This window comes from Schistocerca serialis, chromosome 4 (genome assembly GCF_023864345.2).
Source record: "Schistocerca serialis cubense isolate TAMUIC-IGC-003099 chromosome 4, iqSchSeri2.2, whole genome shotgun sequence".
NCBI classification, from domain to species: Eukaryota; Metazoa; Arthropoda; class Insecta; order Orthoptera; family Acrididae; genus Schistocerca; species Schistocerca serialis.
Genome location: NC_064641.1, coordinates 70,272,450 through 70,416,628, shown reverse-complemented (window position 1 = coordinate 70,416,628; position 144,179 = coordinate 70,272,450).

The window sequence follows — 144,179 nt, the reverse complement described above, 5'->3', positions numbered from 1 at the left end:
TCTCTGCGTCGAATAGTCTTCCTGCAAATACATCACAAACTTTATGACCTGATATTTTCTGCAGGGTCTTAACTACACTATAAAGTGGATTACTTCTGCCAGTAAAGACTAACCATTCTGCGTGCACGCATCCACACATCAACACCTGACCTGCGCCAAGGCGAAAATAAGCATTAATGGCGTGCACTTGCCACACTTACAGGGAGGTACTAAGCAACTAAAACCATACTACTTCTAACAGCTATAATTATTAGTCAGAAAATGAAGTGAATACTAATGTAATGACGTTCAGTACCTTCTCCTCAGTCATCGATAAAAATATCTGCAAATATACCCGTTACGTCCCGTATACTTACATGTAGTTGGAATAGATGCCCATATTAAATCAGTGAGTAAACTGTCGAATGTCTGTTTGTCGCTAGATTTTTATAATCATTTAAGTTCTATTTGTTAGAACACTTCCGTGAAATACTTTTGACAGCTGGATTGGCAGGCTATTATCGCAGATGCGTTATGTTTGCAGATTAATCTTTGCTAGTCAGTGATGTTAGTTGTGTTTCATTTCGATAATAGTTATCTTATGATTTATGCCTATGATCGTCATTTGTTTTTTACTGTGTTTATTATCTGTTCTTGTTCTCCAAAATTTCAAAAAAATTTGTAGATAATTTTTTTTTTTTTTTTTTTTTTGAGATCGATCTTTTCATTAATTATCCAGAAAATTTTATTGACGTTTTCCAAAACAATAAAAAACATAGTAAACCAAAAACAAAAGAGACTGACTTTTCTTTAGTAGCCTACAAAGTTTTACGGACATTTAGGAAAATGAGCCGGCCGGAGTGGCCGTGCGGTTCTAGGCGCTACAGTCTGGAACCGAGCGAGCGCTACGGTCGCAGGTTCAAATACTGCCTCGGGCATGGATGTGTGTGATGTCCTTAGGTTTAATTAGTTCTAAGTTCTATGCGACTGATGACCTCAGAAGTTAAGTCACATAGTGCTCAGAGCCATTTGAACCATTTTTAGAAAAATGAGAACGGATACAAAATAAGTAACAAATGATAACCGTAGATACTATCAACAACAAAATTATGTTGTTGCTGTCTTCAGTCCAGAGACTGGTTTGATGCAGCTCTCCATGCTGCTCTATCCTGTGCAAGCTTCTTCATCACCCAGTACCTACTGCAACCTACATCCTTCAGAATCTGTGTTGTGTATTCATCTTTTGGTCTCCGTCTACGATTTTTACCCTCCACGCTGCCCTCCAATACTAAATTGGTGATCCCTTGATGCCTCAGAACATGTCCTACCAGTCGATCCCTTCTTCTAGTCAAGTTGTGCCACAAATTTCTCTTCTCCCCAATTCTATTCAGTACCTCCTCATTAGTTATGTGATCTACCCATCTAATTTTCAGCATCCACCACATTTCGAAAGCTTCTATTCTCTTTTTGTCTACACTATTTATCGTCCACGTTTCACTTCCATACATATCTACACTCCATACAAATACTTTCAGAAACGACTTCCTGACACTTAAATCTATACTCGATGTTAACAAATTTCTCTTCTTCAGAAACGCTTTCCTTGCCATTACCAGTCTACATTTTATATCCTCTCTACTTCGACCATCATTAGTTATTTTGCTCCCCAAATACTCATTTACTACTTTAAGCGTCTCATTTCCTAATCTAATACCTTCAGCATCACCTGATTTAAATCAACTACATTCCATTATCCTCGTTTCGCTTTTGTTGATGTTCATCTTATATCCTCCTTTCAAGACACTGTCCATTCCGTTCAGCTGCTCTTCCAGGTCCTTTCCTGTCTCTGACAGAATTACAATGTCATCGGCGAACCTCGAAGTTTTAATTTCTTCTCCATGGATTTTAATTCCTACTCCCAATTTTTCTTTTGTTTCCTTTATTGCTTGCTCAATATACAGATTGAATAACATTGGGGATAGGATACAACCACTGCTTTCCTTTCATGCCCCTCAACTCTTATAACTGCCATCTGGTTTCTGTACAAATTGTAAATAGCCTTTCGCTCCCTGTATTTTACCCCTGCCACCTTCAGAATCTGAAAGAGAGTATTCCAGTCAACATTGTCAAAAGCTTTCTCTAAGCCTACAAATGCTAGAAACGTAGGTTTGCCTTTCCTTAATCTATTTTCTAAGATAAGTCGTAGCGTCAATATTGCCTCACGTGTTCCAACATTTCTACGGAACCCAAACTGATCTTCCCCGAGGTCGGCTTCTATCTGTTTTCCCAATCGTCTGTAAAGAATTCGTGTTATTATTTTGCAGCCGTGGCTTATCAAACTGATAGTTCGGTAATTTTCACATCTGTCAACACCTGCTTTCTTTGGAATTGGAATTATTATGTTCTTCTTGAAGTCTGAGGGTATTGTGCCTGTCTCATACATGTTGCTCACCAGATGGTAGAGTTTTGTCAGGGTTGGCTCTCCCAAGGCTATCAGTAGTTCTAATGGAATGTTGTCTATTCCCGGGACCTTGTTCGACTCAGGTCTTTCAGTGCTCTGTCAAACTCTTCACGCAGTATCATATCTCCCATTTCATCTTCATCTACATCCTCTTCCATTTCCATAATATTGTCTTCAAGTACATCGCCCTTGTATAGACCCTCTATATACTCCTTCCACCTTTCTGCTTTCCTTTCTTTGCTTAGAACTGGGTTTCCATCTGAGCTTTTCATATTCATACAAGTGGTCCTCTTTTCTCCAAAGGTCTCTTTAATTTTCCTGTAGGCAGTATCTGTCTTACACCCAGTGAGATCAGCTTCCGCATCCTTACATTTCTCCTCTAGCCATGTCTGCTTAGCCATTTTGCACTTCCTGTCCTTCTCATTTTTGAGACGTTTGTATTCCTTTTTGCCTGCTTCATTTACTGCATTTTTGTATTTTCTCCTTTCATCAATTAAATTCAGTATCTCTTCTGTTATCCAAGGATTTCTATTAGCCCTTGTCTTTTTACCTACTTTATCGTCTGACGCCTTCACTATTTCGTCTCTCAAAGCTACCCATTCTTCTTCTACGGTATTTCTTTCCCCCATTCTTGTCAATCGTTCCCTAATGCTCTCCCTGAAGCTCTCTACAACCTCTGGTTCTTTCAGTTTATTCAGGTTGGTTCAAATGGCTCTGAGCACTATGGGACTCAACTGCTGAGGTCATTAGTCCCCTAGAACTTAGAACTAGTTAAACCTAACTAACCTAAGGACATCACAAACATCCATGCCCGAGGCAGGATTCGAACCTGCGACCGTAGCGGTCTTGCGGTTCCAGACTGCAGCGCCTTTAACCGCACGGCCACTTCGGCCGGCCAGTTTATTCAGGTCCCATCTCCTCAAGTTCCTACCTTTTTGCAGTTTCTTCAGTTTTAATCTACAGTACATAACCAATAGATTGTGGTCAGAGTCCACATCTGCCCCTGGAAATGTCTTGCAATTTAAAACCTGGTTCCTAAGTCTCTGTCTTACCATTACATAATCTATCTGAAACCGGTCAGTACCTCCAGGCTTCTTCCATGTGTACAACCTTCATTTATGATTCTTGAACCAAGTGTTAGTTATGATTAAGTTATGCTCTGTGCAAAATTCTACCAGGCGGTTTCCTCTTTCATTCCTTAACCCAATTCAATATTCCAGTCACCCATGACCATTAAATTTTCGTCTCCCTTCACTATCTGAATAATTTCTTTTATCTCATCACACATTTCTTCAATCTCTTCGTCATCTGCGGAGCTAGTCGGCATATAAACTTGAACTACTGTGGTAGGCGTGGGCTTCGTATCTATCTTTGCCACATAATGCGTTCACTATGCTGTTTGTAACAGCTTACCCGCATTCCTATTTTTTTATTCATTACTCCTGCATTACCCCTATTTGTTTTTGTATTTATAACCCTGTATTCACCTGACCAAAAGTCTTGTTCCTCGTGCCACCTAACTTCACTAATTCCCACTATATCTAACTTTAACCAATCCATTTCCCTTTTTAAATTTTCAAACCTACCTGCCCGATTAAGGGATCTGACATTCCACGCTCCGACCCGTAGAACGTCAGTTTTCTTTCTCCTGATAACGACGTCCTCCCGAGTAGTCCCCGCCAGGAGATCCGAATGGGGGACTATTTTACCTCCGGAATATTTTACCCAAGAGGACGCCATCATCATTTAACCTTACAGTAAAGCTGCATGCCATCGGGAAAAATTACGGCTGTAGTTTCCCCTTGCTTTCAGCCGTTCGCAGTACCGGTACAGCAAGGCCGTTTTGGTTAGTGTTACAAGGCCAGATCAGTAAATTATCCAAACAGTTGTCCCTGAAACTACTGAAAAGGCTGCTGCCCCTCTTCAGGAACCACACGTTTGTCTGGCCTCTCAACAAATACCCCTCCGTTGTGGTTGCACATACGGTACGGCTATATGAGTCGCTGAGGCACGCAAGCCTCCCCACCAACGGCAAGGTCCATGGTGCATGGGGCGGGGGGGGGGGGGGGGGAACAAAATTATAACATCAATCAAATACAACAAAATTATAACATCAATAAAACACAAAAAAATTATAACTTCAATAAAACACAACTAACATCACTGTCTAGCAAAAATTACACTCTAAAAATAAAGCGTCGACGGTAATAAACAGTCAGTCCAGCTGCCAGAAGTATTTCACGGAGATATTTTATGCAAACAGAAATTACGCGATTACACAATGCAGGAGCATTTACTAATGCAATATGGGTATCTATTCGAACTAGGTGTAAACATATGGATACGTAAATTGACCTTTACATACAACTTTCATAAACGTAAGTAGATTCAACATTGTAACATCTATAGGTTTACTTGAGAATGGCGCTATAGCCGAAATAAGCTTGCAGTAAAGATGAAATATTACTGTTGCAGCTTACCTGGAATTATTCAGTATAAAATGTCGTATTATGAGGTATTATTCTATGCTACGTGCTCTGCGCAAAAGAAGAGTGAGAAAGACAATTCATCGATGAGCACCGGTCAACCTGCCCCTGAAAATCACGCTTTAAATAATAGAGGCAGAGCATCAGTGTCACCACTTAGGTAAACAACATTTGCCAAGATTTTGAACCCTGAGTTTATTTTCATCGTAGTTGCTTGAAGGTTTAAATTCTTTGTCATTAAACGACCTGAATATTAATTTGTAGCTATTAGTTTCCACTTATTTTAAGATCCTTTACTGTCTACGTATCGTTTTACATTCAATGTTTGGGACACTCTGTATGTAACGTACTTTGTAACTCAATGCACAACAAATTTTTGGAACGGTGAAAAATGTCAGACTGGTCATTCAATAAGGATCACCCTGTTAAAACACACACACACACACACACACACACACACACACATTTAGTCTTTCCTCTATGTTTTTCCTACCACGTTCTGTATGTGGAATCGGTGAGATTGCGCCGACGCTCCCAGGCCCGACCTCTGGTATGCTTTTGAGGTTACGTGTCGACTCTCTTCTATAGTGCGTTGGTCGGGCCTCGTTTTCCCTGGCCTGCAGAGGTCGGACAAAAATATGAAAACACCGCAAGAAATTCATGCTTGAAGTAACGCAGGAGCTGGTCAAGCCTGCAGGCTGTGCTGTTGTGTCTGACCGTGAACGGCAGCTGTGCAGTGTCCTCAATACGTCATAAATGTCAGTCACGGTCAGAACAGTGTTCTGTGTAGTTGTGAGTGCATTACGTAGGAGCTAAGAGACTTCGAACGTCGGCAGATTGTTGGTGCTCGTATGGTGGATGCTTCCGTATCCAAGGCAGCCGAAGCGTTTTGTGTTTCAAGAGGTACCATACGGCAGATGTATACCGCTTACAGGCAAAGCGCAAAAACACCATCCCCTACGACAGAACGGCGATGAAAGTGCGTATTGGCGGATACTGACGGAAGGTTATTGAAGAGGATGTGACGATAAAGTAAGAGGACGACGGTCGAAAAAAATTAATGCAGAACAGAATGTCGCTCTCGCGAACGCTGCCGGCACCGAATCAACACGAAGATAGCACCATAAGCTGGGAACTGCAATTCGAGCTGGAATTCCAAAACCTCTCATCAGTGGTGCAAATGACAGTAATAGGAAAACGTGGTGCTGAAACCACAAAACCTGGACTGTGGAGCAAAAGAAGAAAGTCATTTCTTCGGATACGTCTTCTTTCACAACGTTCCAACTTCTGGCCGATTTTACATCCAAAGCGTGAAATATGGCGGGAGTTCGGTGATTTGGACAGCCACGTCGTTACATTCCCCGAGACCCGTGGTTACTCTACAAGGTCGCATCACTGCCAAGGTTTGTGTGTCTTTTCGGCTGATCAGGTCCATCCCATGGTACAATCCTTGTCCCCGAATTGTGCCGTGTTGCAAGACGACGGGGCCCCCGTCCATAAAGCTCGCATCGTCCTGCGTATGGATGGACTGTCGCGTCTGCTCTGGCTATTAAGTCACCGTATCTTCAATATTACTGAGCCTTTGTGGTCTACTTTGAAGAAAAAGGTGCGCAATTGCTATCCACCTCCATCATCGATACCTAAACTTGGTACTACTTTGCAGTGGAACTTGTATAACGTACTCTTGAAAACCACAAGGACCAGTATTTATCAGTTCCGACAGGAATGGAAGTTGTTTTGAAAGCCTATGTTTTTCCTACTTCTATTACGCACGGTAATGTGTCATGTTTTTGGTATTGCCCTATATTTTACTAATCCCTGTAACTTCTTTGTGCTGTTTAAGTGTTGATGATCTTTTCTTATCTGCAGAAGCCTCAACAACTTGACACAGCCTAGTGCATAACTGAAATGTTCACGCTGCCGTTGGATAGATGAGTGCCTTATTCACTGAAGAGCCAAAGAAATTGGTACACTTGACTAACATCGTGTAGGGCCCCCGGGAGCACGCAGATGTGCCGCAACACAACGTGCCATGGTCTCGACTAATGTCTGAAGTAGTGCTGGAGGAAACTGACACGATGAATCCTGCAGGGCTGCCCATAAATCCATGAGTACGAGGGGGTGCAGATCTCTTCTGAACAGCACGTTGCAAGGCATCCCAGACATGCTCAATAATGTTTATGTCTGGGAAGTTGGAATACCAGCGGAAGTGTTTAAACTCGGAAGAGTATTCCTGGAGCCACTTTGTACCAATTCTGGACGTGTGGAGTGTCGTATTGCCCTGCTGGATTTGCCCAAGTCTGTCGGAATGCACAACGGACATGAATGGACGCAAGTGATCAGACAGAATGATTACGTACGTGTCACCTGTCAGAGTCGTACCTAGACGTATCAAGGGTCATACATTACTCCTACTGCACACGCCCTATAACAATTACAGAGCGTTCACCAGCTAGAACAGTTCCCTGCTGACAAGCAGGGTCCATGGATTCATGAGGTTGGCTCCATACCTTCACACGTACATCTGCCCGATACGAGACTCGTCCGACCAGACAACATGTTTCCAGTCATCAACAGTCCAAAGTCGGTGCTGACGGGCCCAGGTGAGGTGTGAAGCTTTGTGTCGTGCAGTCATCAAAGGTACACGAGTGGGCCTTCGGTTCCGAAAGCCCACATTGTTGATATTTAGTTGAATGATTAGCACGCTGACACTTGTTGATGGCCCAGCACTGAAATATGCACCAATTTTGGGAAGTATTACTCTTATGTCACGCTGAACGATTCTCTGCCGTTCTTGCAGGATCTATTTCCGGCCGCAGCGATGTCTGACATTTGATGTTTTACAGGATTCCTGATATTCACGGTACACTGGTGAAATGGTCGTACGGGAAAACCCCACTTCGCGCTACCTCGGAGATGCCGTACCCCATCGTTCGTACGGCGACTTTAACACCACGTTCAAACTCACTTAAATCTTGATAACCTGCCATTGTAGCAGCAGAAACCAATCTAATGAATCTAATGACTACGCCAAACACTTGTCTCACATAGGCGTTGCCGACCGCAGCGCCGTGTTCTGCCTGTTTTCATATCTCTGTATTTGAATACGCATGCCCATGCCTGTTTCTTTGGCGCTTCATTGCATAAAGAGAGTTTCACAACAACTTCAGCGAGATGTACAGCGCTGCGCGAAAACAACTACCGGTGTACGGTACCGCAGTGCCTCTGTTGTTCAGACAGGACTTCGCATCGTACTTCTGAACAACACAGGCACTGCAATATCGTATTGATCCGCCAACACCGAGCAAGCGACTTTCAATTGAAATGTCTCCCATGTACGGGAATATACAGGGTGTTTCAAAAATGACCGGTATATTTGAAACGGCAATAAAAACTAAACGAGCAGCGATAGAAATACACCGTTTGTTGCAATATGCTTGGGACAACAGTACATTTTTCAGGCGGACAAACTTTCGAAATTACAGTAGTTACAATTTTCAACAACAGATGGCGCTGCAAGTGATGTGAAAGATATAGAAGACAACGCAGTCTGTGGGTGCGCCACTCTGTACGTCGTCTTTCTGCTGTAAGCGTGTGCTGTTCACAACGTGCAAGTGTGCTGTAGACAACATGGTTTATTCCTTAGAACAGAGGATTTTTCTGGTGTTGGAATTCCACCGCCTAGAACACAGTGTTGTTGCAACAAGACGAAGTTTTCAACGGAGGTTTAATGTAACCAAAGGACTGAAAAGCGATACAATAAAGGATCTGTTTGAAAAATTTCAACGGACTGGGAACATGACGGGTGAACGTGCTGGAAAGGTAGGGCGACCGCGTACGGCAACCACAGAGGGCAACGCGCAGCTAGTGCAGCAGGTGATCCAACAGCGGCCTCGGGTTTCCGTTCGCCGTGTTGCAGCTGCGGTCCAAATGACGCCAACGTCCACGTATCGTCTCATGCGCCAGAGTTTACACCTCTATCCATACAAAATTCAAACGCGGCAACCCCTCAGCACTGCTACCATTGCTGCACGAGAGACATTCGCTAACGATATAGTGCACAGGATTGATGACGGCGATATGCATGTGGGCAGCATTTGTTTTACTGACGAAGCTTATTTTTACCTGGGCGGCTTCATCAATAAACAGAACTGGCGCATATGGGGAACCGAAAAGCCCCATGTTGCAGTCCCATCGTTCCTGCATCCTCAAAAAGTACTGGTCTGGGCCGCCATTTCTTTCAAAGGAATCATTGGCCCATTTTTCAGATCCGAAACGATTACTGCATCACGCTATCTGGACATTCTTCGTGAATTTGTGGCGGTACAAACTGCCTTAGACGACACTGCGAACACCTCGTGGTTTATGCAAGATGGTGCCCGGCCACATCGCACGGCCGACGTCTTTAATTTCCTGAATGAATATTTCGATGATCGTGTGATTGCTTTGGGCTATCCGAAACATACAGGAGGCGGCGTGGATTGGCCTCCCTATTCGCCAGACATGAACCCCTGTGACTTCTTTCTGTGGGGACACTTGAAAGACCAGGTATACCGCCAGAATCCAGAAACAATTGAACAGCTGAAGCGGTACATCTCATCTGCATGTGAAGCCATTCCGCCAGACACGTTGTCAAAGGTTTCGGGTAATTTCATTCAGAGACTACGCCATATTATTGCTACGCATGGTGTGTATGTGGAAAATATCGTACTATAGAGTTTCCCAGACCGCAGCGCCATCTGTTGTTGAAAATTGTAACTACTGTAATTTCGAAAGTTTGTCCGCCTGAAAATGTACTGTTGTCCCAAGCATATTGCAACAAACGGTGTATTTCTATCGCTGCTCGTTTAGTTTTTATTGCCGTTTCAAATATACCGGTCATTTTTGAAACACCCTGTACATAATGGATGTAGGAATTCAGGTTGTAGACTCATGGTTGACATTACATAACATGTGTGCAGGTTGTGACGCATAAACGACAACATGGAAGTCTGGATCTGGCCGTGAAGTGTGCACCGAAAGCCTAATGGAGGGATGACGGCTAGCGATAAACGGGAAAACCGTGTTCGAGTTGCGACCAGGCACAACTTTTCCTTGACATCATTTCATTATACTGCTGATGGTTGTCCATATTGACAATTGCGAATGCATTCCATGCAGTATAGGTGTGGTAGACTCCGAGTGTTGCAGACGCTGTGACCACTTTTCGTGCTCTGGCAGGTGGCATATCGGTTTTAGCCGAACGTGATGAGTTAGGACCAAATTTGAAGAGAAGCGCCAAAGGAACCAGTACAGGCATGCGTATTCAAATACAGAGCTATGTAAACAAGCAGAACACGGCGCTGCGGTCGGCATCGCCTATATGAGACAAGTGTTTGGCATAGTTATTAGATCGGTTTCTGCTGCTACAATGGCAGGTAATCAAGATTTAAGTGAGTTTTAATGCAGTGTTATAGTCGCCACACGAGCGATGGGACAAAGCAATTCCGAGGTAGCGATGAAGTAAGGATTCTCCCGTACGACCATTTCACGAGTGTACCGTGAATATCAGGAATCCGGTAAAACATCAGATCTCCGACATCGCTGCAACCGGCAGAAGATCCTGCAAGAACGGGACCAACGGCGACTGAAGAGAATCGTTCAGCGTGACAGAAGTGCAACCCTTGCGCAAACTGCTGGGACATCAAAAAGTGTCAGCGTGCAAACCATTCGACGAAACATCATCGATATGGGCTTTCGAAGCCGAAGGCCCACTCGTGTAACCTTGATGACTGCACGACACAAAGCTTCACGCCTCGCCTGGGCCCGTCAACACCGACACTGGGCTGTTGATGACTGGAAACTTGTTGCCTGTCGGACGCGTGTCGTCTCAAATTGTATCGGGCGGATGTGTACGGGTATGGAGCCAACCTCATGAATCCATGGACCCTGCATGTCAGCAGGGGACTGTTCAAGCTGGTGGAGGCTTTGTAATGGTCTGAGGCGGGTGCAGTAGGAGTGATGTAGGACCCCCGTTGCGTGTAGATACGGCTCTGACAAGTGACAAGTACACAAGCATCCTGCCTGATCACCGATATCCATTCATGTCCATTGTGCACTCCGACGGACTTGGGAAATTCCACCAGGGTAATGTGACACCCCACACGCCCAGAATTGCAACAGAGTGGCTCCAAGAACACTGTTCTGAGTTTAAACACTTCTGCCGGCCTCCAAGCTCCCGAGACATGAAGATTATTGAGCATATCTGGGATGCCTTGCAACGTGTTGTTCAGAAGAGATCTCCACCCCTTCATACTCTTTCTGCGTGCTCGCGGGGGCCCTACTCGATATTAGGCAGGTGAACCAGTTTCTTTGGCTCCAGCGTATATCCTCGTCGGAGTCGTGTTACGTTGCATATACTGTGCAGCAGTGCCCTCAAATGGATTTTTTTATCGCCCTTTATAAAACAAATAGACCCTCGGGTTCGGAAAACATATCTTTTTAAAGGTTAATAATTTGTCATCGCAATTCAGGTACAACAATGCCGCAAAATACAGGGAGTCCAGATAGAAGTATACACAAACAACTCATTGTACCGAAAGAACTCGACATTTTGTGCTATTGGGTAAATATGCGTTCGAGAGAGACACTCTCCAAGATGTGATCCTAACCATTTCATGAACAGCGCGCCGTTGCATGGTGCATGCGCGCCAGTGACAGGGCACATCTATCTCGACGGTTGGCGATCTGTGCAGTTCCAAAGGTCTTAGGGATGTTACTACGTTACTCCAAGGGATGTTTCCAGAGCGTTCGACTGGGTGGGGAGAGCGGGGGTCCCATTGCCAGGCCTCCTCGCTCTTAAGGTCTGACTCCGCTGGACTTCAGTGGATGGGGGTTTATTCAGGACATTGTTTTCACAACAAAGTTTCGAGATACGGTAGATGTGAGATAACGGATCTACGCTGCAGTAGAGTAACACTTGTCACGGCCATGAACATGTGATGTGAAGTGGAGTGCCGTTTCGATATCTCTCGAGTTACAAACAGCGCTCACATTAAACAGTACCAACAAATATAAAAATATTTCAGTTCCTGCTTGCAGTGTTGCACTTAATACAGTACTGAAATATAAAGGTTTTTTAAACCTCCAGCCTGGACGCCCTGTGCAGCTTTCTGTCGAAATGATTAGGTAATCTGGCCGTTACAACTGGCTGGAAAACACGTAGAACGAGAAAGAAGTACTCGGCAACCTGGATGCGGCTCTTAACCTTGTAAACCAGTACGGAGACCCGAAAGTGGAGCACGCAGCGCAAATACTTGGCCAGGAAGTAGTACCGGCGGTCAGACGTAGCTTTGACCTCTCGGAGATGATCCTGTATTCCGCGGCAAGGACAAGTTGCGCGTGTAAGCCTAAAATATTTGCTTAATGAAAGTCCGCCGCGGTCGTCTTATCATTACGGAGGCCATTACACACGGATCGGAGCAATAAATCGAGTGCCGCCAAAGCAGCGGGCGACGCCGCCGGCGGAACCGGTTCCCCGCAAAACAAAATACACAGGCTGCGAGGCGCATTCCAAACGGAGCGGCCGGCCGGACACAGCCGCGCCGGCCTCCGCCGCAGCGGCACACAGGTAACCGCGGTACACACCCAGCGCTTCTCACCGCCACTTTCCTGTACACGATCCAACTTGTTTGTCTAATTAGCTGTTTGCTGTCCGCGGTTTTGTTTACCAAGCGCGCATGTGTACCAAGCAAGTTTGTCAAATTTCGCGAAGTTTTTTGACTCTATGTACTAGGCTTCGAAATCTGCTCCAGTTATCAGGTGTCTCAAAGTTATTCTTAATATTCCGGCAAGCAACTGGTTGTTGTTTCAAAAAGTCATGTGTAAACGGTCGGACTTGTTAGTTAAATTGGCCATCTACCAAAATTTCTCTCAGCCACACCAAACACCCTTTTTCTGACAAGCACGTCAAACATAGCAGCTGGCTTCCGAATAATTTTACAAACAAATCAAGTTTGGCAAATTGTTTGATCGTCTTATGGAGGCCTTAACAGAATGCAGTACATGACCCACAACATCCACTGTTTATCATAAGCGACGTAATGCCGGATGTTCCCCAGGGAAGCATGTTAGGACCACTTATACACAATCGAGTCACATAACTATGGTCATCGCTCATATTTCGATTAAATTAACCTTGTGACTTTTGTTTCAGCTTGTCGAGTGGTAGCTAGCCGCCATCCAATCGTAGTTGTTCCTTCAGAGCCACGTAGTCGCTTTGTTGCGGTACGTCCAGAACCCTGTCATTTGCGTGTGGCTAGACGCCAGCAACATCGCAATCTGTTAGTCACTTTTTTGTTCGAGTTTTAATGTCCACAGTAAAGGCCGTTTTCGGGATTCACAGTTACTACATACGCTGGTCGCGACACTTTTTCAACGATGATAGAACACCGCTGCTCTGTGAAGCTATGTTGGCTGCAGTGCTTGCCAAAGCTTTTGTCAAGGCTCCACACAGCAAGTGCAGAAGTCGAGGTGGCGTGGTTAGTTTGATCTCCGAAAAATGCAACGGCCAGTCAAGTACTTCGAAAATGCTGGAAGAGCATCACAAGGCCTCAGACACTTCTAGCCGTGTCACAAAAAAAAATGGTTCAAGTGGCTCTGGGCACTATGGGACTTAACTTCTAAGGTCATCAATCCCCTAGAACTTAGAACTACTTAAACCTAACTAATCTAAGGACCTCACACACATCCATGCCCGAGGCTCACACACATCCATGCCCGAGGCAAGATTCGAACCCGCGACCGTAGCGGTCGCGCGGTTCCAGACTGTAGCGCCTAGAACCGCTCGGCCACCCCGGCCGGCCCCGTGTCACAAGTTGAACTGCCTGATACAGTTGCGGTCTATGTACGGTAGGAAATCATTATGAGCGGGTAAATGTGGTGTCCGACGATTGACTCTGACCCACATACGCTAGGAGTTAATCCACATGTACTTCACATGACCCTAGACAAAAAGACGATCGGCGATTGTGGTAGCTGGTGAATCGTGTCTCCCATTGGTAAGAACATTATATAGTGCAGCCTCGCTTGCAGAGGAAGCTTCATTTCACAGCTGGTTTCATATGTAAGCATCCACTTTAAGTTGTTTTATCATAGTCTCCTGGAGCCACAAACACACAGCACACCGAGACTGCGACCAAGCGATGGCTTTACCACAGATTATAACTTGGTAGCGGATGCTTGACATCCGAAACTAGTCATGAAATGAAGTTTACTGTTTAGTACCTTACTACAACGCGACCACTTGTTGTTCCTCCGAGCCACCATAGCAACTACATCCAAGCAATCTCTCGACAAGCGATCAACGGCTGCAGGTGAAGGGCCATGAAGCTTCTTTTGATTCTGCTTATGTCTCTCGCACGTCCCTGAGACGCCAACTTATTCCATCCTGCCCACATTCGAGCTGCGTCCCGTACACTCTGTTGACAAGTCAACATTTTTCGCAGTTTCAAAAACACTTGCTTGCTGCATTTGTCCTAACAGCCGATGACAATCATTCTTTGTACGTGTGGCAGGCATCACATCCAGGAGGCGGCTGTAATAATTTGACTTAAAGCGGTTTCCTCAGTAAAAATAAGCATTTCATCACAAATACTGAGCAGCGCTATAATATTCTTTATTGAAGGTAGAATGGTCTTAGATTAAATTTTGTTACTGAGGAACTAGAACAAAAATCGGACTTATCCACACTAACTGGCCCTTAACAAGGTACATAGTGATTACCTACAACATGGATAAATACAACTTGACGTTAATAAATACGAAAAACATTGTGTAACATTCTGTCATAGCATCAACTGCATATCTAGCGGTAATGCTAAGGAGTGGGAGAGGAAGTACGGTTAGCTATATGGAGGAAGGATGGATAATTTAGATCTACTGGGAGAAATCAGGGGGAAACTTCTGTGTCTAAAAATGAAAAGACCTCAAACGAATTCTTATGTAAGCAATTTTTGAGTAGTAAAGTTCTCGAGTGTTCAGCCGAGCTAAAAATTATTAGTTACAAATTAAACCAAAAAACATGCCTCTTGATTTTCTGTGTGTCCCCGAGACGAGAGCGAGACGGAAATATTATTCCCTCTGTACACAAGAAATTGTGGGCCAAGTTAATTTTTAGAGAAAGGCTTCTGCATTGTGATTATTGGCGGTCACCAAGATAGTGGTGACAGAGAATTTCTTGGTTTCAAGAGACATGCCAGAAGCGCAGGGGGACATTGCTGGGAGGTGATTACGACCAGCCAGGCAACGGCAACCTAACAGCTCTAGCGCGTTTACTCAAAACTCTCTAATAAGACGAACACAGCTTTTTGTAGGCCGTTTACAGTGGCTATAGGAAATAGCGCCTATCCTGACAGTCTGCTGTTTTCTTGCTGGGGCCGAGTTTTGAAATAGGGTCCAGCAGGGTCACTCAGGCTGACTTTTGTCGGTGTCCTGGAGCATTCACACGTGGCGTCGAGGTCCGTCACAGAGCATATCGTCGATAATCGCCTGCCGCCGTCGGCACAACATGGTGAAATGCTAACATTGTACAGGCTGTGTATTGCGCCATCATGCTCCACTGTTGCCCTCGTTGCCACCATTCCTCCCTCTCGTCTCGAACTTATAGGCATTCCTTTGATTACATTTTTGGAACTTTTATTTTAATTGATGCTTTATAACATGTGAAGCTGATACTGAACACTAGTTCACTCTCTCTTCCCGAATTCAGAGCTTACTATTTGTTTTCTGTTGCTTTGGAAATCTTGAATGCAAAGTATATCGCATTTAATGAGCCCATTGTAATGATTGCAGTACTGACCTACCTGTTGACCTACATCCCCATGATTGGCTCCGATTTATCACCGTTCAGAGTGACTGCTTGATTCACGCCTGTAAGCACAATCGAGTCAGATGAGTCCAAGGCCGCAAGCTATGATGTCACTTTCACTGGGTTCAAAAATGTATCTAAGCACTATGGGACTTAACATCTGAGGTCATCAGTCCCCTAGACTTAGAACTACTTAAACCTAACTAACCTAAGGACATCACACACATCCATGCCCTAGACAGGATTCGAACCTGCGACCGTAGCAGCAGCGCGGTTCCGGACTGAAGCGCCTAGAACCGCTCGGCCACACCGGCCATCTTCATTGGGTTCCATTTGTTGGCGGAAGCGGTGCGCAGGCTACATGTAACACCGCAACTTGTCTAAAATGACGTAAATTCTGCAGTTCGTTGCTTTGGAACAATTAGTCAAGGAAAAAATTCGCCGGCTTTATAATAAGTAAACAGCAGCTAAACTTTTTATTTATTTGCTCATGTAGTTTACCGTTTGGTGGCTTTAGTGTTACGTGACTCGACTATAACTGATTGGTATAATGAATGCTTGTACAGAGCCCATCCAAAAAGTTCTGAGACTGGTTTTATTCCTGGCGTACGAGCGAGGCCGTTGCAGTAATTACGGTGGCCGCTTGAACTAACAACTGTAAACAACAGTTGTGCATTGGACCGGTCAGTTGTGATCTGGCAGTGTTAAGCAGTGGACGTGCGGCCGTAATGTGTCACCTCACCGTTGTTGTGTCAAAAACTGTAATGGAAGAACGGTTTGAACGTCTCTAAATCAAATGTTCAAGACTTTTCCAGATTGTTTCGGAGAAGAGAAAAGTCTGCGCAAAGAACTCTCATTCACTCCAGAACAAAAATCCACAGACACCTGAACGCGTGTCTGCCGGGACGTGACTGACATGAAAAACGCGGAGAGTTCTTTTCTGTAAAAAGTCATCAGAGATGACGGGACTTGGTGTTATCAACACTAACGTACCAGAAAACGACAGAGTGGAGAATGGGTCTCTGATGATTTTCCAAGACCGAACAAGGTACGAATGTGGCGCGCGAGTTGAACATTGTGCCAAAGAAGGATTTTTCTGACAGTTTCATGTGGTTGCACGGACACACTGCGCGTGTATTCAAGTGAGCGGAGACTACGTACTACGCTTCAACCACCAAAACCACCTTAAATTTTCTCTATTTTTTTATTAATCCAGTCTAGAAAGCTTTTGTTATGTATAAGTAACAGCTCTAGAATTCACGGAAACAAACTGAACTGAAAATCCTTGTTAGTGATGATGATAGAAGGGAGGAGTGAAACGTGGTGTCGGCACACAGCCTGCTCCTCTCGAATGGCAGGAAGGGAGCCACATCCGACGGACGGATCACCATCACCAGTGTCAATGCCCTCCGTCCATCAGATGCAGCGCAGAGGTTTGGAATTTAACCATGGCGTAGAGCGAAACAATGCTGGTTAGAAATTTTATTTTACTAAGTAGCGGTCAGGAGGAATGGAACCTGTGTGGCTACCTGCTTAACACTTAAAGTGAGTTACCTCTAATAAATATTTACAAAAAACATACATTCAGAAATAACTAAAATTCATGAGCAAATGTAATCAGGAATGAAGAAGTTTGTACAAATGTAGGAGACGAAAGAGTTATCTGAAGGCCTATACAGGGAAGGGAGGAAGTCGTAGCTCTATAAATACACGGAGTCATGGGATAGCCATTTGCACGTATACAGGTGGCGGTAGCATGGCGTACACAGCGTATAAAAGGGCAGCGCACTGACGGAGCTGTTGCTTGTACTCAGGTTATCCACGTGGAAAAGTTTCCTACGTGATAATGGACGCTCGGCGGTTATTAACGGACTTCGAACGAAGAATGGTAGTTGGAGCTACGCACATGGGACATTCCATTTCGGAAATCGTAAGGGATTCAGTATTCCGAGATCCACATCATCGAGGGTGTGCCGACGGGGCCAAATTTCAGGCATTGCCTTTCACCATGAACAGTGCAGTGGCTGACGCCCTTCGGTTAACGACCGAGAACAGCGGCGTTTATGTAGGGTTTTCAGCTCTAACAGAGAAGCAACGCTGCGTGAAATAACCGCAGAAATCAATGTGGGACATACGAAGAACGTATCCATTAGGATAATGTGGCGAAATGTGACGTCAATGGGCTATGGCAGCAGACGAACGACTCGAATGCCTTTAGTAACAGCACGACACCGCCTGCAGCGCCTCTCCTAGCCTCGTGACCATATCGATTTGACCCTAGATGACTGGAAAACCGTGGTCCGGTCAGATGGTCCCGTCTTGACCTGGTAAGAACTGACGGTGGAGTTCAAGTCTGGCGCACGCACCACGAAGCCACGGGCCCGAGTTGGCTACATGGCAAGCTGGTGGTCACTCCATAATGGTATGGCTGTGTTTACATACAGTGGACTGGGTTCTCTGGTCGAAATGAACCGATCATAGTTATGCTCGGCTACTTGGTGCCATTTGCAGCTAGCTACTCGCGGACTTCATGTTCCAAAACAACAATGGAATCTTTATGGATGCCACGCCACCGGGCCCCAATTGTTGGCGACTGGTTTGAAGAACATTCTGAACAATTCGAGCGAATGACTTCGGCGCCCAGATCACCCGATATGAATCCCACCGGACATTTTTGGGACATCATCGAGAGGTCAGTTCATGCACAAAATCCTTCAGCGGCAAGATCTTCGCAATTATGGACGGCTATACAGGCAGCATGGCTTAACATTTCTGAAGGGGACTTCTAAAGACTTGTTGAGTCCATGCGACGTCGGATTGCTGCACTAAGCCTGACAAAAGGAGGTTCGACACGGTATTGGGAGGTATCTCACGACTACTGTCACCACAGTATATTGTCCTTATAGGACGAAGAATACACAGGGAAGGCCAAGAATTCATTACATCAGGCGAACAACAAATTATCGAAATTAACAAAATAATTCGAATTGAAGAGATATGGAGATAGGGATACACGGACGACGAAAGGATTAAGGAAATGGAGCTAATTCGTCTGAAACTGCGTGAGAGAGACTGGTCTGAGTGTGGGCGACCCGAGACGCTCCGTGGTCGATTCCCCGGCGCTGCCCTTCATTGTTGCCGCAGCGGCGAGCCGGCGCACGCCGCTGCTGCCGTGCTGATTACTGTAATAACAAGTCACGAGCCGGCGCGGCCACATTATCGCGTTACGCTGCGCTCTCCGTGTATCGCACACTCGTCCCATCGCATCCCATTCCCCACCCCACACCAGTCCTGCTGTGCGAACCGCACCTCCAGCCATTGGATCAGTCCGCACTTCTTGTGTAGTTGCGTCGTAGCTGCACCGCGCAAAGTGATTCCGAATCGTTAACATACAACGATTCTGCTCTCTTGCCCACTAACAACTGTCATGCACCAAAGTCCTGACGAAGTTCAGTCTTTCAAATGGTTCATATGGCTCTGAGCACTATGGGACTTAACATCAGACGTGATCAGTCCCCTAGAACTTAGAACTACTTAAACGTAACTAACCTAAGGACATCACTCACATACATCCCCGAGGCAGTATTCGAACCTGCGGTCGTAGCGGTCGCGCGGTTCCAAACTGAAGCGCCTAGAACCGCTCGGCCACAACGTCCAGCAGTTCTGTCTTTTCTCTTAAGTCTGTTTCCATTAAAATAAGCTACAATTAATTTGTACCAAAGGACACTGTCGATTTCATCAGAATTCAGTAATCATCTCGTAGAGTTAATTTCAATGCTGTATGATGTGACTAAGTGGATGTCAGATCTAAAATTCAAATGTCCTGGCCCGCATCTCGTGGTCGTGCGGTAGCGTTAAAATAAGCTACAATTAATTTGTACCAAAGGACACTGTCGATTTCATCAGAATTCAGTAATCATCTCGTAGAGTTAATTTCAATGCTGTATGATGTGACTAAGTGGATGTCAGATCTAAAATTCAAATGTCCTGGCCCGCATCTCGTGGTCGTGCGGTAGCGTTCTCGCTTCCCACGCCCGGGTTCCCGGGTTCGATTCCCGGCGGGGTCAGGGATTTTCTCTGCCTCGTGATGGCTGGGTGTTGTGTGCTGTCCTTAGGTTAGTTAGGTTTAAGTAGTTCTAAGTTCTAGGGGACTGATGACCACAGCTGTTAAGTCCCATAGTGCTCAGCGCCATTTGAACCATTTGAATCAAATGTCCTGAATTCGATCTCCATTTTATTACAATCACGATATTGCAGTATTCCTTCAGAAGGAACTTTGCGTCGTCCTTCTTACAAAACAGGCATTGCAATATCGTGTTTATCCGCCGATACCAGGCACCGACTTTCAATTAAAAAAAAAAAAAAAGCCCCTCCCCCGTAGGGAATTACATAACGTGTGTGCAGGTTCTGACCCATGAACAGCATGGAAGTCTGGGACTGGGCGTGAGTCGTACACGGATAGCCAGCGCGGTTAAAGCGACCGCTCGCGTCAAGTGGGAAATCCTGTTCCAGTCCCGGTCAGGCACAATTTTTCATTGTCGTCATTCCATTATAAAGTTGATGCTTGTCCATAGTGGCAGCTGTTAATACGTGTTCTTTATTACAGTCACACTTTTCAGTTTCGTAATAATATAATAATGTTTTCATTCAGGCGTATGTTACAGCCAACCTTAACTGTTTTGTCACTGTGCTAGACTCCATTCGCTGTGCCGGACGCGGTGGCCGTGCGGTTCTAGGCGCTTCAGTCCGAAACCGCGCGACTGCTACGGTGGCAGGTTCGAATCCTGCCTCGGGCATCGATGTGTGTGCTGTCCTTAGATTAGTTAGGTTTACGTAGCTCTAAGTTCTAGGGGACTGATGACCTCGGATGTTAAGTCCCATAGTGCTCAGAGCCATTTGAACCACCCATTCGCTATATGATTTTATCAAACATTTCAATGTCCACTTGCTAGTCTTTGCAGCAGATGTGGACCGTCATGGAGTTCTTACGCTGTTTCGCAGCCATTTGATAATGATACACGGGATGTACCACTGTAACGTGGATACATTATGATTTATGAGTAACATAATTAATGTTTCTATTAACTGGTAGAGAGATTATTCGTTAAAGATATTTAACGGGTCTTAAAAATAGAAGCATAATGTTGTAACTCTTACCGCGCGACTGCTATGGTCGCAGGTTCGAATCCTGCCTCGGGCATGGATGTGTGTGATGTCCTTAGGTTAGTTAGGTTTAAGTAGTTCTAAGTTCTAGGGGACTGATGACCTCAGATTTTATGTCCCATAGTGCTCAGAGCCATTTGAACCATTTGTAACGCTTACTAATACTCCTAGTAACTATCCATGCCAACGGCCTTGCCGCAGTGGTAACACCGGTTCCCGTCAAATCACCGAAGTTAAGCGCTCTCGGGCTTGGCTAGCACTGTTGGCAAGCGGGGTGCACTCAGCCCTTGTGAGGCAAACAGAGGGGCTACTTCATAGGGAAGTACATCCGGGAGAGCGGTGTGCTGACCACATACCCCTCTATGTCCGTACCCAGTGACGCCTAAGGGCTGTGGATGACACGGCGGCCAGTCGGAACCGTTGGGCCGTCATGGCCTGTTCGGGAGGAGTTTAGTTTAGTTAGTAACTACCAGCTGATTATAAGTTCATCCTTCCTTAACTTCGTGTTGGAATGCTGGAACTGTGGTGGGTCGTCCGCATTGAGTGTCATATGGGGACTTTTCTGGCTAATAACCGCAAATCAGAATACATGCCCCTTCGTGCTCAACGAATTGACAAAAATTTTGCTTCGAAATGTTTAACTCTATTAGCGGTGCCCAAGTTTTGTGGAACACCTTATGTAACTTGAGCAGTAGTGGCCCTCTCACATTTTTTTCGGGATGACCTGGAAAATGTCTGTTTGTATGAGTGGTTCGCTGTCCAGAATATACATAGTGTAACAAAACGGTGCGGTTAACCTTTCAGGACATATTCATCACACATATAAGAGAAAATGTGCGTTTTGCGTCTTTGATGTAGCTGTAACAATCGCTGGCTAGCGACGTAAGAGTCACCTCTTACATTACCTCTTGTTACAGTTATTCATGATTTAACATTTCTTATTTCTCGAGTTCCATCTATAGTTTCGTGTGTGCTCAATAAACGTGTACCTCTAGTTCAGTTGTAATTCTTGGTTGCGCCAGCAGCTTTCTTGATCCGCTTCATCGAAGATGAACTTGAGACGCGACTCAGGTCTTTACTTATGTTCACAAACGTTTCACTCTGTTAACTTACTCACATGTAGCATCTACAGTATATATGATCGTTAAGAACTTGACGAACACACAGCTGTTACTTAGTGTTCAGTACCACTTGGTTCCCGATCAAGTGCAATGGATACACACACCAATTTGAAGCCGTGCATTTTTATGGGGGTGAATTCGATGACTTTGTGGTAAAATTCCAATCTATGTATCCACAAGTATCGGATTCGATTCCTGGATAATCCTAGGGTTTTTATGTTATTTATCACTTCGTTCATCTCCGGCAGTGTTTGTTAATGTGAATAATTTGCAACTTGCACCGTTGTTCAGACAAACGTTAAATCGTAGGTCCCTTTGTGACCGGCTGAGTAACTCAGTTTAAAGGTCGGAGGAAGGCAAAGTGCAAAAGGATCGTACGTAGTAAACCACTGTGGTATTCAAACCAACCTTCAGGACTGTGAGAGGTTTCTCATTCCGTAATGGCGTTTGAAATTTCTTGTGTATCGGGCCCCAGTACTAGATGTAGAGAGTCTTTCAATCGATATTATGGAAGGTTCCGAAACCGCACACACTGCTCCAGAGATTCATTACCGCATCTGAAATTTGATGTGACAGCGAGGTTATGCATGTATCAGTGCTAATGAAGGGCGTTTTGAACGTTTCGTGTAAGAAGTATTTTACACTCCTGGAAATTGAAATAAGAACACCGTGAATTCATTGTCCCAGGAAGGGGAAACTTTATTGACACATTCCTGGGGTCAGATACATCACATGATCACACTGACAGAACCACAGGCACATAGACACAGGCAACAGAGCATGCACAATGTCGGCACTAGTACAGTAGATATCCACCTTTCGCAGCAATGCAGGCTGCTATTCTCCCATGGAGACGATCGTAGAGATGCTGGATGTAGTCCTGTGGAACGGCTTGCCATGCCATTTCCACCTGGCGCCTCAGTTGGACCAGCGTTCGTGCTGGACGTGCAGACCGCGTGAGACGACGCTTCATCCAGTCCCAAACATGCTCAATGGGGGACAGATCCGGAGATCTTGCTGGCCAGGGTAGTTGACTTACACCTTCTAGAGCACGTTGGGTGGCACGGGATACATGCGGACGTGCATTGTCCTGTTGGAACAGCAAGTTCCCTTGCCGGTCTAGGAATGGTAGAACGATGGGTTCGATGACGGTTTGGATGTACCGTGCACTATTCAGTGTCCCCTCGACGATCACCAGTGGTGTACGGCCAGTGTAGGAGATCGCTCCCCACACCATGATGCCGGGTGTTGGCCCTGTGTGCCTCGGTCGTATGCAGTCCTGATTGTGGCGCTCACCTGCACGGCGCCAAACACGCATACGACCATCATTGGCACCAAGGCAGAAGCGACTCTCATCGCTGAACACGACACGTCTCCATTCGTCCCTCCATTCACGCCTGTAGCGACACCACTGGAGGCGGGCTGCACGATGTTGGGGCGTGAGCGGAAGACGGCCTAACGGTGTGCGGGACCGTAGCCCAGCTTCATGGAGACGGTTGCGAATGGTCCTCGCCGATACCCCAGGAGCAACAGTGTCCCTAATTTGCTGGGATGTGGCGGTGCGGTCCCCTACGGCACTGCGTAGGATCCTACGGTCTTGGCGTGCATCCGTGCGTCGCTGCGGTCCGGTCCCAGGTCGACGGGCACGTGCACCTTCCGCCGACCACTGGCGACAACATCGATGTACTGTGGAGACCTCACGCCCCACGTGTTGAGCAATTCGGCGGTACGTCCACCCGGCCTCCCGCATGCCCACTATACGCCCTCGCTCAAAGTCCGTCAACTGCACATACGGTTCACGTCCACGCTGTCGCGGCATGCTACCAGTGTTAAAGACTGCGATGGAGCTCCGTATGCCACGGCAAACTGGCTGACACTGACGGCGGCGGTGCACAAATGCTGCGCAGCTAGCGCCATTCGACGGCCAACACCGCGGTTCCTGGTGTGTCCGCTGTGCCGTGCTTGTGATCATTGCTTGTACAGCCCTCTCGCAGTGTCCGGAGCAAGTATGGTGGGTCTGACACACCGGTGTCAATGTGTTCTTTTTTCCATTTCCAGGAGTGTATGTTGATACTGTTCCAGTATAATTGCCATGACTAATGTACCATGAAGAGTCACAGTAAATGTGGCTCGTCACAGAAATAAAGCTTTTCCGAACCCATGTCCATAACAAGTATGTTCTTCTTCTGTGTGTGGAAAATGTTCCTAAAAATTTGGCCGTGCCTTGTTGTTACACCGTGCATAGTGCTGGATTTTACAAAGTGATAAGCAAAAGAAATGTTCAGCAATCTGCGTAATGGCATGACAGAATGGAGAAATGCGAGACAACCCGACACGCCGCCACTTGCTCCGCGGGCAGAGAAGGATATGGTGGTGATGTCCTCAGCAGATATCTGTGAGGCGAGGCGGCTCGTTGTCCTTACCAGAAGTGCCGCTGCCGCGACCTCCGGCGTGGCTCTTCCCGTAACTCTGCACGGCGTCCGTCATGCCCGCCTCCTTATCTCCGGGACGGCTCGACAACAAAAGAGCGGCTCCCATTCTGTCGTAGAGGCTCACTAACGCTGAGACCAGGTACGCTTTGCTGCCCAAGAAAGGGATATCTTCCCATGTTTGTACGACCTTCAGGGACAGGACGTAACACGTGATCCTGTATCCGCAAGTATTAATTTAATTTCAGATCTCCCTTGTGAAGTGTCATGCTGCCATAATTGTTTTCACTACACACGCAAAGACGCAACTGAATTATAGAGACATACCTAGTAGCTTGTAACCCACAACCCTCCCCCCCCCCCCCCCCCCCGTCAAAAACTGAACACAGAACATGCATGAAAACAAGAAGAAGGTGTACTGAACTAGGAAAAAAAAAGTGAAAGGTCCAGGCTGAACAAGTGGAGTATTGAGCGATGTTAAACAGCCGTGCACCGGCACGGTTGCTCAGCGTGTTCGGTCAGAGAGCTGGCTGGTCTCTGTAGCAAACAAACTGAGTGATGGGGTCAAAAACGAACTTCAACACATGCCATGTGGCGTTCGCTAGAATCAAATTCAACGAACAAAATACAAAAAAAAGTGGTCACGGTGTTGGGTTTGTGAGCGGGACGAGCCGTGTTCAAAATTCGCTCGCGCCATTTGTTTTATTTATTTATTTATTTCGCAGTATTATAAACTGTCCGCCCGGTCATTGAAATGTTTGTTCTTTTTCTGTAGTCTTGGCAGTTGTAATACTATAAACTGGTTATAGAATATGAGTCATGTGCTAAGACTACGTTACCGCCTCAAGTAAATGTGATGAATAGTGAGATCATGCGAGATACCACATAGACGTCTCACAGAAATAAAAACAACAAATGAACGGGCCTGAACTATGTTACAACAAAGAAATTCAAAAGTCCTAAACTTCCAAAACCGATCGCAACTACAGAAACGTTAAAAACATATGTTTTGCCAGAGCACAGACAAACTGTGTGATTGTGAAACTGTTGCGTTTAATTATTGCAGCTTATGTGACAAACTATGATGTTTTCATCACTTCCTTGTTAGTGATTACATTCATGTTCATAGGAACACCTAAATCGAGCAACGAGGCATATACCACTCACTTTCCAGGCGCGCAAATTAGGTGTGTTGGTAAGAGATTCCTATCACATGACACACGTACTGTCACCACTGCCTTGGACGACACGCCAGACGTGTGGACGATGCGGTCGACGTATCGCCTTATCGTCAAACGTTTGCGGTTCCCACTCGCAAGCAACTTCCTTTCGGCTGCTAATAGAGTAGTTGTGCAGAACCAACTGTCGCTGTTGCACCACGCCACAGACACAAATCTCAATGCAGCAAACAGCGGAAGGGAAAAAAATGGTTCTTCACCTTTTTTTTCTTTTTTTAATTATTTGGATGTAGCAGGACGCTAACAACAAGTACAACATAAATATTGTTGTGAAAATGTGACTCGACTCAATTTTTTGTGCATTTCGTTCGCTGTTGTTCGTTGTATCTGGTCACATGACATTCGTCGAAGTTCGTTGTTGATCCCTTCACTTAGTTCTTTTATTACAGATACCAGCCAGCTCTCTGACCGAATCCGCTGAGCTACCGTGCCCACTTGGCAGTCCAACACCGTGACCACTTAATCACGACGCCGTTGATCTTGGCTGCTCTACATTGCACTTCCTGTCCTTGGAGCGTTCACTGTTTCCATTCTGCTTTTTTTTCACAGTCCCATACACATTTTTCGTGCTTTCGTGATTGATCTGTGTTCAGTTTTTGACGGTCTGTCCAGTGGGCCCTCCTACCACTAACTCTCAGGGGTGTGCGAATGGGAGATTCCCTCGTCGGAAAGATACCGAAATCATTTGGAAGCCAATTTCATCTATGGTCGTTTGACATCCGTTCGCTTTCACAAACTCAGTTACATTGCTCACAGCTGTGTCTCAACTGCGCACATCTCGTGCGAACACGCCCCAGCTGTGCTCGAATAGGTTTGAGCTCAGGTGACACGGGGAAACACACAAGAACTTCTCAAGTCCCTAGATGATCCTTAAATCACCTTCACACAATCGGATTCTATGGGATGGTGCATTAGCTTGTTGAAGGTACAGGGTGCTGTAGGAGGACCCGCACTTGTCTTCTATCGTACAGCTGTACGGCAACAGTGCGTTAGGTATCAGGGGCCTCATTTCGTCTTATTTCAAGGGTCCCCCAAACGACGGAAATGAAATTATCGCATGGCACTACTGGCTAAGTGAACTCTCTGGGATTGTTCGCTGTAGATGAAATGAGCTTCTAACCCAGCTGGTAATCGAACCCGGGGCTCTGTGCTCTAGAAGCAGCGATGTTAACCACTTGACGGCGACCTGCGGACACCCACACGAGAATACCTCTATCAACTGCCTGAAAATGTTCTCGAAGTACTTGTACTCCACCATTAACATGTACGAAAATACATTAGTTCAGCGACTTATTCCCTACTATGACCGTTCAACGGTGATGTTCCTCCACCCGTGCTAATCTCTGTGTCCTGCAACGTACATTGGGCATAGGTACAAATGTGGGGCGGTACCATACGACAAGGAACTGGTTGTGAATGATGTATGTACTGGCCGATTGTTGTTGTTCTGCTTCTTCTACAGCCCTGATTTCAGAAGTAGAGTGTTATAATGTGATCCATGTAACCAGTGCTGAACCCACAGTAGTGGACGGCCTATACGTGCGCACCCGTACTCTGCGAGCCATCTGACGTGTGCCGTGGAGGTTACTTTGTCTACCTGCGTCACTTCACCCATTTCCTGTTCCCGTCCTGAATGGTTCGCGAGAAGAACGATTGTTACTAAGGCTCCGTGCGAGCTTGAATCTCTCAAATTTTACGTTCGTAGTCTTTTCGCGTGATATAAGTAGGAGAAAATGATATGTTGGTTTACTCTTCCAGGAACGCACGCTCTCGGAAGTTTAATAGTAGACCACACTAGGATGCAGAACGCGTCTCTTGCAGCATTTGCCACTGGAGTTGCCTGTGTATCTTTGTGACGCTAAAAGAACGAAAGGCGCTGCTCTTCATTGGATCTTCTCTGTTTTCTCTATCAGTGCTACCTGATAACGTTCCCTAAACTTTCCATTATTTTGCGGGAATATATAATATTCCCATGAAAACCGTACAGGGCCTGTATTTACACATTTCTAGACGACTAGAAATTGTTTTGGATGCCAAAGGACTTCCTACACCATATTTTGGCCTGGTAATGTTTTATGATTTTGGTGTCTCTATATTTTTGCCCAGCCCCTGCATGTTACAACGTCATTTGCCGAACTATTCCACTCACAGTGGTGAGAGCAGCACTCTCAGTTCAATGAAGTAACTGTGTCATTCAACTGCTCGTGATTTTATATATTATGAATGAGTTCATGGCTAGCATTACTGACACTCTGAACTAACATGAGGAATAATAGTAATATCCTGATAGATCAATATGTAGATAAGTGTTGAGTTATGAGCTTCGTAAAAAATGTAATTGCCTCTGACTAGACGATTGAAGACCTTAATCTATAATCACTTATATGAAGTAGATGAGTAGGAATAAAAATGGGTGAGAGTATGAAGTGAAACGGTACTTTGGTACGTCATCAAGTGACAAGCTCCCACGAACTGGCAAGACAGTGGGAAACAGAAGTAAGTCTGAAAGACAGGTTTCTTATGAAATCCTAGTACGCCAGTACTTGACTACTGTTCATATTTGGGCGACCCCTAACAAGTTGAATTAACGTGTGGTACTGAGTTCACACAAGCGATGAAATATGCCAGTCAAAAACGACTAATTTATACGTTGTTGGCTGCTTTGCGAACTTCCATCCAGAATTTGTGACAGCACAAGAACATATCTATAGTTGTGCAGTGATTTTTCTGTGTTGTTATCATTGTCTTCGCGTGTGCGGAGGAAAGCCTAGGGGGAAATGAAAGCACTACGTGTCTGAGTGTTTCTTTGTTCATAGGTCTGCTCGTAACATTAATGTTTAAGAAATCACTGTGTGCGTCAGTAGCGGGTGTATTCCATTGGCGTCCTCCCACTGCCCCATCGCCACATCTGATTGAATTTAGCAAACACTGATTGATATCTCGTTTTATTCATTAGTAGCATGCAGTTTACTGCATTGACCGCTATTGTGCACTGTAACTAAGATGGTGACTCAACACCAAAGAAAATTTCCCATGGACTAAGAACAAGTAGGCCTTCCTCTACACAGTAGGAAATGACGAGGCCAGCAAGCCATGTTTACTGTTACCACTCGTATTTCGGAGTAGCGCTGTTCTAATCTTTGTCTGGCTATATTTTACGAGCTTCCTGTAGTGCCCGAAGTCACTGTGGATGAATCTGCGGTCGTTGCTTCTACAAGACGAAAATTAATTTCCTGCCATCATAATCAAATGATGCAATGCTCCACATCTGTTGACCTCCATATAAAAACAACGCGTGATTTTATCCCACTTTCTAATAACGATGATAACGAAGGAAAAACCGTCTTGAACCAAATAAATTGTCTAGAGAAGACTTTGAAGTAGATTTTCATTGTAACTGACACCTGAAAATGGGATCGCCAGTGTTCGAAGTGCATTGTGTAGCAACAAAAACGATGTGTTTCGATTTGAGAAGGCGGCTTTTTATTTATTGTCTCGCCCACTTTATTTCTGTCGCTACAATGGTCGCGTGTCTTCCGCCAAATGCCCTTCATTCTCCTGATGCAAACATTTTCTCTTTTCACGATTGCCACATGATAGATTTGAATCTGTGTTCTGGTACCCTCCTGTCTACGATTTTCCTGTATGAAGGTAGTTCTGTCCCGTAAATACTGTTCCGTTACTCTGCACAGTTTTAATCTTCAGACACTTCTTTGTACAATCCAGGTTTTGCACCACAGTTCCCGAACTTGAGTTACCGAGATGAGATGTGCTGAGGTAAGGCACAACTCGCATCCATCAAGATGTAGGTTTTGGCTACTTTTCGTAAAGCGCTTAAAGGCATTTCCTGGGTGTATTTCTTTGAGAAGGTCACGGCCCTTTCGAACTTACGCTCTGCCTGTAATCAATCGTCGTCGAAGAGACGTCAGACCATAATTTTCATCGCTTCCTTTCTGTTTCCGAACTAGAGGAAAAATAAATGTTGATATTTTGCCGGTATTCATGGCACAGCATTCATTAATCACTGAATATGCGAGACAATCAAGATTCGTAATCCGTACGCAGGCGACAGCCTGAGCTACATAATACACACATCGAAAAAAGTTTTACATCACCCAGGTTCCCAGAACTCCTGAAGACAGGTGTTGACTGGATATTGTACCACAGACACAGTCCCTTTGACTGTTCAGAGATGTCACTAAACCTGCCCAAAGATGAAAACAACCAAGTATGAGCAGCGCCTGTTAGACGGTGGGGGTCCGACAGCCAATCAATTCAAGTCATTCCACCAGGAAGGAGGTAAATGGCTCGTGTTGTCTGTAGCTCAACCGTGCCTAGACGGTCAATACCGCGGTTCGATCGCGTCCGCATCGTTACTTTGTGCCAGGAAGGGCTCTCAACAAGGGCAGTGTCCAAGCGTCTCGGAGTGAACCAAAGCGATGTTGTTCGAGTGTGTAGGAGATACAGAGACACAGGAACTGTCGATGACATGCCTCGCTCTGGCCGCCCAAGGGCTACTATTGCAGTGTATGACCGCTAACTACGGATTATGGCTCGGAGAAACTCTGACAGCAACGCCACCGTGTTGAATAGTGGTTTTCGTGCAGCCACAGGACGTCGTGTTACGACTCAAACTTTGCGCAATAGGCTGCATGATGCGAAAATTCACTCCCGTCGTCCTTTGGGAGGTCCATCTTTTCAACCATGACACCATGCAGCGCGGTACAAATGGGCCAAGCGACATGCCGAATGGACCGCTCAAGATTGGCATCAGGTTCTCTTCACTGATGAGTGTCGCATGTGCCTTCAACCAGACAATCGTCGGAGACGTCTTTGGAGGCAACCCGGTCAGGATGAACGCCTTAGACACACTGTCCAGCGAGTGCAGCAAGGTGGAGGTTTCCTGCTGTTTTGAGGTGGCATTATGTGGGGCCGACGTACGCCGCTGGTGGTCATGGAAGACGCCGTAATGGCTGCACGATACGACCGACAGTACAACCATTTCGGCAGTGTATTGGCGAGGCATTCGTCTTCATGGCCGACGATTCGCGCCCTCATCGTGCACATCTTGGGAATGACTTCCTTCAGGATAACGACATCGCTCGTCTAGAGTGGCCAGCGTGTCCTCCAGACATGAACCCTATCGATTATACCTGGGATAGATTGAAAAGGGCTATCTATGGACGACGTGACCCACCAACCACTCTGAGGGATCTACGCCGAATCGCCGCTGAGGAGTGGGACAATCTGGACCAACAGTGCCCTGATGAACTTGTTGATAGTATGCCACGACGAAAACGGGCATGCATCAATGCAACAGGACGTGCAATTGGGTATTAGAGGTACCGGTGTGTACAGAAATCTGGACCACCACCTCTGAAGTTCTCGCTGTATGGTGGTACAACATGAAATGTGTGGTTTTCATGAGCAATGCAAAGGGCGGAAATGATGTTCGTATTTATCTCTATGCCAATTTTCTGTACAGGTTCCGAAACTCTCGGACCCGTGATGATGCAAAACTTTCTTTGATGTGTGTATGTTCCAAAACGCCGCACATGAGAAACGTTACTTTTCTGAGGCTCATATCTCAGATTCTGTTGGTGATATAAAGTAGGGTCAAGTTTTTCGGATATTGTGTGGTCTTGGGCCATTTGCATACCTAACAGGAGGATAGTCTTACTGTTACATATCCTGCAGTATAGTGTCAAAGTTTGAAAATCACGCACTACATCCTACTCGAGCAAATGAAATAAATCGGTTGTTTGTTTTTGCATTAGACGTGGTGAAAGCTGCGTCTCACGGAGCGTATGGAGACACCATTTAGCTCATGGGCGGTGCCTAAGAAACCCGAAAAAAATCGTTTTTGGGTACCAAACACGAGCCGCTGAATTCAAGACGGCTATGCATAGCAAATGGCTGAAATTTTTGCGATGTATTCCTAACATCTTGATATCGAACAACTTCGAAAATTTTTCGTGATGTCTTCATCAGTTTCGGACATACAGAGGTTCAGTGTTACTCTTCTTCACGTAATATAAGCTCGTAAAATCCCGTGTGAGGTGAAAGTGTAGTTTACAAAGTGACATAGCACGGAAAAACATTCTGTTGTCTCCGTTATTATCAGAAGGGCTCTGGGAACTCGGTGTCGCTGTAGTACTGAAGCACATAAAAAAATTTTCTGCGCCTAAAATCCGGTTTCAGGTACAAAATTATATAGTTTTGCGTTATTTCAGTTTAACATAAATAAACTATCAAAAGTTTAGAGACACATAAAGTTCTAATCGTATGAGTTACACGCCCAGTTTTAGCAGGGAAAAGAAGGGAACCAACGGAAAAATGCTCCTATCGGAGCATGTCTGAACAGTTGGGTACCAGTTGCCTCATTCTACCTTCATCAGCAACTTTAAAAAATTATTCCTAGAAAGAAAGAAGAAGACAGTTGCATTGGAACGTGGCAGACAGTGACAGAAAAGTGCTAGGAAAAGAGTGGACAGTGCCATTGTGAGAGGAGTAAAGAGAACGAGTAAGTGGAAGTGGGTGGTCCGCAGCTCGTGGTCGTGCGGTAGCGTTCTCGGTTCCCGCGCCCGGGTTCCCGGGTTTGATTCCTGGCGGGGTCAGGGATTTTCTCTGCCTCGTGATGACTGGGTGTTGTGTGATGTCCTTAGGTTAGTTAGGTTTAAGTAGTTCTAAGTTCTAGGGGACTGATGACCATAGATGTTAAGTCCCATAGTGCTCAGAGCCATTTTTTTTTTTTTTTTTTTTTGGAAGTGGGTGAGAGCCAGTTATAACGAGACAGGGTCTATGACAGTGACAGCGAGGAAGATAGATATAGTGACAATGAGCAGAGGTAGAAGCGGTGGAAAGGAATGAATGAGACAGCAACAATGAGAGAGAGAGAGAGAGAGAGAGAGAGAGATAGTGACAGTGAGAGGAGACAGCGGTACTAGGACAGAACGAAGGAGACTGTGGCTGTGAGACAGGAGACAGTGACAGACAGAAAGAGGTGATGACAATGAATAGGGCCGAATGAGTGAGTGAGCAAGAGCAACTAGTAGTTAATGGGTACGAGCGACTTGCAGTAATGGGATATTGGTGTGAGCGAATTACAGTTAGGAGAGCTCGAGTTAGTGAAAGGTGAGTTACATGTTCAAAAGAGCGCAAATATGTTCGCACGCAAAAGTTTTTGGGAAAATTTTTAGAGTTGCTGAGGAAAGTAGAATGAGGCAGTACCAGCCAATCTTCGCCATTTTGGTGCTCCAGCAGGAGATTTTTCCACTTATTTCCATTCGCTATAAAATGGAGATCTACTACATCTTCTAATTTTATTCGGATATGATACATCAGGAACGAATGGCCGCGTGATAGCCCGGAAGCAATTGGAGGCGAGGCGCCGACGACGCTAGCAAGAGGGTTACGACACGGGTGCGGGGTGAGTAAAAACAATATGGCATTAAAGTGGAGGAGAAACCGCCGAAATTGGCCGGAGCATTGTGCACGCGCGACCTTTGCGCGCCGCGGCGGCTATCTGCGCGCCGATCTGGCGGGCTCGCTCCGTGAGAGCGGCGGCGGCTGCGGCAGTGGCTGGCTGGCTGGCCGGCGCTATTGCACAACCGCGCCCGACTTTCTCGGCTATTGTGCTCCGCCCCCTCACCCGCCGACGCCATCAGATACGGCCATCCCGGCCGTCATTACTGGTCAACCGGCCGAGCGGCGGACGCGGGCGCCGCTGGCGGATCCGTGCTTACGTCGCGGGCTGCTGCCGCAACGCAACGTACAAACCAGTTTCCGGGCTGTGTGTCAGGAGTAGTTTCGTGCTCCTAGTGCGTGACACTCTTGCTACTCCCACTTCCCCAGCAAACCGTACCGTTGCTCGTCCAGCTATGGAACGCCTCTTCACCGATCGTCCGCGGGCAACAAGGCCGTTTGGGATCCGTGCGAAGTGTGGGACACGTACGATGTGAAATCCGGAGTTTTAACTAACACCCTGGTTACTCCACTCGTGCTTCTGTTTTTAATGCGATATTTTCCGACATTTCAAATGAGCAGCCCGGCTGTATTGACGAACGGGTCTAAATCGGTGTCTGCATTGCTTGTATCCAGGTGTTTAGGCACTCCAGGATATCCAGGACGTCCTCCACTGGCTACATAGGCTCGGGAAGGAGGTGTCCTTCTGCTGGGTGCCAGGGAAAGAAAGTAGGATATAGCACCGAAGGAGCTAGTCGTCTTCCTCGGTTCAGTGTGCCATACTCCTGCATGCTGTCTTGTCGCTGTTTACGTACAGAGTCATGCGTCGATGGGAAGATGAGTGGTTGGAACTGAGAGACATCACATTTCGTCTCGTAAAGCCCATAACGCGGCTGTGGCGTACCTCCTTCCAGCCACCCAGACGGGGCGGTGTTCTCCTTACTCGTGACGCGCGAGTTCTTGCTCCGGCGAGAGGATCCTCCAATGTGTGGTGCTTGTGGCTTGCAGATCACTGTGCGCCACGTTTTACTAGAGTGTATTTTTCCGTCCAGCGAACTGCGGCAGATTTGCCGACAGACTACCCTTTATTCTAAGTAGCGTTCACGAGAATGTGGTGGTATTTTTAAGGTTTTGTTTCAAAAAATTATGGGGAGAAGTTTTGAACGTTTTACAGGATTACTGCTTGACCCATGTTTCTTGTAAGTGGTGAGCCAATCACATTTCCTTGTGTCTTTACTTTAGTTCATCTATCGTTTTGCTTCTATTTTAATCCAAGATATAGCACTTTCACACTTTCTCCGTTATCTTTAGGCGCCTGAGATAGAGGTGACTGTGAAGGTCAAAGCGAATGAGGTGGGAGTGAGTGCATGAGTGTCATTTTATAGGTTTCCTTCTTACGGTGTAACAATTATTTTCGTAATTTTATCAACATTCGTCCGTATTAAAGTGCTTAAGTGCGCTGATAACATCACCGTTGATGGCCGTAAGCTCCAACACACACTCGGCATCAACGTGTAGTAGTGTGTACTGTCCGCAGCTGAGAAGAATGGCCGGCCGGAGTGGCAGAGCGGTTCTAGGCGCTACAGTCTGCAACCGCGCGACCGCTACAGTCGCAGGTTCGAATCCTGCCTCGGCCATTGACGTGTGTGGTGTCCTTAGGTTAGTTAGGTTTAAGTAGTTCTAAGTTCTAGGGGACTGATGACCGCAGAAGTTAAGTCCCATAGTGCCCAGAGCCATTTGAACCATTTTCTGAGGAGAATGCGCGCAGCAGGTATGGGGGTGCGACTGGGGGTGCCGTAAGTCTAGACAGGGCAGTATGCACTGTTCTAAAAACATTTTCATAAATTTAACTGCGGCCTTTTGCAGCGCGGACCGCTGCCAGATGTGCAGAAGAGAGTCAATTAGGTTCTGGAAACTACCGACAGGGATGTGGAGCCATGCCGTGTCTAGCGCCGTGGCCAGCTGCGCTACGTCTCTCGGTTGAGCCCTTGGAGCGTTCATCCCGATCGACGTGGTCCCACAGATTTTTCCGGGAGTTTGGTGGCCAGGTGAGTACGGTAGACTCTTTCTGGTGCTCTCCGAACCACGCACGTACACTGCGAGCTGTGTGACACGTTGCATTGTACTGCTGGTAGATGCCACCGTGCCGAAGATAAACAAACTGAGTTGTAAGGGGTTTACATGGTCCTCAAGGATAGATGCATACTTGTGTTCATCCATTGTGCGTTTCAAAATGACAAGGTCATCTAGGGAATGCCACCCGAAACATTCCCCAGGCAATCAAGCATGCAGGGTGTGTGCTTCCAGACGCTTCACACCGTACGCCCCAACGGCTATCTGTCCGATGAAGCACAAAATGTGACTCATCTGAAAAGGCCACCTGTCGGCACTTAGCGAACGTCCTGTTGCGGTACTGGCATGCAAATTCCAGCCTTCGTCGCCGATGAACAGGTCAGCATGGGTGCATCAACCACGCGCCTGCTGCGAGAGCCCGTACGCCTCTTACGCACGGGCGATGTTCAGCAGCGCTGCTGACCGGCGTTCGTAGTTCCCCGCAGTCTTTTTCTTTTTTCTTAGCAGCGCTGCTGCTCCGCGTAATCGGCGTTGCTCATGCCGTTTACCTCCCGCTCAGTCGATGATATGGACTCAGACGAAAAAGTATTGGCTCTGGCTTCGTTGATAAAAAGAAAATTCAGGAGCCAGCGTCTTAAACGTAAATACTGGCAACGCCCAATGTGCACCACTCCTACAATATACGGACACTTCTATACTGTATACAGCGAGTTACGTGAAGACAGGGCCAAGTTCTTCAACTACTTCAGGATGTCAGTACCGACCTTTGAAGAACTACTACATTTGCTGAAAAAACATATTTCACGCCAGAACACTTGCATGAGAAACAGTATTTCTGTGAGGAAAGGTTGGCCATCACATTAAGGTAAGTACAAGCAGTTGATGTAAAATTATTTTAATTTTCCAACTTGTGTTACATAAGCAAATTACAGTGTGTGTAGACATCCTAAAACAAATCTTTGTACACTGATGTATCAGAAAACTGAGATGGTAATTTGAAGGACGCCCTTTGTGCTGACTGAGCCAGCTATTCCTATCTCTGACACCTATCTGTTGTAGAATTTTAGAACATGTTTTTTGCTCGCGTATTAAGTCATTTCTGGAAACCCAGAATCTACTCTGTAGGAATCAACATGGATTCCGGAAACAGAGATCGTGTGAGACCCAACTCGCCTCATTTGTTCATGAGACCCAGAAAATATTAGATACGGGCTCCCAGGTGGATGCCATTTTCCTTGACTTCCGGAAGACGTTCGATACAGTTCCGCACTGTCGCCTGATAAACAAAGTAAGAGCTTACGGAATATCAGACCAGCTGTGTGGCTGGGTTGAGGGGTTTTTAGCAAACGGAACACAGCATGTTGTTCTCAATGGAGAGACGTCTACAGACGTTCAAGTAACCTCTGGCGTGCCACAGGGGAGTGTTATGGGACCATTGCTTTTCACAATATATATAAATGACCTAGTAGATAGTATCGGAAGTTCCATGCGGCTTTTCACAGATGATGCTGTAGTATACAGAGAAGTTGCAGCATTAGAAAATTGCAGCGAAATGCAGGAAGATCTGCAGCGGATAGGCACTTGGTGCAGGGAGTGGCAACTGACCCTTAACATAGACAAATGTAATGTATTGCGAATAGATAGAAAGAAAGATCCTTTATTGTATGTTTATATGATAGCGGAACAAACACTGGTAGCAGTTACTTTTGAATGCATTATGGGAACAGCAGTGATCAATGTCTTGTAAATAATTACTATTAAAAACAGTCTTGATCACGATTTATTTTACAAGGTGACCGGTTTCGACCACTACTGTGGTCATCTTCAGACCTACAAGATGTATACAAAGCACTAATTAGAGGGCTACATGCATTAATGAAAATACATAGTTATACGGCTATAAATCTATAAAACGTTGAATTACCATTGAGTAGGAACCCCTTTCTGTTGGAGAATCACAACTGGAGAAACCAGTGCACGTCTTACTTTATATAATGGAGGCTCCACCCACTTCTGACTGCATGATGTCATTATTAACCAATGAGTTATAAGTCGAATTACAATTTAAAATTTCTTAGTTAAAAGAACATTGTCAAGAATTAGAAATAAATATACATTAAACTTAGCTTATTTAACAGCTATTGTCAATTAAAAAGCGTTAAAAATATTTAAAAATGTAGGAAAATGAACTTCAGTTTGGCAGTACATGGGTTGCCCTCTCGTGGCCTGTCAGTGAACCATTTGGAGCCACTGGTTGCTATGGTGAAGTTAGACGCCGTTGCAAAGATGAAGGAGCAAGCTTTTTCCACTGAAGTTGTTGTAGAGTCGATAGTTGAACTAGTGGTTACCATGGTGAGGACAAACGCCAATGCAAAGATGTGGCAGCAGGCTTCTTTCCAATGAAGTTGTTGCGAAGTGGAATGGAAAAGACTGTGGCGTCAGACGATGTATTATTATTGACAATGGCTCATAATTTAATAATTTTATAATTTTAAATTTTTTCAATTTTATTTGCTTATATGACTGGTATGTAACTTGAGGAATAGCAATGCCTTATAAAATGGCACTTGTAATCTACATACTAACTTCATAGATAATATTTCATATATACGGTCAACTACTTCGTAGCGTATTTGTGCAGCATGAGATATATATATATATATATATCAGCTACAGATTATTGTAGCTTACTCTTTTCGTTTCAATAAAGACAAGTTGCTGCTCAATAATACATCGTCTGACGCCACAGTCTTTTCCATTCCACTTCGCAACAACTTCATTGGAAAGAAGCCTGCTGCCACATCTTTGCATTGGCGTTTGTCCTCACCATGGTAACCACTAGTTCAACTATCGACTCTACAACAACTTCAGTGGAAAAAGCTTGCTCCTTCATCTTTGCAACGGCGTCTAACTTCACCATAGCAACCAGTGGCTCCAAATGGTTCACTGACAGGCCACGAGAGGGCAACCCATGTACTGCCAAACTGAAGTTCATTTTCCTACATTTTTAAATATTTTTAACGCTTTTTAATTGACAATAGCTGTTAAATAAGCTAAGTTTAATGTATATTTATTTCTAATTCTTGACAATGTTCTTTTAACTAAGAAATTTTAAATTGTAATTCGACTTATAACTCATTGGTTAATAATGACATCATGCAGTCAGAAGTGGGTGGAGCCTCCATTATATAAAGTAAGACGTGCACTGGTTTCTCCAGTTGTGATTCTCCAACAGAAAGGGGTTCCTACTCAATGGTAATTCAACGTTTTATAGATTTATAGCCGTATAACTATGTATTTTCATTAATGCATGTAGCCCTCTCATTAGTGCTTTGTATACATCTTGTAGGTCTGAAGATGACCACAGTAGTGGTCGAAACCGGTCACCTTGTAAAATAAATCGTGATCAAGACTGTTTTTAATAGTAATTACTGGTAGCAGTTACTTCTGTAAAATATCTGGGAGTATGCGTGCGGAACGATTTGAAGTGGAATGATCATATAAAATTAATTGTTGGTAAGGCGGGTGCCAGGTTGAGATTCATTAGGAGAGTCCTTAGAAAATGTAGTCCATCAACAAAGGAGGTGGCTTACAAAACACTCGTTCTACCTATACTTGAGTATTGCTCATTAGTGTGGGATCCGTACCAGATCGGGTTGACAGAGGAGATAGAGAAGATCCAAAGAAGAGCGGCGCGTTGTGTCACAGGGTTATTTGGTAAGCGTGATAGCGTTACGGAGATGTTTAGCAAACTAGAGTGGCAGACTCTGCAAGAGAGGCGCTTTGCATCGCGGTGTAGCTTTCTGTCTAGGTTTCGAGAGGATGCGTTTCTGGATGAGGTATCGAATATATTGCTTCCCCCTATTTATACCTCTCGAGGAGTTCACGATTGTAAAATTAGAGAGATTCGAGCGCGCACGGAGGCTTTCCGGCAGTCGTTCTTCCCGCGAACCATACGCGACTGGAACAGGAAAGGGAGGTAATGATAGTGGCACGTAAAGTGCCCTCCGCCACACGTCGTTGGGTGGCTTGCGGAGTATAAATGTAGATGTAGATGTCCATGGAAGCAGATGAACCATGTTCCACGAAGTGCGTTACACTTACATTTACCGGTGATACAGCACGTTTCCATCAGCAGTATCGTCTGTAATGTATTTTTGCAGCACACTCACATGTTCGAATTTCGGATTAAATCGCTTTTCTTCAGGTATGGCCTTGAAATGAGGTAGCAAAGACGAGAGAAATAATCTATCAGGATCTTCCTCCATTGATTTTGATTTCTTTTGAACACTTTCTGCAAGTGTCCTAAACAATTTCTGCTATTCTGTAAGTTTCTTTTTGGAAACGCTAAAACTTGAGACAGTAGGAGATGGTTCTTGATAAGTCCTTGACTCTTCATTTGTCATATTGTCTGTTTCTTTCTCAACAGGAGGTTTAGTTTCACATACAGGCGAGAAAAACGAAAGCTGCTTGAAGAGAATGTACTGCTTTCTGGAATCTGCCACTGAACCACTTTGCACTTTTTTCTCTTTTTGCAGTTCTGGAGTATACGAATCTCTTACATTTTTCCACCTCTTTTGGAACTGTGTTGCTGAAATAAAAAGATTTCTTTTCTGATTTCAGGTATCTTGCATCACGAAATACATTCACAAATCAACATTACACAAATAAATGTGGAATTTCTACCATCTCAAGCATAGTAAAGGACACTTGTCAAAATATTTGGAATGTTCTGAAAAAGGATACATTTCCGATGCTTACTGAAGAGGACTGGTTGAAAACTGCAGAAGGTTTCAAGATAAATGCAAGTTTTCCAAACTGTGTAGGGGCAATAGATGATAAACACATGCGTTTGATTAAGCCCCTGCATACTGGGTCACTTTACTTTAACTACAAACATTTTTTCTCAATTGTGTTATTAGCAGTTTGTGATGCAAATTATAATTTCGTTTACGTAGATGTCGGATCTTATGGCAAAAGTTCAGATTGACAAACCTTTAAAAACAGTATGCTAATCAATAAGAGACAACAGACTGAACATTCCTAGTCCGAAAGCAATATGTGCTGGAAGAGAGCCGCTGCCATTTACATTTGTTGATGATGAAGCATTTCGTTTGACAGAACATATTCAAAGACCCTATGCCGGCACTAATTTGCCAGTCATCGAAAATATGTATAATTATTTTTTATCACGAGCGAGGCGTTTCATAGAGAGTACATATAGAATACTCAGCTACAAATAGAGGATATTCCATCGTCCACTCAGATATAACAAAAGTATGCTGCACATTACATAATTTCGTTCGTCGTAGAGATGGGTATACATTCGAAGACATACTGAACATCGTTGAACTACATAGAGTTGAAGAAGCCCTAATGCGGAGAACAAGGAGCAAATGAGCCTCTTTTATCGGAGATAAATTTGCTGCTGAATTCTTTGCAAGTGAAGAAGGTGCAGTGAGTTGGAGGAAATGGAACAAAATTTGATCTGGGGACTTCTAATATTTGTACATAATAATGTAACATACTGTACATATAATTCTAAATCTTGGCAGCGCGCCAGCCGCCGAAGACTGGCAAACAGCGGACGCGGGCACCTAGTGTTACTAGTGCCCGCGTCCGGGATAACGCTCTGCTGGCACTGTTAAATTTTCTAAGTCCCTTATCTCTCGCCGCGCCACTGCGCGGCCATAAAAGCGAGCGCTGACCGCGGAGCGGATCATTCGCGCTGCTGCTGCTGCACAGGCAACTGCATTGAACGCTGCCAAGATGCCATACAGAAGGTACAGTCGCCGTCGTCGTGCAAGACAGACTATATATAAAACAATTGAAGACGTCGAAATGACCACATCTGCCGCCGACAAGAAAAAGAATACGATCAAATCTGTTGCTGCACACGCTCTACTGGACGGACCTGCAGTCTTTTGTGGATGCAGACTGAACTTCAGCATCGACATCACTGTACATATAATTCTAAATACATATTTTTTTTTTTGAATCTATTGCTTCATTTGCAAATCCTGGAATAAACAGTTCACACTGTTCTTAACAGGCTCTGCGTTTCACAGTCGTGCTGGTGTATTCGCTGCATCTCGAGACCCGAATAGCAGGACGCATTTCTACCTCACAAACGGAACGGTCAGTATCAAAACTCATGGTGCTGTGAGAATGACTGATACGCTAATGAAACGCCATGTGTGAAAGGCAACAGGTGTGGAAACGCCGCTGCCAGCAGCGGGCAGCAGCTCGTGCACAGTTGGTCGCGCGGTTGCATCTGCCTCTAGCGTACGAAGTGCCACGTGTGTAAATGGCCCATATATTTGCACTCTGGAACGCTGACCGCTGCCGGAAATCGCACGTGTGTAAGGGGCCTTAAGGAGACATCGCTGGTAACACCTTGGCTCATCTGGGCGGACAGTTGCTCAAGAGTTGCTCGTCTATTCGCCCGTACACATCTCGGTAGCCGTCGTTCACCCCTGTCATCAGTCTCCCGTGGTGCACCACAGCTGTTGCCTCGGCGCCGGTTTTGGATAACGCCATTTTGCCACGAACGGTATAGTTCGACCACGGCGGGACGCGAATAGTTCACAAACCTACTATTATGTCACAAGTAGAACATAGGAGCCACCACAGTTTACGGAGATAAACTCTGTGTGTGGCGCCTTTTCTTACTATAGAGGGCTTGGTATGAATATCGGCTATTTAATAGCATCAGCTCATTGAGGATGTCTCGAAAACGCGCCGTTTTAGGTACGAATTGTTACAATAACATAATAGGAAACTACACGTCGGCATTTAAAGGCTTACCACATTTGATGTTTTTGGTGTTATAATCTGTGTTACATGAAGATATGCCGTTTCGGTGCTACGGCACAGCAGTGATCTATCAAAGTGCCTTCTTTTTGCTACAGTTTCTCATAGTAAAATAATGACATTTGTAAATACAGGCTTTACACAGTTACGGAGGCATCCTTGCCATGTGGTTGTAGTGTAGTTGAGAGCGTTGTGAGGTGTAAAGAGAAAGGCAGCATGTTCGCATCCAGCTTCTCCCAAAAAAATCATTGGCTATCTAAAAGCTTTTGGATCTTCATTAATTTAATAAAACCATTATCTGCAATAGTCGATATTGTTTAATAGAAAGTAGCTATGCGCCAGTGTTTCGCAATGGAGGTGAAAGAAGGGTTTCTGCAAACCGTCCCTTTTTAGTTTCCGTACCTCAGTAGGTAAAAAATTGAACCCTTGTAGGATCACTTTGTCAATAAATTAGTTTTTCCCAGCCAAGAAGCCAAATATAAATGAAACCTATGGAAAGCAATTTCGTTAAGTTACTATTAACACACAGAGTGAAATCAGTAAATCCAAAAATGTTACGTAAATATATTCAATGTTATTTTGAATTCGTAAGGATAAGATTGCGGCCCTTAATTGTGTCACTGACATAAGCTTCCCAAAAAACGTATGTCACCGAGGTAAAGAATCGAACAGCGCCATCTATTGGCTCTTCGGTGTACTACGAAAGTAACATCGTCATTTCTCGGTTCGTTGCCATACTACACCGCGATGATCGTGTAACTACGATAAGCATTCGAATTACTAAGCTGTGCTGACTCCTACAACTTTAAATCACTCTATCTTTTTTTTTCGTGATCCGATTTTGATTGAATAAAGCCTATATGTTACTCGAAGCTATGCCAATGAAAATAAGGGTAGTACTTTTTTAGGTTAGCGTGTTGAAATAGGTAGATAAGATGGTTTTGGATAAAACTTAAAATTATGATATCTTTTCTCCCGTGATGCCCTTTGAATAAAATAAAGCCTATACATTGCCCCAAGCTACGCTCAAATCATCTTTGGAAGCCCCGCGACATTTTGTGTAATAGTTTTCAAGATTAGTGTGTTCACAGATAAAGACTAAAGTATGTTTTAAATAAAGGCTTAAATTACTATATGTTTTTTTTTTCGTGATCCAATTTTGATTAAATAAAGGCTACAAGTTGCCCCAAGCTACACACAAGTTACCTGAGAAAACTGCATGAAAATTCGTCTAGTAGTTTTGAAAACTAGCGTGGTCAGACAGACTTTTATTACTAGTATAGATAATGGATGTTCTACAATTCTTCTTGCATGCCAACGACTGGAATGTTTCTCTAGTGGCCAGAAGTATTTACGTGACTCCCAGTCTATGTCAGAAAGTAAACGCAAGTTGCACACTGGAAGTGTGTGCTATTATGAAACTGCATCTAAAATTACATATATACCTATCTCTCGCTTTTATCTTGTTTGTATGCTGCCCGTGAATATCTATTTCAGTGACGGTGAGCAGCTTCGAAAGAATCTCTCATTCAAACGAAACTGTGAAACAAATCCCGATTTTGAAATCTGTGTGATGAAGTACTGTACTTGAGCCTGATGACAGTCTATACAACATCGAGAATATGGATGCACAAACTGACATTAGACACTAAAATGTACTACATTTCATTTTAAAACCGAATACGAGTTGGAGACTGAAGAACTTCTATTAGTATGTATCCCATATCGTTGTGCAGCATTATATAGCTTTCCTCTGCCAGTAACTCGCTGTTCAAGCCATAGATGAGTCCATAATATCCATTGTGATTTTCTCCGTTTTTCTTCAGCAATCACTAACAGAGTTAATGCGGCAGTTTTACGTGCGTCCATTTTCATAAACAAACTATGTGATTTACGCGCCAGTTACAGCCGGGAACTGCCGCTGGAGAGCGCTCCGGTCGGAAATCGCGATGAGCACCACGTTCCGCGAGATGTAGCAGTTATGTCTGAGCGTGCAGCAACCGCGTGGCGTGTTTAGCGATGATAAACACGTCCCGTGTGAGGACACTTTACGCCTGACGCCGTGTGCCGTCACGGTCACTGCTGACGGTTACGCCTGACGCCCTGGTCTCGCTTGGACTGGCAGTGAAACATCCATCACTGTGCGTGCGGCAGTCAAGCCGTTTAGTGTTCTTCCAGCTCAGGGTTCGATTTTCGAGATTTTATCGGTTTCGCTCCGTGAGAGACATTTAATCAGTACGTGACAGCTTCCAAAGATGGGGTGTCCGCACACAAAATGAATAGTAGCGATGAGAGTGCGGAAGCTTGATGTGCACCAGCATAGATTGTAAAAGAAGGTGATATTTCATCGGGGTCAGCGAACAACAACCGAAACATTACACTGGAGGGTCTGGATAGATGAGCCGTAGCTTCTGGAATATTATTGTCACGAAGCACATCAACTGCTTTTGTTGAACTGAAATCCACGAGTACACTACGCGTTTTCGAGGAAATTTGGACAGTGCTCCATAAGCGGTAATCGTAAATTCGCTCACGAATGTTCATTTTACTGGGGAGGAAGCTGATTTAGCGATAGCTACAGTACTTACACACAATTCCCGGAACTTTCCAGCCAGGGATGGTGATAACTGTACTACTTTCTCAGAGTGAAGATAAGCTGCACGAGCAGTGACGCAGTAAAAATATCTCAGCTAGCTGTGTGTTTCATCCTCTCTCACAAATACATCAGCACTTAACTGCAAACTGATCACATGTTGTAAACAGTTTTGGCGTTACTGTTTCACAGTCCACTGGGTCACTAAGTAACATACAGGCGAATTCTTTAGTACTTTCTTCACTGGGCTATCGTTCCCCTTTCCCGTTCACACCTTCATAAAAAGGCGATATCGGAAGGAATCAGCTTCGACTTGTGCGCGTGATCGAATCGTCCTCAGCGAAACTGTTGCACTTTCGTATTAGTAAACCCACACATGTAGTGAAAGGCCTATCAAATGACTTCGAGTGGCAATGAAACATTGTCCGGTCCTAGTAAAGATCTTCAGTTGTGCTTTCCCCATTTATAGGACAACAAAAATACTTTATTTCTCGTTTTGGGGAGCTGCAGTTTAGTATACTCTATCTCCGTGCCGTAACAAGTGTTACGTAAGGCATTTCCTCTCAGTTCCACGTTTTGGAATCGATGTATCACTTCAGAAGAACACCTGATACCAAATCTGTAAAAGCGTGCACTCCGTGTGAACATAGGGAAGGTTACGTGTCGCGTACAGACTGTCCCTGTGCGGCTGAGGGGAACGGCAGAGGCCGCGCCTGTACAGGTGTGACATGAGAAACGGCGCTGCGTCTGGAGCGGCTCACGGGCTGCGGCCGAGTATCGCCGAATCATAGCTGGCCGCCGCACACTGGTCTCCCGTACAGTCCCTGCCGCGAGTCACAGTAGCGCCGCCAAGCGCCGGAATTTCCTGCAGCTGTGACCCTACGCTTTGGTTTGGGTATGTCATGGAGTAGTCTCTGTTTCTCTAGAAGTTCTTTACAGGCACTGCATACTATGGAGAGCCCTCCTATCACGAATTGTTCTAATAGCTACATAGGAGCAGTATTTGCAATTATAGGAGGTGTTATTCAGTGATACCCATTATTTACAGGATTAACCATAAACAGTACATGGCTGAAAATTCAATTTACCATTGTATTTATTGGGGTAAACTTAATCTTTTCCCTCAACATCTATCAAGTGCATGGTCAACTAGTCTTCTAAATGTGAGCTACAGTTCTACACAGTGGTCATCAAGCTCTCGAGACACGTTTTGGGACGTCACCTCGGACTCCATATATATCGATCTTGTTATTAATTGTTAACGTACATAAATTAGTATGTTGTTAGCCCCCGATAGACTAGCTATAATAAGGGACGGGTACTGATCGTTAAAAGTCGGCACCCACTCGCAACGGTCTGCGTCGACTGTTCTCGGTTTCACATTGCTTCCTCCCCCCCCCCCCCCCCCCCTCCCTCCCCGCTCCCCTCCCAAAAACCCAAAAGTTATGACACTGTAATTACGTACCGAAGTGTTATTGTGTTGTATGTTTTAGCGCGTGGTTCAAATGGCTCTGAGCACTATGGGACTTGGAACATCTGAGGTCATCAGTCCCCTAGAACTTAAAACTACTTGAACCTAACTAACCTAAGGACAGCACACACACCCATGCCCGAGGCAGGATTCGAACCTGCGACCGTAGCAGTCGCGCGGTTCCAGACTGAAGCGCCTAGAACCGCTCGGCCACAACGGCCGGCTTTAGCGCATGGTTCATTGCTTAATAACAGTAGTACCCTTACTGTTATACAACATGAGACACAATCACAAATGTGTATTAAATGTTCTGGAGTCAATTTTTCTTCTGCTCTTTGTGGTGTATTACAACAGCCCTCATTTAACTCTCATTTGCTACAAATAGGTACCGTATTTGACGATGCCCGCTTCTGTAACGCGTAATCACGAATCCGTGTAACTTCTATGTAAAAATTATACAGTAGCAGCTGATCGGTATGAGCTCGCGCACGCCTGTGGGTTGTCAGCATTGGAAGATAAACGATAAAACACGCCCCTCTTACATGCTGAAACCCCCCGGTGGCCTCGCTACTTATCCCTATGCCCCTGAGGTAAGCGGTCAACTTTACTTAGCTCAATGCCGAATTCACGAAAGCCAATTAAAATTAAGTACATCTTCAAATATTACTGCCTCTATAAGTCTGTTTGTTACTGAGCAGGAGAACTACGCTCTTAAGAAGGTCATAACGTTAGGAGGCATTTTTGAATTTTGCTTAAAGTTTCTCGATACATATTATTATAAAATACGGCTGAGAACGGCATGTTGGACGAATTCTTGATTCGGCCCAGTTTGACGACCACTGTTCTACGTGTTACAATCCAGAGCTAATGTTTTAAATTCCTTATCAAGATACGACATTACTGCCTCTTTATCTAGTTTGCTGAATATTTAACCCCTTCTGCTTGTTTTACTTGTCCCTTGTAGTTTGGTAATCATTATTATTACAACTGCCTCATTGTCACTGATACCAATTTCTTTGTGGATGTCTTCAAGGGCCGGCCGAAGTGGCCGTGCGGTTAAAGGCGCTGCAGTCTAGAACCGCAAGAGCGCTACGGTCGCAGGTTCGAATCCTGCCTCGGGCATGGATGTTTGTGATGTCCTTAGGTTAGTTAGGTTTAACTAGTTCTAAGTTCTAGGGGACTAATGACCTCAGCAGTTGAGTCCCATAGTGCTCAGAGCCATTTGGACCATTTTTTTTTTTTTTTTTTTTTGTCTTCAAGGCGGTCAGCTTTACTTGTTGGTTTTAGATCCAATATATTTTCATGATGAGTGGGCTTCCGAACAATCTCTTCTAATTAGTTCTTCGGGAAGGAATTTAGTAAAGTTCGCATGCCGCCTTCTCAGGCCCAACACTATAGAATTTGAATTTTCCCACTTGACTGTTGCATGATTAAAGTCTCCTCCCCTCCCTCCCTCCCCGCTGAATGTGGAACTTACGTAATAGTGAACTTAGGTGTTCTCTAAAGTTTTCAGTTACATCTAGAGTTGAATTTTGCTGGTCTATAGAAGGGTCCAATTACAGCTTAATGTCCGCCCACGATACTGATATTGCCCAGACAGTAACGCATGCGGCTTCAATTTCTGTCTCAATGGATTTCAGTTTCTTATGTACCGTGACAAATGCATTACCTCGACAATTCTGCATTCACGAAATCTTCATATCATTTAGGGTTTTGCTCCTGAGCGAAAATAATCGATATGAAGTGGAGTGGAAACCGGTCCGTGGGTATCCCTGGCGTGGGCAAACAAATTTCTGCCCCGAGTAACGAAATTGAAAAGCGTGTCAGTGCCGGAAGCGGGTCCGTGGTTGTCCTTTTTTGTGAGCGGCGACCGTGAAGCGCCACGGCACGCCACGCCGCGGCGCCGTTCGTTTCGTTTTACGGCGGTCCACACCGCCCCCACAACAAAGGCCGCTGAATATAAACTGCCCCATCACCTCTGCCCCCCTCCCCTCCCTGCCTGGGTTCCCACACCGACGGACCTCCCCGAGGCAGCACGACGACACTTCGTCTCACCGTAGCAAATCGGCGCTTGACCGCCGGGTCCGGAGAGCGCGCCCGGGGCACTGCACAGTATTCCGACGCGGTTAAACCACAGAGTGCTGCTGCGATCAAAAACATCTGCATCCACGTCTACATGACTACTCTGCAGTCCACACTTTAGTGCCCGGCAGAAGGTGTAGGGAGTGTCGGTTAGACTGTCAGCGAGAGCTGCACCGCTAGTTCCTGCTACTAATAAGGCGAGTACACCGTTCGCTTGTTACACATTCTTATGAGCTTCAAACAGGAGCGACTGCAGTAATGGATAGGAACTGTGATTGTTGTGTACAGATGCAAGCTGAGTTGGCGACCCTTCGCTCACAGCTCCAGGCTGCTTTGGCTTCCGTCACACAGCTTTAGGCTGCTGCCGAGGGGCGTCACTGTGGGGGATCGGACGCGGGGATCCGAGGGACGTCGAGCACGTCCCACGTGTCCTCCGGTCGGTCTACTGCTGTGGTCGCCCCAGGTCCTGCCTGTGCTGAGGTTGACCCCTCACCCATGGTCGAGTGGGAGATCATTCCAAAGTCTGGCAGGCAGCGAAACACATTCCGAGCGGCCGATCGTAGGGCCTCCCCAGTTCGTTTGACGAACAGGCTTCGGGCGTTATCTCTGGCTGACGATGTTCAAAAAATGGTTCAAATGGCTCTGAGCACTATGGGACTCAACTGCTGTGGTCATAAGTCCCCTAGAACTTAGAACTACTTAAACCTAACTAACCTAAGGACAGCACACAACACCCAGCCATCACGAGGCAGAGAAAATCCCCGACCCCGCCGGGAATCGAACCCGGGAACCCGGGCGTGGGAAGCGAGAACGCTACCGCGCGACCACGAGATGCGGGCGGCTGACGATGTCTCTGAGCTGGATGCAGGCGTCCACCCTGTTCCAGAGGAAGCTTCTCTGACCAACAAAAGATAAACAAACTTTAAACAAGCATAAGTGCAAGTATGCAACAACCGTTCAACGAATTCGAAAAAAAATCTTACCCTCAGAGTTATAAAGAAACTCTAAAAACTTCTGGACCTACGTACAATCTAACACTGGAACAAAGTCATCTGTCTAGACGCTCGTTGATTGTGATAGCGCCAAAACGAAGGCTAAAACATTAAATTTCGTATTTCCGGAATTGCTTCATCAGATAAGATCACAACACAGTTCCCACATTTGATCGTCGCACGAAAGCTGGAAGTGGCACATAAAAGTGCGAGAGGAAGTGACAAACAAATGACGATTCGTGATGTATTTATAAAGGCCGCTAGACTTGTGCGACACCCTTTAGTGCCTACGTGGAACACGTGAAAGAACTGGCTTCTGTTCGCGTAAGGCTGCCGCAGCTCGCTGCAACAACGATGCTCAAATGGTTCAAATGGCTCTGAGCACTGTGGGACTTAACATCTGTGGTCATCAGTCCCCTAGAACTTAGAACTACTTAAACCTAACTAAACTAAGGACATCACACACATCCATGCCCGAGGCAGGATTCGAACCTGCGACCGTAGCAGTCGCGCGGTTCCGGACTGAGCGCCTAGAACCGCTAGACCACCGCGGCCGGCAACAACGATGCATACCAACCAATAAGATGATGACGAAGGGCAGTTGTGCAGAACTACAGAATCCTCTCATTAACATCAATTTGCTACACGATTCCGTAGGATATTCTGTGCTCGCTTCGAAGACCAAAACACTGGCCGGCCGCTGTGGCCGAGCGGTTCTAGGCGTTTCAGTCCGGAGCCGCGCGACTGCTACGGTCGCAGGTTCGAATCCTGCCTAGGGGATGGACGTACGTAATGTCCTTAGGTTAGTTAGATTTAAGTAGTTCTAAGTTCTAGGGGACTGATGACCTGCGATGGTTGGTTGGTTGGTTTGGGGAAGGAGACCACACAGCGTGGTCATCGGTCTCATCGGATTAGGGAAGGATGGGGAAGGAAGTCGGCCGTGCCCTTTCAGAGGAACCATCCCGGCATTTGCCTGGAGTGATTTAGGGAAATCACGGAAAACCTAAATCAGGATGGCCGGACGCGGGATTGAACCGTCATCCTTCCGAATGCGAGTCCAGTGTCTGACCACTGCGCCACCTCGCTCGGTGTCCTGCGATGTTAAGTCCCATAGTGCTCAGAGCCATTTGAGCCATTTTTGAACCAAAACACTCCTCTTTAACAGCCAACATGTATTTTTCAATAGCAAATCGTGTTTTGTCCAGTTTGGTTCATTCATGATTCATAATGTCCAGAAGGTAGTAGATAGCGGAGTTCACGTTAATGCTGTGTTGTTAGATTTCTGTTCTAGTCATCGCCTAGTAAAACAAAATACGTCCTTATGGAATAAAGGAACATCTATGAGATTGGATTCAAGAGTTCACAGCTACCGGACCCGAATACGTCAGAAGCGAAAGTAGTACCAGTCACTTCTTAAGGAAGTTTGATAGAATGGTTACCGTTAAACATATGTTTGTAGCCTTCTATTCCGTTTGCAGACGATGCAGTTGCACACGAGCAGATCACATTGTTTGAAAATTGTTACAAAATGCAAGAAGAGTTGATGGTCAGCGATTACCAGAAAGACGGCCAACTGTTCATTAATGTACATAAATAAACGTAATGCAACGCGCGCAAGTAGCGAGAAAGACCCTACATCATTCGTCTACTCGACCGTGGATTGTGAAGTAAAGTCAACTCTGTAAGTATGTAGGAATATCTGTCTGTAGCGATATAAATGGAACCCTCGCCTCTATCTAGTCATGGGGGAAACAGATGGAATAGTGTTACAGGAATAAGGAAGTGCAATTTACTTGCGAAGGGCGTCCGTAACAAAACCATCGTTCGACAAATCTTTTATTATTTGGTGCCATCCTGAGGCCATTTATTGTTTAGTTTAATACAGGACATTGAGAAGACACAAGAAGAGCTGCGCGGTTATTCACGACTTTGTTCAGTCAGCGTAGGAGTATTTGAAAAATACTCAATAATCTCCATTGGGGGACGCTGCAAGAGAGGCGTTGTGCATCGTGGAGAGCCATACAAACTTCCGAGACTCAGTGTTCCAGTAAGAGTCAACAAACATCTTACTTTATCCGTTGTACTACAGTAATGGTGACGATTATAAAATCACAGCAAAGCCGGAGTGTACGGTACATTGCAGACAACATTTCTTCCTGCGCAGTAGCCGCGAATGGAATAGAAAGAGTGCGTAGTGCCGTTTCCGTGTGCTCAGCCGTCAGTCGTTCGCGCTGCTCGCGTTTCGTTTTTTGCTTCCGCGCTCGATGTCTGCGCGGTGTTCGGACTCACTGCTCCCTCGTAGATTGATGCGGACGTCGAGACTCGTTCCCTCTTCCGGGGTTCACCTCCGCGTCGTATAGCAGACCCACCGCCGGCTGGTATAGTCACACACGTGCTGTCAGTTGACACGCACGCACTGGTGCTAAAATCACAATACCTGTGACGAAGCCAGGACAACTTATGAACTACAAGAAAGGATGGTTAATGTGCGGATTTGTTAGTGTTTCGAAACTAGAACTCTCCTTTCGAGTTTACAGTGCAGATTCCGAAGATGTCGAACCTCCACTGGTCATACATCCCGTCTCCGACGAAACGTAGTAAAGGACAATCGTTGTCCAAGGATCGGGTATTAAACATAATAACGTAGATCGAAGATCGGGCACTTGTTGCAAAAACTGGTGTTTGCGCTTTTCAAGGATTTTCGATACCTATAAATTAGGGGTGTACATGATAGTGACCCCAGTACCTTATGCACATCAAATTGCGTGCGGCGTACATTACAGTGATTTCAAGAGAACAATGGACCGTTGAATAATTTTAAACAGTGCTACAGAACTGGACGACGTAAGATAACGAAATTTCGAACAAGGCGTCAAGTTGGCGATGCGCAGCAAACTGCGGAGTCGTCCCGAAAATTTGTGGATGAGATACACAGACTTATCCCATCCTTCAGAGAGGGACTTGTTGTCGCCTCCGACCAATCAGGATTTGAAGAGGAAATGTGTATGAATGCTACCCGGGAAATTAGAGGTACAAAGAGCGTGGTATTAAGATCAATTAATTAGAATGCCTCAATGCATTCGTATACAATTATACCGACTGTTAATCTGTATGATAAATTGGCTAGAAAGTTAGTTGTTGTGCTGAAAGAACCTGGAGGTGCTCTGCTCCCTAAGATTCTTTCTCGCGTGCGAAATATTTACGTCACAGCAAACGAGAATGGGGAAATGGGCGTAAGAGAACTACAACTATGGTAAGAGCTCTGCTTTTGGCCAATAGGTGGGCAAAATATCTTGCTTTTGCTTGATCCCTTGTCTGCATACAAAAGTCATATTCTCTTACAGCAAACCATCTCTCCTGAAACGTGTGTGACATTATAATTCATTCCACCTGAACCACTAGACAAACTCAGCATCTGGATATTTATTTTTCCGTGCCTAAGAAACGTATTATCGCACTATCTGCAGCTACGTCTTAAAGGATACCCAGTTTCACGATAAGCTCCACGACAGGCTGTTTCGAATTCGTTGCATGCTACGGCATTCCATCAGTTCTCATTACGCCGTTACACCAATTTCATTCTGTATGCATTCTTTAAGAGTGGATATGTAGGCCAACGCCGTGCTTGTAAGTCCCAATGAATTCGCCTTCAATTTTGATAGTGCGAACCATTGTGATCACTGTGGCACACCATTTTTCATTCAGTGTTCATGGTGCAAATTAATGGTTTGTTTTGAACATTTCTTGAATGTCGACGATGCCCGTTTTGTGAAGAGTAATACATACACTGATCAGCCAGAACATTACGTCCACCTACCTAATTCCCCGGTATGGCCACCTTTTGCACTGATAACAGCGCAGCGCGTAATGGCGTGGAAGCCATGAGGTCTTGGTAGACTGCTGGAGGGAGTTAGCACTACATCAGCACACACAAGTCACCTGGTTTCCATAAATTCCAGGGAGCGGGCGACGAGCTCTGACGCCACGGTCAATCACATCCCAGATGTGTTCGATGAGATTCAGATATGGCGAGTTGGGGGGCAGCACGTCAACTGAAACATATCACTCCGTTCCCTGAATCCCCATCGCACTCCTGGCCCTGTGCCATGGTGCATCATGTTGGGGTGCATGATCATCACGGAGGGGTGTACGTGTTCTACAACCAGTGTACGATACTCCTTGGCTGTCAGGGTGCCTTGCTGGAGTTCCGCTGGACCCATGGAGGCCCACGTGAATGTTCCCCAGAGCATAAAGTAGCCACTGCCAGCTTGTCTCCGTCCCGCAGTACAGGTGTCAAGGAGTTGTTCCCCTGGAAGACGCCGGATTCGCGCCCTCCCATCGGCATGGTGAAGAAGGTATCGGGATTCATCAGACCATGCAACGCTCAGCCACTGCGCCTACATCCAGTGCCAATGGTCACATGCATATTTCAGTCGTAGTTGCCAGTTTCCTGGTGTTGGAAATGCCGTGTGGCTAGTGCCTCCCGTCAGGTAGACCGTTCGCCGGTGCAAGTCTTTCGATTTGACGCCACTTCGACGATTTGCGTGTCGATAGGGATGAAATGATGGTGATAAGGACAACACAACACCCAATCCCTGAGCGGAGAAAATCTCCGACCCAGCCGGGAATCGAACTCGTCGCACTGACCACTCAGCTACCAGGGGCGGACCTTCGTGGTGTTAACATTGGCACATGCATGGGTCGATGGCTGCGGAGGCCCATCGTTAGGTGTGTTCCGTGCACTGTGTGTTCAGACACACTTATTTTCTGTCCAGCATTGAAGTCTGATGTTAGTTCCGCCACAGTTCGCTCCTGTCCTGTTTTAACAGTCCGCCCAGCCTACGACGTCCGACATCTGTAATGAGAGGTGGTCGCCCAACCCACGACGTCTGGACGTGGCTTCACTGTCGTTTCGCGACGTATTGAAGACATCCACCAGAGTACTTCTCGAACACCCGACAGGTCGTGCAGTTCCCGAAATATTCGTGCCGAGCCTCCGGGCCATCATAATGTGCCCTCCGTCAAGATCAGATAGATCGCGCGCCTTCGCCATTCTACATGCGGACAGCACGCTCACTGATACTACACTCATATTCAGAAAAAAAATAGAACACCTTGAACGACTAGAAATAGGACGACGTTCATATTCACCGGACATCTAGATCAGTATTTTCTGCAGAACTGATTAGCATTTCAGTCACCTCTGTTCAAATGGTTCAAATAGCTCTGAGCACTATGGGACTCAACTGCTGAGGTCATCAGTCCTCTAGAACTTAGAACTACTTAAACCTAAGTAACCTAAGGACGTCATACACGCCGATGCCCGAGGCAGGATTCGAAATTGCGACCGTAGCGGTCGCGCGGTTCCAGACTGAAGCGCCTAGAAGCGCTCGGCCACCCCGGCCGGCAGTCACCTCTGTTCATCAGTGGTTATTGGCATTGGTTCACAGCGCTGCACCCAGCGTTTCACCACATCCCACACATTTTCGACTGGCGACAAGTCTGGTGATCTGGCGGGCCAAGGCAAACGGCTGATATCCTGTGACACCAGGAAGACACGTGTTCATGCAGCAACATGTGGTCGTGCATTGTCTTGCTGAAAAATGGCGCTTACGGTGTTGTGCAGAAAGGATATGGCCACGTGTCGCAGCGTGTCATTCACGTAGGTCACACTGGTAACAGTCCCCTGGACACACACCAGCTGTGGTTTCTGTTGTACCCAATAGCACCCCCACATCATAAGCCCTTGAGTTGGCGCTGTATCTCTTTTGTGAATACAATCACTGTGATGGGGGTCCCCCTGTCTGCGCCGTACCATAATGCGGCCATCATTTTCAAACAGAACCTGGATTCGTCCGAATACACTGTCTATTCACGTAGCCAGTGACGTTGTTCCCTTGCCGCCGGCCGGGGAGGCCGTGCGGTTCTAGGCGCTACAGTCTGGAACCTCGTGATCGCTACGGTCGCAGGTTCGAATCCTGCCTCGGGCATGGCTGTTTGTGATGTCCTTAGGTTAGTTAGGTTTAAGTAGTTCTAAGTTCTAGGGGACTGATGACCTTAAAGCTAAGTCCCATAGTGCTCAGAGCCATGTGAACCACATTTTTGTTCCCTTGCCGCCTAACATGTTGCTGCATATTCTTCGAGGTAGGGGGAGAAGTGGACGACGCGCACGTAACCCATATCGTACGAAACGGCGACGGACAGTCACTCCTGATAGTGTACACTGTTCCCTGTTGCGCCAGAGCTGAGGAGGACGCAGAGCTGTCCTGCAAGCCATAGTAGAAATATTAGACCCTGTCCACCACCAAAGAGTCCGTTTGGCAACTGGAACTTTCCGAAGAAGACCAGTCAATAGCCTTCTTGTAGAAGCAGGAATAATCACCACTGAAATCCGACACCAGCAGAATTTTTTCAACTACGCTATCGCGAGTAATCAAGTGAAAAAACCACCCCTGTTGAGCCATTTTATTCCAAAATACAGCAATCCGCTTACGCATGAACCGGCTTAGAACAGGGCGGCCACCAGCAGAATAACTGGAAGGCCTCCGACGAGAACTTCAACATACTCCGATCACCTACATGCAATACTTACTGAGAAAACCCATTAAATACGGATCATCAAACACGCCACCGGACTGGCGCACTTTGCTCCGAAACTCAAGGAGGGAAGCTATTGCCATATGCTTTCTCATGACTGGACCTATCAAACAAAATAACTTATGAATTTCTACTACAAGTCGAACTCCCTCTGTGCGCCTGTGGAGAAATATTAACGGTTCGTCATATCTTCGAAGACTGTACGACTATCCAGCACCTGCGAAGTCAAATGGACCTAGTGCACCACACCTATCAGAGATTCTAGCGGATGATAAATTAACTTAAAGCCGTGTGCTACACTTCCTACGTGAGAGTGAGTACTGCAACAAGATTTAACACCTTTTTCTGTTGCTTTGGTTCAAAAATGGCTCTGAGCATTATGGGACTTAACTTCTGAGGTCACCGGTCCCCTAGAACTAAGAACTACTTAAACCTAACTATCCTAAGGACATCACACACATCCATGCCCGAGGCAGGATTCGAACCTGCGACCGTAGCGGTCGCGCGGTTCCAGACGGTAGCACCAAGAACCGCTCGACCACCCCGGCCGGCTGTTGCTTTGGCTGCAGAGGTCGGCCGGTGGGTCTCTTGCCCCCGATTTAGCATCCAGGCGCCATCCAGTCCGCTCTTCGCACTTGAACCTCCCTCCCATCGACGACAAAATATACCTATTTCTAAGCTACTGACATATACACCAAGTTGCCATTTTAACTTTCACGTAACGATCTTGATTTTTATGATGCGACAGCTGAATTTTAATAAGTTAGTTACTCATTCATGTACCTACTACAAAACATTGTTTTATTACTGTTACACGAAAAGAGAGAGAAAAAAAGACTCGTACCTGAATCTTTGAACTGCGACAGAGGATCAAGGGACTAATAAACTCATAGTGGGGTGCCTTTATATTTACAGTCATCGGCAGAAGCAGCAGAACGTGGAGATCAGGCGCTTGCCTGCTCTGTAAAACACGATACTCGGCGATCTGTGGCAGATCTGATGGCAAAAAACATTGCCGTGCAGGATATAGGCCAGTGGGAGCGGTACTGTCCTATGGGAGACAATCACCTGGTATCACCTGGGCCCTGTGTTAGCAATCGGAGACACAATGCTAGCTGTGTACGTGATCCCTTCGTGCTTGATCTTTCCAACAGCGATAACATTTTCGAGCAGACAGCTGCCCGTGTCACAAGATCAGAATCGGTCTACGGCGCTTTGTGAATACTTGCTTGGCCATCATGGGACCCTGGCCTTGCAACGCTGCTACTCTTTCTCTACTATGCTTCTTTCCACGCTGCCTTTGCACTGGATAGTCTGCTTGGTGCCAGTTGCGCGTCGATTTGATTTATTATTCTCATCCTGCATCTCTTACCAGGGATATGTCCCTTGGGGCACTCCCTTCACAGGAATCTGTTATCTGAAACCGGATGCCAGCCAGAGGCAGAAGGAGTCACATGTTGTGGATCCGTAGGCCTTAACCTTCCTCCTGTGTCCCAGAATCTGGGGCCGAATAGTCCTCACACACATCAAAACCGTGTAAAGAGAAGGAGGACAAGAAGGTATCCTCCAACAAAAAGCAGATTCTATAGCCGCCGTGCAACCGGACTTTGCTTTTTCCACTTCTGTCTCTGAGGTGGTGTCTTGATAGTCCCTGATATGGCCATGGACCCCGCCATACACCTTGGTTCGTGTGTACTGATGTCGTATCCTTGCAACCTGTGGCAGTAGATGGCCCTGAGGCATGATCTACCACCTTGGTCCTTTCATACTGGTTGTGTGATCCTTCAGTGGTGCTGTAGCAGTTTTTTCCGCCATCTGGTTAAGCTTCGACACCTCTCATACGTTTCTCCTGATTTTTGCATTGCCCTCCAGCAATGTGTACTCCTATGCTCCGAGGCTGAATCACACTATGAAAGCGTGTGAGGTGGGGTTTGAACGTATGTCCTGGGCTCTGTCTACAGCGAACACATGCAACTCTGTATGAGTGTGGAGGCTGTGGCTGTTGATGTGAAAAAGTCTCTGATATTTACCGTCTGGAATATGTATCTCCCTCTACAGTGGATTCTATGGTCTGTTTTCACAGCTCTCGCCGCCTTTCCTATTATTGGATGACTTCAACGGCCACAACCCTGTGTGGGATGGAACTAAGACGACTGGCCGTGGCAAAGGTGTCAAAAATCTGCTTACAGAGGACGATCTTGGCTTTTGAATACTGGTGTTCCCACACGCTTCGGAGTGGCACATGTGGATACCCGAAATCCCCATGGCCATTAGAGATTGGCGACAGGCTCTGCGACGACATAAGTGACATCCGTTGATGGAGAACCTCATAGCCTTTAAAGCGCTCTGTGTCTGGGTCCATAACCTCATAAAACTACGAAAACGATTATACTAGGAATGGTATGCTGTACCCTTGCCTTGCAGGTCTGGAAAAAGATTCGACGCCTCTATGGGCACTAACTCCAAACAGATGTACCTGGTATCTCTCTGAATGGTGTTTTCTATAATAACGCAGGGGCTATCACTGAACATTTTACTTGAATTACGCTCGAGCCTCTGCATTTGAGAGTTATCAGTCTGCATTTCATACCTTCAAATGGCAGGTAAAGAGAATTCACTTGTTTCTCACTACATGTCACCTGGAGCCACACAATGATGCGTTCAGTGACTGAGAATTCCTCAGTGTCCTACTCCTTTGCCTCAACATAGCCTCAAGGCCAGACCATATCCACAGCCATATGCTCAAACACTTTTCGGTGGGCTTCCAATATCACATCGTTGTCATTTTCAGTCATGTGTGGAGCAAGGATGAGTTCCCATCTCAGTGGCCAGAAAGCATTATTGTCCCAGAACTGGAACAGAGTAAACAACCCCTTGAGATGGACAGCTATCATCCAATTAGTCCCACTAATGTTCTCCGCGAGCTGCTCGAACGTTTGGCGAGCCAGCAGATATATTGGTATCTAGGGTCTCGGAGGTCTTCTGGCTGTATCCCAGGGAATTTTTCGCAAAGGCCATTATGCTGATGAGAATTTACGCCTTATCAGTGTCTTCTTTGACTTACAAAAGGTTTATGATATCACATGCCACATTCACATCCTCATCATCCAACATGAGGGGCATCTCCAGGGACCGTTCCCGATTTTTATCTGGAATGTCTTGTCACACCGTGTGTTCCTGGTGCTTCCCACAGCACCCCAGATATAAAAGAGAATGGCGTCCTGTAGGACTCTATATTGAGTGTATCCCTCTTTTGGTAACTATCAATGTTCTAGCTACAGCTGTGGGGTCTACAGTATCACGCTTCCTGTATGTTGACGAATTTTGAATTTACTATTGCCTCTCAACAGTGGGTGTTCCTGAATGCTGACTGCAGGACGCCATACGAAAGGTCCAGTCCTGGGCTTTCACTCATGGCTTCCGGTTTTTAGCCATCAAGACATGTGTCATGCAATTCTGTCCCACAATACCGTCCATCCACATCCAGAATTGTACCTCGACGATCAACTACTCAATGTGGTGGAGCCTTATTGCTTTTTGGAACTTCTCTTCGATGCCCAGTTGGATTTCACATCTTCACGAACAAGCTGGTCGCACCTTAATGTTCTTCGCTGCCTCAGTAACACCAACTGGGGCACAGACCACTCGACTCTCTGGCAGCTCTGGAAAGCTCAGATCCTGTCCAGTCTTGATTAAGGGTGTGTGGCAATAACTTGGTATCGCGTTCATTATTGCAGATGCTGGACCCGATACACAATTGTAGCGTCCAGCTTGTAACAGGCGCCTTTTGGACCAGCAATGTGAACTCGCTACTCATGGAGTCTGGGGTGTCCCCCCCGTTTCTCTCTCCCCCCCCCCCCCCTCAACAGATCCGATGCCAACAGCTGCTGCTCACCTACTGACCTATGTGATACACATTTACTGCTCCCCTGAGCATCCGACTACTGCGTCTTTTTTCCTGGTAAGGAGCTCCACCTCCCACAACAAAGGCGCAGAAACTTGCTATCTCTGGTGTTAGCGGACAGCGCCAAAGCAGCTGATTTGTTTTTACGTTAAAGTAGTTTCTACTCCAGTCTGTGACGTAGGGCACACGGCACATTTAGACCTGCAGGCCACTGAGAGATTGTAGGGGTGCCCAGTCGACTGCTCTGATCCAGGGGGATTAGCCTGGTTCCTGCCCTTCCCATCTTTTTAATTCTTCTCATTATTTAATATCTGTCGTTGGTTTACTGTCTAGTCGTCCTTGTCTCTTTCCTGTGATTGCTTTCTGGGTGGGACCTTTTCCCCTTCTCTCGCTTCTGTTTGCTTCTGTCTCTTGGTTTTCTTGATTCTCGGAGACAGTCGGTTCATCGGGATTTGTCTTTTGTGTCCTTCCTCTCGGCTTGACACACAAAGGATTGAGGGGCCCATGACTAGGTAGTTTGGTCCCTTTAACCCCATCCCCATACATCCATTTGGGATGCTATCGAGCGCCGTCTCAGTGCCTAGGAAACATCAGCCATTTAATTTACGGGAATTAGGTGATCTGCGTATAAAACATCTACGTCCCACATAAATCCGGAAACCTACTGACAAATTCTTTATGCTACGTAGAATTGTTGCTGTATTACATTTTAAAGGTGGACCAACACACTATGAAGCAAACGTCTTGAAACTATGCTTCGCAGAATTGTAACTCTATTACCTTGCAAAGGTGGACCAACACACTATGAAACAGGTGTTTATAATGTTTTGGCTCACCAGTATCTTCTTTTTGTTCTTTGTCTTCTTCTTTTTTTTTTTGCCTTTCGTGTTTTCTTCTACGGCGACGGTATTGTTACATGAGTTCAGGCAATTTTTGATGTAGCTGATGAATGGATGCCCTTTCTGACGCCACCAGTCCTTAGGCTAAATTCATGTTCAAATGTGAGAAAAGTTTCCAAACGTTTACACAGCGTCTATCTGATGCGGTACATGGGAATCAGCCCGGTATTCACCTAGCTGGATGTGGGAAAGCTATGGCTGATCAGTTTTTTTCCATAACGATTTCGTTAGCCTTAACAAGATGCATAATATTGTTTTAAAAATTCTTGTGCTTTGCTGCCCCGGGATATTAATTCTTTCTGAAGTGCTTCAGTGTGGAAAAATGAAAACCTGGTCCCAGATCTGTCGCACTATAAATAATTGATGCTGTAATGTGCAAATAAGATACGGTTATTGTATTAAGCGATGCTAGATTGTCCTACAGTCATGAAGGGCAGAAAATAGAGTGACAGACCGTAAAAAGTTGTATTAACAACACAGACACTATCTGCAGGTAGAAATTTAAATTACGTTCCGATCTGTCAATAAAGAAATACAGACGAGACAGCCAATAAACGTTCATTCTTGTGGTAGATTGATTTTCATCGCAAATGCCACGACGCCTTCACTCCGGGGTTCATTCGCGTTGGAATGTCAAGGTCGGTAGGTGACTGCAACACGGCTGGCTCCTCCCGCCACTGCTGCAACTGCTGAAGAGTCCGTCCACTGTGGCGACAGAACAACCGACCCCCTAGGTCTGCGACCAACAAACTGCACTGTTTAGTTCCAGATCCACACGTGTAGTCCGCGAATACTGCCACTTTGTGCTGCGGGTACTTTTCAATGCACCACATATTAATGTTTCCTCCCGTTCCATTCACGGATGAGGCGTGGGAAAAATGGCTGCTTGTAAGCTTCTGTGAAGCTATTTGCCTCATTTTATCAGTGAGATTGCTATGGAATATATACGAAGGACATGAAGAATATTGATAGTTTCTGTCCTGTAGGATGGTTCTTGAAATACACACAGAAACAAAACAAAAAAAAGACGCACCCCGAAGGAATTACCCGAGTGGGACGGAAATCGGTAGATGTGATGTACACCTACAGACAAATAAATACAGTTTTAGAAAAAATGGGTGATTTATTCAAGAGAAAATGCTTTACAAATTGAGCTAGTCAATAACACGTGGTCCACCTCGAGCCCTTATGCAAGCAGGTATTCCGCTTGGCATTGGTTGATACAGTTGTTGGATGCCCTCCTAAGGGATGTCGTGCCAAACTGTGTTCAATTGGCGCGTTAGATCGTCGAAATCTCGAGATGGTTGTGAGGCCCTGCCCATAATGTTCCAAACGTTCTCATTTGGGAAGAGATCCGGCGACCTTGCTGGCCAGCGTAGGGTTTGGCGAGCGCGAATACAACCTGTAGAAACTGTCGCCGTTTGCAGACCGGCATTACCATGCAGAATTGTGAGTCCAGGATGGCAATAAAATGGGGCGTAGAATATCGTCGACGTAGCTGGGCTGTAAGGGTGACGCAGATGACAACCAAAGGAGTCCTGCTATGAAGAGAAATGGCACCCCAGACCATCATTCCTAGGTATCAGGGCTTATGGTGGTACCCACCGCGGTTCTGGTTCTGGAGACGCTTCTCCGCCCTGGAATCTCGTTGACTGAAGTAGTCTCCAGAGATGAGTCCCGCTTCGACGTGAGCACCGATGACCAGCGAAGACGCTCCTGGAGACGTCCCGGACAGCCGTGGGCTGTCGCCGGCTTTACGGACCGACAGCCAAGAATGATAGCATACAATCTGATCTCATAGCAGGATCCATTATGTTAGCAGGATCCCTTTTGTTGTCATCCGCAGCACCCTTACAGTACAGCGCCGCTCAGACGATATTCTATGCCCCGTTTTTTTGGCCTTCATGGCAAGTCATCCTAGCCTTACATTTCGGCAAGATAATGCCCGACCACTCACGGCGAGAGTTTCTGCTGTGTCTTCGTGCTTGTCCAACTCCACCTTGGCCAGCAAGGTCGCCGGATCTCTCCCCAAATGAGCATTTTCCGAGCACTGTGGGCAGGGTCCTCCAACCATCTCGAAATTTCGACGATCTAACGCGCCAATTGGTCAGAATTTGGCTCGATATCCCTCAGGTGGACACCCAACAACACATAAATCAACGCCAAATCGAATAACTGCTTGTATAAGGGTCAGAGGCCGACCAACACATCACTGACTTGCTCAAATTGTGAAGCTTTTTCTCTTGAATAAATCAGTCAATTTTCCTGAAATTGTAATTAGTTAGTCTGAATATGTACATCGCACCTACCGATTTGCGTCTCATTTCGATAATTACTTACTTTTTTTCCTCGTAGAGTGTATTTTAAGCGCGTTATCGCTGGATATAGGACTTCTTCTTGGAGCACCGGACAGTTAACACTTGTTTAGTATTCGTGTTACACTCCCTAGAGATTCAAACAAACCTGCGACCATTCATATACCATTCATTATAAACGGGCGATGGCGCTTGTTGGTCTGACCTGATGTGGGTCCCATAGAGTTGAGCAGCTTTCAAGTATGGGGTGTACGTTTTATATGTAGTCTGTTTTGTAGACAAACTGCAGTTTACCAGTCAACTTAACCCAGTTATTTGGGTGACATACGACAGTGTCTATATGGTGGTTCAGATTCATTTCTCGACACAGTGTTACATCCCAGTATGTTTATACATGACTGACTAGTTGTGACTCATTAGCACTATAGTTAATGGGTGCCAGGTTTTACGTTTCGTGAAGTGTTCTTAATGTAAAGAAACACGAAGACTGCAAATTTCCAGTCTTTGCATCAGGCTAATTTTTCGTAGAAATGTATTTTAATCGAATTTTTACTTGGTATAATTTCCTAAAAAATAATTGTATCATATGTGAAAAGCATTAGGGTGCAACTAGTACTACCCGCTAAGTCATTAATAACCCCAGTCACACATCGAATTCTGTGGTTACCGCTACGAACTACGGAGTTGACGATTGTATCTACAGTCGATCAGTCTGTTTCTTGCAGATTTCTTGATCCCTGGCGTTGCACGTCTCTCCCGCGGATCCATTTCAATGTAAATGGTGGCAAGTTGTCTGCATCGGTCGATATTTTGGTACGAATATCGCTAGAAAAAAAGATGCGTTTCCATGGATACTAGTAGCATTGGGATCAACTTAAAGCACTAGCTTCGTTCCGTTTATGTCCAGGAACTCCTTGGAGAGAGATCGATTTTTATTATTATTATTTTCGTTTTGTCCTCAAGGCAAGAGTACACTGACGAGGTTTGCAACACTTATAGCAAACTCAATGCATGGTTTAAGACTTTTCTGACGCGTACTGTCCAAGCTGAAGCAGCATTGGCTTCAACCAGTGGAACTGTTCTTCAAAGAAAAGCCCTCTAAATTTAATTTTTAATTTACTTGAGACGGATCCCGGGATTGTTACGAGATTTTTTGACAAGACACACTAAATCACTGCAAATGTTCACTTATCAGCATCGAATGTAGTTAAAACAGCAATTTATCATATCATCTACAGGAAATGCTTTAACGCTCTGTTTTATGGGCGAACGATGTCCGTATACTTACGGAAAATGGAGGACGATTTACATTGGGTACTAAATCAATTATACTCTTGGTGTTAACAATGTGTTTACATTTTAAAAGGAGAGGCCTTCTAGTGTACCTCGGTTAACATGAAGTAGTTTCCTTGTGTTGCGGCTGATTTGGACTTCCTTTGCGTGTGCTGTGTGTGTCTGTGTTGTGTTTGAGAGAGAGAGAGAGAGAGAGGGGGGGGGGAGGGTAATGAAACCCTGTAGTCGCTAAAAACCACATTTTACACTACAGCAATGACAAGTCTACAATTTGGCCTAGCGTGGTTAGGTAAGTGACTGAGAATGGGAATGAAAATTTCAGTTTCGCGCCGTTTTACATTTTCTGAGTTTTTGAATTTTTATTTACCTATTTATTTAATGTGATAAGTTTTAGGCATTTTAACAGTATTTGTCTCAGGTTATTTGACCAAGTGTACGATTAACTACACAGTTGAGCGCCCTGCGTATACAGGGGATAGGCAAAATAATGTGAACAGTGGTAGTAATGCGACGGTTGTGTTTTACGGTCAACAACGTAGTTAAGGCACGATTTGTGCTGGACTGTGGGTGTTCAGTATGGACTAGGCATCAGTGCAGCTTGTTTACGAGTAGTGCACACTTCGCATTTGCATTCAGAGGCCCAGGTCGACGTGCAATGAAAGACCTAAATGGTTCAAATGGCTCTAAGCACTACGGGACTTAACATCTGAGGTCATCAGTTCCCTAACTAACCTAAGGACATCACACACATCCATGCCCGAGGCAGGATTCGAACCTGCGACCGTAGCAGCCGCGTGTTTAATGAAAGACCCAGCAGAGTTCCAAAGAGGACAGGTTTGGGGGGGGGGGGGGGGGCGATTAGCTGGAGCATCAGTAACCAAGACAGCCAACTTATTGAATGTTTCAAGAGCAACTGTTTCAACAGTCATGACATGGAAAGACATCATTGTGTAAACGTAATAGTGGGCGAAAACAAAAGTAAATGACAGAGGTCGCCGTACGCTAACAAGAATTGCGTCAAAACAACACTCGAAACCACTAGTGACGACAAAGAAACGTGAGCCATAGTGTCAGGAGCATAAATCTTGGACGGCTGATCAGCGGAAACACATCATATGGTGCGTCGAGTCAACGTTTTCGTTATTTCCAGTATCGGGTCGAGTTTACGATTGGAGAACGCCCAAAGCAACCTACAGTCCTGATAGCTTTATTCCAACGGTTAAGCATGGAGGTGGAATTGTGATGGTGGGGCAGCCATAACATGGTATTCTGCTGGTCCCATCGTTACTCTCAAAGGCCGTGTTGCCCCCGCCAACGATTATGTGAACATTTTAGGTGATTAGGTGCATTCCGTAATTCAAATCTTATTCTCCAACAATAATGCCATATTTCAGGATGTTAATGCATCCATTTACAGAGCCACGACAGTGCAATCGTGGTATGAGGAGTGAGCAACTGAACTGCAGCGTCTTCCCTGGCCAGCACAGTCCCCGTACTTGAACATTATCGAACCCTTTTGTGCAGTATTGGAGCGCAGACTCCGGAGCAGATTTCCACCTCCCTACAGGAGTACAAGAGGTTCTGATCGAAGAGTGGCATAACATCCCACTAGAGACTATACAATAATTATATGCCGGTATTCCACAAAGAATCGCAGCTGTATTACGGGCAAATGAGGGTCCAACCCCTTATTAATAAACCATTCCCAAGTAAGTACAGGTGTTCACATTATTTTGCCTATCCCTTGTTATAACACACACACACACACACACACGGAAATGCATACAACTTAATCAGTAAAGAAGGATCTGAATCACCAGGAGACAATGGAACCATTGTGAAAATCGTAAGTAATAATTCACGTTTCCTCTAGGCGACTAATTGACTGTGCCAAATACCTTCCACGCTCAGGAGGAAAATGCGAAAATTATCTGCTACAGCTGTTGGCGCTTGGAGGTTTAGCGATCTTAATGGACGATTAGAAGTAAGAAGGTTGGAACGCTGACGGTGTTCGCTAGGATTAAGTTATACTGATGTCTGAAGGCAAGAAACGACAAGGATGTGAATGGCGCAAGTAGTATATCCGTCAACCAAAGAGGCCGGCAATGCAGAGTGCAAAGCGACCACGACAGGCAGGCAGCGGCGCGCACTGTGCAGGTGATACATGCCCGCGCCTGAAGATGAGTGGCTCATTAGAAACGCCGCCTGCGCCAGCTGTCCTAAACAACGGCTGTCCCGCCGGAGTTATGCGCCGGCCGCGCCATTGTTCGCTGCTGCAGCATCTCCCCCACCCACACACTCAAAGGCCGGCCGGAGGAGGCGACGTGCTCAGGCATGCGCAGCCAATCCCGCACTACAGCCGCGCCGCAGGAATGCGAGCCGGATAAGCGTCGGTCTCTGCACTGACAGAAGAACCAGATACATTAGGTATTGCTCTGCAAATCTATCAACCGTTTAAGTAATAAAATTAATCATTCGCATTTTCTGATTTTTATCTGCTTATCACACATGTTCTTCTTTCGTATATCTACCTTTCCACAGAAATTCCCCCCCCCCCCCCCCCTCCGCCCATCTAAAAGGTGTTTTATTCCTAATGAAGCTTTTATGTTGATGACACGGCCGTTATTATGATACCCAATTATTTATGGTTCCTTTTTACTGTTTGACCACCAGTTTTCTAAATATAAGTACGGTCCGTTTTGAGAAGGACACTTACACGGTGCATAATCTATCCACTTTGCGCGTCCTGATCTTCCGCACCTACCATTAGAGAGTTCGGACCAGAAATCCAGCGCGGGAGGCAGTCCGTCGTGGAAAGGGCGGGAAGGGGGTGTATTGTCACTACCCTCACGATTGTACCCCCTCAGAATGCAGGGATCGCATGTATTCTGAGGAGTAGTTGCCTGTCGAATCTATGCACCAGGGCTCCAGGTAATGGCTACTGCTATGCCAGGTAGCCTTTGTCGTTGCGGGGTGCCAGTGGGGAGAGCCTCCGATCGGAGTGAGTGGCATCAGGGCGGATGATCCGCAGTGAACCGGATCAAAGTCACCCCTCACTGGAGGCCGTGCCAACACGTTCGTCTCAGCGGATTGAAAACAAGATTTGGATGTAGAGGATGTATGGCCTTTGCGTCGTTGGCCGCGCCATGGGATCAGAGTCAGGCAAGGAGAAATACAGGTGGCATGTTGCAGAACTGACGGAGAATCTTTCGCAACAATGAAGCCACTGGTTTTCGTTGAAAATGTTGAGGGTCGGAACGGAGAAGTCACTGTAACTGGGAAGGCAAGAAATGGATCTTTCTTGAATGTTAATCAATCATAGGCACTTCAGGCTGCTGACAAGATCAGGGATATACCAATTACCATCTGCTCTTATAATTAACTCAATTCCATCGGGACCTAACGCTACAAACAGAAGAATTGCGTGCTGACCTAGAGCAGCGTAACGTCAATTTTGTTCTTTGCGTACAGAGGGAACCTAAGAGTAACAGGATGGACACAACTTTCATTCTAGCCTTTGATGGCAATCTTTTACCCGGGAAAGTTAAGATCATGTTTATAGGTGTGATGTGAAACCCTATTTTCCTTCTCCTGTAAGATAGTTTCGCTACTTTGGAGCCTGCAACAGGACAAGGTATGAGGGCAGCCCTTGCGAAAAAAAACCTACATGCGTAAACAGCCCAGAACACCATCTCCCTCGTTCACCTACACGTTTAGTTTTCATGAGGGAGAAGAAAGTCCAGTCCACTTTTGAGTATCTTATCAAGACGCTAAGAAGAAGTTTGAGCTACTCCGTCCTATCGCAGACATTGTTTCAAAATTCACACCTAGCGCGATGACGAGGTCTCATACAGAAACTCCTGGCCCTGGCCGCATGTCAGTGGCTATTTTTCAGTCGAGGGACGTGACACCATCTCTCTCGCCCACGCGACCACACCACCTCATCGGTGTGGCAGCAGTTGCCTCGTCCTCGGGTATCATCAAGGTGCTTCCCTCTCACGATGAAATAAACCAGCAGTCTACTACCACCCAGTGGCCGTTAAAGCGACAGGCCGCGGGTCGTAGAAAAGAACTATCCTCCTCTGTCCGAAATGTCAAAAAAAAAAAAAAAATGGGTCAAATGGCTCTGAGCACTATGGGACTCAACTGCTGTGGTCATAAGTCCCCTAGAACTTAGAACTACTTAAACCTAACTAACCTAAGGACATCACACACATCCATGCCCGAGGCAGGATTCGAACCTGCGACCGTAGCGGTCGTGCGGTTCCAGACTGTAGCGCCTTTAACCACTCGGCCACTTCGGCCGGCCGAAAATGTCAAGATAGGAAAACTCATCATAAAACAAAACGTCAAAGGGACAAGAAGGGCAAATTGAAAAATCTAACTGTCCTGCTCCGGTCAAACTGGCCCCCATATCCTCCGAGATTGAACCAGTGAACATCGATGAAAAACCGCACATTCAGGTGAAACACAACTCATCAGCAAAGTAATTCATACTCCCGTTTCCCCTGCGCTTCTTCCTGAGATCTCATTCTACTGTTTCTTCAATTGAGCCGTAATGGCTAGCATCGCCACCTAGACGGATTCCGTCAATTAATGGTTACTTACTTTGCAGTTGGCGAGAGACTGTAGTACACTCTGTCTTCACAACCTCAACTCACTACTATTAAAAATTACGAATCCTACTGCACAAATCGCTTTAAAACTGAGAGGCCGTCTAGACGAATCTGCACGCTCATCCGATCTGAGACTTTCAGTGCGCCGGTGCGACAACTATTGCGTTACAATACATGGCTCATCGTGTCTACCTGTCAGGTAGGATATGTAATATCTGTCTGCCCCAAACAAATCCACATCGTTTCACGAGGTGGTGACGCTGGTGGCATAGCTGCCTCCAGCCTTCCTCCAACTGGGGGCTTATACTCTCACAGTTCTCTGCGGAGCAGCCAAACCATAAGCCAATTTCAAATGGTTCAAATGGCTCTGAGCACTATGGGACTTAACATCAATGGTCATCAGTCCCCTAGAACTTAGAACTACTTAAACCTAACTAACCTCAGGACATACATGCCCGAGGCAGTATTCGAACCTGCGGTCGTAGCGGTCGCGCGGTTCCAAACTGTAGCGCTTAGAACCGCACGGCTACATAGGCCGGCATAAGCCAAGTAATACAGCATTTATTTCAGGACTGGACGTCTGCTCCCTTAAGACTGGAGCTGTAACACGTTTCAGTACACCCAGTGGAACATTCTCAGCTATAGGCACACTGTCCAGCCACATAAAGGTGACCACCTGTCTAAGCACCTTTTGCAGCGTGGACCACTGTGCTGCGCATGAAGAGAGTCAATAACGTTCTGGAAAGTACCGACAAGGATGCGGGGCCATGCCGTCCCCAGATGGCGTGGATGCCCGATTGAGGTTGTCCCACAGATTCTCCCCTGGTTTAAATGGGCTGTTTGGTGGCCAGGGAAGAACGGTACACTACTCCTGTCGCTTTTCGAACGACGCGGATACACTGCGAGCTGCGTGAGATGCTGCATAGTCCTCCTCGTAGATGCCATCGTGCCGAGGAAAAACTAACTGCATGTAGCTGTGGACATGCTCCCCAGGGATAGATGCAAACTTATGTTGATTCCAGAATGACGATATCACCCAGGGAATACAACGAAAACATTCCGCAGACCATTACCGTTGAAGGGCGTTTGCTTTCAGACATTTCACATCATACACACCAACGGCCATCTCTTCGGCGTCCGGTGGATTCATCTTAAAAGGCCACCTGCACCAATCAGTGGACGTCCAGTTGCTGTACTGGCGTGCAAATTCCAGCCTTCGTTGCCGATGAACTGCAGTCGGCATGGGTGCACGAACCAAGGCCCTGCTGCGTAGGCCTAAACGCAGCAACAGTGGCTGAACGGTCAGTAAGGATTCACTGTTGGTAGCCCTTTGGTTCATCTGGGCGGTCAGCTGTTTAACAGTTGCACGTTTATTCGTTCGTACGCTCTGTCGTCTACGGCCCATGGTGCACAACAGCTACCTCGGTGCCGATTTGGGATAGCGCCATTTTGCCATGCACGGTATACTTCAACCACGGAAGCACGTAAACAATTTACAAAAAACAGTTTACAGGCTTAATCGTTTCGAAAGTGCTTCCACCCATGGTCCGAAAGCAAATGATCATCCCCACTTGGACGTCAGACATATCGCTCCGTTTCCACATTACAACGGCTGCACTGTTTTCATCGATCCCGGAGACCCTTCATACACTCACTACTGCCAGTACTGCCACCTGCCGTGTGCGAGTGGTCATTACGCGTTGACGATGAAAATAATGCGGTGGTCACATTAACGTGACTGGACCGTGCATTACAGTCTGCAGCCCGACCACTCTTAATCCAATGGTCAGCAAGAGCCACCACTTTTCTATCAGTTTCGCGCGTCGGCAACACCTGGTCGCTGTGTACAATAATATCTGGCGCCGTCACATCCTGTCTACACTGCATGACTGGGACTTCCGGGACTGTTTACCGATTTTAATCTAGAATTTCCTATCCTCCGACGATTCTGGGCCAGGATAGGTTCATCCCTCAGCAAGCAATACAGCAGGAAACTGGAGTCCCGCAGGGATCGGTTCTAAGCGTAACGCTCTTTGCCATCTAAATCGATGCAACTCCAACTGCAGTGAGACTCGTGCACCACCTTTGTATGTATCCCAGCTCTCCACCATTGCGTCAACATTAGGGAACCAAAGACTATGCCAGTCGTCGTGTTGATTTTGTACATGCAAATTGACAGCCTCACATCCCGTTACATGGTCGGTATTTCATCACCCGTCCTCACTCTGTTATCTACACCAAACTTTCTGTACCGATGTGCAGAGCTACTTTAACACATGCGCGTGGCAATGATCTGGTTTCAAAGTTTGCATTTCAGTTACGTATTTGATCATGTGATCACTGTGTCTTTTGGTATTGGACTATGGCAAAGGGTATACAAAGAGAAGTATGAGCCACATGTTACACTTGATAAGTGTGCATGCTGTTTCTTTCCGTTGTGGTTCAATAACTCCATTGAACTCCACATTTGTATTTTGATGACGGATGAGAGAGAAACGTACGAAAACAAAGTAACTTTGGCAGCTTTTATTTTGGGAAATATGACTATAAATTCTGCGGGTTGCCAACTTACATTGTTTCGAACAAAAATTTAGCTTTTTGCCAAAAATAGATCATTTATGACGATTGTGAGTTTGCTTGTCGTAATTGTTTGTTGCATGGCACTGTTTCTTCAGTGGCGTGCAGTCCGTAGTCATTAGATGCGTTAACCTTCAAACATGGATTGCACACAAATGCAGAGTTTTATACACAAATGACTTTGATGGGTGGTAGAACAGACACATCTCCATATTTTAAAATTATTTTTACTCGGTTTTAGCCATTCGAGCAGGGCTAGTTTTCTTTTTATCAGAAAAGGAAGAAGAAAAAGAAGGACTCATTTTGGCTTTGGAAATAATGCGAAGCGTATACACTTTTACTGAAAAAGAAACTGCTTTTACAGTCTCGTTTCACTTTATTTACCGAAACTGCAGCTACATACGACAGCTGTACATAGTCTAGCAAACGACCCCAGTGGCCAGGTACAAAGCACTGCTGCCTGAGACTGTACCCTCGGCATGTCCTCGGAATAGGAAGCCGTTTAGCAGGCGAGATTTCGTGTTACGAAACGAGTGACCGGCCCGTTTGACATTTGCTTCGATAGCAGTACGTAGTGTTCCGCCATAGCCGGAGTACGGACGTGCGGTGCCGGCAGTCGTGCGTGAGCTATTGCTGCGTGGGGCGTTACCCTGGGCGGCTGCGTTACGCAAGCGCAGCCCGCATTCGCACTCCCGCTGAGTTCGTCAGCACTGGACGCACCTCCACCCATTGACATCTGCAATCTTCCGAAGCTGCACTAAGTAGATGCTAAGGTACCTACCTACACTGTAATTCCGAATGTCTGTCAGTAATCGAAGCAGCTTGGCAACTGCAACGGTATTCATGTTTCTGATACACAATACTGAGGACGATATGCCACCTGACACACCAACTCAAGGACTTGCAAAGTTCCCTCGACGTTTATCTAGGCCTATGGACTCTTGGGGTTCCTAGTAATCTGTGGAATATACACTAGTGGCCATTAAAATTGCTACACCACGAAGATGACGTGCTACAGACGCGAAATTTAACCGACAGGAAGAAGATGCTGTGATATGCAAATGATCAGCTTTTCAGAGCATTCACACAAGGTTGGCGCCGGTGGCGACACCTACAACGTGCTGCCATGAGGAAAGTTTCCAACCGATTTCTCATTCACAAACAGCAGTTGACCAGCGTTGCCTGGTCTAACGTAGTTGTGATGCCTCGTGTAAGGAGGAGAAATGCGTACCATCACGTTTCAGACTTTGATAAAGGTCGGATTGTAGCCTATCGCGATTTCGGTTTATCGTATCGCGACATTGCTGCTCGCGTTGGTCGAGATCCAATGACTGTTAGCAGAATATGGAATCGGTGGGTTCAGGAGGGTAATACGGAACGCCGTGCTGGATCCCAACGGCCTCGTATCACTAGCAGTCGAGATGACAGGCATCTTATCCGCACGGCTGTAACGGATCGGGCAGCCACGTCTCGACCCCTGAGTCAACAGATGGGGACGTTTGCAAGACGACAACCATCTGCACGAGCAGTTCGACGACTTTTGCAGTAGCATGGACTATCAGCTCGGAGACCATGGCTGCGGTTACCCTTGACGCTGCAATAGAGGCAGGAGCGCCTACGATGGTGTACTCAACGACCAATCTGGGTGCACGAATGGCAAAACGTCATTTTTTCGGATGAATCCAGGTTCTGTTTGGCGACATCACGGTGAACGCACATTGGAAGCGTGTATTCGTCATCGCCATACTGGCGTATCAGCCGGCCAGATGGTATGGGGTGCCATTGGTCACATGTCTCAGTCACCTCTTGTTCCCATTGACAGCACTTTGAACAGTGGACGTTACATTTCAGATGTTTTACGACCCGTGGCTCTACCCTTCAATCGATCCCTGCGAAACCCTACATTTCAGCGGGATAATGCACGACCGCATGTTGCAGGTCCTTTACGAGCCTTTCTGGATATAGAAAATGTTCGACTGCTGCCCTGGCCAGCACATTCTCCACATCTCTCACCAACTGAAAACATCTGGTCAACGGTGGCCGAGCAACTGGCTCGTCACAATACGCCAGTCACTACTCTTGATGAACTGTGGTATCGTGTTGAAGCTGCATGGGTAGCTGTACCTGTACACACCATCCAAGCTCTGTTTGACTCAATGCCCAGGCGTATCAAGGCCAGAGGTGATTGTTCTGGGTACTGATTTCTCGGGATCTATGTACCGAAATTGCGTGAAAATATAATCACATGTCAGTTGTAGTATAATATATTTGTCCAATGAATACCCGCTTATCATTTGCATTTCGTCTTGGTGTAGCAATTTTAATGGCCAGTAGTGTATAAGGAGCCGTGCTCACGGTCGCAGGATCGCGCACGACAATTCTTAATTTACATAGTGTGTATAATATGTGATACAACTGCACTGCACGGATGCTGTACAAGCCACCGTGCAGTGCTGTTGTATCATATACTATACGCTCTATACATATAAATGAGCTCTTTTCGTGGGGGATGCTGCAAGCGTAAGCACGCGATCGCCACTTAGTGTCTGGGCTGCTGCAGTGGGGGGTAACAAGCTCCGCCACCTCCTCGCACGGAAACCAGCACACCAGGATGAACACTGTATTCACACTGCCTAATATAATTAATATAATCAGTTCAATCTCATTAATGTGACCCAAGCCTATGTTCGACGTCAACCTGCAGTAAACACTCACAGACGGCAGGTAGCAGCACTGGCCGTGGAGGTTACATAAAGTGTGTCCCGGGGGTGGGGGGAGGACACGGAGAACAGTGCAGTTTTTGTTGTAATACGGAAATGGAGCGGTTTATCTCACATCGCAAAGGACGTGCTCGTTGGTTTTCGGGCCAAAGGTGGAAGCATTTCCAAAACGGCGTATTATGTAAACTGTTCTCATGTCGGCGTGCATGGAAAATAACGCTATCCAAAATCAGCGTCGAGGCGACTGTCGTGCACCAACGGCCATAGATCACATGGGTGAGCGACGGCTGCGGGGATGTGAGTCAGCGAATAGGCGCGCAACTGTCTTAACAGCTGACCACCAAGATGAACCAAGGGGCTACCAACGGTGTCTCCTCAACGGCTGTTCAGCGAACGTTGCTGCGTATGGGCCTCCGCAACAGGCGCCTGGTTGATGCACCCATGTAGACTGCTGTTCATCGGCCACGAAGGGTGGGATTTGCACGCCACTACCGCAACTGGACGTCCACTGACTGGCCACGGATCGACTTTTCAGGAGAATCATGTTTTATGCACCATAAGATTTGAAACGTCTTTAGCGAAGACCTTGCAGCAATCATCGTAAGGGTCTAGGCCGGTGGAGAGAGCGCAATTGTTTGGGAAATTTTTTGTGGTATACCCTGGATGCTTTCGCCATTCAGGGAGGCACAAGGAACCAACACGAGTACGCATCTATCCACCCCTACTTGCAGTTCGGTTTTCCCCCGCTCTGTGGCATCGAACAGCAGGACAATGCAACGTGTGGTTCGAGGAGCGCCAGGACGAGTTTTCCGTACTTTCCTCAGATTTAAACCCAATTCAGAATCTGTGGGATTACCTCGATCAGGATGTACGCATCTTGAATTCTGAACCGAGAAACGTAGCACAGTTGGCCAGGCCACGGCGCTGCTGTCGGTGTGGCTCGGTAGCTTCCAGAGCCTCGATGACTCTTCCTGCGCGTCTCACAGCGGTCCCATCGGTAGAAGTTGCTTCTTCAGGCTTTTGACAGGTGGTCACCTAAATGCGACTGTGAGCTGTGTAGTTCTGTGCTAAAAGTTGGCAAAGAGTGGAAGGAATCCGTACTGGCCCGAAGTCATCCGATTGTCACCGATTCCTCCATGCCCAGAAAGGTGTCTCCAGAAAGGTGTCAAGTGACATTGTATTTACTTTCCTTCTCTTTCCATTCGCGCATGGAGCGCGGCTGCTCGAAAGTGTCTGTACCCACCGTAATTAGTCTAAGTTGGTATCCGATACGGATCGGACTAAAGTATGTTCATACGTTCCTCACCTAAGACTGGTTCTACAAATTGGTAGGCACGTTTTCGCGCGGAATACTTGAATAATATCTTCTATGTCTTCCAATTCAGATTTTTCAACATTTCCGTCACGCTCTCCCATAAGTCAAACAAATTTGTAACCTGCGGACGGTAGACACGACTGTAGTGGCAGAGCATAGAGTAGACGAAACACACATATTCAATTTCGAAGGAAGTTGCTGCGTCGTGTCACTCTTTAAAGAGGCGGCAGAAAGAGACTTGGACACCGATAATGTCACCTGAGAGAACAGTTTAAAAAAATGGTTCAAATGGCTCTAAGCACTATGGGACTTAACAAAAAAAAAATGTTCAAATGTGTCTTAAATCTTATGGGACTTACCTGCTAAGGTCATCAGTCCCTAAGCTTACACACTACTTAACCTAAATTATCCTAAGGACAAACACATACACCCATGCCCGAGGGAAGACTCGAACCTCCGCCGGGAGCAGCCGCACAGTCCATAGGGACTTAACATCTGAGCTCATCAGTCCCCTAGACTTAGAACTAATTAAACCTAAACAACCTAAGGACATCACACACATCCATGCCCGAGGCAGGATTCGAACCTGCGACCGTAGCAGCAGCGCGGTTCTGGACTGAAGCGCCTAGAACCGCTCGGCCACAGCGGCCGGCGAACAATTTTCAACTTCTTTTTACGTGAGTCACGGCTTTAGCTGGGATAGGATAGAATGTGGTAGGATTGAATATGATACGTGAATGGGCAAATTCTACAGGAACGCCACTGTCTGAGAGAAACACAGACAGCGGAGGGAACGGATAGGCAATAGCAGGACTCGACGCACAGATCCCCTTTGGACATGTTTCAGAAAATGGAAATAAATACAACTGTGACAGTGGGAACTACAGTGATTTTAATACTTGTGCTCTTGAACTGTATTGTTCCGTGGTTCCGAAGATATTAGGAGGTTAAGAAAAGAGTGTTCTGCGCCTAAATCACTATTCTGCAATTCGCATTCAAGTGTGTTGCAAAGGGTTCACAGAACAACTTACAGGCTATTTTTGAATAGCGCGTCAAAATCAACAGCTAAATCTTCCCGTGTGGGTTCTGATTTCTTTTATTTCTCCCTATGTAAGTAGGAGTCAAAAAAATATTTTTGCATTAAGAGGTTAGATTCGTGATTGAAATTTTGTGAAAATATATCACTACAACGGATAACGCCTTTCTTTTAATTATTCGCCCCACAGCTCGCGCGTCATATCCGTGGCACTCTCTTCCCTATTTCGCGTTAATACGTAATGAACTGCGCTAAGCTGAACTGTTTTCATATCCTCCGTCAACTCTATCCGGTAAAGACACCATACCGTGCAGTAAAACTCTAGCAGAGGATGGACGGGCATAAGCTAGACAGTATCATTAGCAGATTTACTGCATTTCTAAGCGTTCTTCCAATCAGACGCAGTCTTTGGTTCACCTCCACCACAACTTTTCTATGTGATGGTTCCAATTTAAGTAGTTCGCAATTTTATTGATCTTCTGGTGACTTCGTTAGAGGGTAAGCGACACCACTGTCTGCAGACCTAAAAGAGGTAGCCACACTGTATTCCAAATGGTTTATTAGACGGCAAACGACAGCATCGTCTGCAGACAACATAAGAGCAGTGTTCACACTATACTGCAAATCGTTTATATTGATAAGAAACTACAGAGGCCGTCTAATACTTTCTTGGGAAACACCAGTTATCTCATCTGTTTCACTCGATGTATTCCCGCAGATTACTTCGAATTGTGTCCTTTCTGACGGAAAATCACAAATCCGGTCTCACAACTGAAACGATACTCCACAGGCAAGCAATTTGATTAGAAGCCGCTTGTGAAAAATCTTCTGGGAATCTAGAAATATGGAATGAATCTGAGATCCCCTATGCATAGCACTCATTATTTCTTGTGAATAAAGAGCCAGTTGTATTTGACAAGAGCGATATTTCCTGACTCCGTGATGACTGTCTGTCAATAGATTATTTTCTTCGAGGTAATTAATAACGTGTGAACACGGTGTATGTTCAAAAATATTACTGCCCGTTCATATCCGTGATGTGGGTCTACAGTCCAGCGGATTACTTCTGTTTCCTTTCTTGTGTATCGGTGTGCATGCGCAACTATCCAGTCCTTAGGTACTGATTTTCGTCGAGCCAGCGCTTGTATGTGATTGTTAAATATGGACCTATGACAACAGAAGACTCCAAAAAGAATCTTGACTGGTATGAAGTCTGGACAGGGAGATTTGCTTTCAGTAAGTGATTTAAGTTTCTTCGTTCCAACAATTATGTTTACTTCTAAGTTCCTCGTGTTGACAGCTGTGCTTTTGATTCGAATTCTCAAGTATTTATTGCATCTTTTTTGGCGAAGGTATTTCAGAAACCGTGTTTAGTAACTCCGCTTTAGAGATGGTGCCACCAGTAACATTACGATTGCTATCGCGTAGTGAAGGTATGAATTGCGTCTTACCGCTGGTGTACATCACATACGATCAGAATATCTGGATTTTTTGCCAGTTCTCGAGACAGTATTTTGTTTTGGGAACTGTTAAAAGCATCTCGCACTGAAGTGCATGGTAAATTTCGAGATTCTGTAAAACATAGCCAATCTTAGAGATTTTGCGTTCTTTTAAATGTGGTGTGCTTTTTTTTCTTTTTCTTTATTGCTTGAGCAACAGTGTCATGACCTGTTTTGTGTACCATGGGGGATCTCCTCTGTCTCTTAGTTTATTTGGTATGAATCAATTGCTTTCAATACTATTTGTTTGAATTTAAGCAACGTTTGGTCCACAGTTACATAATCAGTTTGCAAAGAATGAAGAATGTCTCTTATGAAGCGAAATTTTATCTGCTTTTTTACATAGGTATATTTCTCGTTGTGTGATTTCGGATCAAGTGATATTATTTTAGAATTTTTCTAAATGTGATAAAACTGGCGTAGGCCTCATACTGGAGTGGTAGTTGTGATTGTATAACGTTGTTTCAGGGTGTAAGGAGGGTTGGTGGCCATTATCCTAACAATTTTTGGAGCATACTACTGTAGAAGATTGACCCGTTATGCTAACAAAATACTAGTTTGAAAGGAGGTGATCTAATGATGTCGTACAACAGAGCGGAATTCTGTGCGTTATACGTCGTCTGAAGAAGTCTAACCACAGCGGCAACATTTAGCATCACATCGTGACGAGCAGTGGAGAAGAAATGTTGCATCATCTGTGTATGAGCTTATCATCATGTGGGCAAGTTCCTGATACTGTTTAAATATGTGAAACATACCTAGAAATGGTATGTCGATGCAGGGAATAGCGTCATTGTTGCCAAATATGAGCGTTTTGACGATGGTTGCTTGGTCTACAGGCATCACGTTACCCACTCCTTCCCGTCTTTTTCCCCCTTCTAATCACGGGAAGGGTGAAGGGAGAAAGACTGTCGGTAAGACTTAATATCAGGCCGAACCTCGCTAATTTTCTGTCGTGACCATAACATGAGATGTGTGTGGAAGGAAGTTTTGGAACGTTTTTAATTTTAGTAGCAAGCCGTTTTGTGTCTAACGGAGGAGGTCAGTATCACAAGGAGGAAAGACTCATCAAATACAGACATTGTACTGCATTTCAAACAGCACCAGGCAGGAAATAAAGAATACTGAAAGGGCTTCTTGTATTTGATCAAAAATCGTGGCATCAAAGTAATTCTTGAGGAGCTGAGGTACGGGTTGTTTGTAAATTAGTTATACAAAAGTAACCTTTAATTACGGAAAGGGTAAATAACTTACAGAGATGTTTGATAAAGCTCTGAATGCAGTATACCTTCAAGTTTTATAGCCGCTTAACAATGCTAGATCCCAACGTTCCTGCTAGGTGGCACGCGTGATCGAGTTATTTCAACTGTCATCATGGAGTCGTATAATGGTGCAGAGCACGTGCAGTGTTGTTTATGGTTTAATGAAGCCAAATCCGTTACCATAGTTCAGAGACAATTCAGGACTAAATAACGCAGGACACCACATCAAAGACAAACTGTTATTAATTGTTACATCCGTTTCATCGACAGTTGTCGCGTGCCGACCTGCAGTAGCGGAACAATATTGTGGCCACCAAGATCACTCAGTTTAACCCCAGTCAACTTCTGTGTATGGGGTTACATTAAAGACAGTGTGTTTGTTCCTCCGCTTCCGGGAAACGTAGATCAGTTGCTACAGCGAATAACACAAGCAGTTGCCACCATACATCAAGACAAGCTTCATAGGATTTAGCAGGGAACTGATTACAAATGGGACATTTGTCGTGTTACAAAAGGTAGCCACATTGAAAATCTGTAAATAGCGCCTGAGGATATATTGCATTCAGTACTGTATCAGACATTTCTGTAAGTTATTTTCTTTTCACATTTAAAGGTTTCTTGTGTATAACCAATTTATAAATACCCTGAAGTTTCCCAATGTTACCAGGCGATAGAAATCGTCCACAAGACGCAGCGTTTCGAGAAGTCTGTACGATTGCTACTTCTGACGAAGTTAAGGCGGTAGTAGATAGTGAACAGTTCGTATTGTCAACGACTATCCCCGTTGGTAGCCCAGGAAACACTACACCCTAGCTACGTTAATGGACATGTCCCGTAAGCAGCCTCATTCCCCCAGCAGCTGCCCGGATCCGACTGCGCCTGTAATTTCTGACGACGCCGTCGCACATTAAGAAAACCCATTTGACGGCGGCGTATCATTGCGGTGCGCGAGTTCCCACTGCGCGCGCCCAGGTAATAGGCCGAGCACAGCGATCGCGGCCGACGTAATGCGAACGGTAGTATCTCCCAGCCTCGACATAGCCTGGGGAGCATGACCATCTCAGAGCTCGCGGCCGACGTAATGCGGACGGCAATATCTCCCAGCCTCTCCATAGCCTCCGGTATATGCCCTGATCTGCGTCTGGAATCATGCACAGCTGCGGTACAAAGTCAGCTCTGTTCTCTTACAAGAAGAGGTCCTCAGGGGTGGGATCGAGTTTTTGAAACAATCTATATATACGGTGATGTAGGTTAAGAGTCCTATGTACCTCACCCTGCAGCTATTCACCCTGGTGGGCCCTCGTCCGCGTAATTGACGAAAAAAAAGTAGTTTTGCGCGCTGTTCTAGATGCTTAAAATTGATAGTTGTACGCATAGTGACGGTTATATCATAGTGATTGACAGATGAGCCTCCCGTACAGAAGGTTTTGGGTTTGAATCTCGTCTCATGCTTCAAAATAGTTATCGAAATTACTTTGATCATTATTTTTATTCCATTAATCCTTTAATCTCTAATCCTTCGCACATCATTTTTGTTCCGGCTTAAAGTCAAGCACCGGCACGTTAGAGCAGAGAGGGCAGCCAATTGCACGCAGACCGACCCCTCTCTAGGACGACAACCCGACGGCAGCGCCCTCGACACGAAGAGGACAAAAGCGCCCCGCCGCCTGGCCGCGGCCCAGTTGAAGACAAGACTAGCAGTTCTACGACCTCTACAGCGGCATTAGGAATAGCCACTTGTATAGCAGGGACTTAGGAATTGTATTACTTCTCTTGTACTACGAACTGTATGTATTGAAGGGATTTATTGCTCGTCTGATGCCCTTTGCTCGCGACACGTCTACATCTCACAAAGTCAAGTATTGTAATCATTTCCTTTTGTAATAAACTTCATTAATACGATTTGCTTCAATTGTCTAGCGATCCGAGAAAGGTGGCTTCCTAGGCACACCATATTTGACGAGTAGGCAAGACACATCTATTTTAGTCGTAGTATTAACTTCTTATTTAATTTGCTCTCATTTTTCTTCCAATAACTTTTTTCATTTGGAATCTTTGTGCATCTTTTACTAAATAAACGATTTTTAATGCGGACGGTATTAAAAAGCATTAAAAGTTTTTATTTTGAAATTTTTTTTATTGGACCACATTAAGACCGCCGTCACTCCCTCCTGACCATGTCAGGCTTCACTGATTTGTGCTTAATTTTTTGTTATTTTTCTACTAATTTTGATTTAATTTCTTCCATTTGATCACCTTATATTTTCGTCCACATTATTGCATTCACTTTTTCTATTCCTCATTTTCCTCGTTTATTTATAATCCCTTTCGTTTGAATCTTCATCTGCGTTATTTTGTCCATAGTTCAACAGGAATTTGCGTTAAATGTTGTATGACGTTCACCGTCCAAAAAATGTGCATCTTTTATGTAAGGAAAAATACATTTTTGACACAATTGTACAACGAATATACATAGACTACTTCGTCTTTTATTTTTTTACCGATAGATCGGAATCTGCAAACGTTTAAATATTGTGATACAGGAATAAAAATAATTAAAATCAGATTCACAAAGATTCCAAATGAAAACATAATGGTAGGAAGAAAAAATAAGAACAAACGAAAAAGTTAATGCGATGATTAAAGCAACATGCAAAGAATTAACAGTTTTAAAAAATACGCATTTAAAAAAATTAATCGATTAATTATAATGATCACAGTCATTTCTATAAATATTTTTAAACGTTTGAAGCACCTGACAAGGTTCAAACTCACAACTGTTTGTATCTGAGGCTCATACGCTAATTACTATGCTACAGCACCACTATCTATACAAGTATCACATTTAACGCTCCAGAATAACAAACAAAATTAAGAAATGTTTTTTTTTTTTCAGTCTTTGATCACAATATAAATTTTGGGGCGAAAAACAGTTCTGAGGTTGCTAATGTAATTAAAGATATACATATTACAAATAATGCGACACTAGCTTCCCTAGATGTAAAAAACATCTACAGTAGTGTCCTGATAAAGGAAACGATTCAGATCATTAAACGTACTCTGCTAACTCGTAACAAGATTAGTACTGCAGAATACACAGAATTAATAGAACTTTTAGAATTTGCTTTAACTTATAACTGTTTTGCCTTCAACGGTAAAATATATCACCAAAAAGATTGTCTTGGGATGGGTAACAGTTTGGCTGGTACATTAGCAGACATTTTTATGAACGACTTAGAATGTAAGTTCTTTGCTAAGTTTCCACAACTAAAAGACAAGACTATAAATTATGAACGTTATGTCGATGACATCTTGCTACTGTTAGAGGGTGACGAGAATGAGGTTACCGCATTTGCTCAAGCCACAGGCAGCATGCACGAAAAAATAGATTTTACTACAGAAATAGAAAAAGCGGGCTCTATTAACTATTTAGACCTTACAATTAAGAAGGTTGATAACAAACATAAATTTTCGATTTTCAGAAAGCCTATATGCACAGATACTATTATCGGTGTCAGTTCATGCCATCCGAAACGATATAAAAGGGCCTTTTTCACCTCTATGATCTACCGACTCTTTCGATTACCATTGGCCGACAATGAAATATGCCAAGAACTTAGTATATTAAACCAAATTGCAGTAGCCAACAGTTTCTCAGCAAATGATGTCATGCGCCCATACAACAAGATTTAAAAAAAAAAAAAAAAAAAAAAAAAAAAAAAAACAGAAAGTAAATAGTAAGCAGACCCACAATCACCCAGAAAATAGAAATAATAAAGAAAAACTAAAAATTATTCCAATGAAATTTTACAGAAAAATGTCCCAACAAATAGAAAAGTGTTTGTGTAAATCTAAGGTTAGATGTGGTTTTCAAGTTAACAGCACTCTGAAACTCCGTGTAAAACATAATTTGAGTAATAATCCTGATATATTTGATGGTTCTCGGGTTTACAAGATCGTTTGTAGCAGTTGTGACAAATTTTATATCGCTCAAACTGGCCGTTCTTTTAAAATAAGATTCAGGGAGCATTTGCAGGCTCCTAAGAAAAGTGCATTGAGAATGCATTTGGCAGTTGTAAGCGTATTCTACACAGGGCGGTGAAGGGTCACGCTCTCGACTTGTTGGAGAAGTAGGAGATTTACAAGGCCAAAACGCATGAATTGAAGACATAAAGTCTGTATATGAGTCCACGCTCATTTTATTTTTGGTACTTATATTTTCACAAGTCCGTCTTGATCACATAGATTTCTTTACACTTTATGACCAGTTTCGGCTTATTGCCATCTTCAGATCGTTAAAATATTCTGATATAAATATCGCCTCAAGTTAAATATGTGACGCACATGTTTAACTTGACGATGATTTATATCAGAATATAACGACCTGAAGATGGCAATAAGCCGAAACTGGCCATAAAGTGTAACGAAATCTATGTGATCAAGACCGACTTGTGAAAATAAAGTGGCTAAAAACCACGAGCCCACAAGGATACTCAACAGACAAAGCGATTTTGGGCCCAGCGCCTACTTTGCTTTGTTTGATAAACATACTATGATAACCACTTTTTTTTTCTTTATTCTAATTTCATTCCCCTGCCGCATATGGGCAGGGGAGGGCTGGCAGCAGCACAGTTCACCGCTCTTCAGCCAATTAGCTTTACAAAAATACAGAAGGGTGATACGTAAAAAATGGGGACATAAAAAACACAGTAAAAGGAGATGATGGGAGTTAAAATATACACTAAGATGGAGACATGCACTGGGGGGCAGTTAAAAAGTCGACATAAAGTTAAAAGAACACAGCTGGCAAATCGAAGTGCACTTAAAAAAACTCTGGAGGCAAACACGAGTCAGCCACAGGATAAAAATCGTACAGAGCAAGACACTTAAAAAACACTGGAAACGACTTTTTGGAGCACTCATGGGGAAAAAAGAAAAAGAAACCACTGGTTGGGACCAACCAAGGGACTGGGGGCTGGAGAGGAGGGAAAAAGAGGGTAGGAAGGTGCAGTGGGGGGGGGGGGGGGCTGGGGGGGGGGGGGGAGAGAAACAGGAAAAAAGAGGGCAGGAGGCGCACCAAGAGGCAGGAGATGGGCAGGATGGGAGATGAAGAGGAACGACAAGGCAGGAGGGAGTGCAGAGAGACTGAAGTGGAACACAGGAGAAGGAGGGGGTGTAGGAGGAGAAAAGCCACTAAGTGGAAGGAAGCGGGAGGAGAGGGAGCCCTGAAGAAGAGGCAGGAGGAAGGTGGGGTTTGAGTTGGTAGGAGGTGTAGACATCAGGGCAAAGCTCATCATCTGGGAGGGGTAGGTGCTGTAAGTTGCGTTCGGACAGGAGTTGGAGGGTGTGGAGATGGAGAGAGGGCAGGACATAATGGTAAAGGCATGGCAGGTAACGGGCTGGGTGCGGAGAGGAAGGGGGGGGGGGGTTGGGGTTGGGTTGTTTGGGGAAGGAGACCAGACAGCAAGGTCATCGGTCTCATCGGATTAGGGAAGGATGGGGAAGGAAGTCGGCCGTGCCCTTTCAAAGGAACCATCCTGGCATTTGCCTGGAGCGATTTAGGGAAATCACGGAAAACCTAAATCAGGATGGCCGGACGCGGGATTGAACCGTCGTCCTCCCGAATGCGAGTCCAGTGTCTAACCACTGCGCCACCTCGCTCGGTGCGGAGAGGAAGGGGGAAACCAGGGGAGGGGATCGAGTCGATGGGCAATATACAGGGTGCAGACATGCTCAAGGAAAAGGATAAAGGGCTAGGAAGGTGGCATCATCAGCAAATTGGAGGAGATGAATAGGCAGGGGAGGTTTGGCCATATCAGCAGTATACAGAAGATAGAGGAGTGGGTAAAGGATTGATCCTTGGGGCACGCCGGTGGAGGGACAGAAGGTATGAGAGTTGGAATTGTGGACAGTGACATGGGAGGGGCGACAGTAGAGGAAGGAAGCAACGAGATGGACGAAATTGATAGGAGGGCATAGGTCTGGAGTTTGAAGAGGAACGTGGGATGCCAGACACAGTCGTAGGCGTTCTGGAGGTCAAGGGAAACAAAGATAGCGGAGTGACGGGAGTTAAGTTGGAGGGAAAGAAGATTGGTGAGTTTAAGGAGCTGGTGGTCAGATGAGAAGGAAGGCTGGAAGACACACTGGGTAACGAGGTGAATACGGCAGGAGAGGATGGTCTCAAAGACCTTACTGAACATGGAGGTGAGGGAGATGGGATGATTGGAAGAGGTATCAGAGGGGGATTGTTGGGTTTAGGGAACAGCAGGACACAGGAAGTCTTCCACAGGTCGGGGTAAAAGCCAGTGGAAAGGGCGATGTTGTACAGGGTAGTAAGGACAGGCAGGAAGGACGGGGGGGGGGGATTCCTTGAGGTGGCGGTAGGTGATGCCATCATGACCAGTGGCGATGTTGCGTTTGGAGCAGAGGACGAGTGTGATGCCGTGTGCAGTGATGGGAGTGTTGATGTCTGAGGGGGTAACTGATCCAAGTACTGGAAACTAGAGGCGTGCAGTGGGACAGAAGTATCAGTGCGGTCAAGGACGGTGGGGAAGAGGGAGTAATCAAAATAGGGATCGTCGAGAATGGAGAAGACCTCGGAGAGGTGGGAAGCAAAATGGCTAACCTTACTGAGTTGTCATGGAAGGGGCAATTGTCGTGGAGAATAGGGTAATGTGGGGTGGAAGGCTGATCAGTACTTGGAGGACAAGGAGGGTGAAGTTGAGGCGTGTGCATGTCTGGAGCCAGTCCCGGCGTGTTTTTTTTTTTGTTTTTTTTGCTGTAATGAGGTTCCGGATGTGTCGCTGTAATTGCCCGTGGCGGATGAGTGTACGATAACCAGGTAATGCCTCGCTTATTTATACCTAGCCTTTGTGCTGATTTATGTTGAGAACAGTATGCATTTGCCTTACTTCCATACATTCGTCGCTCTAATCCTGTAACTGATTATTCGTAGCTATTCACGGGATGTATGGCCAGACTATATAATTTTATTTATTGACGTTTAATATGTTGTATAAACGTTTTCTGTGGGAGACATATCACGATGTATGAAAAGCTCTCTAGTGGTTAAGTTCTTACGAACGCTGGGCGCCTACGTGACATCCTGGCGGCCGAGCCAACAGTGGGCGTTGATCATTGATCTGTTCTTTCTTCAGTTATTTTCTCATACAGACATTTTATATTTCACAGGTAATTTATAGGTTTCTATAGGCAATGTATTACTTATATATTATGTTTTTGACCATAAATTCACCGTAAAAGTGTCAGACCTATTATGTTTATATATTTCTTTTTAATAATTTTATACGGTTAACTATATTTGTCTTTTATTTCATCACAATTAGTTTCTATAATAGCTATAAAAATTTTAAAGTCTTGCTTCCACCATACTCCACACCTATAAATCCCTCATCCGCCCTATCCTTTGTTATGCCCATCCGGCCTGGATCTCCGCCCCCCCCCTACCTTTTATAAATCCCTTCAAATCCTTGAACGCCATGCTCTCTGCCTCGTGTATCGCATCCATCTCCCCTCCCCCACGCGGATCCTGTGTGGTCTCATTGCGTTCCCCCACCTCCTCCTTTTCCTTGAAAGGATATGGATCCTGTACACTTCCCGTAAACTCGATCCTCCTCACCCGCTTGTCCCGCCCATCCTCTCCCACCCCTGCCCACTGCCGCGCCTGTATTCCCACGTCCCACCCGGTCTCCATCTCTCCACCCTCCTTACCCTCTCCCAAGGCGGTTTCCGCCAGCTCCCCCTCCCTGATGATGTCCTCCTCCCCTCCATCTACCCCTCCTATCAACTTCAATCCTCCCCCACTTCCTGCGTCTTTTCCTTTAGGCACCCTCCCTCCCTTTTCTCCTTTTCCCCCCATCCCCCTTCCCCCTTCCTCCACCCCTCTTCCCCCGGGCTTCCCCTCCCCCTTCCTCCCTTCTCCCTATCTCCTCTGCCCGTGGCATCTCTGCTCTCCCCTCTCCCACCCCCCCTCCTCCTCTCTTGACAGGTCCCCGGACTCGTACACGCTTAGTGAACATTCGCGCGCCGGAGATCAACGCCTCGTGTTTCTGTGTGTGCCGTTGTTTTGTGCTTAAGTGGTTCAGTGTTATTCGTTTTGTGCACCTACGTTCACGTGTGACAATTTTCGTCTATGTATGTGTCCAAGTGTCTGAACAAATTTTATCTTGGACTCTACGCCCGTGAACGGCTCCATGTATTTTAAAAAGTGTTTGTCTCCGTTTATATGTCCACCATGTTTTTCTCTAATTGTCTTCATTTGTCACTTTTGTGTTTCTCTATGGCCAAAGAGCGGCGTAGTATGCTGCTGCTGGCCTGCCTGTAAACGGGTTTAGAAATAACAGTAAAGGAAAAAAATAAATAAAAGTCTGCTACATGTATTTTACCTTATGTGTTTTTATCAGATTATGGTTCTTACGTAAATGAAGAATACATCTAAGCCCACAGTAGCGACATCTATGAAGGATGTAGGCAAACAGATATCTGGTAGCTACTGCACTTCAGTTGGTTTGTACGATACCGCCAGTTGCAAAATGACTGTGTGGACGTTGTGGCCTATTTTACACCATAGTTTAGATCTATGTGACGATGCTATGCTGAGTGTATTTACATGTTTTGACGATGCGATTACGGCTTTATCACTTTAGGATGGCGACTGCATGATGAACGGGTTTTGTAGTAGCCACTAAAGGACAACTCACTAAGCGTGGCCACCCCCTGCGGGTTCGGGGGTTAGAATAGGCCCGCGGTATTCCTGCCTGTCGTAAGAGGCGACTAAAAGGAGTCTCAAACGTTTCGGCCTTATGTGATGGTCCCCTCTCGGGTTTGACCTCCATCTATCTAAATTATTCCGAAGAGCGAGCCAATTGGGGAAGGGCACCTTACATGGTGCACTGTATCCTTCGTGCAATTAGACCTATAGCCGTCTTTCTCGTCGTTGCAATGGTGTCCCGCTCGTTTTCGATCTCTTGGGCGATTACCACGCTGCACTCTGCAGTGTTTCTTTTAACTGTGACGACGACCTTGGCCATTTTTGCACCTAAGATCCAGCACGGTAGCCAGTCCGTTGTGGTGGGGTCGCCATGTACCCTCTTGGTTGTAGCCCCCTGACAACACAGGGATCGCTCTACTGATGCCTGCGCCGTTCACTCCCCACGTATGCCAAGGAGTAGATGCCCATCTCCCTGGGGCATCGGGACTCCCGGCAACGGCCATCCTGCCAGGTGGCCTTTGCTGTGGCTGGGTGGCGCCCGTGGGGAGGGCCCTTGGTCGGAGTAGGTGGCATCAGGGCGGATGACCCGCAATGAAGCGTGGTACATCATCTATCGCTGGTGGGCCTCCACCAGCAGTCTCTAAGCGATCGAGGTCTAACCTCAACGGGAAGAAATTGGATCAGAGATCGTTTCCCTCCCTAGCTACTCCATGGGAGGAACGTCTTGCTAAAGAAGGCAGTGGCGAATATTCACCCCGGTACCTTGTGTGTACGCGGGTTGATGGAGAATCGTTCGTGTCGACCAAGCCCCAGTTTTTTGTGGAGCATTTAGAGGACAAGTTCGGGGAGGTGGAGGGCTTGTCCAAGATGCGCTCTGGCTCTGTGCTCATCAAAACGGCATCCTCTGCCCAGTCACGGAGGTTGCTCAATTGTGACAAGTTGGGGAATGTTTCAGTTACCATCACGCCGCATAAGAGTCTCAACATGGTCCAGGGTATTATATTCCATAGGGATCTTCTTCTGCAGTCCGACGATGAATTACGCGCCAACCTCGAACGACGAGGTGTTCACTTCGTCCGGCGCGTCCATCGGGGTCCGAGGGATAATCAGGTAGCCACCGGTGCCTTCATCTTGGCCTTTGAGGGTGATGTCTTACCCGAAAAGGTTAAGGTGATGGTTTACCGTTGTGATGTGAAACCATATATCCCTCCTCCGATGCGGTGTTTTAAATGCTGGAAGTTCGGGCACATGTCATCTCGCTGTACTTCCAGCATCACGTGTCGGGATTGCGGACGTCCTTCGCATCCTGATACTCCATGTGCTCCGCCTCCCGTCTGTGTTAACTGTGGAGAACACCATTCCCCCTGCTCACCAGACTGTCGGATCTTCCAGAAGGAAAGGAAGATAATGGAATATAAGACCCTGGACCGCCTGACCTACACAGAGGCACGGCGGAAATATGAGCGGCTCCATCCTGTGCCCATGACATCCACCTATGCCGCTGCTGCAACAGCGGTCCGATCCTCTCCCGTGTCGTCACGTACTGTTGCCTCTCAGCTATGTCAAAATGACCCGGCCCCCTTGGTTGTGGGGAGCACTTCGCCCTCTGTTGCTCCATCTACTCCAGGAGCGACACCACCCCCACCATCGGGGACATTCGTTCCCCCTTCCCAGCCGGAGAAGCGTAGGGCTTCTTCGGCTACTCTAGCCAGGAAGGGGTCCCTTGGGGCCCTCCCTTCCCAGGCTTTGCCCAGTGTCAAAGCGGATACCCGCAAAGTTTTGAAGCAACAACCGGTTGCTGGTCATAGGGCTTCACGGTCGTCGTCCGTCCCTGAGACTGACCCAGTGGGGCCCTCCCAGCCAGACCCTCCCAAGGCACAGCGTGCGAAGCCGTTGAAGAAAAAGGCTCCCAAGCATCCTGACATTGCGGTGGCACCTGTCCCACCGCAACCTTCAACCTCTGCGTCTGAGGACGAGGTGGAGATCCTGGCGTCCGCTGAGGACCTCGATCTCGCCAGTCCCTCCGACGCCATGGAAAGCACTGGCACAGGTGCTCACTTGGAGGCAGCAGGTGACCCAGTGGCGTAATCTGCCTTCCCCGTCCCGTCACGCCTTTCCCAGCAATGGCCAGTACCATCCTCCAGTGGAACTGCAGCGGTTTCTTCCACCATTTAGCTGAGCTCCGCCAACTTATCAGCCGTCATCCTTTCCTTTGCATTGCTCTGCAGGAAACTTGGTTTCCAGCGATGCGAACCCCCGCCCTCCGTGGCTATCGGGGTTATTTTAAGAACCGGGCAACTTCCGAAAGGGTGTCTGGTGGCGTCTGCATATATGTCCTGAACTCTCTTCACAGCGAGTTTGTACCTCTCCAAACAGCTTTAGAGGCTGTCGCTGTTCGGGTGTGGACGCCACAGGCTATCACCGTCTGCAGTATTTACCTTCCACCTGATGGTACTGTCGCGCAGCGTGTCCTGGCTGCTCTGATAGCACAACTGCCGCCACCTTTTTTGCTGCTGGGCGATTTCAATGCCCACAACCCTCTATGGGGTGGGACTGTCTCCGATGATCGTGGTCGGGCCGTGGAGCATGTGTTGGCTCAGCTCGACCTTAGCCTCTTAAACACCGGTGCTCCCACGCATTTCAGTGTGGCCCATGGCTCGTTCTCGGCCATCGATCTCTCTATTTGCAGCCCTGGACTTGTCCCATCCCTCCACTGGAGGGTGCATCCTGACCTGTGTGGTAGTGACCATTTTCCCATCTATTTGTCACTGCCACAGTGTCATTCTTCTGGGCGCTTGCCCCACTGGGCTCTCCACAGGGCTGACTGGCCAGCTTTTACTTCCGCTGTAACCATTGCGTCTCCCCCACAGGGTGACATTGACGAGGTGGTCCGTGTTTTAACCACGTCCATCATTTCGGCGGCCGAGGCTACCATCCCCCGTTCCTCTGGCCTCCCTCGGCGGAAGGCTGTCCCCTGGTGGTCGCCGGAGATTGCTGAGGCTATTCGCGACCGTAGGCGGGCTCTCCAGCGTCATAGGCGGCACCCGTCTCTGGAGACCCTCATCGCCTTTAAGAGGCTCCGTGCCTTCGCCCGTCGCCTTATTGCACGGCGTAAGCAGGAGTGCTGGGAGAGGTACGTCTCCTCCCTGGGCTCCCGTGTCTCGTCCTCGCACGTGTGGTCCCGTATCCGGCGGATTTATGGCTCCCCGACCCCAGTGGGTGTCCCTGGGCTCTCCTTGGACGGCGCTGTCTGCACGGACGCTGCCGCCATTGCTGAACGGCTAGCCGCGCACTTTGCTCAGAGCTCTGCGACTGCATCCTATCCCCCCGCCTTTCGCTCTCTAAAGGAGCGAGCCGAGCGGACGCCGTTCTCATTCCACACGCGTCATTATGAAACATACAATGCTCCTTTCAGCGAGAGGGAACTCCTCGCTGCCCTCGCCGATTGCCCTGATACAGCACCAGGACCGGACTGCATCCATGCGCAGATGCTGAAGCATCTCTCCAGGGACTGCCAGAGACACATCCTCGCCATCTTTAACCGCATTTGGAACGAGGGCGTGTTCCCGTCGCAATGGCGAGAGGGTCTTATTGTCCCCATCGTGAAGCCCGGTGCGGACCCACTGGCGGTGGACAGCTATCGTCCCATTACCCTCACCAACGTTTTGTGCAAATTGCTCGAACGTATGGTGGGGCGGCGTTTGTGTTGGGTCCTTGAGTCGCGCGGTCTCCTCGCTCCATCCCAGGGTGGCTTCCGTCGGGGCCGGTCTGCAGTGGACAATTTGGTGCGGCTGGAATCTGCTGTCCGTACGGCTTTTGCCCGACGTCAGCACCTTGTTGCTGTATTTTTCGATCTGCGGAAGGCGTATGACACCACATGGAGGCATCACATCCTCGCCACGTTGCATGGGTGGGGTCTTCGTGGTCGGCTCCCGGCTTTTCTTCAAAGCTTTTTATTGCGCCGCTCTTTCCGGGTGCAAGTCGGTGCCACCTCTAGTTCCTCTTATATACAGGAAAATGGGGTCCCGCAGGGCTCGGTGTTGAGCGTCTCGTTATTTCTAGTGGCCATTAATGGTCTGGCTGCAGCAGTGGGGTCGTCGGTGTCTCCTTCTTTGTATGCCGACGACTTCTGCATCTCATTTAGCTCCACGACTACGGGAGTCGCCGAACGCAGGTTGCAAGTCGCCGTTCGCAAGGCAGCATCATGGGCTCTGGCTCATGGTTTTCAGTTCTCTGCTGCCAAGACTCGGGTTATGCACTTCTGCAGGCGTCGGACGGTCCACCCTCATCCTGAACTTTACCTCGACGGCCACCTGCTTGACGTGGTGGACACTTGCCGCTTCTTGGGACTCGTGTTTGATGCCCGGCTCACATGGGTTCCTCATGTTACTCAGCTGAAGCAAAAATGCTGGCGGCACCTCAACGCCCTCCGCTGCCTTAGCCACACGTCTTGGGGTGCAGATCGCTGCACGCTACTGCAATTGTACAGAGCCCTTGTGCAGTCCCGGCTTGATTATGGGAGCCTGGCCTATGGGTCTGCGTCACCCTCAGTGTTGAAGTTGTTAGACCCCATACACCACTGTGGGGTCCGGCTTGCAACTGGCGCTTTTCGTACGAGCCCCGTGGATAGTTTACTGGTGGAGGCCGGGGTTCCCCCGCTGCGGATTCGCCGCCATCGACTGTTAGCCGACTATGCTGTCCACGTGCATTGCTCGCCAGGCCATCCCAATCGTCGGCTGCTTTTCCCTGCCATGGTCCTCCATCTGCCCGAACGGCGACCTAGGTCTGGGCTTTCCGTAGCTGTCCGTGTCCAGTCCCTGCTGTCAGAACTGGGGTCATTCCCTCTTCTGCCTCCCTTCCAGGTCCATACACCTACGCCTCCCTGGTGTTTGTCCCGGCCGTCTGTCCGTCTGGATTTGGCACAGGGCCCTAAGGACTCGGTTCCGCCTGTGGCCCTCCGTCGCCGTTTTCTTGCGCTCCTCGAATCATTTCCGGGCTGTGAGCCAGTCTACACTGATGGTTCCCTGGTTGATGGTCGCACTGCCTACGCCTTTGCTCACTCTGACCATATTGAGCAACGCTCCTTGCCGGCTGGCTGCAGTATTTTTACTGCAGAGCTGGTGGCCATCTTGCGCGCTCTTGAGCACATGCGTTTCTGCTCAGGTAGGTCCGTTGTCATCTGCAGTGACTCCCTGAGCAGCCTTCAGGCCATCGACCGCTGCTATCCCTCCTCTCCTCTGGTGTCCTCCATTCAGGAGGCTGTTTCCGCCATTGCCCGTTCTGGTGGTTCAGTGGTCCTGGTTTGGACGCCCGGTCATGTTGGCATCCCAGGGAACGAACGTGTAGACAGGCTGGCCAAAGGGGCGATAGCCGCCCCAGCTTTGGAGATCGGCCTTACGGCTCGCGACCAGCAGCGGGTATTGCGCCGTAAGGTACTTGGGATGTGGGCTGCTGAGTGGCGTGGCATGACAGCCCCGAATAAACTACGGGCTGTCAAGGGGACGACCGATGTGTGGCGTTCCTCCCTGCGGGCTTCTCGCAGGGACTCGGTAGTCCTGTGTCGGCTGCGCATCGGCCATACCTACCTGACGCACGGCCATCTGTTGCGTCAGGAGGATCCCCCCTTGTGTCAGTGTGGGTCCCGGCTGACGGTCGGCCACATTTTGCTGGAGTGTCCTCGACTGCGCACACTCCGGCAATCTTTTAATCTCCCGGGCACTTTGGCTTTGGTTTTATCCGACGATGCCTCCATGGCTGATACCGTTTTAAATTTTATTCGTGGTAGTCCGTTTTATGGTTCGATTTAGGGAGGTCCTGCGCCTTTCCCTTTCTGTGTCTATTGTCCTTGTGTCTGTTGCTGTTCTGGTGTGCTGTGAGATGGTTGACTCTTTCCCATTTTTGATCTCGTGGTCAGTCAACCAGTCTCCGGCCATCTTCCTTTCTTCTGTTTATTTCTGTCTGATGTTCCTCTGTCCTTGTCTGTAGTGTTTGTTGCTGCATTTGTGTGCTTTTAGCGCCTGGGGGGACGTCTCCTCCCCCTTTGGTTTTTATCTGCTTCGTAGATTTTCGGCTCGCCTGATTTTGGAATGGGGGACTGATGACCTTCGCTGTTTAGTCCCCCTTAAACATCCAACAACCACCACCACTAAGCGTGGCCGTTCGAGCCGTCATTCAGCATACGATACGTAAAACGCTGAATTTTACTTTGTGTATATGGATATCAATGACCGGTTGTAAACCTCGTTCTTTACAGCGGGGTTTTAGAGCCGTAGCTACAAAATTGGCCATTTTCTGACATACTTGCTTCACCATAATCTTATGTTAAAGCCGGGAGAGCGTTGAATGAATGTAAACACACTAAGAACCATGAGGTATCACGATTATCAGCAACGCGTATTTGTTGGTAGCAGTGATAGTGTTTCTAATGTAGAATTTCGTTTGCCTTCATCTCAGAATACTCATTGTGCAGATGTGTCATTATGACTCGACACCCCCGACAGTAGTTGTTTGTCCGAGGTGGGGCCGGGGAGGGGCAGGGGGGGGGGGATAGGGATAGCAGCATTCTGATATTGGACCCAGGAGCACACTTCAGACAGCGTTCACAGACAGGAGTCAAACTCAGGACTTAATTGTTCAGATCAGAACAGTGCCTTAAAAATTGTTCTCTCTTTCAATTATATTTTATAGGCATAATAAATGAGAAAACAAAATATTTAAAAGCCACGGGTACCTGTGATGCAGTTGTTTATCTTACTTCGCCGAAATTCACGTACTGGCCGCTGTTACATGAGGGAATTAGCGGACGCTGACTCCACAAAACCGGTTCCGACCTGGTAAGACAAGTCTTTACCTTCAGCCAGGGGATGACATCACCAAGTCCTCATTACCTTGACCAATTGCTGACATGTTTTCTTTCAATTGTCCAGTTCGTGAGTCGGCGTTGTCTCGATTGTGGATAGTTTTCTCACTCTTCACAGGTTTTTTCCTCCATTGTATGCCCCACACATGTATCGTCCATCACTTCTTACGTGAATTTCGTTGTTGCTTCGTTTGGCTTCTTTCTGGAATCCAAGTAACGTTCTTGAGTTTTGCAGCTGTGCTGTTTGTAGGCGTGTCGTAAATACTTTTTTAACTGCGCAGGTAGAAAAATTCGAAAACGCGTTTGTTTGTCGTCGTAAGAGTTTTTAAAAAAAATTTTGTCATAAGTTTGAAGTTTACCAAGTCAGCTGGACTCCAGAAGTACAAATATGTAAAATGGGTAATTAACAAGCCATAAATCTTGTTTTACGAGGTATGATTACGTATTTCGGTAGTTTCATAAACAATATCTAATTTGATGTTATAAATAGTCAGTTATCTAATCTCTAGCCCATGCGCACTCAGATACTTTGAAATACATGGATGCAGTTACATGAATAACACAAACAACAAACTGCGACATGGGTACGAATAAAACAGTGAGCAGAATATAGAATAAATTTCCTTTACTTTACGTCTGTGGTCACAATTTTTTTCGCCGGCAGGCTACCGGTTTCGGTCTATAATGATCACCATCTTGAGACCTGTTTTATAGAAACATGTCCAACTGTACTGCAGCCATAGTGGCATTGGCAAATATTAAGCACAAAATCAGCACCAGCGTCGTCAAATATACAGGGTGAGTCACTATTTCCACCAAGAATAACTCCGAAAGTATGATAGGAGCGTAAAAGTTGGTGGCACAAAAGTTGCATGGGGCAACGGGGTCCATAATATGGCATTGGTTTTTTGTTGCTAGGTGGGGTCGCGTCAGATATATGAAGGTCGACTTTGTTTTTTTGAATGGGATGCTATAGTTTGGTTCTTATTTTCTGATAGCGGCTATCGAGACGAATCCAATGATGTGTAACAGTAAGGTCTTTGAAGGTCAATGAAGGTGGCGTGAACGTCCATTTACAGAAGGTGTTCGAAATGATGGCCATTGGTATCAGTGCAGTGCTGCAATCTTCTTATCATGGATTGAGTGGTATTCCTTATCAGATCGGCACTTGTAGAAGCACATTCTCTGACAACTCTCGCATATCTTCAGGTGTAGTTGGAACGTCTTTATAAACTATGTCTTTTACGAATCCCCGCAAGAAAAAACCCAGAGACGTCAAGTCTGGCGAACGAGCCGGTCACGACACATCTCCTACGCGTCCAATGCAACGATTTGCGAATTGTCTCTGCAAGTCATTTCTAGCCATCAGTGAAAAATGTGCGGGACACCCGTCGTGTTGATACCACATTCTACTCTTTGTTCCTAAAGGTATTTCTTCCAATAACAGACCTAATGTTTCTTGCAGGAATGTGGTGTACTTCCTACCATCAAAATTTCTTTCGCTGAAATAGGGACCTATAATTCTGTCCTCCAGAATCCCACATCATACAGCCACCGACCAAGGTTTTTGGTGTGCAACTTGTCGCAGCCAATATGGATTTTCAGTTGCCAATAATGCATGTTATGCAAATTAACACTTCCATGGTTCGTGAATGTGGCCTCGAGAATAAATAAAATCAAATTAATAAATGTGTCACTCCTCTGAATCTGAAGTTGAGCCCTTCGGCAGAACTCAATGCGACGCAAACAATCCGTACCAGTTAATTCTTGGTGGAGACTGATATGATTAAGATGATATTTATGACGATGCAGAACACGAACAACACTAGTCTGGCTCATGCCAGATTCGCTTGCGATTTGACGCGAATTATCACAAGGGTCAAATTCAAATGGCTCTGAGCACTATGGGACTCAACTTCTGAGGTCATCAGTCCCCTAGAACTTAGAACTACTTAAACCTAACTAACCTAAAGACATCACACACATCCATGCCCGAGTCAGGATTCGAACCTGCGAACGCAGCGGTCTCGCGGTTCCAGACTGTAGCGCCTAGAACCTCACGGCCACTCCGGCCGGCTCACAAGGATCTCGAAACACAGTGGCAAGAGTACCAATTTCAGTTTCCTCGTTAGTAACTTTCCTTTGCGGATATGTTTCTGATGCGTTAAAGATCCAGTTGTTCTCAATTTATCATACACATATTTAAACGTACGACCTGTAGGGTGAGTACGCCGAGAATATCTTTCAGCGTATAAGTCTCAACCCCCTCACTGAATTTAATTGGTATTCTCCGTAAATGAGAAGGATATCGACTTGTTCTTCGAAGGAATACATCATTCACATTCGCATGATTCGACGATATTAATCTTACCGCTCCTATTAGTGTTGTATTCCGAAACCGTCAAGGCGTAGCTGCAGATAATGCTATAATATGTTTGATTGGCATGGAAAAAACAAACATCCAGTGTCTGAATTTGTACAGTAGTTCCAGGTCTTATGAATTGCGATGTCACACTTTTTCAGGAGGAATAGTGTGCTCTAAAGGAGTATGATTTTTATATGCAGACCAGGCATCAACCATAGCAAGTTATATTGCCGGCTAATGGCCAAAAGCAGTGCTTATACCACAGTTGTAGTCTTCTTACGCCCGTTTTCCCACTCTTGCAAGAACCTGCACACGAGAACGAATCGTGGCCCTCAACGTCTCAAATAACTTTCCAGGCAACTTACCATCCAGATTAACAGTCGACATAATTGTATACGAATGCGTTAAGGCATTGATGTTAACTGATCTTGATACAGCTCTTTTGGTGCCTCCAATTTCTAGGGTTCCTTTAACATGCATTTTCTCTTCAAATCCCGATTGGTCGGAGTGTAAAATAAATTCCTTGCTGAACGAGGGAATAAGTCTGTGTATCTCATCTACAAATTTTCGGGACGATTCCACAGCTCGCTGCGCATCGTCAAGTAGACGGTTTGTTCGGAATTTCTTTATCTTACGACTTCCAATTCTGTAGCACTGTTTGAAATTATTTAACGATCCGCTGCTTCCCATGAAATCACTGTAGTCTATGTCGCACGCAGTTTGATGCGCATAATGTAGTAGGTCAATATCATGTAAATTGTATCACGCTTCCTTGAAACGCATAAACACCAGTTTTTGGAACAAGTGCGCCTTGTCCTCATTTGAAAATTCGTAGTTTTTCTCATGCACTACACTGTCATATTGCTGCGGACTTATTCTAAATCTGTTTTTTTTTTTTTTAATGCTGCGGATATCTTTATGTACGTAACTGTATTAAGTACCCGCTCCTTCGACAACGATTTTCTTTTACTATGCTTCACTGGATTCACTGGAGACAGGGTCTGTGGCTCCCTGTTCGACAAGAACGATGTACTACATGGCTCGACACTTGTTTCAATATCACTTTCACTTTTAAGCAAGTATCACCATCACTGTATTCCTCTCGCACATTGGCCGCACAGTCGAGGGTATACACCACACATTCCACTGACTCATCTTTCAGAAACGCTAATACTCCATCTGCCACTTCTTTCTCATTCTGCGAAATTTCCTTTCTGATGAAATGTCAGCTTCGGCAGCTGTTGTTGTAGATATGACGCAATGTCTGCTTTGTTTATCGATGTCATTGCTCTGCTTTGTATCAACACCACTAGCACTGTAGCACCGTTGTGAATTACTCATCGGCTAAGCAGTTCAACTACGCTCCGTAGCGTCATGCTGTGCTAACCATCGGACATCTCCAGTCACCCTCCCTCGTTGCCATTAGTAGCCAATAGACAATAGACGACAATACGTGCGGCGCCGAATGCTATAAACATCATTGGTCTTTTGCGACCTCGAACTCAAGAGGTTCGTTGTAGGTGCAGGATATTAAAATAATTGAGATTCCTCGTAGTGCAGTATTGTCTGATTTCAATACAAAAGTAATTAGCTTATTGGTACATTCCGAAAAATATACGAAAGACATCACTTATTTAAATGCACAATATTTTATTCCTACTATATGTAAATGCTGACTAATTACCCGCACAATAGATTATCCTGAAATACCTTTCAGACCAAATTTAAGCCGGCCGGTGTGGCCGAGCGGTTCTCAGCGCTTCAGTCTGGAACCGCGAGACCGCTACGGTCGCAGGTTCGAATCCTGCCTCGGACATGGATGTGTGTGCTGTCCTTAGGTTAGTTAGGTTTAAGTAGTTCTAAGTTCTAGGGGACTGATGACCTCAGATGTGAAGTCCCATAGTGCTCATAGCCATTTGAACCAAATTTATGTTCTGCTGTTAAAAATTGATTTTTTACAAATATTTAAGAAAGAGAGAGTATTTGGTACGTACTGATTTCAGAACACGGACACGTGTGTTAAATTCCTCGCCGGGCAACTTCTTATAAAGGTTCGAAACTTGGTTAGCATGTTCAGATTTGCTGTCTGTGGCGTTTTGTCTAGGAGTATTACTCTTTTCGACATATTGTGGGGATTTGAATGAACTGAGTCGTCACAAAATTTTCCAGGATATTCTCCACGCAATACGCCAAACTCTAGTAAAGCTTCCACAGCTTTTTGACGCTGCTTCTAGAGAGGAATTCGGCCGCAGATCACGTTGGAAAGCACTTCCTGTGTGCCGGTCTCTGATAGTTCACCAACAATTTCTACGTCCAAGTTCACGTACGCGATCACATTTCGTATGAAGTTTGGTCCCATTCCAACATCTGCAGTCACCAGAGGGGTAATCACCAGGGTCTGTTTTGGGCAGGAGGCTACACGACGGCGCCGTCTGGGTGGTCATAAGAAATTTACTCTGAACTCCGTATCATAGAGGCTCGGTTTCTTTATGGGCGAATCCAAATCTTGCTTGTAAAGTTAACAGCAAACGTTTTTCGATGTGGAGAGAAACGTTCAAACATTCTTCAGAGGTGGCCGTGTCGGGTGGTACATATTTAAGCGGAGACTTCTTCTTTTTCTTGTGTCTTCGTCAGGTATCTGCACGGAGCTGGCATGGTTATGAACAGATCAGACATGGTTAATTTGAAGGGTGGTCGGATGCCCTTCCTGTCACCACCCCTGGAACGGAATGTGAGTACCGCAACTGTCTGCGTGTAGTGCCAAGTATGTCAAAGTTTTCGAAACGTGTAAGTGAGGCGGCGGTTGAGTATCAGCCTGGTGCTCACCTAGTCGGATTCGCGTAACAGCCAAAAAACTAATCCAGGCTGACCGGCGCACCGACCCTCATCGTTAATCCAGCGGGCGGATTCGATCCGGCGCCGGTGTACCTCCCCATCCCGGAAATGGCGCTTCAACTCGCACGGCCATCCGGCCGAGTATTTAAGTACAGTCTATTTCAAGAAATAAGATGAGAATGCTTGATCACACCTGTGATAGAACAATCTACAATAGTGTAGACTTTATGGCTATGTTCTGGTGGAGGAAGGTGGGTTTGTGAGAGTCAGAAGCCGGTCGGAAGCAATCTAGTCCCTACCTTACACCCAGTAGTGCACAGTCCAACTCAGACCCATATCAGGCTGTCGGGCTGTGCTGGAAGGCGGGGCTCCTCCACCTGCGAACTCCAGCAGCGAAATGTTGTAGTAGGGCTGCAGCTGTTGGCTGCGCTTAGCGCTGCCCAGGCCTGGCGTGACCTTGCGTAGTGGCCGAGCTACGTCGGGGCTGACGCGCCAAGCTGGTGCGGACGCAGAGTTGGCCGGACCGCCGGCTGCTTGGCGGCGACTGGTGCGTGGTCCTGTCGGGATGACAGTTGAGCGGCGTAGGCCGATGCTATGACGATTGACTTCACGATGACTAGCTGCTTCGACTCACGCCCAGCCTGGCCGTAAGGTCAGTATTTATTCACGACAAAACGGATTTGTTGTGGTACTGCGGCTTCAGAGCTCACCCGCGCCACGCGCCGAAGTGTCCCTGGTCACAGTACCGTTTGGGCGTTGACTGGCGGACGGCGACGCCCTGTGAGCGCTAAGTCGCAACCCTTAGGTCAGTGTTTTGCCGTAAGACGGCCGATATACGGCATCGAGCCCATCCGCCTAGGCTCGGATCGTCACAACAGGAAAAGTGTTCAGGAGTTGAGAAGGAAACGTGAAGCTGTTAGCAGCCCTCCTCCCTAGGTCGTAGCCGCTTCGTGAGCAGCTTTGAAAGACGAATATTGTTTACTTCCCCTATATTAACCCCCTCACACATCGTTGCATTGCTTTATTGTTGATCGGGGTACAGTAGAACCTCACTAATCCATCCCTTACGGAACGGGAGCATGGTCGGAACGCGAAAAAGTTCGGACTATCAGAGGAACACTTTTATTGAGTCATAGCATAGCAACACAGCAGCTTGTGGCCGAAGTTAGCGTAACTGTAGAGAACGAGTTATTCTTCCTTTCGCAAATTTTGTACCTGTTACAGACTCATTTTCTGCATTGAAGTTCTTGTATGAGGTATTTGTTAAATTAAGCTAGATGCATCTTATACACTTGATCAGGAGTCAGATTATGCTCTTTAACTACGTTTCCAAATTTCGGAACCAATTCATTAGCAGCTTTTTCGTCAGCAGTCACCTTATCGCCGGAAATAATTACATTTCGAGTATCACGTCGTTTTTTCTACCGATGTAACCAGCCTTCACTCTCTATAAACTTTTCATCTTCATAGCTTCCATGTATTTTTTCATACAAAATCAGTGCATTTTCTTTTGTCAATGGTAAAGACAATGTATCGTCATTGTATGACTTCCAAGAATTTTCCTATTTTCTCTCCAGTCTTTAACAGTTGTTCTGCCGATCTCTGCCTCACCTGCAATGTTTTCAAGAGACTCGTCTGTATCTAACCTTTCAGTCACTGTCAGGTTCTCCGCTAAAGACAGTGTCACATGTTTACATTTAGTCAATGCCGTAATTTAGCCGGCCGCTGTGACCGAGTGGTTCCAGGCGCTTCAGTCCGGAACTGTGCTGCTGCTACGGTCGCAGATTCGAATGCTGCCTCGGGCATGGATGTGTGTGATGTCCTTAGGTTAGTTAGGTTTAAGTAGTTCTAAGTCTAGGGGACTGATGACCTCAGATGTTAAGTCCCACGGTGCTTGGAGCCATTTGAACCATAATTTAGTTCTACGCACTTTAATATCAATGAAGAATGATGTTATTAATTTATAAAAGCAAAGCGTGCAGAATGAGTTTTATTGATTCAATTAGAAATAAGCTATTTCGAACTACCGCACCTGTCAATGGTCAGCTGCCTGCTGATCCATATCGCAGTCGATGAGTGACGTAAACAAACACCGGAAACAAGTTGGTCGGACTAAGAGGGGAGTCGGATCATCCGAAGTCGTCTTAGCGAGATTCTACTGTAACCAGAATCACTGGGACTGCTACAATGTTGGGAGTTCTACAACGTATATGTCTCATTTTGGTACAACAGATTTCTGACATGTTTGCAGTCAGAACATTAGTTTTGTTGTATTACGCTTTAATTGCCATTCTGAGCTAATATCCTGCATCTAAATGCGACGAAACATCGAATTGTTGTGGTATTTAACTGTCACCGGGATTGAACTTGTACCTCTTTATCCACTAGACATGACTACACTCCATAAACACGAGCAGTAGTAATTGATTCGCAAGACACATTTAAGACACAACACGCATTCTGCGGGAACCGCGACTGCTACGGTCGCAGGTTCGATTCCTGCCCCGGGCGCCGGCCGAAGTGGCCGTGCGGTTCTAGGCGCTGCAGTCTGGAACTGCGAGACCGCTACGGTCGCAGGTACGAATCCTGCCTCGGGCATGGATGTGTGTGATGTCCTTAGGTTAGTTAGGTTTAACTAGTTCTAAGTTCTAGGGGACTAATGACCTCAGAAGTTGAGTCCCATAGTGCCCAGAGCCATTTTGCCCTGGGCATGGATGTGTGTGCTATCCGTAGATTAGTTAGGTTTAAGTAGTTCTAAGTTCTAGGGGACTGATGACCTCAGATGTTAAGTCCCATAGTGCTCAGAGCCATTTGAACCAATCCACATAACTCACCCAGCCCATATCAGTGTACAACTTCTCTTTCTTTCTTTCGTACACTCAACAACGGCATGTCATGTTTTCTAAACGTAAGCTAATTTTCATTCCACTCCTTAAATAGATTCTTTATTTTGCGATTTTTACGGAATTTAAGAAAGTCAGTGCAAATTAGTTACTTCTCACGGCCAGGGTTTCTGTAACTCTAACAAGACCTCACTCATTCCTAGAGTAACTGTAACACACTGGAAAGTCATGTGAAACGCTACGGACATTCGAATACTTTTATAAAATATCCATGGCGAATGGTGAAATGTTGAAATAAGAATTATGCCCGGCTGTTAAGCAGCAGTTTCAGAACTGGATCTGTATTCTTTTTTTTCTTCCTTACATCGTAGTTGGTACGACAACACAGAATTACCATTTCAACTTAGATAGCACACACTCCAGCCTGGAGAACGGTCGATTTCTACTAATCTTTCTGGAGTGCTGCATCAGATTACAAGTGATAAGTGGTTGGTCACCACACCTGCATACTTTCGCAAATACCCTGCAAGCTACTGTTCAGTGTTTGCTGAAAGATACTTGGTAGCATAATTACTGGTACAATGTTACTTATAATCCGTCTTCATTGCAAAAATGTTTATTCACATGATCGGTTTCGGTCCTCTACAACCATCGTAAGATCTGAACTGACCATAATACTAATTTATTATTTCACAAATGCAAACCTATTTCATCCTATCCGATCAACATCAAACGTACCAGAACGTACCTGCAATTTAGGTTACAGGAGTAAACCGTCCACACACAGCAATCTTCACATGCTGCGTCACACTAAATTGGTTAGCAAAATGCACGTCATTTATATTACTTATATAACTCTTACCGACAGGTGGCGTCTGGTACATGTTAAATTACATACTGTATTAAGTAGATTTTTCTAATTTGCTTTTACCTCTAAAAATACTTAGTTAAAATCTGTAGTTGTCAAGGTTAAAATCTGTACTTGTCAAAATTAAAATACACAATAAAATTATCATTTTTGTATTATCAAAAACGAAGGGAGATTTCTATATCCATGGCGCTGGTGTAGACATGTTTTCGTCCATGGTCTGCTTTCGTGGTTCCCGCTATTTCGGTGTTGGGCCGCGAGCTGTTCTAGAGGAACGGAAACCGGTCATGTGAATAAACATTTTTGCAATCAAGACGGATTATAAGTAACATTGTATAACCAGTGATCAGACATTATTTCGGTTTTTGCAAAATTACTGGTACCTCATCTTGGTCTAATGCAGCACAGATCGATGAAAAAATACCTTTATGTGTCCGCAAGCGCTGTTACCTTTCATATAATTTCGTTATGCTTCTTATGCTAAATCCATTACAGATATACTTTATTGTCTTAGTTAATCTGGGCTCTGAATATGCAGCTACTAAGCGGAGTTACTTTACGCGTTTCACATTCTTGGTTGGAACTTCAGGATGTTTTGCCTGCACGCTTTTTATGATCGCTTGTCTTCCTATGTTATGAGGTACCGAACCACTGCAAAACTCCATAAACGTGTACAACAGCACTGTGCACGGGAAGGGGGGGGGAGGAGGGGGGGGGGGTATATAGCCTCTTCAGTTAGGCAACAGGACAGTCCTCATTGGTCCTTCAGCCAAAGATATTTTCTTTCTTTCTTCCTCCCGTCCTTTCTCAGATCCAACAGCGTCATACCCGACTCCTTGTCCTTTCGTTGCCGAAGGTGACTTGCTGCTTCGTCTGTGATGATCGCTACGTGAACAGAGACTTTAAATCGTAACAGAAAGAATTACGTTGATGCTGGTAGCGATTCCAGAGAGCGGCGCTTGTTCGGTCCGCGCCGAGCTCGCCCTAAAGCGGCGCAACGTTGACTTTGAGTAACGGCCCAGATGTGCCCGTGGCCGCGCGCCGATGTAAATGCAAATGCGGCGGCCGCAGAGCCCTGTGTGGCGTCCAGGGCCGCCAGTGTGCAGTTACAGGGCCCCTCGGAAGGTGGGGCTCCACCTGAGGCCGGGTAGCCGCCGGGCTCCGCCCGCCCACAGTCCGCTCTGTGCCGTCTGCTCACGCATGCAACACTCCTCTAATTAAATGGACTTCCACTCGTAACGGGTCTACGACTAAAGAGAGGCGTTATTGTTATCACCTTCTCACGACGGTAGAATAGCAACTATAGTGGTATACATTCGCTAAATTTGAATTAAAGAGAGTGAAAGATAACCTAAAATTAATACAGAAATCAGACTATTTCCTCCAAAATATATCCAGCGCAGTGACCACGGCACTAAAAGCAGTGAAATTCTGGCTCATACACAAGGGTAGAGACAGTCTTTCTTCCTGCATACCATTCGTGAATGAAATAGGAAGAAAGTTGGGGGGCCGGAATACGGTACTTGGTACTCTACATGTGGCGTGCTGAAAAAATGTAGATGCTCATCGTGTAACAGAGGTCGTACGAAAGAGCTAGATGTCAATATTTGGTCCTGACTAACGTTTTATCAGGGCCAGACTGCTTATTACAGTAATCTGTTCGCTAAAACTTCCTCATAAGTAACAGCGTTACTTGCGAAAAGTCTGAGATGGGAACACTGCCTGCTAAGTCACAGGCTCTCAGCCTCTTCGGACCTGCGTCCCACTTGACTTCATCGGGAATCATTGCACGCACCTCTAGGGCTTTTTCTAATTTTTTTATAAGTCATCATTAACTTTTCTATTTTCCAATTGCGTCTTTGTGCTCCACATTTTCGTCATCACTGTGTCACAAAAATAGACTCTTCCACTACATTAACATTCATTTCACAACGTCTACGCAACAAAGCAATTAATGGACGGGTTAACATACAGCGTTTTTGTGTACAGATATAGACTGCCCATTCATAGATGAACTATTTCAGTACTGGAAAATTAGTTAGCTTAACAAAGAAAGTAGGTATGTTGTACTTTTATACAATATTTGTAAAAGTGTCTAAACACAAATCCGCCTGTGCAATAGCATGATTTGTCAAAAAGAAAAAAAATTACAGTTATTCTTTGAAAATTAAACTTTCCATCTGACATGTACTTTACATAATTGAATCCACAGTCTAAAATAATTGTCGCACCATAGTTAATTTCTTTCTGGGCCAAACCCGACTATAAAGAAACACAGAAGGCCATCTATTCTTGTTGTCTTTTATTACTAGACGTTATTGTTTCTTCCGAACTGAGATTAATTATTCACAAGATTCATTGCAAAACATATGTAATTTGAAGCTGTGGTTGTGAGACCTAATCACTTAAAGACGTGTCTACAAGATGATCAAGGAACAGTACCACACTACTGTTTTCATAAACTTCACGACAGGAAATATCGCAACCAGCCACAAGACCGTGCCACTATTACTTTCAGGCCTGAGCCTACCATCAGACGGTAGCGTTGGCTTCTTTGCAAATTTTATATTTGTGTCCTAAAATACAACAAAGCTTTTGTGATTGTATAGTTTACAAAAGATTTTGCATTTGCGTCCAAAATATAACAAAGTTTCTGTGATGTAAGTACAATGTATGGGGCGTAAATAATTGTAAAACTATGCAACCACATAAACTTTGTTATATTTTAGAAAGCAAATGCAGAACCTTCGTGAACTTTACAGTCACAAAAGCTTTGTTATATTTTAGGACACAAACGTAAAAGAAAGCAGATGTTGACAGATGTGGATATTACCACCACGACAGAAGCTAGATTAAGAAAACGCAAACCTACGTCTATAGCATTTGTAGACTTAGAGAAAGTTTTTGACAATGTTGACTGGAACACTCTCTTTCAAATTCTGAAGGTGGCAGGGGTAAAATACAGGGAGCGAAAGGCTATTTACAATTTGTACAGAAACCAGATGGCAGTTATAAGAGTCGAGGGACATGAAAGGGAAGCAGTGGTTGGGAAGGGATTGAGACAGGGTTGTAACCTCTCCCCAATGTTATTCAATCTGTATATTGAGCAAGCAGTAAAGGAAGCAAAAGAAAAATTCGTAGTAGGTGTTAAAATCCATGGAGAACAAATAAAAACTTTGAGGTTCGCCGATGACATTGTAATTCTGTCAGAGACAGCAAAGGACGTGGAAGAGCAGTTGAACGGAATGGACAGTATCATGAAAGGAGGGTATAAGATGAACATCAACAAAAGCAAAATGAGGATAATGGAATGTAGTCGAATCAAAGCGGGTGATGCTGAGGGAATTAGATTAGGAAATGAGACACTTAAAGTACGTAGTAAAGGAGTTTTGCTATTTGGGGAGCAAAATGACTAATCATCGTCGAAGTAGAGAGGATATGAAATGTAGACTGGTAATGGCAAGGAAAGCGTTTCTGAAGAAGAGAAATTTGTTAACATCGAGTATAGATTTTAGTGTCAGGAAGTCGTTTCTGAAAGTATTTGTATGGAGTGTAGCCATGTATGGAAGTGAAACATGGACGGTAAATAGTTTGGACAAGAAGAGAATAGAAGCTTTGGAAATGTGGTGCTACAGAAGAATGCTGAAGATTAGATGGGTAGATCACATAACTAATGAGGAGGTATTGAAGAGAATTGGGGAGAAGAAGAGTTTGTGGCACAACTTGACTAGAAGAAGGGATCGGTTGGTAGGACATGTTCTGAGGCATCAAGGGATCACCAGTTTAGTATTGGAGGGCAGCGTGGAGGGTAAAAATCGTAGATGGAGACCTAGAGAGTTTTGTCAGGACTGCCTTCACTACTTCATCCCTCAGAGCTACCCATTCTTCTTCTACTGTATTTCTTTCTCTCATTCTTGTCAATTGTTCCCTTATGCTCTCCCTGAAACTCTGTACAACCTCTGGTTTAGTCAGTTTATCCAGGTCCCATCTCCTTAAATTCCCACCTTTGTGCAGTTTCTTCCGTTTTAATCTACAGTTCATAACCAATAGATTGCGGTCAGAGTCCACAACTGCCCCTGGAAATGTCTTACAATTTAAAACCTGGTTCCTAAATCTCTGTCTTATCATTGTATAATGTATCTGACACCTTCAAGCATCTCCAGGATTCTTCCATGCATACAACCCTCTTTTATGATTCTTGAACCAAGTGTTAGCTATGATTAAGTTATGCTCTGTGCAAAATTCTACCAGACGGCTTCCTCTTTCATTTCTTACCCCCAATCCATATTCACCTACTATGTTTCCTTCTCTCCCTTTTCCTACTCTCGAAGTCCAGTCACCCATGACTATTAAATTTTTGTCTCCCTTCACTACCTGAATAATTTCTTTTATCTCATCATACATTTCATCAATTTCTTCATCATCTGCAGAGCTAGTTGGCATATAAACTTGTACGACTGTAGCAGGCATGGGCTTTGTGTCTATCTTGGCCACAATAATGCGTTCACTATGCTGTTCGTAGTAGCTTACTTGCACTCCTATTTTCTTATTCATTATTAAAACTTACTCCTGCATTACCCCTATTTGATTTGGTATTTATAACCCTGTATTCACCTGACCAAAAGTCTTGTTCCTCCTGCCACCGAACTTCACTAATTCCCACTATATCTAACTTTAACCTATCCATTTTCCTTTTTAAATTTTCTAACCTACCTGCCCGATTAAGGGATCTGACATTCCACGCTTTGATCCGTAGAACGCCAGTTTTCTTTCTCCTGATAACGATGTCCTGCTGAGTAGTCCCTGCCCGGAAATCCGAAAGGGGGACTATTTTATCTCCGGTATATTTTACCCAAGAGGACGCCATCATCATTTAATCATACAGTAAAGCTGCATGCCCTCGGGAAAAATTACGGCTGTAGTTTCCCCTTGCTTTCAGCAAGGCCGTTTTGGTTAGTGTTGCAAGGCCACATCAGTCAATCGTCCAGACTGTTGCCCCTGCAACTACTGAAAAGGCTGCTGCCCCTCTTCAGGAACCACATGTTTGTCTGGCCTCTCAACGGATACCCCTCCGTTGTGTATCGCTGAGGCACGCAAGCCTCCCCACCAGTGGCAAGGTCCATGGTTCATGGGGGCGAGGGTGGGGGTGGGGGGCGACGACACTTGACGTATTAAGCAGAATCCGAATTCCCAACGACCCTACGGCGTAAGTCAAAGAATCTGATGCCTAGAATTTGCAGAACCGTCTGAGCCTCTGATTCAGACCCACCATTCGGCTCTGTACCAAAGGACTGTAATCGGTCCTCTGATGATGCTACAGATGGAGAGCTCTGTTTTCATCTCGCAAGCAAGATTGGCAGTCTTTTATCACTTCAAATAGATGCATGAAACCAGGGAGAATATCTTCCAATCCAAAGCGACGCACATAATTACTATGGACATGACCCACCACCTGCAATTGGTTGCACCTTGTGCTCTTCATAGCATACGGAAGGATCGTTCCACATCTGTGATGACTCTCCCCGGTATGCACACAGAATGCACACTGGATTTCTTCGTGTTTTGGGGCGTCCATATCCCTAAGCGGCTCCACTACATATGTAACACTGGAACTCCCTAATATCAGTAATTCCACCCTACGTGAATGGCCGGATCTTACAGGCCGAGAGGCTTCCTTTGAAACAAACCAAGCGACTGCGTCTGGCTGAGGATCTTCATCAGCCACAGACAGCGCCTCGAAACTGTTCGTCGGAAGAACTGGGCAGGCCTTTCGATCGGCTCCTCGGGAAGAGTTTTGCTGCTTGCTACACTTTATAACGACATCCAACTCGACCATGGGTGAGGGATCAACGTCAGCGCGAGCAATAACCAGGGGGAACCAGACTAATGAACTGTTGGGGAACAGGTGGGACGTGCTAGGCGTCCCTTAGGTCCCCACATCCAGTCCCACACAGTGATGCCCGCTGGCAGCACCGTCAAGCTGCATGGCTGAAACGGCATCGCCTGGAGCTGTGAGCTAAGTGTCATCAACTCAGCCTGCATCCGAACACAGCAGTCACAGTCTCTGTTACACAGACGGCGGAACTACACGCACCGCAGTAATTAAAACGCGGTACTGTGCCTTGTAAGCACACAGACGCGCAAGAAATTTGTGACTTGAACTACTCAGCACTTACGCAAAAAAAGTAAGTCGTTTCTGTTTGAAGTTCGAAAAAGTAATTCACAAGCGAACGCTGTATTCTCCTGCGGTGATGTTGCTGGAACAAGAGCTACCACCTTCCTCGTGCACGACATGCTCCTAGAAAGACAGAAACTGTACCATCTCTTTATAATTTACACATACGACGAGTATGCACACACACTGGTCTGCACAATAGCCTTTTCTGGAGAATATTTAATGTCTACTGTAGGAAATGCCATCTTACGCACCAGACTGAGGGCGTTCCTTGATTTTGTTGGTACACAAAACACTTGCATACTCGTATAGCCTCATAGTCTTCTCTCGATGTTACTTATCAATGCCGAAATCTTCTTATGAAGCCGATTTGTTTGTGCCTTTGTGCTCTGTTACCTTCGTTCTTCATATTGAAACGACAGTAACATTGCAAACATCTTTAAACTTAAGAACTTTCCCACGTTTCTTGTGATGCTAGTTTAGGACGGATGTTATGGAACTTTCAAAAATTTTCGGTACTTCAGATATGCTTAACTTGGCCAATTATAGCAGTTTCCGTTGTACAATTAGAGACAAGGCAGTTTTCAACTGTACGCGAATAGCAGAGTTAGACGCTCGGTAACAATTTTCACGAGGGAGATGGATTCTGTTTTGTATAAAATTCCCTGAATTTATACCAAATAACTAAATACACGTAGAATAAAAGATATAACTCAGAAAGAGTGGACAAAAATTAAACATAGAAATCAGCATTGCATAAAGCAGATTTTTAAGGCAACCATAAATTAAAAGAACATGGTATATACGCTGCAGCCTTCCAGTTGCTCGACATTAGTCGAGTCTTTCTGCGCTTGGGAATAGCACTGACGATGGGGTTACATACCAGTGATGTATTTCTATCATGGGCCAGGAATTGTTCGACAAACAAACGCTTGACGCAGCAGTCGTATTAATTATCTGCAACATCGGCAAACATTCAAAAATTCACCAAATGGCTCTGAGCACTATGGGACTTAACATCGGTGGTCATCAGTCCCCTGGAACTTAGAACTACTTAAACCTAACTAACCTAAGGACATCACACACATCCATGCCCGAGGCAGGATTCGAACCTGCGACCGTAGCGGTCACGCGGTTCCAGACTGAAGCGCCCAGAACCGCACGGCTCAAAAATTCACAGTAAAACACAGTACATAAATCTACATCCAGTGGATGAAAGAGATTTCACAGTTAGATTGTACATAAGGCACGAAAACATTGATTTTTGATGCCATGCTTTGGATCTACATGGTCAGAATGCACAAAGAAAATTAGAGTCCGCTAAAACGTTCCAGAAACGATACATTATACACTGTCCAGTCACATTAATGTGACCACCTGTCAAAAGGCTGAACAACCACATCTTGCAGCCCGGATTGCTACGACACGTGTAGGAAGAGGGTCAGTGAGGGAGCGGACGGTACCGGCAGGGATGTGGATCGATGCCAAGTACCGTGATGCGGCTAGTTGCGCTACGTTTCTCGATTGAGAATCCGTGGCGCGAACAGCCAGATCGAGATGGTCACAGAGATTCTCAGTTTGGAGTCTAGTGGTGCTTTTGGAACCACGCACGTACACTGCGAGCTCAATAACACGTTGCATTGTTCTGCGGGTAGATGCTATTGTCTCGAGAAATCACAAGCTTCATGTACGGGTGGACATGATCTCCAAGTTAGGCATACTTGTGTTGATCCATTGCGCCTTCCAGAATGATGGGATTGCCGAGAGAATGCACGAAAACATTCCACAGACCATAACGCATGCAGGATGTTTGCTTTCAGACTTTTCACACCGTACACACCAACGGCCATCTGTTCGATGGAGCATAAAACGTGATGCACCTGAAAAGGCCAGCTGACGCCTCTCAGTGGATGTGCAGTTGCTGTATCGGCGTGCAAACTCCACCCTCGGTCGCCGATGAACAGCAGTAGCATGGGTACACAAACCAGGCGCCTGCTGTGTAGACCCGTGCACACCAACGTTCGCTGAAGGTCGTTGAGGAGACACTGTTGGTAGCCCCTTGGTTCAAATGGGCGGTCTGTTGCTCAACCGTTGCGCGTCTGTTCTCCCGTATACTTCAACCATGGCGGCAAGGGAACAGTATCCAAACTTAACCGCTTCCGAAATGCTTCCACCTTTTGCCCGAAAGCCAATGTTCACCCCTTTTGCACCTCAGATAAATGGCTGTGGTTTGCGTTACGACAACGGTTGCACTGCTTTCCGCGTCTTTCCGACACCCGTCATATACCATCCACTGCCAGTGCTGCCACCTGCCGCCTGTGAGTGGTTACAGCTCGCTGACGTCGAACAGGGGCGGCGGTCACATTAATGTGACTGGACTATGTATATCTGCACCTATTTTTCGGACTTAACGTGTTGAATGATATCATCATCAGCAATTAAAATGCTACATACCTTCACAAAACTTCGGAAAACGATGATAACTCATCGCTCGTCTTTCGACCTTATGGTAGCTATCCGTAAACCGGAACAACTATTTTTTTTAAATCTGACCACGTATCCTTTAGACGATATGGAATGCTTTTGATAGAAGAGTGTAATCATACAAGGTTCAATATTAACTGCAGTGAAAGTTCACTAAAAAATGAGGGAAACGTGTTAATTGTGAAGACCAAGGTTGCCAATTAAACGCAGTTTCCGCCCCGTTCTACGTGCTACGGTTAAGTGGCAATGAAACTGAAAATGAAACACATGCATAAACGCTCATAAACTAACCTCTCGTGTGTGCAATCCACGAACTGAAGGTATTTGGATTGGATTGTTTGGGGAAGGAGACCAAACAGCGAGGTCATCGGTCTCATCTGACTAGGGAAGCACGGGGAAGGAAGTCGGCTGTGCCCTTTCAAAGGAACAATCCGATATTTGCGTGGATGATATAGGGAAATCACGGAAAACCTAAATCAGGATGGCCGGACGCGGGAATGGCCGGACGAGGGATTGAACCGTCGTCTTCCCGAACGCGAGTCCACTGTCTTAACCACTGCGCTACCTCGCTCGGTAAAGTATTTGGAGATAATACCTGTAAGTATATAGTGATTCTTGCCCTACACTCAAAGCAGTGGCATGTGAATCTATTTTAGCACACTCACTGATGTAATATGCACTTAAAAACCTTTTTCATTATTTTAAGGACTTCTTACAAGATTCGTTGTTTTATACACCAAGAAAATGTAAGAGTTTCACAGGAGACTAAGAATAGCTGATTGGTAGCGGAGCGCACTTGAAAAATATTGTACCATCACTTATCGAAAGTGACATATCCTTGAGAAACAATTCGTGCTATCAGAATTTTATGCTACAACAAAACTGCTTACCAGGAACATTTAGATTAAGTTTTCTGTTTCTGAAACTTCCTGGCAGATTAAAACTGTGTGCCCGACCGAGACTCGAACTCGGGGCCTTTGCCTTTCGCGGGCAAGTGCTCTACCATCTGAGCTACCGAAGCACGACTCACGCCCAGTCTCACAGCTTTACTTCTGCCAGTATCTCGTCTCCTACCTTCCAAACTTTTCTGTTTCTGTTTGAGCAAAGCGACCTGGATTCCATTCCCATTACGTTTCCGAAGGAACAGTGTGACTTATTTAGATGTTGCATGCATTTTTTTGGGATTCAGTTAGGTGGTGAATTCTTGCTGGGCGACGGCATAATTTCTATGGTTGCTTCACATAATTCTTAGAGTTTACAGAATGACTGGCTTTGTTTGTTACTTGTTCCCAAAGTGGAGTACATTTACGTACTCTGATGGTGCCTAGTTATCACACAATACGCATACATTATTCTAAAAGACACCTCAGGGATGGATCCCGTGACAAACGCTAGCATGAAACACGCCCCCTGTGCGTGCTTGTGGACTGTAGAAAGCGGAACGTCGTCTCTGGACAATGGGAACCTAACAATGAGAACGTAATTTAATACCGTGTATATTCAAATATTAATTACGGGACAGCGTTGAGAAATTTAAACAAGTATTCACTTGTTGTACAACTCACAACAATTGTGTGCCTCGACCAAGATTTATTATAGTCGCATAGACAGAGTTACTGCTAATAAATGCCAAGAGAAATATTTTTAAGAAAGCAAAATTATCATCTCCTATCTCTACTACTGTCTGTTGTGGTCAGCGCATATTCTGGATTGACTTGCAGTGAACTTCCTTGAACGGGATTAATACCTCTATACCTATCAGAACGATTTTTCGAATTTTTGGTCTTCTAAAACTCATTTCACTGAGGTAAAATCCAATAAGTAAAGAAGTTGCAAGTGGAGTGAGTTAATGCCCTTTTTACTGGAGGAAGCTGCAGCTATTTCTATATATTGTATCAGTGAGTTCTCTGAATTACACGGATGACATTTCAGTTTAAGAATAGTGTTGTCCAACTGTGACTAAGTTCTTCTTCTCCAAGGACCTTGCTGTCGATGTGGCGTCGAGTCGCGCAGACGGAGTGGCACCTCAAGTGAGTCGAATTGAGTCTTCCACTCCATTTCTAGCAGTTAATGACGTGATCAACGACGTGGCTGTCTGTAACACAGAGCTGGTACGAAAAATTTCTTAAAAGTACTGCACAGCTGCCATTCTAGTACTTTCAAAGACTATCAAGAGACATTCTTCTAATCCAATATCTAATGCAAACATGACCGAATGCCTGAATGGAAACAAGACCGAAAGAGACAACGCAAGGCTTAAGGAATTGGGCATGTTTGAGGGAGCAGTAGGGTTCAAAAAACTACCAACAACCCGCGGTTCCCTATGTTGCTTAGGGCAAAGGTCAGGACGATCTCTTTGAAGAGGAAACTGCCGATATTTTCTTGTCCATCTTCGTCCAGTTCGAACTTGAGCTTCGCCTCTAATGACCTCGTCACAGACTTGCTCCGTTTTACACGAAACGTAAACCTACTATGAAAGTTAACGTTAACTGAATTTTCCGTCGGTGCTTTGCAGAGTATGATAATAACATTAAATAGAAAACATTTCATAATGTTCTGCAAAATTTTTCAGAATGTTAGGAAGAGTTTCCTAGTTAATATTAACACAAAGAAAGGTTTCTTAGGTTACTATGGAATGATTACTCACCCATTGAAGACAGACTAGATGTACGTCAACCATATTAGTTCAAACAGGAAAAGTAGGTTTACCGACTACCAACGCCAGAATGAAAGAACAAAAGAGGAACAAAAAATATATTTCATCTGTAAGAAGCACGAAACCACAAACTTTCCTTCAGTTATTTTTAATCACGCGCTTGCCAAGGTAGCATCGGCTTAGTAGGGACATTGCTGAAACAGCCGATGAAACGCTTGCTGTCCACGGCTTTGCAGATGCTAGTTAACGTATAACTTACTTTAATTATGTAATAGTCCCGGAGCTAATATGTGATCGCTGAATAATGTTCCGTCGACGAGGAAGTTTTTAGAGATGGAGCACAAGCTTCGACTGGACAGGGATACGAAATTGGGCGCGTTTTCAGAGGAACCGTCTGGTTAAAAGCCGTAAGCAATTTAGGGGTGGATCGGACGAGAATCTGAACCTTATATTTTATGTATCCCGAACTAAGAAAAATAACAAAGCTATGCCATTGGCGACCAGACGGTCCAATTGACACACTCCGTCCTGTCGAAGTAACGTATATCTCGAACGTTATCCAATATCTCCTGCAGAAAATTGTGAATCTGAGGTCATGTAGTCTTCCTTGGAAAAGTACATAATAAATGCGCCAAATAAGGCTATGTGGCTATACTTTGGGAAAGGAGGAAAGGGACATCTTGAAATTGACGATGAGTACTTGTCGCACAGTGCCGAAAGATTTCTCTCTTTTGCGATGTCACGCACATAAAAATGCAACTAGTTAAATAACATTAAGGGGTCGCAACAGGATGTCATCAGTAATAGTCGTAAGTCTTTAGACACTTGAGACAACCTCACCAAGTGAAGCACTATCAATTTTAGGTAGACACGAATGTGAAGGGAAATGTCTGATAAGTAAGTTTCAAATCAATGTACAATAAAGTGTATATTTTGACTTTAAGACTGATTTCATATATGTTTTCTAATGAAGCGAGAGCTACACCATTGAATTCCTTAATTGTTCGCTTGGTATCGGCATAATTATATTTGAGGTACTGTTGCGGGAATAGAAATTAATAATTTCATTAAAATGGCAGACAAACATCGTACCAGACTCCCATGTGACCTGGCTTTTCACCAGCACAATGAAATAGCGATCTCAAAAACTTTTGGTAGATTGAAAGGTTAGCGAGAAATAATATATGTTTTGCTGTTTTTCCAGATCTACTGCTGGCCAGGAACCAGTTTTTACGGCACCCATGTTTACCAACATTTTTGTCCTTCATTGTCCCTGATATGTATCTTTTAATTATCGCTGACAAAGTGGCAGAATATTAACGAAGCGAATACTCCCATTTGGGTTTACTTTAATATAGATTATTTTGCGTGAACTTTTTTAGTGTTTTTCATGCCTATTAAGTTTGTAGAGTTTCTACCCAAGTGCGCACGGTACTTCTGAAGATATATTATTGTTCACTGTGTCTACTCTGAGCTCCGTATGACTCAGTTGTTTGCAGTATCTCTTATCCCCCATCCGTCCGCCCCCATCACACTCCGGCCTTCCATAAGATGCGCTGTTGCGTTCACAGTCAATTCTGTTAATAACTGGACATAATGGTATTAACACTGAAGTCGAATACTTCTTGCTGACATCAGGAACAACTGTCTGCAACGCCAGAAAGTCAGTGTGAACGAGTGGCAGTGTTACAAGTGACGTTATCTTCAGAAGTGATTGATTTATACTTTTGTTTCTAGTTTCGCTCTAACTTAAGGAAGAAAAGGAGCAGAGTAAAGGACGAAGCTGAAGGATTTAGTCGACGTCGCTAGGCAGCTGCCCTACCGTGTGCGAATTGAATGCAGCTGCAGGAACGCATGTCACGAACTCACTGCTGTCCCGGTGGTTAACGATGTCAGGTTTCGAAATAGGAGCTGCTGCTGTGTCTCCTTCGAGCGGTCCCTCAGTTGCCATCACTTAACAACTTAATAATCATTAAGTCCATAGCAACTATTGTTCTCAACATGAGTAATGTCGAAATATGAGAGCAGTAGTTCTGTTCTTAGATTCACTATGTTTTTATTAGATTTTATTTCGTCTTCGCAGCATTTGTTCATTCCTTATTCGATCAATGTATGCAATCTTCAACAGTCTCCAGTAATACCATATTTCAAAGATTTCTTTTCGTATCTTGAACAGAATATTATGGTTCGACTTACCGTCCCGACTTGATTATTGGAGACGGATTGATGGAAGATAGGACCCGCTCGGATAGCCGCGCGAGTTATTACGCCGGGATTCAGGGAGACGCTCCGGCCCAGGATCGTATCCGCCCAGCTGCTTCACGATTAGGGACAGTGTGCCGGCCAGTCTGAACGTGGTTTTTACGTAGTTTCCCACACCCAATTAGGTGAATGCCTGGCTGGTACCCGGGTCTGGTGGTGGTGGTTAGTGTTTAACGTCCCGTCAACAACGAGGTCATTAGAGACGGAGCGCAAGCTCGGGTTAGGGAAGGATTGGGAAGGAAATCGGCCGTGCCCTTTCGAAGGAACCATCCCGGCATTTGCCTGAAACGATTTAGGGAAATCACGGAAAACGTAAATCAGGATGGCTGGAGACGGGATTGAACCGTCGTCCTCCCGAATGCGAGTCCAGTGTACTAACCACTGCGCCACCTCACTCGGTACCCGGGTCTCGCCCCAGTTACACGATCCGCAAACGTATGGAAAACGATTGCACACTTTCACATGGGATACACGTAGACAGTTGGGTTACACAAATTCCAACTGTCCTCTATCATTAACATTGCCAGATCCAATAATTAATATGCCGCCCCATGAAGTTACGGGATAAAGAAAGGATTAAAGGGCCAGGATAAAGAAAGACCGCTGGAGGGTAGAACAGGAAATGGGCCGTGCCCTTTCACAGGGAACGTCCCGGCATTTGCATTAAGGAAATCACACCGAACCAGGTGGCGCAGTGGTTAGCACACTGAACTTTCATTCGGGAGGTCGACGGTTCGAACCCGGTTCCGGCTATTCAGATTTAAGTTAACCGTGATTTCCGTAAATCGCTCCAGGCAAATGCCGGGATGTCCTTTTAGGGAAATCACGGAAAACACAAACACGTGTGGCCGGACGGGGATCTGAACCGCCGTCCTCCCGAAGACGAGTCCAGACCTCACCACTGCACCACCTCGTTCGGCTGTCAACTCCGTAACCGTCCAGAGCTGTGCCACAGACATTGCTATTAATGACACTTCTTCTAGTCGCTGGGCCTCAGGTCCAAATTGCTAGACTATTGGAACCGCAAATCAAGTTTTGAATCTCGTTGTGGGTCGCATAACTCATTTTCTCAAAAATTTCAGAATAAATTATAGCGAAAATTTTTGTTGTTTAACAAAAACACAATATGCAGTGAAAACCTCAGGAACAATTTACTGATTTTTAATGCACTTACTGACAAGTATGAAATTTGCCTACTGAATCAAAAATTTACTCGAATTCTGGCTTGAACTGTTCTATGAGTAAAAAATACCTCCTAAATGTTCGTAACTCAGGTTACTAGTGTATTTAGATTTTGCAGATTTCTCCAAAGAAAATGTATATTCACACCTGCATGTAGTGCCAAATACAGACCTCGTGCAAAATCTTTGATCTTGGAGTAGGTGTCTTCTGGAAAAAAATTGCAAAACGGAACAAGGCTTCTTTCATTAAACTTGTGCTTACGGATCAATGATTTGAATTTTCAGTGCTGCTTGAATCTTCAATTTCACAAGAAAAGGGAGTCTGGAAAATTAGGATCTGCTGGGAATGTGCACCTAAACCTGAAAACGTAAGAGAACTCTTTCTTCAGCTCATCAAAAAACAAGAGGGGAAAACTGTAACCATTTCACCCTTCAATGACGGCCAATTGGGAAGTGTGAGAAAATTTTCTGTCCGAAAGTTTTGACATTGCGTAGAAGTCACAAATTATTTTGTCGTTCCCTTTAAGGTTTTTATTCAATTCATTCAAATGAAGCAACATTAGCCAACAAAGCTAGCCATTATTTGTTCGACAGAACTTTCAAAGGGTTGTTTTTCTCATTCAGAGATTTTAAATCTCTGTTCACAAAGAAAAGAAGCTTGCCAAAATTTTACCACAGATTAACCACTTGAAGTCCATAACATCGAATGGAATTGACAACAGATATTACAGGCTTCATCGCACACTGGTTTTCCACAAAGTGCCTTCTGATTATAAACACAGTGTGTTGTCAAGGGTTTGAAAACACTAATGGCTTCACATTCTGGGTTTATTCTTACCGTAGGCCTGCATATTTGTCACACATATTTCTCCTACTGTCTGTTGTAACACATCTCAGTGATGAAAGAGGAAGGTTCTACTTTCCATCTAAAGGTAACTGTACTACTTGAAAGATATACACGCCTGTTGTACTACCCAAGAAATTCAGATCTGCTAGTTCTTCAGTAACTTCAAAGTATATTTTAATACCTCTAAAGAACAACAGGACTTAAGCCGTATCAGAGGTGTCTATAGATTCGTCCAGGACTATTGAGTGCAAAGCAGACTTAGATGCCTTTTTTTGTAACTGATTTGATAAATTGCAATTAATATCTTCATCTCAAAGCGACACAGTATATGCTGAAAGAGTGACTGCTTTAAGTTATTTAGATTTGTCAGCAAACAGTACTTCGGCTGTAATTAAAATATATGTCATTATGTAATCACCGACAGCGAGTGGCTCCCTTTGTTTCATGATTTCATTGGCAATTCGTAAACTTTTATTCGTAATGCCTTCACTTTTCTGAAAACATTTCCTATAAATGTTTTGTTAATAACAGAGTCCACGTTTCAATGCTACGAGTTTATGTCCACGTACCTTGTCCTTGAATTTATCAAACTGTGTACCATACTTTTTTGTCGTAGTGGCGATGAATATTGCATTCCTTAAGAAGAACAACACTTCTTTATTGATGACACACATTGCTTTGTTGTCTTTCTCTATAAGGAAATACTTCGCTACCCGCGCTGTATTGAAGATACGATACGAGACTCACTATCTACATATGAGATCGAGAGAAAGAAAACTTGAAATAACAATGTAGTAAGCCAGCTGGGGTGGCCGAGCGGTTCTTGGGCTTCTGTCTGGAACCGCGAGACCGCTACGGTCGCAGGTTCGAATCCTGCCTCGGGCATGGATGTGTGTGATGTCCTTAGGTTAGTTAGGTTTAAGTAGTTCTAAGTTCTACGGGACAGATGACCTCAGAAGATAAGTCCCATAGTGCTCAGAGCCATTTTTTGAACAATGTAGTAAACACAACCAGAAAGTCACAGTCGAATACAGGCAGGGCGCTTCGAATGGCGTCCCTTGTTTATGAATAAAAGAAGGCAATGCTCATAACGGGAGCCCTTAGTTAAACGAGTAGAAGAGTCGCGCAAAAAAGCTTTCGTTCAAGCACTGGCCGTATTAAATCCCTACGTTGGTCTTTTTTTGGAAACCCCTGCTCTAGCCTAACGTGGACACGTTTTGGATGTTTTAGCTCTCCTTATTTTCTGTTGTTGGAAACTTTGTGTTCCGTAAAACGGAATTTCTCTCCAGTTTATCAGAGTCTGTTTTTGAACGTTAGAGGTTTCTATTTTATAGAAGGTTCTTTTACCTTGTACAGTGCTTCTGACGTCTTTCGTGCATCTTCCTTCTGTAAGTACTCAACTTCCGGGATAGTAAAATTCACCCACCGGTTAAAATGTCTCTTGTCTAGTTTTAACAGTCAGCCGTCGAGCATATTCCCATCCTCTTCACACCATTATGTTTAGAGGAATACTATAGGCTTTAGTACCCGATTTAGTTCTTACTGACTTTCTGTGTCTATTGCTATATCATCAGGGAACCGTACCATGCCGGTTTTCTGTCCGCGGCAAACAATTACCACACCGAGGTGATTATTTACTTCCTCCATTGTTTCTTCAATACAGAAGCTGCATAACAGTAGTGACAGGGAGGAAACTTTCTTTACATCTTTCATGATTTTGTGCCATTGTACCCATCCATCAGAGTAAACTGCTGCACTTCGTTTCACATAAAGAGAATGGTTTACCCTTGTATCCCTGAAACAGATTCCACAGCAAATAGAAACGGGAAACAATTCTACATTATCGAGAACTTCCATCTGCTAATGCGACATGTTTCCTTTTTCCGAAATCACCAAGTTAGTTGATGCAGTGGTAAGACACTGAATCAGCAGTCAAAAAGATGATGGTTCGAATCCCACGTCCGGTCATACAGATTTAAGTTTTCCACGGTTTCATTAAGTAGCTTAAGGCAAATGCCGGGATGGTTTCTCCGAAAACGCATGGCTCATTTTCTTCTCTAAATCGAGCTTTTGTACCGTCTGTAATGAGTCCGTCTCTTCGTCTTACAGTAACTTAATAATCAAAACTCTCTTGGAGTGTATGTCTGCTTTCGAACAAACACAGAAGTGAAGTTCTTCAAACGAGTGTGTTCTGTTTTATGGTTAATAACGCTGCTTTTTATTACACGCAGCTGTAGGGATAACTACGATAACGTACTCCTTAAAGCAGTCGGTAATAATTGTGCGGTGGCTTGATGAAGAGGTCTGCAGATGAGCTGCAGTCGTTTAGGCAGGTATGTGACTGAGGTCGGCGGTTCTCTGGTCCGTAACGACTTGACGTCTGCGTGTTTGCGCGAAGCAGATCCGCAGCAGCCTGTAATAGGTCTGCTGCTGGGGTTATGGCCGCAGCGAACCGCGTCGTAACGGACGCCTCGTGAGCTGGGATTGGCTTCGGAAGCGGAGGCTGCTCGGCGCATGACTGAGCATGAGCAACTATAGGCACTCAATTTCATGCGCGGCCACTCAGACAAATACGTGACCTTTATTTTAAACTAAACCTGTCCTGAAGGCGAAGGTTGTACTCGATACCAAAGTCCTATACTAGGGACAGTCATATTAGGGTTGGAATGATGTTGCCTTCCTCCGAAAATTGAAATGGCTTACCTAGCCAATTATAGGGAACTTGCAGTTCACCTTAGCTTCGAACACGCTGCAGCTAAGTATTTTCCGTATACAGTGTGATTCAGTTGCTCCCATCCATGGGTTTATGCAACCCGCAACGCCTTCAAATACCACGTGTAAGATTTCACATTTCTCGTTCGCTACGAGCAAACTATTACGCACATAGAAAAAAAATGAACGGGACCTTTTTGTAGGAAATTTACTGTAGTTAAATTTTGTACTGGGATTACCTTCAATGGCGTTTTCCTTTAATAGCTCGAAAACATATTCTACCACAGAATTAAGCCCCATTAAATTTCCTACAAGAAGGTCCTATTCATTTTTCTATATGACTAATGGTTTGTGAATATCGAGCTAGATAACACGAAAAATATCGCAAGTGGTTTTGAAGGCATTTGGGGGGGGTTGCATAAAATCCATATGTAGAGGCAGCTGAAACACCCTGCATACAGGTCCTAGGACCGACAAAATGTTGAAATGTTCTTTGAACAAAGATATCTTGATAAAAATTAAATATAAATTTGCTAAAAAATTCTATATTCAGTACAACTACAATAAAATGGAGCAACGTAACTGGTATGCAGCTCACGCATAATGACTGTGCATCTCTCTATTTCAACATATTCTCTGTGTTTACAATAACTACGCTCAATATTCCAGTACGAAATAGTAAACCAGCACCCCTGTTTCATGCTATGAATCAGCTCCTGTCAATACCACTCGAGACAAGAACGACATAAATGTTTTGACTGGGCCTGCAGACATTCTCAGTTCTTGGATACACATGGCCTTTCTATGAAACCTACACGATAGTAATTAACAGGCAAATTTATTTACACTGCGCAACACAAACGGAGGGCCACTTTTTTGAAACCCCGAAATTGTCTCCCATTGAGATGCAGAAGTTTGAAATTTTGCTCAACGGTGCCTATAGCCTTCCTCTATATTGGCGCAAAAGCGTGGTGCTCTGCGACATCACCCTCAAGCTGAGCGTCACTTCAAATAGTAAGGAGTCGACACATGCGAAAAAAAAGGTCGGAACTCAGAAGTTCATGTGAGATATAGCTTAAGTTAATTATGTTACATTTGTTATACCGGAGCCAAGGTAGCCCCTGAGGGCCGGCAACCCATATTGCACCACAGAGGACGTGGTTGTCTATGTCCAAGGCGTACCAAAAGCACCATGGTAAACACCAGCTATTTACATACAAGATAATGGAAACAGACATTGAGAGCACTACCTCCTGTATGGGGAGCTCGAGCCACGGCCTACAGCAAGTATCGCTACGCCAAAACCTGATTGGCTGGAGACAGCTATTTAGGGGCTAGAAACAGCCCCGAAGTTCACTTCACGTCGGATGTCGACCTCGTGTACTGCGACCGTTGAAGATTACGTCTTTGTCTCAGAATTGGACTGTTATTAGTGTGTGTGTGTGTATGTGTGTGTTACCATGAACCCTTGTGGAAAATTAGAAGTGAACTTTGGTTTGGCTCAATTAGGAGACTTTTACTGGCATCGTTATTGTTACCTTTCGTTTGTTCTTCAGTCATCAACCTTGTGAACTTACAGCAATAAAAGGTGTGTTTGTGAAAAATTGCGAATTGTCAATCACAACAACATGGCCACCAAATTTCACCACAATTCTGTTCAAAGGTACCGCGAACGTGGGAAGGTCGTCACACCTCTGGAGGGTCTCAGCCTGTATCAAAGGGCGTGAATGAAACCCTCCACCCCCTTATCTTAGAGCGTTCGTAGTGCAGTGTGCAACAGAACGACATTCTTGACAACCTTTGATGCTGCTGGCGCCTCCTGGACGATTCAACCTTTTTCTAAGGACACAATGGCGCTGCAACTCCATTGAACGTCATCTGATACTTTTTTGGAGCGCAGCGTTAGTGGAGGTTTCTCCTCTTATATACAGGGTCGAACCACCAAGGACCGTTCAAACCCATTCGACGACATCTGAATGTGATCCGAAGCAGAAAAGTATGATTATGCTTTTTCATCTCTCCTTTCTCACATCCTCCTACAGCGTGTGCATGAGCAGTTGCAACATCAACTCACATACGAATGGAACGCCAGAGGGTGCCTCTAAGAACCTCCAGTTTGGCAACACCCTCTGAGCCAACTGCACACTTTTGTTGGGCATATTAAAAAAGTCTCAGTACATAAAAATCCAACCAACGATCCCTATCCATTGGCAGGATAGGCAACACTTTCGACGTCCCTCAGATATGGCTTGGTCCAACAAGGGTATGTGTTGAGTGGGTTGCCTGTCCCAGTGGCAGGGAGAGACCAACGGATGGGTGTTACTGCACAGAGACAATTTCAGAGTGTCCGCCAAAGGTGTGCAGGTGACACTCAGGTTGTTGCCAAATTAAGGGGTGCACTTATAAATGTCGCAGCCCCCTTCCCCTCTGTGCACATGCCATAGGAGGGCACAAAGAATGAATGACGGAAAAGTATAAAAACCTTTTCTGGTTCAGGTCACATTCAAATTTTGTCAAATGGTTTTTAATGGTCCTTACAGGTTCCACCCTTTATACCAGAGAGAAAAATTGAGCTCACCTACAGCGGGGTGAGATCACCTCGATGTCCTTAGGGGAGGGTTCAATCGTTCGAGGGGAGAGACAGGGAGGGGTCAGCAGTGTCAAGTCAAAGGGTGTAAGGTTGTCAAGTATGTCGTGTTGGACATCACACTGCCAACTGTAGTTTTCGGCTGTGAATTGCATGAAAATGAATGCCTTGAGGAAAGGGGTGGTTTCATTCACACACTTTATGGACATCTTGAGGCGTTTTCATTTCGATTCTGAGGGGCATTGTATCTTAAAGGATTTTGTCGGTCACCTACCCGGAAACTAAGATGTCAAGAGAAGGGGTGAGATACTGGTAAAGAGAGGCGCGACGGCCTTCCCACGCAGTGAAAAGTGTTCGTTGCCGTTGGGCAGAATTGTCGTGAAATCTGGAGCGAATGTTACACCGTAACTCACCTTAGGCCTCACTCGAACTTCTGAGCTCTGGCCTTTTTCTTGCTACTGTCGACTTCTTTCTGTCGGAATTGTCGCCAAGCTCGAGGTTAGATGGCAGGGCGCCACGCTTTTGCATCATTACAGAGGAAGTCTGTAGGCTCGTACGAGACAAATTTCGAACTTCTTTCTCGCAGTGGGAGAAAATGACTGGTTTTCAAAAAAGTGGGCCTTTAATTTTGTTACATACTGTATCTGCTTGCATGTTAAGTTTGAGTGTATGTGTCGTCTTATCCAGGGTGACCCGGACTCCACCGACAAAATTCGGAGGTTGTTTCCCGAATATTTTGGTATAAGAGACCCGTGGTCTCTGATGGCACTACAAATTAACTGTATTTTGTTTGAATTCTTGTCGCCATTTGCATTTGCAACTCTATTTCACTAAAAATATCTGTACAATAGTGGAAATGTCGAGGGTATGCGCTGTCTGTCTTCTTTGGAACAAACTCGGTCCACTCAGCCACTGTACTTGCTATTGACAACAATAATGTTCACTTTATGTTTCTCCCTCGAACTTGTAGTCGGTACTGGCCGGGTTTGTTTTTCCGGCAGTGTTTGCTCTACGTTAACAGAGCGTTTCTTACACGTTAACAGTGATACACAGCAGGAAGTAGAAACGCAGTTAAGTGTAGTAACAAACCTAATAAATCAGAATGCCATTATTAATGTGCTACGAGTCACTGGAGAGCACACGTTACTTACGACGAACCATCCAGAAATTATCCCTAAACGATATCCGAAGTTTTGTAAGTGGAGCTAGGGTTCACCCCGTCCCGGAAATGTTCTCGCACCCTTTGGCACAGGCTTCGCAGCGCTAGATGCGGGGTGAGCTGAAGACGCAGCTGGTGCAGAAGCAGAGTCGCTAGTGTGCAGCACAGACGTGTGTGTGGCTGTTCCAGATGCGTCGTCGAGCAACGAGGCGGTGCACCTGCAGCAGCGCCTGCGCAGCCTCAGCACGGAGCTGGTGACGCTGCGCAACCGGCTGCACGTGGGCCAGCAGGCGGCCGCCGGCGCGGGCCCCGCCGTGCCGCCCCGACACCTGCCCGTGCCGCCGCACGTCGGTCAGTAAGGGAGCCGCCCACTTTCTCATCTTTCGCGCCATCGTAGACTTACCGAATGCTGCTCTAGTACGATGCGCTGCTCAATGGTTTTCGAGAAGCCGCGATTTAAATATTACGTTCTTGGCGAGATATAATCGTGCTGTAATATGGAACCGTGATGAAAAAAATGTGGCAGAAATCAGTAGATGTGATCTCTATGTACAGACAAACAAATGACTACAATTGCAGAAAAATTGGATGATTTGTTCGAGAGAAAGAGCTTCACAAATTTAGCAAGCCAATAACGCGTTGATCCACCTCTGGCCCTTATGCAAGTAGTTATTCGGCTTGGCATTGATTGGAAAAGTTGTTGGATGTTGGCCGCGTGGTAGCCGCTCGGTCTGAGGCGTCCTCCCTCGGGCTTGGCTGTATGTGTCCTCCTCACCGTAAGTTAGTTTAAGTTAGATTAAGTAGTGTGTAGGCTTAGGGGCCGATGACCTCAGTAGTTTGGTCCCATAAGACCTTACTACCAATTTCCAATTTGTTGGATGTCCTCCTGAAGCCTATTGTGCCAAATACTGTCAATTTCCGGATTAGATCTTCAAAATTCCCAGCTGATTCGAGAGCTCTTCCCATAATGCCTCAAACGTTCGCAACTGGGGAGACATCCGGCGACACTGCTAGCCAAGGTGACGGCCGCGGTGGTCTCGCGGTTATAGGCGCTCAGTCCGGAACCGCGTGACTGCTACGGTCGCAGGTTCGAATCCTGACTCGGGCATGGATGTGTGTGATGTCCTTAGGTTAGTTAGGTTTAAGTAGTTCTAAGTTCTAGGGGACTGATGACCATAGATGTTAAGTCCCATAGTGCTCAGTGCCATTTGAACCATTTTGCTAGCCAAGGTAGGGTTTCGCAAGCACGGAGACAAGCAATATAAACTCTCGCCGTCTGCGTCAGGCCTTTATCTTGTTGATATGTAATCCCGAGATATCTTGCCATGGAGGGCAACAAAACGGGGCGTAGAATATCGTCGACTTGTCCTGTAAGGTAGCTGCAGATGATAACCGAAGTGGTCCTGTAATGGAAAGAAGGGGCAACCCAGACTCCTGGTTGTCGGGTATTATGGCGGGTGACAAGTCAGGCTGGTATCCCACCTGTGTCCGGGGCATCTCCACACACGTCATCGGCTTGGGATATCGTTGACCGGAGTAGAATCGTCTTCAGTGAAGAGTCCGGCTTCGAAATGAGCCCCGATAACCAGCGAAGACGTGTCTGGAAACGCTCCGGACCCGATAGGTAGAGTGATGGGTTGGGGTACCACTTAATTTAATAGCAGCACTCCTTTGGTTGTCATCCGCCCCGTTTTGTTACCCTTCATGGCACCCCATCCTTCAGTAAGATAATGCCCGTCCACACACGGCGAGAGTTTCTACTGATTATCTTCGTGCTTGCTAAACCCTACCTTCTTGGCCAGTAGGGTCGCCGCATCTCTCCGCAACTGAAAACTTTTAGAGCGGCACGAGCAGGGCCCACCAGTCACCTCGAATTTTGACGATGTAACGCACGAATTGGACAGAATTTGGCACGATATCCCTCAGGAGGGCATCCAACAACTCTATCAATCAATGCCAAGTCAAATATCCGCTTGCATAAGGGCCACACGTCTAACAACGCGTTATTGGCAAGCCCAATTTGTGAAGCTCTTTCTCTTGAAGAAATCGTACTATTTTCCTGAAATTGTAAGCAGTTCTTTGTCTGTACATGTATATTACATCTATTGATTTCCGTCCCATTCGGATAATTGCTCCGTGGTGCCTTGTTTTATTTTTTGTTTTAGAGTGTGTATCCCGACATGACTTCCCTGCGATATACGAATCAATATATCGATAAATAAACGATCATTACATCGCGATTTGTTATATCTCGATTATACCTCGCCTGGAATGCCTCATGACGGTTCTTCGTATTACTATTGTTCTTTCCCGACGAAACATGTTTTGCTCTAGTAATAAAAGTGTGTGGCGAAAGAAGTGAGCCGGCCGGTGTGGCCGAGCGGTTCTAGGCGCTTCAGTCTGGAACCGCGCGACCGCTACGGTCGCAGGTACGAATCCTGCCTCGGGCATGGATGTGTGTGATGTCCTTAGGTTAGTTAGGTTTAGTTCTAAGTTCTAGGGGACTGATGACCTCAGATGTTAAGTACCATAGTGCTCAGAGTCATTTGAACCTTTTTTTTTTTTTTTTTTTTTTTGCAAGAAGTGAAGAAAAAAAATAAAATGGCATGACTAGAACGCATGACCGGCAGACAAAGTTTGAAAAATACTTACTTTCACGGTCATAAATGTTAAACTTCACTAAAATATTCCGGTCTATTAAGCTGTGGTCGGATGAATTTCTTGTCTAAACCCAACATTTCGGCCCATCGATTGTAATTTTGAATTAGAAATCCAGAAAGCTACAATACCCCCTGGAACGCGTGCTCCACAGATGGGGGCGAAACATTGGATTTCAAGAATAAATTTATCCGGTCACGGCATAAGAGCCCAGAATATTTTCAAAGGCGGTTCTTCTGGTGTGCCGTCTTAGCTGGTTGCGTTAACGTGGCTGCGCGACGGTTGCCGCTCTCGTATGTTATTAAAAACGCTAGTAAAACTTGGTATTCCGATTTATCGTATACACTTGAGAAGCATCTCGCACCAGAGCAGCATTTATGAAATGTTATTATGCACTAGAATCGTGCGAAAGATTAGTAAAATCAGTGACTCGATTAATGTATGGTCCTTCTAAGCCCGCACACCGCCACACGTATGCAAAACCTTTTTTGAGTAGTTTATTTTCATTGTTTCTTGCCATTACCAGTTTTGGACATTTGGTTCAGACGTCTGCATTACCCATACAGGATGAACTATTTATCAGCTGCTGAATGTATTGAGGTCTCATTATGCCTAGCAGTCAAAAACCATTTTAAATTGAGAACCACTCGGACTGGATATAAAACTCGAAGATAACTCGAGTTAAAAATAATAAGTTAAATGCTTAGACCACATGCTTTTGTTGAAAGTATGTATCCTCAGTTTCTTCCGAAAACTTGCATTTTTCGTAGTTTGTCTAAATCTTAAAATATCTTCTTCTTCTTCTTCTCCCATGGACAATTGTTGATGTTAACGGTTCATAACATACGCCAAAAAATAAAATAAAAACTGTAGGATTAGGGCTGTTTTCAGTCAGCAGGTTTTGACTTATTTGGAGGGTGGAGGGGGCTGCGGCACCCTCCGCACAACAAAATATGTCTAATCTTCTTTTGTTGAAGGAAAAAAATGTAAAACAGAATTGCAGTTTACCACTGCAACTGTTTCAGTGGTTTACAAGGAAACTGGCATGTGAATTACAAAAGTGGTAGGAAAAAAGGATAGAAATACAATTGACAAAGTCATTTGGTCAGAAAGTAAGGAAGGCATCAGATGTTCTAGACGTGTGTACCGGACCGGGATTCGAAGCAGGGACCTTTACTTTCGTGCGCAAATGCTCTACCGACTAAAGAATCCAAGCACGACTCGCGACCCGCACGCACAGCCTCACTTCCGCCATAACCACCTCTCCCACTTTCGAAAGGTCCAGCGTACAATTTTAATCCACCAGAAAGTGTCAGATAAGCGCACACCCGACTGCAAAATGAATATTTATTCTGGAACAATCTCGCAGGCTGTGACTAACACAGGTCTCCGCAATATCCTTTCTCGCAGGAGTGCTAGTCCCGCAAGGTGTGTAGGGGAACTTCGGTGAGGTTCGGGAGGTAGGAAATGAACTGTTGGCGGAAGTGGAGCTCTGAGGGTGGATCAGCGTTTGATAACAGCTGACACTGCAGCTCAGCGTGTTCGGTCAGAGGGCTATCTGCCCTCTGTAGCTGAGCAAAATCCAGACCTAATGCCGAGAACAATAACGATCAAAACGAAGATTTTTTTAAAAAAAAGGAAGGAAGAAAAAAGATCTGCCCACAAAGATAAAGGTTTCTGGTTTGAGTTCTGGTCCGGCACACACTTTTAATCAGCCAGGAAAAGATCTGCCCACAAAGAGCAAAGGTTTCTGATTCGAGTTCTGGTCCGGCACGCACTTTTAATCAGCCAGGAAGTTTCCAACCAGCACACACTCCGCTGCAAAGTGAAAATTCATTCTGGGAACGTAAAATCGTGTCGCCATATCAATCTGTGGAACATAAGTTACGTAATTTCATTCTTTGTGGTTCCGAGCCTGTGACAGATTTCTCTTCAGACAATATCTCTGAGCTTCATTAATTTAACTACTTACTTATTTAATTCCGAATGTGGACATTTTGCTTTAGGCTTGGTCAACTGATACGCGTCTCCCGACTTCACGCTTCGGAGGATTGTACCTCTTCGATAGTTTGTATGCCCGAATTTTTTTGGCACTGTCTTTCAGTGATCAGAGGCCGCTTTTCCAGCCGCAAGTATATCACATACGGTTTATATAAACTAATATAAGCAAATAAGGCGTATTAGAAGTTCACAAGTGCAAATAACTTCATTTTTCTGAGCTACATATCCCTTGACCTAGTTCAGTCTGCTTCTGGGACATTGGTTCACTAATGCCCTATCCCTCAATGATAACGTAACGGTTTGCTCCTCATTTGTCAGCTCTAAGTCAGTTCGTAAAGATTTTTGCATGTAACAGTGAGTCAACTAACTTCAGTAAGGCTTAGATATAAAGACACCATTCTGCTCCAAATCGAAACGCTTAACAACCGTGAATTTCACATGGAAAAGCTCGCATGAAGTGCAAGATCTGGAAATAACGAATGTGCCCAACATTGTACTTCCACTAGAGCCTTTTCAGAGTTACAACAGTAATGAACATCCTCTCATGATAATGTTGTCAGTTTCTTATAAAATTAGTTTTGCACCCCACGGTGAGTTTTCAGCAATGCATCTTTGTTCATAAATTCTAATAGCCGCATTAGAGTCGACGGCATGGAGATGGCCTGTTGCGTGGACCCCAGACGTGTCGCTGATGTAAGAGTGATGCACAATTTACATTTTTCTTAACAGTATGCTTGTTGCTTTGCATAAAATTTCGAAAATTAACATTTTACCGTAGCATCCGCAGGTCTTAACACAGCCAAAATGAAAGGGACAGGAAGAAGAAGATATGGTAAAGTTAGATAACCTCTGATTAATGGGTAGTGAAACGTCTCCTTTGAAAAATTGTACATGACTGTGCTTAACCTGACACACAATATTTTTAGCGCAACGCAATCTGACTTTCAGAAATCCCTACAAAAGAATGGCCCTGACTAACATTAACCTATGCATTTCACAAATCGCTTACCTCACAAAAATCTTGGTTACTCGAACTACTGCAATACAGCGAGCGCCACTACTGCCAGCTAAATAAAAGATTCAAACTACGGAAGGCACTAACTACTGATAGGCATAGTTAGCAAATGAAAGATTTTAATAGAGAACAAACAATGTATTTACCTTAATAGTCATAATATATATAGCAATTCATGACAAATTTCAAAACTCCGCCATCTCTCTCCCCACATCCACCACTGCTGGCGGCTCACCTCCAACTGCGCAATGCTACGCGCTGTTCACATCCAGCTGCCGCTGCCCAACACTACAATGGCAGACAACAATGCAAACCAGCCACAGATTGCACACAGCACAGCCAGTGATTCTCACACAGAGCGCTACGTGGCGTTACCAATAAGAAAACCTAAACAGCCTACTTACACAGAAGATTCCAGGTTCGAATCCTGGCAGGGTCGCCATATGAAACGTCCCCTTTGAAAAATTGTACATGACTGTACTTAACCTGACACACAATATTTTTAGCGCAACGCAATCTGAATTTCAGAAATCCCTACAAAAGAATGGCCCTGACTAACATTAACCTATGCATTTCACAAATCGCTTACCTCACAAAAATCTTGGTTACTCGAACTACTGCAATACAGCGAGCGCCACTACTGCCAGCTAAATAAAAGATTCAAACTACGGAAGGCACTAACTACTGATAGGCATAGTTAGCAAATGAAAGATTTTAATAGAGAACAAACAATGTATTTACCTTAATAGTCATAATATATATAGCAGTTCATGACAAATTTCAAAACTCCGCCATCTCTCTCCCCACATCCACCACTGCTGGCGGCTCACCTCCAACTGCACAACGCTACGCGCTGTTCACATCCAGCTGCCGCTGCCCAACACTACAATGGCAGACAACAATGCAAACCAGCCACAGATTGCACACAGCACAGCCAGTGATTCTCACACAGAGCGCTACGTGGCGTTACCAATAAGAAAACCTAAACAGTCTACTTACAGTAGAAGAAAGAAATCGAGACGTGAAAAAGCGAAGAATCCACTGATGTAATTGATAAAATTAAGAATAGTGATGCCTGAGAAAAAACTGAACAAAGGGCAAATATAAAAAGAAATATCTGAGTCGCTGAGAAACCATCGACATCATCCTGCTGCTGAAAGATAAGTAAATATATAAATAAGCTGAATATTAAAACGCCAAGACGATGAAGGTGACATGCAAAAAATGACAAACTGACATGAAGTATAAAAGTAAGTCAGATGGTAACCGAACATCCACCACAACGGAACGATTGAGTGGTTCCATTCAAAAGAAATCACCACACGCGTTAAGAGATTTATCCCACTGGGGGACGACACGATCAATTCCTGTTCCGTAGAACGCGTTCGGCCGCTGACTGATCCAGAACCGCACTCTCTTGCACTTCCTCGCGCAACTGAAAGCGACGTCCACGCATCTCTTTCTTCAGATCGCCAGAGATGTGAAACTCACACGGTGAAATATCCGGGCTGTGAGGAAGATGTTGCAGTATTTCCCAACCAAATCGCTGAAGCGTAGCCTTCGATCCGTTTGGCCGTGTAGGGGCGCGCGTTTTTTATCGTGCAGCAGGACGATTCTGACCGACAGCATTTCTCGGCGTTTTGACTTATGCCAAAGCGTCTGCATAGCGCTGCGCATTGATTGTGGATCCACGCTCTAGGAACTCGACGAGCAGAGGGCACCTCCAAGCCAAGTGAAACGATAACGCCGGCCTTCACACTGCCAATCGGACGAAGGCCACGCTCCAGCGATTTCGTTGGAAAACGCTGCAATATCATCCCTACAGCCCGGATCGTTCACAGTGTGAGCTTCAAATGTTTGGCGATTTGAAGAAATACATGCGTGGACGTCGATTTTGGTCGGCGAGGCAGTGCAAGAGTGAGTGCGGTTGTGGATCCGTTAGCGGCCAATCGTATTCTAGGAAATAGGAATTGTCCTAGGAAATAGGAATTGATCCGTATTTCTCAGTGGGATACATGTCTTAATGCGTGTAGTGATTACTTTTGAGTAGAAGCATTCCATGGTGCTGTTGTGTCGGTGTTCGACATTCATTTGCCTGCCACTCATACACCACAAGCTTGGATACGCAAATGATTGGCATTTCAGTGCAACCACACCGGTTAGATAGGAGAAACGCAATCTACATTCCGCATATTAGGAACGATTATGCTGCGGGTTTCTCATTTAGAAATCGCATTTGAATGTTGGTTGGTTGTGAGAAGGCCCCACGGCATTACTGTGAGCGTTGGTCGGAATCGCACGACTGTCATGTGAATACAGAGTCGATGGGTTCACGAGGACCATTCCCAACGCCATGCAGGATCTCAGCGAATCAGAGAGACTAGCGCACGAGAGGACAGGCCTTGTAGGATCGTACAGTCACGTCACATAACTCAAGCCAGAAAAAAGAATTGTTTGCAAGGATCCACGCGGAGAATGTGACGAAGTCTCGAGCACGACGGTCACTGCAGCGGCTGCCCTCGACGCGGCAGCGGAGATACAGGGTGGTTACATTTAAACTGTAGCTGTTGACAAGGGCCCAATGTTGGCTGTAATTATCTTATGGCAGCGAAACTTGGTAGATATGCTAATGCGATAATGTGAGGGCGATTTACGCTGAAAAGGAAATTAGTTCCAATTGTGGCCACCAGGTGGAAATCTGGTGCTGTCCAGCATCTCGTCCACGTCTCCGGTGTTCATACTGGACAAATTATGTAAGCGGCGGTTAATAATAAAATCAACATTATTGACCTTTTCTGCCCGCGTCCCGTTCCTAACTCACTGCACATGGAAACATTTCCATATGCCTTTCTTGAATTTTTAGCATCAGGCTTGCAGCTTCTTTGTCCAGGAAATTGGTTCTCCATTAACGCATCAGAATATCTACCATGTTTCCCTGCCGCGCGATAATTATAGCCCACACTGGACCTCTGCGAGTAGCTGTGTATTAATTATAATCACCCGGTTTGCGGCGATTGTGGTGCGCCCAACGACAACACTGGCCACATGAGTTCTACGAGGTGCATTCAAGTTCTAAGGCCTCCGATTATTTTTCTCCAGACTGGAAAGAGATAGAAACATGCGCATTGTTTTAAAATGAGGCCGCGTTCATTGTCAATACGTCCCAGAGATGGCAGCACCGTACGACAGATGGAATTTTACCGCCGGTGGCGAGAATGAGAACTGTTTTAAATACTTGCGACGTTTTCCTTACTTGAACAGCTTGCAATCATTCGTTTTCTGAATTTGCGTGGTGTGAAACCAATTGAAATTCATCAACAGTTGAAGGAGACATGTGGTGATGGAGTTATGGATGTGTCGAAAGTGCGTTCGTGGGTGCAACAGTTTAATGAAGGCAGAACATCGTGTGACAACAAACCTCAACAACCTCGGGCTCGCACAAGCCGGACTGACGACACAATCGAGAAAGTGGAGAGAATTGTTTTGGGGGATCGCCGAATGACTGTTGAACAGATCGCCTCCAGAGTTGGCATTTCTGTGGGTTATGTGCACACAGTCCTGCATGACGACCTGAAAATGCGAAAAGTGTCACCCAGGTGGGTGCCACTAATGCTGACGGACGACCACACGGCTGCCCGTGTGGCATGTTGTCAAGCAATGTTGACGCGCAACGACAGCACGAATGGGACTTTCTTTTCGTCGGTTGTGACAATGGATGAGACGTGGATGCCAATTTTCAATCCAGAAACAAAGCGCCAGTCAGCTCAATGGAAGCACACAGATTCACCGCCACCAAAAAAATTTCGGGTAACCGCCATTGCTGAAAAAATGATGGTGTCCATGTTCTGGGACAGCGAGGGCGTAATCCTTACCCATTGCGTTCCAAAGGGCACTACGGTAACAGGTGCATCCTACGAAAATGTTTTGAAGAACAAATTCCTTCCTGCACTGCAACAAAAACGTCCGGGAAGGGCAGCGCGTGCGCTGTTTCACCAAGACAACGCACCCGCGCATCGAGCTAACGTTACGCAACAGTTTCTTCGTGATAACAACTTTGAAGCGATTCCTCATGCTCCCTGCTCACCTGACCTGGCTCCTAGTGACTTTTGGCTTTTTTCAACAATGAAAGACACTCTCCGTGGCCGCACATTCACCAGCCGTGCTGCTATTGCCTCAGCGATTTTCCAGTGATCAAAACAGACTCCTAAAGAAGCCTTCGCCGCTGCCATGGAATCATGGCGTCAGCGTTGTGAAAAATGTGCACGTCTGCAGGGCGATTACGTCGAGAAGTAACGCCAGTTTCATCGATTTCGGGTGAGTAGTTAATTAGAAAAAAAATCGGAGGCCTTAGAACTTGAATGCACCTCGTACACGTCGCCCTTTCTGACTAGCCCTGGTCACAGTATTACGTTGGGCGTTTAGAGGCTCCGAGTGCACTCGTTCTCCATTACTTCATTCTTTGTCGACGCTTTTCAGGCGGGTACTGTCAAGTCTACAACTTTGCTTTTGCCGTTTTGCAACAGATGGCAGTAGCGGTATTTGGTGGTACAGGTGGTAGGTCGTAAGTGTCATACAATGAGCTTAGGCATTTGTAAACATTAAAAAGGCAGTCGGTTTGTGACTGCATAGTAAAACTATTCTCGACTGAATATGTCAACGTACGAGCGCAACTGTCGTAATTTTTGGGAAGATTTAATTTTCTGCTTTAACATGAATAAATCTGCCGCTGATGCCCATAAATGCTGGTTAAGACATATGGTGAGGCACCTGTTAGTAAAAGAACGTGCGGAGAACAGTTTCAAAGCTACAAGAACGATGATTTTGACGTCAAAGACCGGCATGCGAAGTAAGAGAAGTTTTCGAATCTGCTGAAACCGATGGAAACTTTCACAGAAAATCGATATCGAAAGAAGTTGATGCGTTTGAGCCGAGCACTGAAAGACAAACGACAACAGTGACACACATGAAAACCTATTTTATAGCATGCCAGTGCTCAACCCCCTGTCGCAAAACCCGTCAAAACCTGGTTGGAAATTTTGAAATGGGAAATACTACTCCGGCTGCCGTATTTTTCAGATATTGCTCTCCTGACTACCAGCTTCTTCGATCAATGGCATAGGGCCTGTCTGACCAGCACTTCCGGTCGTATGAACAAGTGCTGAAGTGGATAGGTTCACGGATCTCCTCAAAGGACGTCCAGTTCTTCCGCCGCGGAATTCGTATGCTGCTCGAAAGATTGGACAAAGTAGTGGCCAGCGATGGCCAATACTTTGAATCGTAAATTTTTTGTGAGTTTCTCACAATGAAACCTCGAACTTCGAGAAAAAACGGCGGAGGCAAAGTTATAGACGTAATATTTGGAACGTCTCCCGTTTTTGGACGCCCTGGTACACTGCCGTGGAATATATTGGTGTCTTTGTGTATGCGCATGTGTTAACTGTACCTCTGTAGACTTACAGTTAATATACTTAAGTACGAAAACTTTTCCACTACCATATATTTCTCTGTAACAAAAACTGGCACATGTACTATAGTTTGCTTCAAATGAAACTTTTTAAAGCGCTATGTACGAAGTAAATATATAATAGATGAGATACTATTCGTTCTTGCTGCACTCCTTTTTAATGCAGGATTGCTACTGTTACGTTTTTATAGCCCAACGTCCAGAACAAAGTGAGTTCAGCCAAGTTTATTAAAAAGCTTGCTACGTAAGGCTACCACATAAGACCTGGAATGTGATGTTCGTTTTGGAACATTACGAAAGCCGGTTAGATGTAACCCGATAAGTTCAGTACTGGGTTCCATCCTCCCTGTGGCTAGCGGCTTCCTATGATACACTATGTGATCAAAAGTATCCGGACACCCCCAAAAGCAGGCTTTTTCATATTAGGTGCATTGTGCTGCCACCTACTGCCAGGTACTCCATACCAGCGACCTCAGTAGTCATTAGAAATCGTGAGAGAGCAGAATGGGACGCTCCGCGGAACTTACGGACTTCGAACGTGGTCAGCTGATTGGATGTCACTTGTGTCATACGTCTGTACGAGAGATTTCCACACTCCTAAACATCCATAGGTCCACTGTTTCCGATGTGATAGTGAAGTGGAAACGTGAGGGGACACGTGAAGCCCAAAAGCGTACAAGCCGACTTCGTCTGTTGACTGACAGAGACTGCCGACAGTTGGAAATGCTGTGTGGCTAGGGCCTCCCGTCGGGTAGACAGGTCATTCCAGGGAAAAGCTGCTCGGTCATCAACAGTATTCTGTTCTTTCGATAACAGTTACTGTCTTCATATATATAGACAGGTCGTCTGGTGCAAGCCTTTCGAGTTGACGCCACTTCGGCGACTTGCGTATCGATGGGGATGAAATGATGATGATAAGGACAACACAACACCCAGTCCCTGAGCGGAGAAAACTTCCGACCCAGCCGGGAATCGAACCCGGGCCGTTGGGTATGACATTCCGTCGCGCTGACCACTCAGCTACCAGGGGCAGACACCGACAGTTGAAGAGGGTCGTAATGTGTAAAAGGCTGACATCTATCCAGACCATCACACAGGAATCCCAAACCGCATCAGGATCCACTGCAAGTACTGTGACTGTTAGGCGGGAGGTGAGAAAACTTGTATTTCATGGTCGAGCGGCTGCTCATAATCCACACATCACGCCGGTAAATGCCAAACGACGCCTCGCTTGGTGTAAGAAGCGTAAACATTCGACGACTGAACAGTGTAAAAACGTTGTGTGGAGTGAAGAATCACGGTACACAATGTGGCGATCCGACAGCAGGATGTGGGTATGGCGAATGCCCAGTTAACGCCATCTGCCAGCGTGTGTAGTGCCAACGGTAAAATTCGGAGGCGGTGGTATTATGGTGTGGTCGTGTTTTTCAGGGAGGGGGCTTCCACCCCCTGTCGTTTTGTGTGGCACTATCACAGCACATGCCTACATTGATGTTTTAAACACCTTCTTGCTTCCCGCTGTTGAAGAGCAATTCGGGGATGGCGATTGCATCTTTCAACACGATCCAGCACCTGTTCGTAATGCACGGCCTGTGGCGCAGTGGTTACACGACAATAACATCCATGTAATGGACTGGCCTGCACAGACTTCTGACCTGAATCCTATAGAACAGTTCTGGGATGTTTTGGAACGCCGACTTCATTCCAGGCCTCACCGACTGACATAGATACCTCTCCTCAGCGCAGCACTTCGTGAAGAATAGGCTGCCGCTCCCCGAGAAACCTTCCAGCACCTGATTGAACGAATGCCTCGGAGAGTGGAAGCTGTCATCAAGGCTAAGGGTGGGCCAACACCATATTGAATCCAGCTTTGCCGATGGAGGGCGCCACGAACTTGTAAGTCATTTTCAGCCAGGTGTCCGCATACTTTTGATCACGTAGTGTATCCTCGTGGAAGCCTTGTAAACGCTTAAGGGCAGAAAAAAGCATCGCCTGGAAAATGGCTGCGCATTCGAACATCTACCGAAAGTGCTGCCCAGTGTATGGCAGAGCGCTACGACACTGTATTATCATTCCACAGGACGGCAGAACAAATCCACGTCGCTCATTTGGAGTTTGGTTTCCCGTGGTTTTCATAAACCGCTTAAAGCAAATACCGGATCGATTCCTTTTAAAATGATGTGGCCGATTTTCTTAATTCTAGTTACTTCTTCGCCACTAATGACTTAATCTTTCCTCATTTTATTATTTTTTTTTTCAACACGTTGACAAAGAACGCCATGGAAATCTAGGGAGATTGTGTTGTGTCTGTACGAGCTACTAACTTGGTATCCTTCGAGTACACAGAACGTCTGTAACACCCTGAGGAGTAGGGATGTCGGCTACAGATAATGAGGTTTAGTAACTAGCACGGATAAGAGAAGCCCTTCCTAAAGCTACATGCCATTCACGGAATGGTTAGCGGAAAGAAAGGACCTAGTACGTCAAGATAAAAGAACAACGGAACAAAAACAGCGATGGGTGAAGATGGATGGGAGATGATACAAAAAAAGAATGACAGAAGTCCTCGATTGAAGTACTGCATTTAGCGGGAGCCCTCATCAGGTCCACATGGCTTACTGCTTTACCTGTATATGTCGGTACGAAATAAAGTTTGCCTCATATAGATTCCGACCTTTGGCTGAGTGCGGTGCACAGTGGTCAAGGCAGTAATTTACTTTTCCTGAATCACTGTAGATAAATGCTAGGTTTTTTAATTAGTAAATCTCTCTTCGTTCTTACTATATTTCCGAAAGGAGTTCGACACCGTACCACTATGTCCACCGATAAATTAGAGACGACCAACGAAATATCTTCGCAGATATGTGATTTAATGACGGACTTTATTAAGTTGTCCTCGACACTAATGTTAATCGGATGTGCCCGCACGCCTCTTGAAGACCTTGATGACACTGTGCGCTCTACGACCTCTTAAACATGTAATCTTGATCCAACTCCGTTGTTCCTGTTTCGAAAACATAGTCACACCGTTACGTTAGACCGCTCGCTCACAAGTGACTATGTTTTCCTCGATTGTGCGCACGCCGGTGACGTGGAACGGGCGAGTCCATTTGCTCGGAGGTAAGGTAGATATGTCAACAACGTGTGCTATCAGCGACAATAGTAGATTCAAAAATGGCTCTGAGCACTATGGGACTTAACATCTATGGTCATCAGTCCCCTAGAACTTAGAACTACTTAAACCTAACTAACCTAAGGACATCACACAACACCCAGTCATCACGAGGCACAGAAAATCCCTGACCTCGCCGGGAATCGAACCCGGGCGTGGAAAGCGAGAACGCTACCGCACGACCACGAGCTGCGGACAATAGTAGATTCAATTGCATAGTGTCTCCACAGCAGTGTTGCCACTATTTAAGTTCCAACCTACGTATATGCAGAACAACTTAAGCAATGTATCTCTTGTTTTACTAGTTGACAGCGCTCTTTAAATGTCGATAAACGCAAGGTAATGGCCATAAGCGAGGAAAAAAAACGACATTATCCGATTAAAACAATATTAACTTCGGGAGGCACTATAAGGCATGTGAACAAAAGTGACTTACCCGTTTATCAGTTTGCGGATGCTGTATGGAATGTACAAATCTATCGCGTAGCTGTTGTGCAGCAGTTTGGAAAGGGGCGTGCTATGTTTGTGCTCTCACGGATGGATAGTTGTATACGAAATCGCCCTATCTACATGATCTGCTCTATAAAGAAAGAAAGCTGGACTTCTTTAATTAATAAATGTGGCAACGTGACACTTTGACCTCTTCAGCATTAAATAACAGTTGGTTTGTGTAGCATAACCCAAGCAAACGAGCGAAAATTAGTTTTATTGCAACCACGTAGTTGCTGCAGGGAATTCTACGGTCGCGGTGGCGTATAATATCCGCCATGACAAAGTGGCTCGAGAGAGAGAGAGAGAGAGAAAGAGAGAGGAAGAGGAACCGCAGGATTGGGTTGCGCTATTAATTGGGAGGCAGTAACAAACGCGGAAGGCTTCATTACACCGAGCACTAAAGCCCGTGACTTGCGCAAGTCGTGACGGGAATTAATTGAAGCGACTAAGGTCCGGACAACGGAGGGAAACCTGTTCTATTTCCATTTTGTTTTTGTTTTCTCCGAATCATTGCACGGCTACGGTCTTCACAGAGTTTGCTACAAAACATCTGAGGAGTTTCCGCCGCATAGCCCTGAAACGCTGTGTGGGGCAGCCCCGTCATCGGTGTTGGTAATTTTTCATGACCTCGACCTGGTGCCATGGTCGAGATATTCCTCTACTTTTTCTCGTAACGGTGCGAATGAAACTATGAAACCATGAACAGAGTATACGAAGACAGTCTACTGTTAAGTGGACTGCAGCCTCTTTTATCTCAGAAACAAATGGTGCACGGTAAATATTTCTTTCTCATAACCGGAAAAACAACTGGTCTGCCCTGGCTGAATGTAGGGGCGCTTCCATAAAAAAGATCCGAATCAATTTTTGCGAACTGTGTCTCATAATATTCCCTTTTGCACGCATTCTTACTCGACAAACATGAAAACAAGTAACATGATCACCCATACGCGGTTGAATTCTGTTTCTAGCTCATCCTGATTTTTGTTTTGCGGTTTCTAGAATCCGTAAGAGGCATTACTGGAATGCATCATTTGTCACTAAGGGAATATGTAGAGTTCAAAATCACATTAACATCTCTGGGGACAGGGAAACAGCAAACTTTGGATGATAATGGTGGGTTTGGAGGAGAGGACGAGAAGAGAAGAAATGGCACATGCCCGTGTTCAAGAAACCACCTTGGATTGTTAAGGACACCACGAAAAATCTAACTGAAAATTACTAGATAGGAATTTGTGCCTTGTCTCCTTCAAAAGGTGAGATCACTATCTTAACCACTGCGTCAGTCTGCCGGTTCTTCCGCTGTCCTGTCAACAACAGCCTTGCTTCCATATTTCTGACATAATCTATGTACTAATTTACGTATATATTTTACTTCGCAACATAATGGTCTTCAGGGCCTCTTTATAATTTAAGTAGGCATTCTTAGTTTATTTCCTGACAGTGGACATAGCACAGTGCATATCAAATCACTGATACATACTTCTTCTATAAGTAATAATTAACAATACCCGAAAATCAAAAGCCTGAGATCCGATGCAACCAAGCTGAAGAATATGAGAGAGCTTAAACTGAATATCCAAAAGAAAAGGTAGAAAAGTATTGGCTGCATTCGAGAAAAACTGAAGAAGCTTTGGAAATTTTGAACCAACAAATAGCTGCAACACCGAGAAAAATCGAAAGATTTGTGGCCAGTTCTTCCAGAACAGGCAAAATAAACTTTTCTATCCAGTCAGTGGCAGTTCCATCAGAGCCCGGATCAGCAAGCCGACACAAAAGTTGAAAAATCAGAGAAAGAGGCTACAACCTAGTTATGGTAAGAGCTCTGCGGAAATAAAGTAGATTACCAAAAAACTGCTTGTTGCATAAAGGAATCTGAAAACGAAGTTTCTAAGAATAGAATGCATCAGCTGAAGATAACACTCGACATTGCTGAAAAAAGATTGAACAAAGTCCAGAACTGCACATCTCCTGCCAACGATCAATTGCACGCCCTCTGGCTCAAATACGTGATCAGTCTGCATGCAGATATGGCTGAAATGTTTAACGCAATGTTGCAGACGGAAAACACCGATGACTATCCGTGAAATGGGAAAAAAAACATATTTAACATAGAAGGACACAGCTGAAGGGGCTAATTCCGGAAATAACAAATTTCCGAACATGGTCAAGTTGCAGATAAGAATTTTAGGCGACAGAATTCAGAACTTTCTGAAAGAATACATAGCATCATACCCTCCATACAAAATTCGGTATGTTAGCAATAGACTGCGGGTAAGTGTACGTAATTATTAGATAAGGCATCAATTCTGAAGCATACAGACCGAAAGAATGCAGGAAAGTGTACAGATCATCGTTACTACGACACACAAATATGCTGCCCTAATAACGATCGGATATAAACATCATAATTATTATGATTGGTTTGATTAGTTAACCGAATTTGTTACTAATTATGGAACTGGAGTTTAGTGAAAACCTAATTATTAAGTGTAATAAGTTCTCAACTAGACAATACTGCCCGTGTTGGATTTAATTTGATCTTACGTAATTAATGATGTGTACGTGGAACGACAATGGTCACTGCACACGCGGAAGCACCATTGAATTTTGAAAGCTATTAGTTACTATTACATTCAACAATTTGGAAGCATTTGAAATTAAAATCGTCTGACTTACTGTCTCCTCACGTGACGCAGTAATGATTAAGAAGCGTAACCTCACAATAATGTTCTTTGTCAGTAATTTTAACTTACCTAACTTACCTCTCTTTCAAATAACCAAAATTGTGAAGGAGCCCCCCCTCCCCCCGCCAGTTGCGGCCTCCTACATGGGTGCAGGATAGTCGAGCGGAGGTTTGGCCTGTGGTGTGCCAAGGCATAACGAGATGTCATTCAGTTAACAGCCATTTACTTCCGAGAGTTTTACAATCAGTCTGTCTTCTTCCCAGCAAGGCCTAGTAACGGCCATGCTGAGCCCACGTTGCATGGAGACACAGGACAGCGAGTCAGTGCCGACCTAGGAATCTTCTGGCTCTGCCCCTGGCGTCGTCTGGGTCAACACCATGGCCCCGTCGTAGAAGGCTACAGCGGCGGGTGCGTCTCTGCAGCCTGGCGTGGCCGTGGAAGTCTGTCGGAGCCTCGTTGAGTGTAGATGCACTAAAACTCGGTCCCAGAAATCTACGTGCACCTGTTGTCGGTTGTCGAGATGGGCGTGTAAGCAGAAGACCCAACAGCGACACAAAGGACAGCGCGAGACGCGGTCCCAGCTTACAGCCAGTAAGCGGTATTTGTGCTGCCCAAGAGTGGTGCCACAAGTAAAGTTGAACAAATCACATATGGGCAGATCGGTTCTTGATTCACAGAAGATCTGCCCGGCCCTCATCTTCGGGTAGTAATAGGTGTGGCCAGTAGGAATGCAGCTTCCAGAGTTGAAGTCCCCTCCACAGCCGGACGGCTGTGGACCTGTAGCGGTAAACTCCACACTAGAAGCAGCTGGTAACACTTCGTCGTATTCATTGGGTCATCCTGCTACTATAAGAGCTGGGCTTCAGTCGATATCAGTGATGCAAA